The sequence below is a fragment of the Desmodus rotundus genome, chromosome 4, assembly GCF_022682495.2.
Source record: "Desmodus rotundus isolate HL8 chromosome 4, HLdesRot8A.1, whole genome shotgun sequence".
NCBI lineage: Eukaryota > Metazoa > Chordata > Mammalia > Chiroptera > Phyllostomidae > Desmodus > Desmodus rotundus.
In genome coordinates, this window is record NC_071390.1 from 93,432,010 (window position 1) to 93,576,188 (window position 144,179).

Below are 144,179 nucleotides of genomic sequence, written 5' to 3' on the forward strand. Positions count from 1 at the left end.
CCCACACCATCCCAACTCCCAGACTTTTGTCTTAACCTGTTTTGTATTGGCAAGCCTTTGGCAAGAAGAGTGTTCTCTAGGTCTGGAGTATGCAGGAGGGAGAAAGAACTGATTTGCATTTCTGGAGCACAAAAGTAGAAACATAAGTGAAAATCTTAAGAGTCTTTGGTCTCAGTAGAAGGAAGAATTTTCCAGTTTTAAATGGGTTAAGGTACACAGTTTTTGAGCTGTTTATCATTAAAAGGGCACAACCACCTGCTAGTAACAGTAGAATGCAAACTCCTGCATTGTTGAGAGGTTAGACTAGCCTTAGTATCATCTAAGGCAGGAACATAAGAACTGATCATGGGAAATGCAAGGACCTGCAAAGACAGCACATACCAGGGCTCGAGCCTGTGGAGGTCACTGTGAATTCCATCCTTCCTTCGCTCCAAAGTGCTGCTGTTTCTGCTGCTAGGAACGGGAAGCCACACCTAGATCAACATATCTCTCAGGTAAACTGCAGGGTCCTTGGGGTCTAAGTCCTCTGAAACAGTCATATGACATCAACCTTGAAATGTATGCTTGTTTGCAAGGATGGGTGAGCAAAGTGAAAGAGACAAAGATGAGGTACAAACAACCTGAAACTGTGTAAAAACCACAACACTCTTTAACTTCTCCACTGTTTTCTTCAATCTCACGGAGCCAGTGAGAGCTTCCCTGCTGTCCTGGCCTTCCAGGCACAGTGTGAGTGCTGCTCTCATAGTGAGTCAGCTGTTTCTGTGTTTGTGCCTCCATCCCACTGCTCCTTGTGTTTCCTATTATCTTGAGAAAGTTAGAGAGCAGATCCAGGATAATGTTGAATCCCATCTACATGGGAGTCTGTAATACGATGAAGTCATCTTGGGTCTATGTATGTCTCCACTTTGCAAGTTCAAGAACTTAATTGGTATGCCTAAGTTCGATTAGGTTCTGAAGGTAGATTCACATGAATCACACTCATGAAAAATTGATAAAGTAGATACCAATTTATTAATGTATAATGCTAGGCATTATAACTTTAATGGATTCTGCTCAAGAAACATAATGGACAGATGCAATATTCAAAATATTTCTCAGCCTGAAAGGCATGGGTATCAATTAATCAGCATGGTTCCACAATCCATTATAGTAGATGCCAGTTGATTTGCTATTTCAGGTCATATTAGCGAGATGTCAGCCCTAAACTGGGGGCAAGAGTCAATATTAAGTAACTCTTCTACCTTCCAGACACAACTATATAATCAACTTACAATTTTTTCATTGAAAGCTTACAATGACCCTTTGAGGAAGACATTTAAGAAACTAGGGTTCAGAGACTTTAGAGAACTTGTCCTTGGTCCCGTAGGTAGTAAACATTGAGTCTGCTTTTAAACACAGGTCCATATTGTGCACCATATTGCAAAGGGAAGTCCCCCCTCCCCAACCTCTCTGGTATATACACATAGGAAACAAATTTAGATCAGGTACTCAGCTAGTGCTGATATGATTAAAGCAAAAGATACCAGGATTTCTTAAGGAATTCTTTAAATTCTTAAATAATTTTCCTTATGAATGTGAAGACTATTAGTAAAAAGAAGAGTTAGACATTTATTTTATTTTGGCAAAACTGGGCTCAAATGTCTAAGCTCTCTGGACTTTCAGGGTTATTTCACGTGTGGTAGAGTTGGCTGTTTGTCAGTGCTTGGCAGGAACGAAGCTGAAATAAAAGTGAGGTATTTTATTAATGTTTCTCAACTTTGGGTGCACATCAGGAAGACCTGGAAAGCTTTTGAAAACTCCATAGCAGACCAACTGCAACACTTCCACCCCCTTCAATTAAAAACAAATTTGGGACATCTTCCAGGTGATTCTAGTGTGAAGTCTGTATTGGACTACTTACTATTTTACCAGTCTAGTGGTGCCACTCAAAGTGTGGTCCATGTCCCCATGCCAATCCTCTGTCAGTTACTGGTCCATGGTGAGAACAGTACCAAAACTGAGAGTGTTTAGAAACTTCTATAGCAATTTCACAAATTAAGAATATGTCTGTTGAATCTGGGCTAGTATTTTGTATGTTTTTGATCTTCATCTTATTTTTTTTTTAGTAATTTATTTGTATTTTACAAAAGGATCAGTCCATGATGGAGTAGTGGAGGGGAGGAAGATGGACTGAGAAGCACAGCTCAGCACCAGGTATTAGGATCACCTTGCTTCATCCCAAAGATCACACTTTGTGGGAAATGCCACCAGCACCTGCTGCCTTCTAAGACTGCTACTGGATCCTTTATCATTTTTTTGGTTTTATTATAAGCGTCAAATATAGCATCTTTAAGGGTTGGCTTATCTTTTCCGATTTTTCTTAAAGGACATGTTGCAGCACTTTCTCACTTCTACAAGGTACCTAAGAAAAATGGAAATGTGTGAGTGTAAAACACAGAGTGCCTCTAAATGATAACAGTGAAACGAGTCAATTGCACTCTGAGATGAAGAAGTGGGAGCCTGTCTTATAGTAAATATGGGACTCCTCAGCCAAACTCACTGGGGGAAAAGCCCTGGGTGGTGTTGAAGACCTGCGGTCCCGCTGAACTGTGGCCTTGCTTTTCTTTCCTGGTCTTAGGAATGAAGTTATGTGACAGGATTGAGCTGTATGGCAGTGCTCACAGAGGACAGGACCTGGGACTGCATAATGTGGGAAAGCTAGTGGCTAAATTGAGGTCTGAGTTATAATCCTGTAGGAAATGCCTACACTGAGAACAAGTTTGTGACGTGTACTTGATTACTTCAACAAACAACTTCTAATTTTTAAAAAAGGCTTAATTATGCTTAAAATATAGTGAATTTATCTTCCTACTTAAAAATCAACTGATAGTCTAATAAAGGGTTTGGTTTTGATGTTGTTGATGTCACTTCCTTTCATATTTGAGACCTTATTTTGTATATGTAATGTGGACACTCAAATGTTTGTGAAACATTTCAATGCTTTATGGAAAAAGTGGAACAGAATATTTTATACCAAAACATATTTGAAAATCAGAGATATGGCCAAGTTTATGCCAATGTTAAAGAAGGAGAGTAGAAAATACCTTGGTCAAATCATGCTCTGATACTTCCTCTTCATAACTTTATTAATAGTACCTAATATTTATTGGCTCATTAAATTATTATCTCATGTGATATTCATATAACACCTGCAAAGCAGTTGGTATTATTAAGCCCATTTTAGAGATCAAGAGCGAAGACACAATTTAAATAAACCTCAAAGGTAATCTCTAAGGGGAAATGATATTCTACTGAGGGACATGAGAACTATGGGTCAGTTGTGGAAGTGTTTATAAAACGGCTGGACAAGGGGGAGGGGGGAGAAGAGGAAAAGAGCGGGGGGAATGAGCTAGAAGCAAAGCAAGTGGTCTGAGTTCTGACACCATCTTGTGTGTGCAGCCATCATTCACAGCATGAAGCACCCTATATGATCGTCCCCATAGCCCTAAATCCAAGGAGCAGAGAGTAGTATGAACCCCATTGTCTTCCCCACCCCAACACCCACACACACAGAATCAGCCTCAACAAGGAAGAAAGGGCTTGTGAACACAAAACACCAGGCACAGCAAGGCTAGCTTGGATGAACAATCTCTTGGGTAAACACACCTGCTTACTATCCACATTTCTATCTCCTCATTTTTTTACCAACTGAATCCTCAAAGAGCCAACTACCTGTTGGGAACCGCCCTGCCTGGTTTCAGAAGCTGTAACCCCCATGGCTAAGGCGGAGTCAGAGACCTTGGGACCGTAAGCCACTAAGGAGACAAAGCTTATCTCCTTGTCAGGGCCCTGCCTCTGCCCACTTTACTTTACCCTGCTTGATCCTGAGTCTAACCAGTTAGCCAATGATGGGTAAGATTCCTCAAGGGAGGGACGACCTAAGACAGGCATGGTCATGAAGAGGCCCACAGGGAAGGACTTGGGGGGCTATAGAAAAAAGGAGTGATGGACCCTCACTCCTCGGCTTTGACATGGCCTGAGTCCTCATTATGTCTGCAAGAAGTCTCCTAATGTTTTGGCTGCCTTATTCCCCTGCTCTACTTAAACTTGAAACAATGCTAGAGGTGGGTGTGGCCCTGTGCTGGAAATGGAAGGTTCCCTGGGGAGATCAGGCATAAGAAAGAATGCCTACAATCCTGTGAAACCTGCTTTGCTAATACCCTTAATTTAAATGATAAGGGTCTAAGCCTGAAACGAGTTTGTTTTCCAAAGTCTTATAGCCCTTTAGCTAACTGACCCTGACTCAGAATAAGCCCTCATAGTTCTTTCTATGTTATCTATAGTTTGATCCTTACTGCCTGACAATGATTGATGAGCTTTACCAGTCTTCCTGTGCAAACTGAATGCAATAAAAGCCCATTGAGGAAAAGACTCTTGGCCCTTCTCCTTTGAGAGATCAGCCACTTTTCCTCCCCAAGCAGATCATGTCTTGGTAGACTTATTCTCCTCCATGGCAGCTGGTGGGGTGGGGGTGGGTCCCTGCGGGTAGACCCCCCCCCCCCAACTACCCTCTTTCTTCCCATTTTCATCATTAACTGGGCCTCTGTAGAGCACAAACTGCCAAATTTAGATTGAGGCAAAACAGACTAAGATTTGTACTTCAAATTTATTGGGTAGGAGGTTTGGGGCAGATGACTTAATTTCTTTTTTTTAAAGGTTTTATTTATTTATTTTTAGAGAGAGGTGAAGGGAGGAAGAAAGAGAGGAAGAGAAACATCAGTGTGTGGTTACCTCTCACATGGTCCCCACTGGGGACCTGGCCTGCAACCCAGGCATGTGCCCTGACTGGGAATTGAACCATGGACCCTTTGGTTCGCAGCCCGCACTCAATCCATTGAGCTACACCAGCCAGGGCAGATGACTTAATTTTTTATACCCACATGTTTCTCATCTACCAAATGGTAAAGATAAGGTCTTTTTTCTAGGGAGACTACATTGAACAGAGTGGAAGAGTTCAATCTCTGGACTTCGGCATCCATTTGAGAATGTGTTTACCATTGAAAAACAACTAATTTTTGCAATCCTTAATTTATTCATTTGTTTCACAGAATCGCTATGGGGATGGACTGAGATACCGTATATTAAATGAGTGACATATTCCCTGATAAATATTAACAATCAACAACTGTTAGCTTTTATTACAATGATGGAAGATCAGTGATAAACCCCACACAGTGTAGCTGCCCAATGAATGGTAACTACCCTTATTAAGGTACACATGACAAGCATTGAATCATTTATATGTACACTATATTCTCTGAGCTGCCACTCAAATGTATACTTAATGATGAAATGCTAGTTTTCCCGGTCTTTTCTCTTTAGATAAATAAGCCTGCATGCAGAGATATAGGTTCAAAGAGTGGGTAAAATCTCAACCAAGCTCGAATGCTGTCTCAAGCTCTTGTAAGATCCTAGCTGGGAAGAAAGGAGTGGGTTGACTGTTGCCCCTCAAAAGCCATATCCAACAGAGCCTCAGAATATGACCTTATATGAAAATAGGGTCTTTTCAGATGTGATATAAGTAGTTAATATAAGGTCATACTGGATTAGGGTCAGCCTTAAACCTGAAGGGTACTCTCTTTATAGGAAGGCTATGTGAAGTCACAGACACACCGAAGAGAGTGTCATGTGATCACAGAGACAGAGATTGGAGCGATGCAACCACAAGCCAAGGAAATCCAGAGATTGCTGGCCACCGCCAGGAGCCAGGAGAGAGGCATGGGAAAGATTTAGCCTCTGGGACTCTAGAAAGACTCAACCCTGCCAATACTCTCTTTAATTTTTAACTTCTGGCATCCAGAAACTATGAGAGAATAAATCTGTTATTTTAAGCCACCACATTTGTGTAATTTTTTAGGGTAGCTCTAGGAAACTAATACATGAGGGATCTCTAGCCAAAAGCAGGAACAACTGTTACAACATCTCTCCTTTTCAGGTAGGGTCAAGCAGGAGGGGTAAAGAAGGTGTATGTATGGGGTCCTGGATATACCCAGAAACACAGAGGACCTCAGTGGGTCTCAGCAGGGGTTCAGGCACACGTTCGGTCATGGTCCACCTGATGGCAGTCCTATGCCATCAAGAGCGCGTGCAGGGCATGAAGGGGCAAGAAAGCATAATCGTATTAAAAGGGGCCAGATGTGCAGAAATTGGACTGATCAAGCATTTTAAGCATGACCCACCAGGCAGATTCAGGGTCTGGGGCACCCCAGGCAACACTGTCACAAATTATTTTAAGTACATAGCCAAAAGCTGATTTCCTTCTTATGAGGCGAAAACAACACTGCTACTATCTTGTATTAAAGCACAATTATGTAAGCCAGTTTTAAATCTAACGCTTACAAATTTTAACCCAAGGATAGCCTGTAAACCAAAAACTTTAAAACATTTTTTAATGGAATATTGTGTTACTTTAGAAGTCCTCAGCCTCAGGATGGGGATTGTCCAGAGACACCTTACCAAGACCTCATTTTAACACCTCCTGGGAAAACTTTCTTGTCAAACTCAAACAGGAAATCTGTTCACCAAGTAGCTCATCAAACAAGCATTGGAAAAGAGCTAACACAGGGTGAGAGTGGAACATCCCTCTGACATCTGGAAGAAGCCAAAGGGTGTGAACAACTACTTCACTAGTTCTCCAGAATCAAAGGTCACAAGGTGATCAAGAAAGCCTGACTGGTTACATGTAAAAGGAAAGAACTGAATCAAATCAGAATACGAGAAACTGAGTTCAACTGTATTTCCTAAAAGTCACAGATGTTACCAGTGTAAGTGCTCATTCATTTAGTCAATCACTCAGTGAATCTTGCATGGATTCAACAAGATTGTATCAGTTTCTACTGTGGATATAGGTGCTAGGATATTGCTAGTTGGATCAAGTACTAAAATGATTATGAGGTAGCATCTATTACAAGAAACTTAGAATATAACAGATTCTCAATAAACTTTTGTCTCAGCTAAATAACATTAAAAGTTTTTTTTAAAGAAAGGTAAAGATAAAATATGAGCAACACTTCATGGCCACTCTGTAATCATGTTGGAGCATGCATGCACACACTCGCACACACGCACACAACACACTCCAAGAATATTGTCCAAATAACAAAAAGACAAAACATACTACTTTTCCATGTGGTGATTTAAAAAATATGTCCATAATTTCTGCATATTATTCCCTTGAAGAAGTGGAGCTTTCCTTCTCCTCGAGAGGGCTGGACTTGATTCTAATGACGAAAATAAGGTGGAGCGATGATGTGTAGTGCTGAGACTGGCTCATAAAAGTCATTGGAACTTATTCCTTCCATGTTCTCTATCTCTTGGATCACTCACACTGAGGTAAGTTAAGTCCTAAACATCCCTGTGCAGAGAAACAGAAGCCTCCTACCAACAGCCATGTGAGTGAGATTGGAAGTTATACTTTGGCTCCAATCAAGTCTTGGGGAACTGCAGCCCTAGCTGACAGCTTGAATGAGACCTCAGGAGACATGCTTGGACCGGCAACCTCAGCCTTATTTGATTCCTGACACTCAGAAACTGTGCAAACTTCCAGTCAAAATGGTGGCATAAGTAAACATGGTCTTCACCTCACACAACCACATCAAAATTACAACTAAACTATAGAAAAATCATCATTTAGAACAATCAGAAATTGAGTTGAATAGAAGTCAGACAACTATAGAAATAAGAAACCACATTCATCCAGACTGGTAGGAGGGGCGGAGATGCAGAACAGGCTGGTCTCACATCCATGTGTGGTGGATAAAAATTCGAGGGGGATATCTTGGGAGCAAAGAGTTCCAGCCCCACATCAGGACCCCCAGCCCAGGGTTCCAGTGCCAGAAAGATAAATCCCCATAACTTCTGGCTGCAAAAACTGGTGGGGATTGAGTCAGTGGGAGAAACTTCCAGAGTCTCAAGTTGTTCCTCTCAAAGAACCTACACACAGACTTACTTAGAGCTCCCTCTGAGCTCCAGCCTGGGGTTGCTGTTTGAAAGGCACCAATGGCATACGGGGAGGAACTGAAGTGTCTGGCATTAAGGCAAGAGCTAGGGGACAACTTTCTCTCAGACAGAAAAGTAGGCTGAGGCCATTGTCCCTTTATTGAACCCTCCTCCCACAAAGCCACAGAGCCAGCAGGCTGGTGCCATATCTGAGACTCCATCAACCTGCCTAATACTTTTTGCCCTTCCCAGGAGATCCCCTGAGACTCTGTCTCACCCCACTTATGGGCCCACTCAACCTGTTGACAGTGGCTTTTCCATATGAAAGGCTGATCTTGGCTCATGCTTCACAACTTCCTAAATCCTCTCAAACAAGCAAGAAGTGGCCTCAGTGAGCCTCCAGCCCCCATACCTCTTGCTTAGTGGCCCCAGGCCTGGCACTAGCAGTAGTCAGCTAGATTCACACCCTGGCTTCACCTGAGAATCTCCAAGTTCAGCACAATCTCCACACTCAGTTTGCTTTATAGCTCAGGCAGGCTGACCCTTGGTAGAATGAAGGTGGGGGCTGACCTTGGCTTGCACTACCCAGGAAACCACAGAGCTTGTGCACCCAGTGGACAACTACAGACTACATCGGAGCACCACTACCCTGCCCCTGCACAGCTGATCCTCCACAGAGAGTGGTGGTTGGTGGTCAGTGGTCACAGACAGTTCTTGCAGCTGACTGGCCTGGGTAAACACCTCCCATTGATCTGCCAACAGTAATCAAGGCTCAACTACAAGAAGAGAGTGTACTTAGCCCACACAAAGGATGTACCTCAAGTACCCAACTTGGGTGATAGGGGAGGCTGTGCCACTGTACCCTACAGGACACCTACTACATTAGGCCATGCTATCATGACAGGGAATCATAGCTTCTCTACCTAACATGTAGAAACAAACACCGGGAGACTGCCAAAATGAGGAGACAAAGAAACATGGTCCAAATGAAAGAACAGATCAAATCTCCAGAAAAAGAACTAAACAAAATAGAGATAAGCAATTGTGATACAGAGCTCAAAACACTTGTTGTAAGGATGCTCAAGGAACTTAGTGAGGACTTCAATGGCATAAAAAAGATCCAGTCAGAATCAAAGTCTTAGACTAAAGGTGTCAACAATAGTTTGAAGTTGTATTGGGCAGTAGACTTCCTGTACTGTGCATGGATGGAAATTAATTTGAGTTGTTAATAGATATAATTATAAAAATATTATCTAATATTTATTGAATGTTCATCACAGAGCAGATACAGTATTTAGTGCTTATATCATTTGCACCACAGTGTTTATATCATTTTATTCTAGTAAATTAACTTTGTGAAGTGATTAATATTATCTCTATATTAAAGATAATAAACTGAGGTATTGACAGGTTAAGCAACTCAATGTCACACGGGTAGGAAGCAGTGGAATTTGAGTGCAAACTTCACCCAGACTGACACTCCCATCATTCACAGGTTACCCCAATCAATGTGAACCATAACATCTATTTAATTCAAAAAGCCAGTGATTATAAATATCTCCTTCAGCCCAATTGCCAGCTACTCCACTAGCTGGCACTGTGACTGGAATCTTACCTTTCCCAATTATCTAGAAACAGGTTTCCAATATTCTTTACTAAGTCCTCTTAGGGACAGCCAAAGGGAAGTTTGGTGGAGTGTTCCATGGTTTGAAGACAATTTGGAAAGTACAAATCTAACCTTCTTTTCTTTTCTTTTTTTTAAAAATATATTTATTGATTATGCTATTACAGTTGTCCCATTTTCCCCCCCACTCCACTCCATCCTGCCCACCCCCTCCCTCCCACATTCCCTCCTATAGTTCATGTCCATGGGTCATACTTATAAGTTCTTTGGCTTCTACATTTCCTACACTATTCTTACCCTCCCCCTGTCTATTTTCCACCTATCATCTATGCTACTTATTCTCTGTACCTTTCTCCCCCTCTCCCCCTCCCACTCCCCTATTGACACCCTTCCATGTGATCTCCATCTCTATGGTTCTGTTCCTGTTCTAGTTGTTTGCCTAGTTTGCTCTTGGTTTTGTTTTAGGTGTGGTCGTTAATAACTGTGAGTTTACTGTCATTTTTACTGTTCCTATTTTTTATCTTCTTTTTCTTAGGTAACTCCCTTTAACATTTCATATAATAAGGGCTTGGTGATGATGAACTTCTTTAACTTGACCTTATCTGAGAAGCACTTTATCTCCCCTTCCATTCTAAATGATAGCTTTGCTGGATACAGTAATCTTGGATGTAGGTCCTTGCGTTTAATCTTGGGTAATATAATTATTGTGATGTGCCTAGGCGTGTTCCTCCTTGGGTCCAGCTTCTTTGGGACTCTCTGAGCTTCCTGGACTTCCCAGAAGTTTATTTCCTTTGCCAGATTAGGGAAGTTCTCCTTCATTATTTGTTCAAATAAGTTTTCAATTTTTTGTTCTTCCTCTTCTCCTTCTGGCACCCCTATAATTCGGATGTTGGAACGTTTCGAGATGTCCTGGAGGTTCCTAAGCCTCTCCTCATTTTTCCAAGTTCTTGTTTCTTCATTCTTTTCTGGTTGGATGTTTCTTTCTTCCTTCTGGTCCACACCGTTGATTTGAGTCCCAGTTTCCTTCGCATCACTATTGGTTCCCTGTACGTTTTCCTTTGTTTCTCTTAGCATAGGCTTCATTTTTTCATCTGGTTTTCGAACAGATTCAACCAAGTCTGTGAGCATATTGATAACCAGTGTTTTGACCTGTGCATCCGATAGGTTGGCTATCTCTTCCTTGCTTAGTTGTATTTTTTCTGGAGCTTTGAAGTGTTCTGTCATTTGGGCCATATATTTTTTTTTTTTTTTTGTCTTGGCGCATCTGTTATTTTAATGGGCAGAGCCTTAGGTGTTCACCAGGGCGGGGTAATGCTGGTCGCTGTGCTGTGACGCTGTATGTGGGGGAGGGGCCGAGAGGGAGCAATGGCGCTCGCTTCACTCTCCTCCAGATTTCAGTCTTTCACTCCAATACCCACAATCAAACTGGGCCTCTCTGGTGCTGGTTCCCAAGTGGGTGGGCTTGTGCGAACTCTAGGCCCCTGTGGGTCTCTCCAACGACCTCTCCTGTGAGGCTGGGAGTCTCTCCTGCTCCCACCCCAACCCCCAGGGGCGTTTTCAATCAGAGGTTTGAGGCTTTATTTCCCCACGCTGGAGCCCTGGGTTGCACAGTCTGTTTCGCTCCCCGCCGTTCGCATGGTTTATCTGTGTACGAATGTGGGGCCACTGGGTGCTACCCACTGCTCTGCCTGCCCCGCTCTCCGCCACTCTGAGTCCGACTCTCTCGGTTTATCTGCACAAATGTGGGGCCACAGAGTCTGCTAGTGTTAAGACTGCCTGCCCCGTTGGTCCCACACTCCACCAGTCTCGGTCCCGCCATGGCAACGTGAGTCCTCTCCACCCCGGTGCCCGTCTCCACCCCTCCTACCAGTCTGGATGAATGTTTATTTTGTATTTCCTTGGTGTCAGACTCCCTTGCCGTTCGATTTTCTGTCAGTTCTGGTTGTGCGAGGAGGCACAGTCTGTCTACCTACGCCGCTATCTTGGTTCTCCCAAATCTAACCTTCTTTTCAACGATAGTCACGAATCTGGATAGCAGTTCCCCACAGACTCTTATTCTTAGAAGATTTAGTGCAAAAATCTTTGTTTGGAAATAAAGTGGATGTTCTACTTTTTTCCAAACCAGTAAATCATTGGAAGAAGGAGTAATAAACACACTGAGAAATTTCCTAAGCAGTTATTCCTTGTTTCCCGTATGTTCCTATATATTCCTCCTCATAAAGAATAATTTCTTTTAGAGCTAGAAAAATGAAGTGTCTGAGACCTGGGAACATTGGCATGGCAGAGAAATGAGGAAAGAGGAGAGCCTTGGAGTCAAGGACAGTGGCTGAGGAAGATGAGGTGCTTCCAGTGAGTAGGCTCTGAGAATTACATGCATTTTAATCAATAGAAAAAAAAAAACAACCCAGTAATCGGCACTGCCTGACTCAGCAATCATTCCCAAAAAAGCTGGAAGTGAAATGTGATCACTGTCTCAGCCTCCCCTCACACCTCTGCTTTTGTCTGGAAAGACTCTTCACCAGCATCTCTTTATGTCACTCATGTATTTGAGTGTTCATACTTTTAGAACTAGCTCATCATCAGACTATGTGCAAAATAAGACACATTTACAGTACGGTAAAAAACATAAGGCATAGTCACACAAAAGGTTTGGTCAGCATATAAGCAATTGATGTTAAATTAAACAAAGAGTGTTGCATTAATCTAGAGGGCAAGGGCACTGGAGTTCAGCTTGGGTTGGGAGACAACAAATCCCACAGAATGGCTCTTGCCTGTGCCTAGTTCCAGGTAGAATGACACATATTTAGTCATGAATCTCCTCTGTTTCATCATTCTCTTTCTTTGTCTCCCTACTAGATTGCCACATACAGCTCATGGTTTCCAAAGCAGAGCTCCCTTCTTGAAATGTTTTGAAGTCCGGGCCTTCCCTGCATCCATATCTCCAGGTTTGTCCCCTTCTTTCCAGTCTGGCTTTGCTCTACAGGAGGAGAGAGCTCACCAACTTGTCTAACAAACTAATTTGGGCTCATGGATTAAAATGGTAATGTACCTAGGAAATGTTCTGGCTCCAGACTGATTCTACTGCTGGGACTTTCAGAAGGGTATCATGTCATTTTGGGGCAGCCTGAGATTCCGTGATCACACTACAGTCTGCCTATTCTGTTCCTTTTGGGATCTCAGCTTCAATAACCCAAGCTGAGTCCGCGCTAAAATACAGCCACTGTGTAGATGCAGATTCTGGTCCTTTCCTCTATCCACCCACCCTGGTGCAGATGTGAATGTCAACAAAACAAATTAGGAGAACCTAAAATTATTCATCAAGATAAACAAATTATTAACTTTGTGAAGTGCACTATTAGTTTGAAGTACTGCCTTTTGAAGAGAAAAATGAGAGAAGACAGCAACAGAAATGTTTTGTATATTTGAATGTTTATGCTATTAAAATTTAAATGTTAATGATTCACCTAAAAGTTATTAACCGTATTTTTTCTTTCCACCCTTCTAGGTCTTTCTAGATAAAATGATTTGCTTAGTCATTTTCAGTTTGGTACATTTTCAGTGTTTTATAGTAAAAAAATTTTTTTACAGTTAAAGAGTCTGAACTTGGCCAGGTACTTGCCATATCTTGAAAAAGTTCCTACATTTTTCAGAACCTCAGTAAATGAGACATGTTTTGAAGGGGTGTTTTAAAGATTGAATAAGATGATAAAATTAATGCACACATTGTAATAATACTTACTATGTTATACTTAGTTTTGTTTATCTGTGATTGCTAATCATTATTTTGGAGTATAATACTTCAACCCAAATACCTACAGACATATTTTAAATTCTAACTAGGTGGATTTTTTTTTAAACCTGTTACTCTCCAAGTTTCTCTTTTCACCTTGACTGTCTCCAGGAGAGGCTAACTAGCTGGATTAGTCAACAGTGCTCTCTCATGCTCTGGCTGGGTTTTGGCAGAGGTGGGGAGGGATTACACATAGGAGATCACGGGGCAGAAGAAGGAGGTGAAGGGTCAGGCTGAGTATTTGTTTGCCGGGTTCCTCTCTATGGGTCCCTCCACCAAAGGCCATAAGAAGTCACCATGAGGCCTCTCCATGTAGCTCTCTTTTGGTTCCAGTAAATGTCCCCATTTCCCACCACTTACTAGCTCCGGGGTACTATACTACTTTTTGTTGCTTTTTAAAAATCTCATCTGCAACTTTATAAATTATATATTAACCTCTTCTCAGTAACTCAGCTCTGAGATTCCATCTGTTTCCTACCACAACTGGAAATGTCACAATAATAATTACACATTCCAATATTATTGCTCTAAACTTAGATCTAGATTGTGTTGCAATGTCAGAGTATATTTTTATTTAATTTAATTAGGTTCTTCCATGAGGCCTTCTATCATCGCTAACAGCAGTATGTGCTTTCGAGGAGGTTGGCTGGAAAGAAGCTTTGGTTTCAAACAGCTGGGTGCTGGTCATGACTGCCAAACTCCTAAGCTGTGTGGTCTATCCCAAACTCCTAAGCCTCCATTTCTCATTTTTAAAGAAGGATAACAATAGTTTCTATCTCACAGGGTGGTTGGAATACATGCATACACACTGCTTAGCACATTTAGAACATGGTCATAGTTCAATTAATGTTAGCTACTAGTATTATTATGCCAAGGATGAGGAAAGGATGTGTAGCTGACCATAAATGGGCAGTTGAACTGTGAAGTCTTCCTTCAGTACTATAGCACGTCAGACCAGGGTGGAGATACTGGACAAGCAGGCACTGATTGTGTGAATACAGTGTGAAAGCGGGCAGGGCAGCCAGGTGCTTGAGTAGCGGTCAGCACCCTCTGGCTGTGGAGCAGGTCTTTGCTGGAGGCCCGGCTCCACAGCTGTTTTTCTCAACCCTGGCTTTGCATCAACCTCCCAGGGCAGGCTCCTTAAAACACAAATTTCAGGTCCTGTTTCAGAGATCCAGAATTTTTGCAAAGCTTCTCAGGTGCTTCTGATGTTCAGCCTGGGCCATGAGGCTTTAATCTTTTAGCCCAAGGGGCACTAGTATCCTGGAAGAGGTTGTCCTGGGCTTACACCCTGTGGCTCTCCTCTGGTTCATGGCCACACAGGGACCAATCACATCAGCTTTCAAAGAAAGTAAATACTTAGAAAAGCCTGGGAGTAGGATGCTAACATTGACCCTATAGTTACTAGCCATAGATTAGAGGTGAGAGCTGCCTCTCCGACTTGGGGATAGAGTCCTGGAACCACATATTATTTAAAATATGTTTATTTATTTTTAGAGGGAGAGAAACATTGATGTTAGAGAGAAATGTTGATCTACATGCCCCCAAACAGGGACCAGACCCACAACCAGGCATGTGCCCTAACTGGGAATAGAACCAGTGACTCTTCAGTTTGCAGGATGATGCCCAACACACTGAACCACAATGGCCAGGCTGGGAACCAAATGTTAATTAACTCAGTATTCTCTGAGGGAAGTCCTCAATCTACTGACTTCTGCACATCGTCTATCAGAGTCCAGGTCCTTCAGGGTTACTGCAACTGCCCAACCTGCAACTTATCTGGAAGCACAGTGGCTGTTACTTCTGGGAGCATCCATCTACTTTCTCCCCACTGGTGCATGGGCCAGCAGAGAGAATCTGTCTCTGGGCAGTGCCCTTCACTCTTGCTAACTCCATACCTGGTCTGTGTATTCATTTATTCAGTAAATATTTATTGAGCTACCACAGAGGGTGAATTCTACCTATATATGTGAGTGCCTACCAAAAAAGAATCTCCAAGTAATTCTTTGGCACACCCAGGATTGAGGATCATCCTTCTAAATATTGTCATCCTGGGACTATAATTTAAGAGTCACTGGAGAATTCTGGTTGAGATGGTGGAGTAGATAAACTGTGCTCACCTACTCCCACAACCACACCAAGATTACAGCTAAATTATAGAATCACCATCAATGAGAACCAGCCAAAATCTAGCTGAACAGCATGCCTAGAACTAAGGATATAAAGGAGAAGCCTGGCAGGAAGGGTGAAGACACTGATAGGACAAGTCTTATACCCATGGTGTGGCAATTAAGAACTGGGAGGAGTAACTTGGTTTCACAGTTTCGCCATAAGGAGTGAGGGGTCCCAGCCCCACAATGGGATCCCAGACCTGGGGCATTATTGCCAAGAAAAGGAGTCCCCAAAACATCTGAGAAAGATAAGGGCTGCTGTGGGGACAGCAGCTTGAAAAGAGTCATGGACTAAATTGACTAACTTGATGGTGAAGACTGGAAGCGCAAGGGTCAGGCAACTCTCTCCAGGGACCAAAGCCCTGGCAGACACCATTATTCCTTTGTGGAGCTCTCTCTCCATCCAGCTAACTGGTGCAGGCAGGCACCAATCTGTGCTCTCCATTAACCTGGCCAACAGCATTTGCCCTGCCCCACTCACCTCACCAGCCAATCCAAGCCTCTTTGCAGCTCCCCCATTCAAGCAACGTGCCTCAGGTCACACAGAGGACTTTTGCAAAATTTCTCAAAGGTCCGCAAACCCCAGGTAAGCAGCAGGTTACATTGGCATTCCTTCTAGCTCTTGCTAAGCAGCCCCAAGTCCAGCCCAAGTGGCAACTGGTCTCAACTTGCATTGTAAGTCACATAAGGTGGCCCCAAACATGGCATCAATGGCAATCAGTCTTGGCCTGAAACATAGCTTCAGCTAAGGACCACAAGCCTGCCATAAGTGGCAGCCAGCCTCAATTTGAAGCACAGCCTCTCCCAAAGGCTTTCAAGCCCAGCATAAGCAGCAATCCACTTCATACTGTAGCTACTACAAAGAGGCTCCGGACCAGGCACAAGTAGCAGCTGATCCCCCTCCCAAGAGTGTCCAGAACTAACACACCTGGTGGCTGGCTTCAGACCACACCCGAGCACAACCTAAGCAGCTCCACAAGTGACACATCCAAAGAGCAAGCTTGGCTGGCACCAGAGCCCCACAAAAGTGAACCCCATCCTGTGGGGTCAGCCCCTACACAATAGTTCATCCACTATTGGCACAGCCAGCCACACAGCTGGTCAGCCTGAGGGTCAACACCACTCCACTGCTGCGTCTCAATGCACAGGAGGGCACACACACAACCCACAAAGGGGACACCCTTGGAGCACGTGGCTCAGGTAATGAGGGAGAGGCTCCACTGGGTCCCACCCACATACACCTTCTACATGAGGCCACTCTGCCCAGACTGGAAGACCTGTCTCCTACATAGAAACACACACAGTGAAGCAGCCAAAATGAGGAGACGAAAAATAAGTCCCAAATGAAAGAACAAAACAAAGTTGGAGGTATCTCGCTACTTGACATAAAACTACTACAGGCCTGAACCTGCAGCCCAACAGCTGTCCATCCTGCCCCAGCGGTGGAGGCTGAGCCCTCACTCCTGCAGCCCCAGGGACGGCACATGCCTGACCCCGCCACTCAGAGGCACCTGGCATCCCACCCTACCACCCTGGCGCAACAGCAGAGGAGGCAGGAGCCCGGGTCTGCCCCTGAAGCCACGGTGAGCCCCTGCCATGCAGGGCATGCTGACTCACTAAGAGGAAGGCAGAGATGCCTTTGCAGAGGAGAGTGACAGGGCTCACAGAGTCAGCAATCCCCAGAAAGACTTGACTCAATGGGGGGTCCGAACTACCCTGAAGAGACTTTGAGAGTCCCTAGCATCTAGGACAGCAAAGAGTGAGAAGGTGGTACGTGAGTTGCCCCTAATTGGTGCACCTCAAGGACAGCACAACTGGTGGACTGAAGGCTTAGGCCAGGTACAGAAGGACCCTGGGGGCTTGGCAGTGAACTGAGGAACTGAGCTGGAGGCTGGGCAACTGGGAAGAGTGCAGCTGAGACCTGGCCCACATCCCTGCAAAACCACAGGAAGGTAGAACAGCAAAACCAATCCCCCTCAGCCTGCTGCAGCCAGGAAAACCAGCAAAACTGGCTTGGCTGGTTTAAAGCCAGCAGGAGGCTTTTCTTTTTCTTTCTTTCTTGCTTCTTCCTTCCTTCTTTCCTTCCTTCCTCTCTTTCTCTCTTTCTTTCTCTCTACCTCTCTCTCTCTTTCTTTTTTATTCCCACAAGTGAGACAATAAAACCTGCAGCTGTGAAAGGACTAGAGTTAGACCCCAAGAGGGGTCATCCCAACAACTGAGATGGTGAGACAAATTTCACTTTGCTACTCCAGAGAACTTGCAAGTTATTGTATATTTGTATTATTATTATTTTTCATTATTTTTACATCTTTCATTTTATTAGTATTTTTGTATTTCTCTTCCTTCTGTTTAGTCTTCGCTTGGTTTGTTAAATTGCATTGTTTGACTGGTTTTCCTTGTTCTCTCTTTCATAGTGTATTTTTAATTTTCCATCTTTCACTTCAGTTGTGTTCCAATAGCACACTACTCAAGGTTGTGTACTTTTTATTATTATTCAGATCACTGATTCTGATCATATGATTGTTGCTCCATCACTATTGTAAATAACTGCCGTCCCATACAATTGTAAATACTACACAGCACCCCTCCCAGATGTTAGCTCACTTCACTGTTTTTGGAACTTTATTACTGTTGTAGCCAACTCTATTCTCCTTCATACTACACCTATTTTCTATCCTTCACTCTCACTATATCTCAATATCTGACCTCCCACAAGCTCACTGCTTTCTAGATCCAACTCACAATCCTTCCCACCTACCTAAAAAGAGTCTTATCTTTTTTCCACCCTTTCTAAAAACTGGCTAGTTGGGTGAAATATCACAGTTAACACTATACATATCCAAAGGATCTCCTATCTCTTCTCTATGGGTTGGTACTTTAAAAACTATAGACTACCCTCTGGCTGTCTTACCATTTTGTCTTCCCCCTCCAACTGATTACATAAAACAGTGAACATCAGTATACCTGCTAGAAAAGGAAAACCAACAACAAAGAACCACCAAGAGATAATAACAGAAGAAGGTGAAGGAGAGAGGAAGCCACACTAACCTCCACCCAGGACCAATCTGGAAATACAACTAAACAGTGGAGAAATTACCCAGAACAAACAACTGAACAATAGCAAGAGAAGCCTCAAAACCTTGTACAGACAGAAGAACCATCTTCGACACAATCTATCCACACCCGCACAACAGAATACAAGATGTGGTGAACAGAGTGACCCTCAGTAAAGCAGCTGGAAGGAAGGACCCACCAAAGAAAAACCCCACAACAATCAAAACCCAAAGATATACACAGATCCAACATAAATGACAGCCCAAGACCAAGAAGTTCAGGAGATCAAGGAGACTGCACTACTGAATCTCACACATCTCCTACCATAGAAGTTCATGCCATAAACCCAGGGAGTCAGAACAGATCAATTTAAGAAACAGAGGCTAACAAGAAGAGTCTCACAAATCACGGGAAGACAAAGAAACAATCCCCAAATGAAAGAAAAGGAGGAAGCCCCAGAAATAATGCTAAATGAAATAGTAGAGGCAAGTCAATTATCAGATATTGAGTTCAAAGCATTGGTTATAAGGAAGCTCAATGAGCTCACAGAGAATTACCAAAAACTACAGAAAACTACAATGAACTCACTGAAAACTATATCAACAAGAAAAAGGAAATAGAAACTATCAAGAAGGGCCAAAAGGAAATGAAGAATACAATTTCTGAAATGAAGAAAACAGTAGAAGGAATCAAAAGCAGGCTAGATGAAGCAAAGGACTGAATCAGCAAGCTGGAGCACAAGGTAGAAATAAACACCCACAACGAGCAAGAAAAGGAAAAGAGACTAAGAAAGAATGAAGAGGGGTTAAGGGAAATTCAGGACAACATGAAACCTGATAATATCTGTATAATAGGGATACCAGAAGGACAAGAAGAAGAGCAAGGGATAGAAAACCTGTTTGAAAGAGTAATGGTGGAAAACTTCCCTAACTTGATGAGAAAAAAGGTCACACAAATCCAGGAAACACAAAGAGTCCCAATCAAGAGGAACCTAAAGAGGACCACTTCAAGACACATCATAATTAAAATGGCAAAATTCCAAGACAAAGAGAGAATCTTGAAGGCAGCAAGGGAGAAACAGGAAGTAACATACATGGGAGCCCCGATAAGACTAGCAGCTGACTTCTCAATGGAAATGCTCCAAGCCAGAGGATATTGGCAAGGAATATTCCAAGTAATGAAAACAAAAGGCTTGCAACTGAGATGACTCTGTCCAGCAAGGCTCTCAATTAAAATAGAAAGCCAAATAGGAGCTTCCAGGACAAAAGAAGCCTCAGAGAATATACCTCCTCCAAACTAGCTCTGCAAGATATGCTAAAGGATCTGCTTTAAGAAAAGGAGAAAAAAAAAAAAAAAGACTCAGAGAGAGAGGAACACAGCCATGAAAAAATGGCAATGAATAAGTAACTATCAATAAAAACCTTAAATTTAAATGGATTAAATGCCCCATCAAAAGACACAGAATAGCAGAATGCATAAGAAAGCATGACCCACACATATGCTGCCTACAAGAGACCCACCTCAGAACAAAAGACCTGTACAGACTGAAAGTGAAGGTCTGGAAACAAATTTTCCAAGCAAATGGACAGGAAAAAAAATAGCCAGGTTAGCAATACTCATATCAGAAAAAATAGACTTCAAAAAAAGGGCCATAAAAAGAGACCTGGAAGGTTACTTCATAATACTCAAAGGAAGAATCCATCAAGAAGATATAAACATTGTGAATATATGTGCATCCAACATGGAAGCACCCAAATACATAAAGAAAATCTTGGAAGACTTCAGGAAAGATATTGACAGCAACACAATTATAGTAGGAGATTTCAACACCCCACTGTCAAAAATGGATATATCTTCCAAACAAAATATCAATAAAGATATTGTGGCAATGAACAATGCCCTACATGAAAGGGACTTAACTGATATATATAGAGCCTTTCATCCCAAAGAAGTAAAATACACATTCTGTTCCAATGCACATGGAACATTTTCAAAGATAGACCACATGATAGGACACAAAACAAGCCTCAACAAATTCAAGAAAATTGAAATCATATCAAGCATTTTCTTGGACACAAGGGACTGAAACTAGAAACAAACCTCAAGGAAAAAACTCAAAAACACTCAAAATCTTCGAGGTTGAATAGCATGCTATTAAACAATGAATGGGTCAAGAATGAGATTAAAGAAGAAATAAAAAATTTTCTGAAGTCAAATGAAAATGAACTCACAACAATCCAAAACCTATGGGACACAGTGAAGAAAGTCCTGATAGGGATATTCATATCAACACAGGCCTACCTAAAAAGAATAGAAACATTTCAAATAAACAACCTAACCCTATGCCTAAAAGAACTCGAGGAACAACAAAGACAGCCCAGAGCAAGTAGAAGGAAGGAAATAACCAAGATCAGAGCAGAATTAAATGGCATAGAGACTAAAAGCACAATTCTAAGGATCAATGAATCCAGGAGCTGGTTCTTAGAAAAGACAAACAAAACCAACAAGCCTTTAAGCAGGCTCATCAAGAAAAAAAGAGAGAGGACCCAAATAAACACAATCAGAAATGAAAGAGGAGAGATTACAACTGATACCACAGAAATACAAAGGATTGTAAGAAGTTACTATGAAGAACTACATGCCAAGAAATTTGAAAACCTAGATGAAATGGACAAATTTCTAGAAAAATATAATCTTCCAAAACTCAATGCGGAAGAAGCAGAAAGTCTAAACATACCAGTAACGCCTGATGAAATTGAAACAGTAATCAAAAAGCTTCCGACACACAAAAGCCCTGGACCAGACAGTTTTACAAGAGAATTTTAAAAAGCATTTAAGGATGAGCTAACCCCTATCCTTCACAGATTATTAAAAAAAATCCGAGAAGATGGAAGACTCCCAAACTCTTTTTATGAAGCCAACATCATCCTAATCCCAAAACTAGATAAAGACATAACAAAGAAAGAAAACTTCAGGCCAATAACGCTGATGAACATAGACACTAAAATCCTCAACAAAATATTGGCAAACCGCATCCAGCAATATATCACAAAGATCATACGCCATGACCAAGTGGGATTCATCCCAGGGATGCAAGGATGAATCAATATTTGTACAATATTTGCAAATCAATAAATGTAATACATCACATAAATAAAAGGAAAGACAAAAATCACATGATCATATCAATAGATGCAGAAAAAGCATTTGATTAGGTACAGAACACATTTATAATAAAAACACTTAGCAAAGTAGGAATAGAGAGAGCATTCCTCAACATAATAAAGGACATATATGAGACACCTATAGTCAACATCGTACTCAATGGGCAAAAACTAAAAGCTTTCCCACTAAGATCAGGAACAAGACAAAGATGCCCACTTTCACCACACCTATTCAACATAGTATTGGAAGTCCTAGCCACAGCAATCAGACAAGAAAAAGAAATAAAAGGCATCCAAATTGGAAAGGGAGAAGCAAAACTGTCATTATTTGCAGATGACATGATAGTGTACATAGAAAATCCTATAAACTACACGAAAAAACTACTTGACCTAATACGTGAATTTGGCAAAGTAACAAGTCAATATTCAGAAATCAAAATCAATAAAATTCAATATTCTGAAATCAAAGGCATTTTTATATACCAGCAATGAAATATCAGAAACAGAAACCAGGAAAAAAAATCCCATTTGTTATAGCAACGAGAAAAATAAAATACCTAGGAATAAACCTTACCAAGGAGGTAAAAGACCTGTACTCAGAAAACTACACAACGCTGAAGAAAGAAATTAAGGAAGACACAAACAAATGGAAGCATGCATCATGCTCATGGATTGGAAGAATTAACATCATCAAAATGGCCATACTATCCAAAGCAATTTATAGATTCAACCCAATCCCTATCAAAGTACCAATGACATATTTGAACCATAAATGACCCTGAATAGCTGCAGCAATTTTGAGAAAGAACAAAGCAGGAGGAATCACAATACATGATATCAAACTGTATTACAAGGCCACTGTAATCAAAACAGCCTGGTACTGGCATAAGAACAGACACATAGACCAGTGGATCAGAACAGAGAACCTAGAAATTAACCCACATCTCTCTATGGTCAATTAATATTTGACAAAGGGGGAGGAAGCATAAAATGGAGCAAAAATAGCCTCTTCAACAAATGGTGTTGAGAGATGTGGACAGCTTCATGCAAAAAAATTAAACTCAAGCACCAACTTACAACATACACAAAAATAAATTCAAGGTGGATAAAGGACTTAAATATAAGCCATGACACCATAAAAGTCCTAGAGGAAAACATCGACAGGAAAATCTCAGATATTCCACACAGCAATATTTTCACTGATATGTCCCTTGGAGTAAGGGACATAAAGGAAAGAATAAACAAATGGGACCCCATCAAATTAAAAAGCTTTGCATGGCTAAAGAAAACAGCATTAAAATAAAAAGAGAACCAACTGTATGGGAAAACATACTTGCCAATGATAACTCAGACAAGGGCCTGATCTCCAAAATATATAAAGAACTCACATAACTCCACTCCAGGAAGACAAACAACCCAATTAAAAAATGGGCAAAGGACTTGAACAGACACTTCTCCAAGGAGGACATACAGAGGGCCCAGAGACATATGAAAAGATGCTCAGCAACACTAGCCTTCAGAGAGATGCAAATTAAAACCACGATGAGATACCACTTCACACTGGTCAGAATGGCCATCATAAACAAATCAACAAAGAAATGTTGGAGAGGATGTGGAGAAAAGGGAACCCTAGTGAACTGTTGGTGGGAATGCAGACTGGTGCGGCCACTGTGGAAAACAGTATGGAATTTCCTCAGAAAACTAAAAATGGAACTGCCTTTTGACCCAGCAATTCTGCTGCTGAGATTATATCCCAAGAGCCCAGAAACACCAATCCAAAAGAACCTATGCACCCCAATGTTCATAGCAGCACAATTTATAATAGCCAAGTGTTGGAAGTAACCTAAGTGCCCATCAATAAATGAATGGATCCAAAAACTATGGTACATTTACACAATGGAATTCTATGCAGCAGAGAGAAAGAAGGAGCTCCTACCCTTTGCAACATCATGGATGGAACTGGAGAGCATTATGCTAAATGAAATAAGCCAGGTGGTGAGGGACAAATACCATATAACCTCACCTTTAACGGGAACCTAATCAACAAAAGAAAAAAAAACCCAAAATATAACCAGAGACATTGAAATTAAGAACAATCTGACAGTAACCAGACAGGAGGTGGGAGGGGATAATGGGAGGAGGGTTTTTAGGAACAACTATAAAGGACACATGGACAAAACCAAGGAGAGGTGATGGAAGCAAGGGAGGGAGGTGGGTTTGGCTGGGGTAGGGGGAGTGATGGAGGGGAAAATGCAGACAACTTTAATTGAACAATAATAAAAGAATTTTAAAAAATAGGACCTAATTTTTATGGGTTTAAATGCTTTGTTTTGTATATTAAAGTAAAATTTAATCACTGGGACTCAAAACATTTGGTTTGATTGTTAACACAATCAAATAAAAAATCCAATTTTGACTATGAAAAAAAACTATACTATAATGCTATAGTAATCCAAACAGCATAGTTCTGGGATAAAAACAGATACATAGATCAATGGAACAGAATAGAGAGGTCAGAATTAAAACCATGCCTATGTGGTCAGTTAATCTATGACAAAGGAGGCAAGAACGTATAATGGGGTAAAGACAGTCTCTTCAATAAATGATGTTGAGAAAACAGGACAGATGCAAAAAAAAGAAATTGAAACTAGACCACCAACTTACACCATACACAAAAATAAACTCAAAATGGATTAAATGCTTAAATCCAACACTCCAAGTCATAAAACTCTTAAAAGAAATTGTAGGCAGTAAACTCTTTGACATTGCTCTTAGCAATATATATTTTTTTCATATGCCTCCCAGGTGAGAGAAACAAAAGGAAAAAAAATAAACAAATGGGATTACACCAAACTTAAAAATTTGTGCCCAACAAAGGGTACCATTAAAAAAAACAAAAAGACAACCTACTTAATGGCAGAAAGTATTCGCCAATGATACATCAGTTAAGGGATTCATATCCAAAATATACAAGGAACTTGTATAACTTAACACGAAAAAAACATTCCCCACATACAAACAACAGGGAGTACCAGTGAGGGTGTAGAGAGAAAGGAGAACCTTCATGCACTTTTGGTGGGAATACAGACTATGGAAAATAAAGGAACTAGCACATGACTCAGCAATTCCACTTCTGAGCATTTATCCAAAGAAATCCAAAACACTAATTTAAAAGGATACATGCACCCCTATGTTTACTGTGGCATTATTTACAATAGCCAAGATAGGAGAAGCAACCTAAGTGTCCATATAGACGAATGGACGAAGAAGATGTGGTACATATATACAATGGAATATTGCTTGGCTATAAAAAATGAAATCCTGCCATTTGCAACAATATGTATGGAGCTAGAGGGTATTATGCTAAGTGATATAAATCAGACAGAGAAAGAGAAATATCATATGATTTTACTTGTATTTGGAATCTGAAAAACAAAATAAATGAACGACCAAAACAGAAACAAACTCATGGACACAGAGAGCAAACTGATGGTTGCCAAATGGGAGGGGGTGAGGGACATGGGTTAAAAAGGTGAAAGGGGTTAAGAAGTACAAATTGTCGGTTATAAGAACAGTCAGGGGATGTAAAGTCCAACACAGGGGGTACAGTCAATGATATTGTAATACCTGTGCATGGTGTCAAGTGGGTACAAGACTTACTGGGTGATCACTTCATAAGGCTTGTAAATGGTTAACCACTGTTACAACTGAAACTAAAATAATATTGTACGTTAACTGTAATTGAAAAATAAATTTAATAATGGTACCCATATTTGTCTAGCACTTTTCAATTTGTAAGGTATATTTGTAGGAATTATTTTACTTGCTCACTCTGCTTATCCTGGGGTGTAATATTACAAGTATTTATAGCCTTACTTTAGTTAAGAGAAAACTGAAGATCATTGCTAGTAAATGGCCATATCAAGTTGTAGAATGCCAGTTCCACTAGTGGAAGCAACCTATTACAGGTGTTCACATTTATCAAGAGTATCTTACTGAAAGGACTGTACATAGTTTTTATTGATTTTTAACTTTTAAGTGGTTTATTCATTTAGGAAACTGAAAGGCCGCAGCAATTGCTTTCTCCAAGGGCTCCTCCTTGCCTTGGCTGAGCTGGGTACAGCAAGCCTATGCATAGCATGTTGCTGCCACCTAGTGGTAAGTATGACACAAACCTTGTTACCGGAATAAAAATCTCTCAGGGGAGAAGGGGAGGAGGTGCATTAGCAACATCAATTTGAAAACAGTCTTGAATCCTCATTCACCCTCCACACATTCACACACAAAACAACCTGATATATCCTTTTGACAAGATTAGATATTATATAATCAGCTATTTTTAACATGGGTACACCAATGCTCCTTTCCCTACTTTTCTCTGTTCACATCCTGTTGTAGTTTTAAATTAACAAAAGAAAAGAGCAGAAACAAACTATCATCCTAACCTCTCAATACCTGAAATATCTAACATGGGTTTGCAAATTCAGAAATACTCTTTCAAACGTTTTTATGAATATTTAAACATCAAACATATAGCTCTTCTCGCAGTGGGCAAAATGCCTCTTCTCAGAGCCAGAACAATTCAGAAGCACTCCACTTTGAGTTCCAGCAGAGACGAATCTCCCAGTTGGAGAGGTCACATAATAGGAATGGATAGTAATAACATCCACAAGCAGGAAAGAGTAAATGTGTCATTTCCCCCTTTCTGCTTGTTGATTGGTGATCTTGCACATCAAATCAGCTACGGAAATTTTCAAAAGAGGTATCTTCAAGTTTGAATGCAGTTTAAAAATCTGTGTCTTTAAGTGAAATAAGCTAGGCAGAGAGACAAATACCATATGATTTCACATATAGATGGAATCTAATGAACAAAATAAACAAATAAGATAGAAACAGACTCATGGATACAGGGAACAGACTGACAGCTGTCAGAGCTGAGAGGGCTTGGGGGACTGGGTGAAAAGGTGAAGGGATTAGTCAAAGGAAAAAAACCCTCATAGGTAGACAACATATGTTGATTACCGGAGGGAAAATGGGGTAGGGGGGAGGTAGAAGAAGGGAAAGCGGGGAGAAATGGTGTTGGGAAAAGACTTGACTTAGGGTGGTGAACAAAATACAATATACAGATGATGTATTATAGAACTGTACACCTAAAACTTATATAATTTTATTAACTGATGTCACCCCAGTAAATTCATTAACATTTTTTAAAATTCAAAACAAATCATTAGAGCCATGCTTCAAGAAGATTTCCCTGGAAATGAAGACTCTTCTGCATTCTAGACTTAATAACCCCTTTGGTTTCCTAGATGACAGGACAAAGGGAGCACCTCAAGGTGCTACAGAAGTAAGTGACTGGAAGGGCAGCTAAGCACTGTTTACATAATTTGATGGTGCATGTGGAGAATACAAATATATTCACCAGAATATAGGCTTGGACCCCTTAATTTGAATGTTCTGTATTGGAAGTAGTTAAATCTAGAGGAAATAGAAAAAGACTTTATTCAGGTAAAAAGCTGGAAGAAAACAACAAAACACTACAATCCAGTCAACTCACAGAGTAATAGGAACAACAAAAACAAACCTGTTCTTGTTTTAAACCACTAAGTTTTAGGATGGTTTATTAAATAGGAGTAAATAACCAAAACATTCTATCACACCTGATATTAAGTATAGAAAGCACATCGTACCACAATATTGATGATATAATTCCCATTTATGAGAAAAAGGTATATTTTTATATGTTTCAAGGAGCGAAATACATGGAAAAAATAGAATACAACTATACCCCTAACAGTCATGACATCTGGGGAGGAGAATGTGATGGTAGCCAGAAGAATACTGTCTATAATGCGAGTCACGAATGCAACCCTTGGTTCCAGCCAAGATGGAGGCATAGGTAGGAATGCTTTGCCTCCTCGCACAACCAAAAGAAGGATAACAACCAATTTAAAAACAATAAACAACCAGAAGTGCAAGAAAGTGAGACTGCATGGAACTCCAACAACCAAGGAATTAAAGAAACATTCACCCAGACTGGTAGGAGGGTTGGAGACGGGCAGCAGACAAGAGAGGATGCACAGCAAAGCAGAGGATCACGCGGGCGAGGTGGGGCTGCCTGAACAGGAAACTAAAGACTCAAAGTTAGCTGTAAAATATTGCGGGGGTTGCCACAGAGGGAGAAACTCCCAGTCTCACAGGAGAGTTCATTGGAAAGTGGGGTTAGAGCGGAGCAAGCGAGTGGCATTGTACCCTCTCTGACCTCTCCCCAACAAACAATGCAGCAAAGAGGGTTGCTCTACCCTGGCAAATACCTAAGCTTCTGCCCCTTTACAACATAAGAGGTGCAAGACAAAGAAATGTGACCCAAATGAAAGAACAGAGCAAAACTCCAGAAAAAGAGCTAAGCAATGAGGAGATAGACAACCTATCAGTGCAGAGTTCAAAACACTGGTAATCAGGATGCTCACAGAACTGATTGAGCTCAGTTGCAAAATGAAGGAAGAAATGAAGGCTACCCAAAGTGAAATAAAGCAAAATATACACGTAACCAACCGTGAAGGGAAGGAAACCAGGACTCAAATCAACAATTTGGAACAAAAGAAAGAAATAAGCATCCAACTGGAACAGAAGAAGAAACAAGAATTCAAAAAATTGAGGAGAGGCTTAGGAACCTCCAGGACAACTTTAAGTGCTATAACATCTGAATCATAGAGGTGCCAGACGGAGAAGAACAAGGGCAAGAAATTGAAAACTTATTTGAACAAATAATGAAGGAACACTTCCTCAATCTGGCAAAGGAAATAGACTTCCAGGAAGTCCAGGAAGTTTAGCAAGTCCCAAAGAAATCAGACCCAGGGAGGAACATACCAAGGCACATCATCATTAAGTTACCCAAGATTAAAGATAGAGAAAGAATCTTAAAAGTAACAAGAGGAAAGGAGAGAGTTACCTCCAAAAGAGTTCCCTCCCATAAGACTATCAGCTGATTTCTCAAAAGAAACCTTGCAGGCAAGAAGGGGCTGGAAAGAAGTATTTGAAGTCATGAAAGGCAAGGACCTACATCCAAGATTGCTCTATCCAGCAAAGCTATCATTTAGAATGGAAGGGCACATAAAGTGCTTCCCAGATAAAGTCAAGTTAAAGGAGTTCATCATTATCAAGTCCTTATATGAAATGTTAAAGGGACTTATCTAAGATATAGAAGAAGATTAAAAACTATGAACAGTAAAATGACAACAAAGTCATAACTATCAATAACTGAACCTAAAAAACAAAAGCTAAGCAAACAACTAGAACAGGAACAGAACCAGAGAAATGCAGATTACATGGACTGTTTTCCATGGAAAGGGGGAGGGGAAGAATAGGAGGAAAGGTACATTGAATAAGAAGCATAATTGGTAGGCATTAAATAAATGGGGAAAGGTAAAGAATGGCATAGGAAACAAAGAAGTCAAAGAACTTATATGTACAACCCATGGACATGAACTAAGGGGGGAGAGATTGCTGGAGGGCAGGGGGTACAGGGCAGAGGTGTATGAAGGGGAGAAAAAAATTAGGACAACTGTAATAGCATAATCAGTAAAATATACTTTAAAAAAAACAAATGGAACCCTTATACAACATGTAATCTTTAATTTTCTAGTGCCTGTATGAAGAAAAGGAAAAAGGAACTACTGAAATTACTTTTAATAGCATGTTTGATCAAACCAGATACATAAACAATATCATTTCAACATATAATTGAGACTAAAAACAATATTAGTCAGCTATTTCACATTATACTTCCAGCACATCTTATTATGGACTGTTTCAAGTATTCAGTAGCCATGTGGCTAGTGGCTACCACGCTGGACAGCACGCCTCTGTAGTTCCTATATTCTTAATAGCCATTTTTGGAATGATTTACAACTAAAATGCATTCTTATATTACCATTATAAAGAAAAATGAATAAAAACAGTATAAATTGAGAAAGAAAAAGTAGTTTGTTACTAAATATGAAAAATGAAATTATTAAAAACTAATATACTTACTGAGGAAAGTTTAAAAAATAAATACTAGAAGAAAAAAAGATCAAGATTACTTGTCCTTCTTATATGCAGAAAAAACGCTTAACATTTTGGGGACTTTTCTTACAGACCTTTTTCCATGTTATAGATCATATATAACATGGCTGTTATTTTGGGGGGAAGTTATTGCTTCCATTGGTAAGAAAGTGCTATGTCTGTCTGTGTTATGTGTCCTTTGGGGCACTGCCTACAGAAAATTGGTTACAAAACTTTGAAGGCTAGAAGAAAATGATGAACTCTAGTCCCTCTGACTAGAAGAGATTTAGAAAGTATGTGGGAAAATTTACCTTTTTTTTTGCTTTACTCTTTGATGTTTAAGACATGCAAAAATGACTTTATGTTCCTCCTTGGACTGCTCATCAGTCATTTCTCTTCACTTAATTTTTAGGGGGGGTTCTGTCTAATTAATTTTTTAGGAGGTTTGTTGAATCCACTGTACTGACATGTCATGGAGAAGAGAGTTGATTGGGATTTCTCCAAACTCCGAGTTCAGCCTGGGGTGAAGCTGTGGGAACTCAGCCACTAAAACCTCTCCTGCACTTTTCACCGTGTTCTGTTTTTGTTTGGTTTTTACTTTTTGCGAGGTAGAACTAACATCTGCTTTTTGTAGAGACATTAATTATGTAGGGATAGATTCATGTTTGCACCAAACATTATTGTCTCCTTATTTCCTTACCTCCAAACAAAAAGCCTTCCCATTTTTGTTCTTTAAAGAGCAACATTGGATGAAATGAAACACATTCCAAAGGGAGCTGTTCTCAGCATCACACATTTGCCATAATTCTTTTTTCAGGATTCCAGGGCAGAGACGTTAAAGACAGAGGAAGGAGAGATGCTTTCCCATAAAAACAGATTTAGATAGGGGTCAGATTTGCTCTTTCTTAGCCAGCTCTGGCAATCACCACCCCCAATTAAAATGATCTCTTGTCATTAGAATTCCTCCATTAAAATGATCCCTTTTCATTAGAAAATTACTTACAAATAGAATAAATGTTCTACACCTCTAAAAACTTCAGTGATTGGGTTCAAGTGCAGAGAAGAGCACTTGGACAAAGAATCAAGGAGCAAAAGAAACCGTAGAGATAAGGTTCACATTATGAAGGGCAGGGCTGAAAACTAAGTGCCCTGAATATAGACTGAAAGGTCACTTTTTGCTTTTACTTTGCTAACAGTTGCATTTTCCAACCATTTCAGAGAGCAATGAAGAGCATTATTTCTTTTTCCTTAACTCTAGCTAAAGAGGACAAGTTACTATATTTTGCCGTGTATAATGCAAACCCACGTTTTTGGCCCAAACTTTCAGGAAAAAATTCTTTCGTTTTAATTTTTTAATTGAATTTTTATTTATATATATTTAGACACTTAGTTTTGTATTATAAAGGAATTTAAGCATTTATCTTTTAACATATTATGGTCCAAGAAATTTTATGCAACAAATAATCAGAAAACACAAGAACAGATACAAGATACAAGAAATTTTATGTACCAGTAAGAAATTAGTACTACCTACATATAACGCACATCCTTATTTTTCCCTCAAAAATTTGGACAAAGAACATGCACGTTATACATGGCAAAGTACAGTATTTGGTGACACAGTGATAGGAGAGAGTGATGGATCAAGAGTGACCATAGTACAATCAGACTTACATTCAAGCTTTAGAAGGGCCAACTTTATTTTAGATGAAAATAATAGGATAGAGTCTACAGCTATACATCCTAAAAAAGAAGTTTAAGATGGGAGGAATGTTATAAATATAGAACTCTGACAGTGAAGTTCACGATGAGCTCTGTGAGGAAGAATAAGATGCAAGGTGGGTGTACTGGACTCTTTTATTTAATTATATTTTTTCCATTACCATTTATCCCCCTTATACCCTCTTCTACCTCCATTCACTGCCCTTCCCACTGCAATCACCACATTGTTGTCTGTGTCCATGAGTCCTTTTATTTTTCTGCTCAATCCCTCTACCTGCCACATCCTCCCAGAGCTGTCAGCCTGCTCTGTCTATGAGTCTGTCTCTATTTTGCTTGTTAGTTGTTTGTTCATTAGATTCCACATATGAGTGAAATCACATGGTATTTGTCTTTCTCTGACTGGCTTATTTCAGTTAGCATAATGTTCTCCAGATCCACCCATGCTGTCACAAAGGGTAAAATTTTCTTCTTTTTTTTGCAGCCAAGTAGTATTCCATTGTGTAAATATACCATAGCTGTTTTATCCACTCATCTACTGATGGACACTTGGGCTGCCTATTGTAGATACCATTGCAATGAAGACAGAGTTGCTTATATTCTTTCAAATTAGTGTTTCAGGTTTCTTTGGATAAATTCCCAGAAGTGGAATTGCTGGGTCATAAGGCAGATCCATTTTTAATTTTTTTTGAGGTATCCCCATACTGCTTTCCACAGTGACTGCACCAGTCTGCATTCCCACCAACACTTGTCATAAAACAGCCTTATTAGAGCATAGAACAACAAATGAGGTGAACCCTATAGTGAGTCTGGGGACCTTTAAGAAGAGTGTCTCAGAGCTGAAGGAGAGAATAATAACTCAAGGCTTATTTGAAAATAAAATGAAATAGCTAAGGGCAAATAAGCAGATGTTTAATATATAGATGCTATGTCTCAAACAAAATAAAGGAAAAGAGCAGATACAGAAAGATATTCCTAGACAGAAAGTGTCTAATAGACACTTAAGTTGCTTCAGTTTCTCAGCTACTTTAAATAATATTGCAGTAAAAATGGTGGTGCATATATTTTTTCAAGTTAGTGTTTTTTTCCCTTCAGAAAAATACCCAGAAGTAGAATTGTTGTATCATATGATAGAAGTATTTTTAATTTTTTGAAGAGCCTCCATTATTATTTTCCATAGTGATTGAACTGATTTACTTTCCCACCAACAGCATCCAAGGGTTCCCTTTTCTCTACCTTTCTTGTCTTCTGATAGCCATTCTAGCAAGTGTAGAATGATATCTCATTGTGGTTTTGAGTAACTTTTCCCTAATGATTGGTGTTGAGCATCTTTTCAACATCACTAATTCATCATTATTGGCCATCTGGATGTCTTCTTTGGAAACATGTCTATTCAGTTTCTCTGTTCATTTTTAATTGACCTTTTTTTGTTATTGAGTTGTGTAAGTTCTTTATATGTTTTGGGTATTAACCCCTTTACCTGATGTATATTTCCCTCAAGTTTTATCTCATTCTATAGGTTGCCTCATCATTTTGCTCATTGTTTCTCTTTTGTGCAGAAGCTTTTACATTTGATGTAGAACTATTTGTTGATTTTTGCTTTTGGTTTTTATGCTTCTGGTGTCATATCTGGAAAAATTATTGCCAAGACCTGCACTAAGGAGTTTCTTTCCTACATTTTCATCTATGAGTTTTATGGTATTGGGTCTTATATTTAAGGCTTGTATATATTTCAAGTTAATTCTTGTGGGTGGTGTAACATGGGGGTTCATATTCATAGTTCTGCATGTGTTTATCCAGTTTCTACAACATTATTGGTTGGAGACAGCTTTTTCCCCTTGGGTATCCTTGACTTCCTTGTCAAATATTAGTTGACTGTATATGTGGAGTTTTATTTCTGGGCTATCTGTTCTGTTCTATTGGTCCAGGTGTGTATTTTTATGCCAGTGCCATGCTGTTTTATTACTATAACTTTCTAGTTGTTTGAAATCAGGAAGTATGATGCCTCTGGCTTTGTTCCATTTCTTCGGGATTGCTTTGGCTATTCAGGGTCATTTGTGGTTCCATACAAATTTTAGAATTTTTTCCTTGAACATGATTTCATTCAGACCTCATAAAAATCTTATCCAGTAGGTTTTATTTGTCTTCTTTATCCAATGCAGATCTAACCCAAAGAGAGATTATATAATTTTGTAAGACCAAACCTCTGGTTACAAGTTAGATCTAGGATTCAAATTCAAGTTTGACTACAAAATCCATGCTCTTAACCACTATATGTGCTTCTAAAGCAGCTCAATTCCAGGCTGTAGCCAAGTGTGTTGAACTGTAACATCTGCAGCCTTTAATCAATTTCAGCACATCATCTTAACACCTAACTTTACGTATTGCCTTACCATTTGCACAGCACTTTCACATCCATCGTTGATTTTGGTTGAGGCTCTGAACTGATCTTGAGGAATCTGAGCAACATTGACTGTCTACATAGATGAGAGTCTGTGAATATGAGTTAGTTCAATAAGACTGCGATAGGATGCCAACCCTGACACAGTCTGTGTGAGCTCATATATAGCCCCCTAGATCTTCCTGGGTCACAGAGGTCTTGTATATTGCTAATATATTAAACAATGTATGCATGGGAGGTACTTAGGTCAGTCACTGGCAATAGTAAGTACTCAGGAAATAGTTAAGTGCCCAGATACACTTCGTTTGTCTTTTATATTCCAGAAGGCAGATAAGATGTAAGCTGATTATGGCAATTTTACTACCCAGAAATATGAAAACATCCTTCCACACAAAGACCAGTACACAAATGTTCATAGCAGTTTTATTCATAATAATAAACATTGGAAGCAGTCATCAGCTGGTAAATGGATAAACAAATGATGGTACATCCCAACAATAAAATACTACTCATCCATAAAAGAGAGAGAACTACAATACAAATAGCAACAAGATGAATCTCCAAAATATTGTGCTAAGTAAAAGAAGCCAGATCCAAAAGCTACATGCCATTTATATAACATTCTCAAAAATGTAAAATTATAGGAACAGAAAACAGATTAGTGTTTGCAAGGCTACTAGAATGGGGGGAGGAGACTTAAAGCGAAGAGCCATGAGAAAACTTCTAGTGTTGGACATATTCTATATCTTGATTTTGGTGTTGGTTATGTGACTGTCAAAACTCAATGAACTGTATTCCTTTAAAAAGATTAATTTTATTGTATACAAATTCTACCTCAGATAAATAAATAAAAATTTAACTTTGCAGTTCGATATCACTAATCACTAACCAAACTCTCTAAAATTTATTTATTTATTTTTAAAGATTTTGTTTATTTATTTTTAGAGAGAGGGGAAGGGAGGGAGAAAGAGAGGGAGAGAAACATCAACGCGTGGTTGCCTCTTGTGCATGTGAGGGAGAAATAAGTCTTACTACATTATTTGCTTTGCCTTATTATATGTTAATTAGACACCAGTGGCATTTTTACAGTAAATACAAAGGGATGATAATGAGTAGACATAATAAGTTCGCTGCTCCAAGATCTGGCCACACTACTTAATACATGGTGAAAATGGACCTAATTAATGTCCTGAATATTTACACTTGTATTAATCTGCTCAGGCTGCTATAACTGAATACTACAGACTGGCTGGGTAGCTTAAAAAACAGAATTTTTTCCCCACAATTTTGAAGGCTGGAAGTACAAGATCAGGCTGCTGGTAGGGGTGGTTCTTGGCTAGTACTGGATGCCTTCTTGCTACATCCTCATGGGGCTTTTCTTCTTCTTTTTACTTTTTAATTAAAAGAATTTTTTAAATTACAGTTTACATTCAATATTATTTTGTATTAATTTCAGACGTATAGCATATCAGTTATCCAATCCTATACTTTACACAGTGTTCTCCCAGATATGTCCAGTACCCGATGGGCTTCATCCATAGTTATTACAATATTATTGACTATATTTCCTATGCTGTGCTTTACAGTCCCGTGACTACTTTGTAACTTCCAATTTGTACTTCTCAATCCCTTCACTTTTCTCATTCAGTCCCCCAATACCCTCCCTTCTGGCAACTGTAAGTCTGTTCTCGGTGTCTATGAGTCTGTTTCTGTTTTGTTTGTTCATTTGTATTGTTCTTTCGATTCCACATATAAGTGAAATCATGTGGTATTTTTGTATTTCTCTGACTGACATTTCACTCAGCATAATAACCTCTAGGTTCACAGGGCCTTCCTTCTGTTTGTGCATGGAGGGGAGGGAAGGAGGTGGGGGGAGAGAGAGAGAGAGAGAGAGAGAAAGGGAAGGAAAGAGAAAATGCATCTGGTGTCTCTTCCTCTTTTTATGAGGACACCAGTTCTATCAGATTAGGACCCATCTTTATGACCTCTTGTAACCTGAATTACCTCCTTAGAGCTCCTATCTCCAAATACAGTCACATTGGGGGTTTGTGCACACTTCAGTCCATACTCAAAATGTCTGTGGATGATGAACAACCTACAGAGTGTCCGGCTTAAAATTGCCACAATGTTTTAAAAGTCACTAATCACCCTAAGTCACTCATAAACATATGCACATATTCTAAGAAATCTCTCAATCTATATTCTATCTTTGCTGAAAACAACAGTCTTGGGCTGGTAGTCTGTTACCAAGGCAACAAGGATATGCATGCTGCCGTAAGCACGCAACAGAGCAACCTCTGCAAACTCGCCCCAAACAAAGTACTTTTACCTTTTTTTTCTAGCAATGAGATGAGAAAGGTCCCCACAGGTCTTCATACAGTAAATATAATAAAGCCATAGTTCCATAGCCAGGGGTGCCCCCCTCTAGTGGCTTCAGCCCTCTCTAAGGAAAGTTACAACCACATAGAGTGTAGATACAGGGGTTAGGTACAAACATTGGGATCTGTGGTAGAGATTCTGTTTATAACCCAGTATACATTTTCTCCCTCTTCGGTTAGTAACAATGCCACACCCTCACTGTCCACCACGACAAGCTACATATTCTATCCTCCCTTCTACTAGAAGTGGTCAAGGCATCTAGATTATTGTCTGGGACTCATGGAAATGGTTTTACGGAGGAAACACACAGCTAGCATATGCCCTTGTCTGCCTTACCTCCGTTTCCTCTTGTTTTCTGCCTGGACTATGGATTTGATGTCTGGAAATACAGCATCCACTAGGATGACTAGAACTTCGAGAACCATCTCGGGCAAGAGGTAACTTCAAGAAGGGAAACCACATATTAAGGAGGATGGAACTAAAAAGTGGAACAAGCATAGGTCCATAAAGATACCATAGAGCTTCCATACCATCCCTGGATTGTTGAACTCTTTCATGTGAGAGAGAAATAAGTCTCTTACTAAATTGCTTTCAGAGTCTGTAACTCAGACAATAAAAACCACGTGTGGCCTAAAAAGAAAACTATATAATCCTGACAACTGACAGCAACATATGTGTGTGTGCTGTCTGTGTGTGCATGTGCATATATGAAATTACTGGGTGTGATTCCATCTTCTCCTTTCACAAAAGTATGACTTTAACTGTATTGCTTAATGTTTATGACTTTTAATTAACATTTCAATTTTTTTCAAGCCTGTTAAACAAGTCATTAGCATGGACATCCTGACTACTAGAGCAGGATGAGTGGGATATCTTTAAAATCATTCACACTTTCTTGCCATAGGTTCGGATGAGCTAAGTTTGATTACATCTGCATGGTATGTGATCTTTCAGCAGAATTGTGGGGACAATTATCAATATGATTAAAATTGCTTTTTTTCTTCTTTCTCTGCCTCTTGCATTTGATTCAACTCTGTTACACACCTAAAACTAAAGTCACTGCTGCCTCATGGCTTTGTCAAGCTGTGGGTAAATGGGGCTCTGAGAAGAATGGCAAATGCAGAAATTCTGGAACTCAGATTTCTCGAAGGAATGTTACCACGTTGCTAAGCTATGCAGAGTGTAGCTTAACAACCAGGGAGCCAAGTAGGCTCCTTGGAGCAAGAGTAGGAGAAACTAGAGGGAGATAACTACATTCTTTTGGAAGCATTAGAGATTAGGCTGTCTCTGTCAATTAAAAGTCCCAGCTCAAGTGCAAACAGTTAAGAAAATTAAGGGCAACTCAGTGTAGATCCATTATGGGGCTCGGAGGGTATCAACAGCCTTGAGTTCCAGTTGACAAGACCACCTTCTTCAAAACTGTCCTCAGGTACAATTTTAAATTCATCATTTAAAAATAATCCTCAAAAAATTTTAGGTATGATTTAGTTAATGGACCTCAAGTTCCTCTTCTTTTCAAGACTATGTAAAAGCCAAATAAGTCTGCTTTGAGGGAATTTTACTGTATGTAGCCTTTTCAAATTGGCTTCTTTCACTTAGCAATATGCATTTAAGTTTTCTCCATGTCTTTTCATGGCTTGATAACTGAGTTCTTTCTAGCACTTAACAGTATTCCGTTGTATGGATGTACCACAGTTTATCCACTCGCTATTGAAGGGTACCTTTGTTGCTTTCAGTTTTAGCAATTATGAATAAATTCATGTGTTGGATTTTGTGTGGACATAAGTTTTCAACAACTTTGAGTAGGCATTGAGGAGCATAACTGCTGGATCATATGGCAAAACCATGTTCAGCTACTTGGTAAAAACACTGCCAATGTCTCCCAAAGTGGCTGTATCATTTTGCATTCCCACTAACAATGAATGAGTGTTCCTGATGCTCCACGTTCTTATCAGCATTCGGTGTTGTCAGCGATTTGGATTTTAACTATTCTGATAGGTGTATAATGGTAACTCATTGTTGTTTTAATTTTTTATTCCCTAATGACAAATGATGGTGAATATCTTTTCATATGCATGTTTTCCATCCGATGATCTTCTTTGATGAGGTGTTTATTCAGATTTTTTGCCCAGTTTTTAATTGGGCTTTTTGTTTTCTTACTGTTGAGCTTTAAGTGTTCTTTGTATATTTTGGATACAATTCCTTTATCATGTATGTCCTTTGCAAATGTTTTCTCCCAGTCTGTGGCTTAATTTTCATTCTTTTAACAGTATCTTTCATGGAGAAAAACATAGTTTTGCTTTTCCTCCGTTTGAGGTAGTTTTATTTTATTATCATTAGGTCACTTGCTAGAACAAATCAAAATACAACTTTGTCCTGAGTTATTCACTTACTTCAATAGTGAAAATTTAAGTTTAAATAAGACTTTCAATAGTACATAACATATATTTTGGCTTTTGTAGAATTTTAAATAATATATGAGGATAAAATATTTATATAATGCCTTTATTCCTTTAACATTTTGAGTTTTAATAGAAACAATAAAACCATAACATCAGATTATTAAATTTTCTAAAATCCAAGAGTAAGCACTATATACCTTTAGAATATAAGAGCAAGATGAATTTCAGACTACACATTTTTCATAAAAAAAGGAAAAATAATTCTCTGCATTGTTTGTTTGTCGACCTTTTATACCAGAATTTAAAGTACATCACTATCTCTAGGATTAACCTAAGAGAATTGATATGGGAAAGACAACACATGGTAGAATAGCTAAATAGTCTAGCAGACATCTAATGACATAATGGGTTTCATGTGAGCAAGTCAAAATCTAGGAAAGAAAGCAGTTCATCCATGGTCACTGCTCATTAATAACAAAGCTGGGACCATAAATCCCACTTTTCAATCCCAGTTCAGCATCCTTTCCACTGTCCAAGCTGCCTACTGTACCATTTTCTCACAATATAGATAAAATACGAATTTACTGATATGATTGTACAAAAGATCTCAGAAAGAAGAATAAGTAAGTCTAAGGTCTGATTTTCAAAACAATGTTAGAACTACCTTTTTATTACTCATAAGTAACAATAAGAAAACATTTTTATTATTAGATAATAATATTTTATGAGTTTAAAATATTGAAATGTATTTTATTCAGCCTAGAAAATTTTGGAATTTATGAAAATCAAATGTTTCAAGGCAACAGAGCTGGTAATTACTATACCATACATTCTGAATATATACAATGAAAAACTTGAATATATAGATTTCTCTAGTCTAAAAAAATAATGAACTAAAAATATCTGCCCCAACAAATTCTTGAAATCAATTTCTAGAATATGGAAATATTTTGACACTGCAAATTATTCTGACCAGAAAAACTCCCTGCCATGGTTAGAAATAAAATGTATATTTCCTAATACTGCTGTGATCAATAAAATTTCTATGTAAGACAGGAAATATACAATAAACACTAGAAAAATATCCTTCTTAAATTTCAAGGCCAGTATACCATCTTCAAGAAGGGTTAAATAACTCCTATATTCCTAATGCAGAAATTTTCTTTCCCAAATGATCGTGAATTCCCCAAGAACCATACCTTCATCTTTTACCCTTAGGACTATGCCTCTGTAAGTGTCTAATAAATGATTGCCGACTGATTGAGGGAATATCATTAAATATTACTGAATACTGCAAATAACAACATGCCGCAGGTTCTCCAGTTTATCATTTGTACTATCACTTTTTGCTATTGGATTTTTTTTCTTCTTCAGATTTTACCATCTCAGAAGAAGACACAAATTTAACATGCTGATTTTATTAAAGTACAAAAGGAAAGGCACTTATTTAAAGTTAATTTAATGTAAAGCACATTCATGGGTATTGTATTTTAAAGCTATCATTTTAATTTACTATATCAAAATTGATAATAACCATGTTATATATTTTTGTGTTGGAAAGCCAACAAAGTGACCTTAAGTGCAATTAAATATAGAATATACTGTAAGTTTCTCACAAATGTTTGATTTTTCTAAGGGAAAAATTTTCTGTTCCTCCCATGCGTAGATTAACTTCAATGTTTACAAAAATTTGGTCTGAAAGAAAATTAGCCTTACATTGCCTTGACACCAGGAATAATTCAGCACCAACAAAGAAGATGGGGAAATGTTTGCCATGTAAGAAAATGTCGGGAACCCCTTGTCAGAATGACTGTCTTTCTGTGATTTCAGGGTATGAGCACCTCTGGAAGTGGATGCAAGGTTAAGAAGGTAGACCCCAGCGCGTTCTGTGGCAACAACAGCGGAGAGGGGGAAACCAACACTCCATGAACATGAGCCTCAAGTCCCCAATGTCTGCTTCTCAGTTTGAGAGCAAAAGCGGCCACAGCATGGCTAGAATGGGAAGTTGTTTTCTAGTCAGGCACACCCCTCATCCCAGAAGGGTCTGCCACATCAAAGGTAAGGTGACTCAAGGTCCTAGGATCTGTGCCTCTTCTCTACACCTGAACTATGTGACGTGGGTAAACACGGGGAGCTATTCAGTGTTTAACCACTGCTGAGGCACAGGCATTGACTATTGGGGCCAGATGCCAGCACTGGGCCGAAGCAGAGGCAAGCAGGCACCGTCTGTGCCAGCATTCATGCTTGGAATACTCGCTTGTTAGGAAAGGGGCCTGGAGTGGTGCCAAAGGGGCCACTCAGGGGGGTCAGGGCAGAAATGGCTGAATGGCATGAAAGTATTTCAATTTTTTTAACAAGCTGCATGGCCACGCTAGCATCCACATGCTAAATACCAGCCCTGGAGAAGCATGTATTTTACTCTCTCTCTCTCTCCTTCCTTCCCCCTCTCCTTTCCTAACTTCCTTCATCTTCCATCTTTCCCTCTACCCTTCCCTCTTTCCCTCTCTTCCTTTTGCATTTTAAAACTTAGTTTCTGTAACACCATTTACTCCTAATTTTTTCTCCTCCTAGCTTTGTGGTTTCTCCTTCCCAGCTTTTCTTTTTGCTAACTCTGCCGTAAATGTTAGAGGCGCTTGTCACAGAGCAGGCCTCAGCCATTTTCTCTCTTTAGTCTACTGCCACCCTAGTCAAATTCACCCATCACAAGTTTCAGACACCCTCCATAGGGCAAGTAGTTTCAAATGTGTATTCTAGACTCAGACTCCTTTTCCCAGCTTTAGACCTCTACATGCAACTGTCTATTTGACCTGTGTGCGAAGCTTAGAGGCTTCATGGGCATTTTGAATTTTGCTTTTTGAAACTGAACTGGCTGCTCTTCTCTTTTTCATTTCAATTCCAGTTATTATGATTTATAGAATTAGCAGGCATATCCTCAAAAGATTTCCAAAGAAAATTTTCTATTAGTTGAACATATATTTCTGTGACGTATATTACTATAAGCAAGGCCTTGTGGTAGGCATGGTAGGGGATTTGAAGACATAAATGTCAGTCCCTTGCCGGCAGTTTTATATTGCATCATAGATATAAGATAATTCAAGGAAGAATGTGAAATAAAATATAGGAGAGGGATATATCAAGTACTTTCAAGCATTTGAAATCAGAAAAAACTTATACTCAGTTGAATACTTAGTAGTATTTGCCTTCATAGAAAAAAAAAGTTGCAATTAAAATGCAATGTTTCCAGCACTTGGCTATTGTAAATAGCTAGGTGAGGAGGACAAAGTGGGAAAAATTGAGACAACTGTAATGCAATAACAATAAGAAGTCTAAAAAATAAAATAAAATAAAATAAAATAAAATGTTTTTCTCATGTGGGTTTCGAGAAACCCTGCCCTCAGATTTTGCCAAGACAACAGATAGCTGGGGCATTTATGACCTCTTTATTTTAGCACCTGCTTGCTTCCCCTTGGCCTTCATTTTCCTGATCTCCTCTAGGAATTTGTCTCTGCTGGTCCCTCAGCTGCCATTCTCCTTGAATCCTGTTTATCATCTCACAACCCTGTAACTGTTCTCATCTGCTCTTTCCTCTTGCTGTGCCCCAGTGTTCAGTCTTCATTTTTTCTGCTCTTCTCTCTGCCCTGCCCATCCCCCTCGTACCTTCTTCCTTGGAGATTGAGCCCATCTTTTAACTGATCTCCCAACCTCAGGTGAGGCCTATTCCACTTCCACTTTGTGCAATTCAGCTGGAAATAATTTTTTAATAAAATCGCTTGCTCAAGGGCACACAACTACTGGATGGCTGAGGTAGCTATAAATTCTGTTTGAAATCTGTGAATGGCTCTACAATTTTATCTGGGTGTTATTTCAACTGTCTCCTTTCCTTCCACAAGAATTTAACACCTCCACGTGGTAGCCATTCCTTGGGAAATGGAAATAGTGGTGAGCAAAACAAACACAATTCCTACTTGCAAGGAGCTCACAGTTTAGTGAAAGATATTTTATACTAATCAAATAAAAATAAATATTTAATCATAAGCTGCAATAATTATTGGTGCAATAATGCTGTGGTACACCTACCACCTACCAAGATCATGCCTTCAGAACCAAGGCATTTTATCTTCCCACCTGCCAGATGTGCCAGCCACTGATGGCTTACACTGAGTCCCTCTCTGGGAGTTGCTCTCATGCACAATGAGAGTTTGACCAGTGAATGCTTGATGGCCTGACCCACTTGCCTTGAGTTAAGACCTCTCCAGAGCCATCCACTGCTCCTTGCAGAACTGATTGAGGCTTCTACTGTATCTGCATCGTGCAGTTCAACTTTTGCCCAATCCTGCTTCCCTGGCCTCCTTATAAATACATGCTATTCCCAGGAACACTCCCCATCAAATTTCCTCCACACGAATCTCCATCCCAGCTTCGATTTCCCGATAATGTGACCTAAGACAATTGCTCTGAAAGAAAATATAGGATATATGAGAATATACCATAAGGAAATCTAATTTAGATTGAGGATATGGAGCCTGAAATATATCTTTTAAGTGACATTTACACCAATATCTAAAAAATGAGAAACAGCAAATATGGGGGAGTTTCCTAGAGGGAACAGTTTGAGTGAAAATTCAGAGGTAGGAAAGGTCTTGTAACGTGTTCCAGGAACTTAGAGAAATCCAGTGTGACATACGCATAAGGAAGGGTGGGAGGGTACTGATGAGTCCTAAGAGGCAGAGGTCACATCACTGGGAACATTTTAGCCTGTGTTAACATGCACGATGTGATCCTAAGTGCATAGGAAGCCTCTGAAGGGTTTTAAGAAAAACCCTTTTAAAAAAAACCCTTCAGAGGATATTTTAAAAGTTAAGTTTATATTTTAATATATTTCTGGCTGTCTATGGAGAATAGATTGGATGAGAGCAAGGAAGTAAAGCAGTCAGGAGGCTATAAATTGTAAAAGGAGTAGTTAGAGCAGGGGATAATAGTGGCCTAGAAAGGAGCTGTGACAGTGGCCATGAAGAGAAGTGGCTTAATTAACGAAATAGGAAAAAGTGACAAGATCAAATGCAGTACTGAAAGGGAAGTAAAGGAGAGGGAGGAGTTAGACAAGGGCCCTAAATCTATAGTACCATGTACTAGTTAGGGTAGACTAGTTGGAGGACCACACTTTTCCAGAAAGATCAAGTTTAATTTCAAAGAGCAAAATTCTGGGTGGCTGTAAGCATCTAATACTTTTATAGCACTAACAATGCTAATATTAAATATTTGACATTCTTGATGGAGAGTTTTGTGCACAAAGATTATTTGCAGTTATTTATTATTTTTAAATTAAATTTTAAATTAACAATTCTAAACCTCTTTATTTTAACTTTTAAAATTTAACTTATAACTTATTGTTTTACTTATAAATCTAGTAAATTTTAACAATTACTAAAAGGAAGTCTTTGATTAATATTTAGTCCCAATTAAAAACTTAGTTAATAAATACCTTTAAAAACTTTAAATGTCAATTACTCATCAAATATATTTGATTTATTTTTAAGTCTTTTATATCTTTAAAAAGCAAATTCTAACCAAGCTATAAATAATGCCTGTTAGTTAAATAAATCAAACTTATAAATATAGACAAATATATTATTTAAAGCATTTCTTTACTATTTATCAACTTAATATTTTCATACATTTCTACTTACAATGTAAAGTCATTTTCTGATGTAGATTTTAATATGTAATTCTAAAGCTAATTTTTTGGTCTAATATGCCAAATTAGCTCAATATTATACATATTTTAAATACACATATGCAATGGTTTTACTAAACTTAACCCATGAATATGAATAGTATGTATTTTTCTTACTTTATCATTTGTATCTTTAACACCTTCCCAATGCTAAAGGACACTCATCAAGAACTAAACCAATTACCTTAGATGAAAAAATTAAGTTACTTTCTCAACAACTTGAGGTTGCAATCAGAGAATTATGCAGGAATGTGAGATTTGAATCCTCACTTGGCACTCTCCCACAAAGTGAGCCCTTTTTAATGACCACTATGGTACAGAAACTTGACTTCCTATAGGAGGAACTGGTCTTTCTTGGGCCAAACACTCCACTTCCTAATGATCTGTATACTCAAGGAAGTTAGTGACACTCCCACCAAGATTGGTGCTAACTTCCTTCACTGCTGGATGAAATTTCGCATTTCCGTGACTAGTTTTAAATCATTTAATATTGTTCTGTTTGACTCTGAAGATACTTTAATGACATTCCATTCAACCCTTCAAACATTTTTATAGTTTTTTTCTAACTTTTGGATAGGTGGAATTGGAATAGTGTATTACATATAATTTATGTGTGTGTGTGTATCTTTTATAATTAAAGGAGGCAGCAAGAAATTTTTTTCCATTGTCTCTGTGTTGATGTGTTATATATTTCATTTGATAATCAATTTTTCACTATGTATTTGGGCCAATCTCTAATCCAGATGTTTAAGAGAAATTGATGAGGTGATATTATGTTCAAAAATGTTATTCTCATTTCTATTTGGAAGCAGTTACTATCAGTAAAGTTCAAAGTATTAGATTAAATAAAAGCTTTGTGTTTGGTAAAATTAACAAATGATCATAGAGCACCTACTTTGTGGTAGGCACTATTCTAGATGCTTGGAATGGAGTAGAAAATGAAGCAGACAAAATCCATGCCTCATGAAGTTTTATATTCCGGGGCAGCTCAGGTTAGCAATGTGCAAACGGATATGACAGGCAACAAATGGTACGGGAAAAAGAAAAGAGCATAAGGAGATACAGCGTGATTGAGGTGTATTTCAGACAGGGTTGTCAGCAAAGACCTTTGGGACGTCATCTGAGCAGATAGATAAGAAGGGCGTAGATTGATTGTACCAGAGGGAGGTTCAGAAGAATGGCAAATATGAGACACTGTCAGGATGCTTCCTGTGAAACAAAGCAGCCATCTATTACTACCTTTCATGATTCACGGATTAACATACAGCAATGGCCTGCACGTCCCCATTTCCTCAGCCATCCAATTCCACATGACATAGCATTGTACTGAAAACACAGTCTGTCTATAAATCAATATTTGAACCAAAAGCAAAGAGCTGTTATAGGAAAGGGAATGAACCCAGAACTGTGACATGAGGAAAGGGGTTCTTTTGTAGAAAATTTTCCTTCCTTCCCTCCTGCATAACCTATGTTACCCTGCCTCCCAGTCCTAGCTCCAACAGATTTTCACCTCCTGCCAGCACAAAAGAAGAGCCAGTATATGTCTGTTAAGATGCCTTTCTACATTAAGACATTCTTGATGCTTTCAAAAAACATCTCAATCTGGTATTCATGAAGAGGACTAATATAATTCCTCTGTAGTCATTATCAAAACTTGGGAAATAAGCGGTCTGTCTAGGATAGAGGCAGATCTGCCCCATTTAACCCTCAAACCAAGATCAAAGATGTGGGCCTGGTCTTAAGCTAATAAGATGGCAGAATATTGTAAGGAAGTATGCATTGCAAATATAATTTGCTACACTGACTTTCAAAGACTACTGCTGGTCCATGCAATTTGAAGTCTGATACCTTATGTACATGTAACATCTGGTTGGGTGGGACATTGCTGATTGCTCAAAGAAAACCACCTAATCTGGCAGTCAGGTCTACTTTATCCTTACTACCTAGGTTTGAATAACGTTCCTATCTGTACTGTGAATGATGATGAGAACTCATTGGGAACATTGTCGGGTGTTGGCCAGTTCAACTACTTAGAGAAGGATGAAATGCCATCTGCCAAATGCAGTAACCCACCCAGTACTGCACCCCTGGAAGGCCCAGTCAGAAGAGTCTCGCCAGCCCCAAACGCTGTCAAAGTGCATCCTCCACGGCCTCATTCTGGTGAGTCCCTCTCAACTATGAGGTATTTCCTGAGGCCTCCTGCAAACTACTGGGGGGTGGAGGAGGTGGAATCTACATGATTGACAAAATAGCTGCAGTGATTTTTAAATGGTCATGAAATTTCAGTTTGAAATAGGTATTCATTATAAAAAATTTTCACCCATGGGATCTCAATTTAGTAGTTCAAAAATGTTAATAAATATTATAATTAATTATGTCCAACACACATTTGGTGTTGCTCTAATTTATAATTCCTACAAAAGTAGTTAAGAGATGCCAAAAATGAATCTTTAACCAACATTGATAGGAAAAATACTTCAGCCAAAAAGTGAGTTGGGAAAATGCAATAGTCATGGAATTTCACGACTATTGAAGCGTACATGTTCCCCACGGGATGGCAAAGTCCTTAAGGTCAAGGCTCTGCATTTTTGCTGTTCTCAATACCTCCCCAGCTTCCAGCACAGTGCCTGGTCTTTCATAAACAGTTCAATAAATTAATTAATGTTTACTGAATTGAAATGAAGCAAAATAAATCAAAAGTACAGCATAACGGTTATAATTAACAGTACTGTGCTGTATATTTGCAAGTTAAGAGTTTAGATCCTAAAATTTATCATAAGAAAAAATTTGTAACTATGTAAGGTAATGGATGTTAACTAAATTTATTGTGATAATCATTTTGCAATATATTACATACATCAGACAATTATGTTGTACACCTTAAATTAATACAAAAAAGCACAGGAAGGCCAAATCTTAAAGATCAAGGCAAAATATAAGGAATTCTCAATGGTAAAAATTATATCCTGTTCTCTTTCTCCTGCCCTATACAATAGCATGCTACTACTAAAAGTTTCAAGACACATGAAAATTATTTGGTATAATGTGGTAAAATATGTATTAAGAGATGATAAGAGCGATCAGTAATAGGGTACTTACCACGTGATTCCATTCTAAGGTCTTCATGCTTGTTGACTCATTTCATCTTTTATTCAAGAGTTCCTATTCCTGCTTTTCCACTAGCAATGAAGAATCAAAGCCCACTTATTCCGCCTTCCTCCCAGTGTTCCTTCTCATAATGTGAAACATAGGAACTTAAACATTACATTTGCAGGGGTCCCTTAATGGAAATCAGGTGTGACCATCCGGTACAATTTATATTGCAGACGTGGGGCTAAGGTGATCTTTTTGGTTGATGTCTACTGTCAAGCATGACTGGAGACATGGTCTTTTTGTTTGTTTTTTGCTACAGTATCAGTGTTCAGATTCTGGGTTTATAGGTGTCAAAAAGGCAAAGTCAGCAGATATGATGGCTTTCTGATTGCAACAGAGATCCAGTCCCTAAGCTTTAGCCTCTTGGATGTTGTGGCAGCAATTGAAGGAGCCATGACTTCCTGACTCCCCTTCTTGTTGATTGTGATAAAGGCTGTGCCTGCCTCGGTGGGCCAGCTGCAAAGTGTTCTCGAAATGATTTGTGAAGGATCAAAACCAGACTTCACTGTTCCGCCCCTTATGGTGACATTAGAAACAAGCAGTTCTCTGTATTACTTTTGTTTAGAATAGCTAGAGTGGTTTCTGTTTCCCACAAGAGTTCTCTTTTTTTTTTTTTTTTTTTTTTTTTTTTTTTTATTGTTATGCAATTACAGTTGTATGCCTTTTCTCCCCATCCCTCTACCCCACCCCAGGTGAACCCACCTCCCTCCCCCCTCTCCACCCTCCCCCTTGGTTTTGTCCATGTGTCCTTTATAGTAGTTCCTGTAATACCCTCTTCCCACTATCCCCGCCCCCACCCCCCACCCCCGCCCTGAAACACCAATCCAAAAGAATCTGTGCACCCCAATGTTCATAGCAGCACAATTTACAATAGCCAAGTACTGGAAGAGTTCTCTTAATAGACTCACATGCCTAACTTTGTTCCCCCTACTCTAAGTAGTGAATTCAGTTACTATTGGGTATATACACAAAATTTTTTCATCTTCAAAAGAATTGCTGTAGTAACTATGCCTTCAGTATAAAAGATAGCATCACTTAGAATATATCTTTAACTTAATGCAAAGAAAAATTAAGCAAACATTTAAGTGGTTTTAGGGGGATAAGGGGAATTTAGATAGACGAAGTGGGTGGGGTTGAGAGACTGATGAGACAAGAAATAAAATGAGTGTAATTACAACTCAGCATACGGCTTCGCTGTCTACGGAGCAAACAGCGCACATGTGGTCACTGTAGCTAGAGAAAGTGATAGTTATACGGACAAGAACCAGAGGAAAATGTGTCTTACACTGAAATGTATCCTTTTAAAAAGTTTATCTGGATCAAGAAAGCTTTTGCAGTGTTTCTTTATATCATCTTCTGGCCATAGAACTAGTTTTACAAGATAAATACACTTTTATTATGTTATTGTAGTACAATTCTAGCTGCAAGTTTTCTAATATTTCTAAACAGATCCCTGGATTGATCTTAATTAAAGTTCAGATGTATGCCCATCTCTTTCAGAAACTGATATATATGGCATGTGACAGAAAAAAATGTTCAGTTTGATCTAAGTATATTTTTCCTCAATATTTCAGAGCCATGTAGGAAACTCCAGGAGTGCTTCAAAACTTCCAGTGAGAATCCCTTAGTAATTAAAAAGGTAAAGAAACAACTATTTACAGCTACATATTTAGTTTGACTTTTATCATTCTCTCTCCGCTTTCCTCTTCACATACTTTTCTGAAAAGATACCATGTTTCACAATATTTTTACAGCCTTATTTAATTAACATGATATAAAATGCACATACAAGGTGGGGCAAAGTAGGTTAACAGTTGTTTGTGTGGAAAATAATATCATAAATAATAATACAACAATAAAGTCTGTTTCGTGTACTCACAACTGTGAGCCTACTTTTGCCTCACTCTGTATTTAAAGTGCATAATTTGATGAGTTTTGACAAATATATACTCACACCATGGCAGCCTCCACCCACGTCAAGAAAATAAACATATCCATTACTTCCTAAGGTTTTCTCATGACCTTGGTGCCCCCTATGGGCAAACATTTATCTGTTGTCACTAAAGATTTAGCATGCAATTTTTAGGATTTTATATACATGAAATCATATAGTGAGTTCTCTTTTTTAATCTCATTTTTTTAACTTAGCATAATTATTTTGATTCATCCATGTTGTTATGTGCCAATAAAAAGGATAATTCATTTCTTTTTATTGCTGAGGAATATTCCCACAATTTGTTCATCTGTTCACCTGTTGATAGACATTTAGCTTGTTTCCAATATTTGACAAAGTTGACATGAACATTTGTGTACAAGTCTTTGTATAGAGATACATTTTCTTTTCCTTCGGGTAAATACCTAGGAATGAAATGACTCAGTCTTATAGTAGGTATATGTTGAATTTTTAAGAAACTGCTGAACTTGTTTTTCAAAGTTTTTGTACCATTTTATATTCCTGCCAGCAGTATGTAAGATTTTCCTTTCCTCCACATCCTTAATACAGTCGATATTTTTATTTTATCCAAGCTAGTGGGTGTGTAGTGGTATCGCTGTGGCTTTAATGTGCATTTCTAATGACTAATGAGGCTGACATCTTTTCATGTTCTTATTTGCCATCCATATGTCTTTTTATGAAAAGTGTGTATTCAAATCTCTTGCCCACATTTTAAATTGGGTTGTTTGTCTTTTTATTATGAAGTTGTAAAAGTTCTTTATAAACTCCAGTTATAAATCTTTTGTCACATATATATCTTGAAAATATTTTTGTACAGTCTGAGGCTTCCTTTTTTGTAACAATATCTTTGAAGAAGCAGAATTTATAATTTTGATAAGCCCAGACTTTAAATTCTTCTGTTATAGTTTCAAATGCACGTGCTATTTCTCCCTCTATCGTGCCTTATTGCAATGGCTAGAAACTCTAGTGCCATGTTGAATGGAACTGATGAGAGCAGACATCCTTAACCTACCTAAACCGCTGGGGGAAAGCTTTCAGACTTTCACCATTAAGTATAATGTTAATTGACTTCATTCATAAATGTCCTTTGTATGGTTGAGGAGATTCCTTTCCATTCCTAGAGCATTCCATGTTCTAAGAGTTTCTTTTTTCTTTTAAATCAGAAATGGGAGATGAATTTTGCCACGTGCTTTTTCTGCATCTATTTCAGATGACCCTGTGATCTTCCTTTTTTAGTCTGTTAATAGACTGAATTACATTGGCCGGCTTTCAAATGTTAAACTACATAATATCCAAAGTTAAACTACCCTTGCATTCCTGGGAAACACCCAACTTGGTCATGATATGTTATCCTTTTTATATAATTTCCTATGATATTGTTTAGCATTCTTATGTTCAGTAGGAATATTTGTTTGCAGTTTACCTGTAATGTCTTTTCTGGCTTTGGTATCAGCATAATACTGGCTTGCATAGAATAAGTGGGCAACTCCTCTTTCATATTCTGGGAGCTTTTATGTAGAATTAGTATTATTTTTTCCTTAAAAGTTTAGTAGAATTTGTCAGTGAAGCCATCAGGGCTGGAGTTTTCTTTAAGCAAAGATTTTTAACTACGAATTCAATTTCTTATTTTCATAGATATAGGCTATTCAGGTTACCTAGTTCTTCTTTAGTGAGCTTTGGTAGATTATGTTTTTAAAGAAATTTGTCCATTTCATCTAAGTTATTGTATAAAGTCATTCATAAAATATCCTTTTAATGATTATATGATCTTTTCTTCCTGATTTATGTTGATAGAGGTTTATGAGTTTTTATTGTTCTTAAAGAATCAGTTTTTCATGTCGTCGATGATCTCCACTGCTTTGTTTTTCTGTTTCTATTTTATTGATTTTGGCTTGTATCTATATTAGATGAAAGCTTAAATCATTGATTTGAGGTTTTTTCTTTACTGCCTTCGCTGTATCCCCAAATTTTATGATGTGAAATTTTCATTATCATTCTGTTCAAGACACTTCCTAATTTCCTTTTTAATTTCTTCTTTTACCCATGACTTACTCAAAATTGTTATTTAATTTCCAAATACTTGAGTATTTTTAAGATATCTCTATGTGCTTGATTTCCAATTTAATTTCACTGTGGCCAGAGAATATACTTTTCTTGAAACCTTAAATCCCACAGTCATTGTTTATTATAAAGGTGAAGCCTGATCCTCATGAAATTCTATCAGTAGGATTTCTGGTAGTGAGCACCAGAGCCTCTGAGCTTTTTAAATTCACAGTTATGGGGATCAGCTAACAGGAGGATTTATCCGTACTGTGTGCGAATGTCCTTGATCTCCTTGTAAACCCCATTCATGTATTTCTGGTAATAGGCCAACAGGACTTCAGAGAAGAACTGGCATAAATATGGGCCATGTGAACACCACCTTCACAGGGACATAGATATCTACACCAGCTAACTGCTCCTTGCCCAGAACACTTTTAAACTTTATAAAATTATTGAGATTTGTTACCAGGCCCAGAACATGGTTGGCCTCGATAAATTTTCCATGAGCCCATGAAAAAGAATGTTCACTCTACTGTTGTTGGGTAGAATGTAACTTAACAGTGTGGCGATTGTGGGGGGCAGTGGGGTGAGTGGAGGTGGGGGTGGGTAGAGGTAGAAGAGGGTATGGGGAATGAACGTTGATGGAAAAAAAATAAAACAAAAAATAAATATAAATGTTTTAAACTTTAAAAAGAAAGTCATCTTAATGGAAGCAAAAAACAATTAGGTCAAATTGGTTGATACTCTCATTCAAGTTTTCTGTGGCATTACTGACTTGCTGTCTACTTTTTCTATGAATTATTGAGAGAGGTCTTGAAATCTCTGACTATAATTGTGGATTTCTATATGTTTTCATTTCTATCAGTTTTTAGTCATGTCACTTAAAACTATTTTATTAGGACTATAACTTTAAGATTTGTTATTTCCTCTTGATTAAATGAAACTTTAATCAAATTATCATCTTCAATTCTGATAACATTCCTTGGTTTGAAATTTATTTTGTTATAGCATTGTTCAGGTTTCTATTGCTTCTTGAATTGATTTTGGCAACATATTCTTTTTCTAAAAAATTATTAATTTCATATAAACATTCAAATCTATCAACAATATTATATAATGCCCTCATATTTTAAAAAATATCTGCCAGATCTGTTAGACATATACTTTTTACATGTATTTTGTTAAGGTGTATCTTTTTCTTGATCAGTTTCAATAGTTTATCAATTTTATTAGCATATCAAAGAAATAATTTTTGAATTGTTTATCTTCTATGTTGAATATTTTCTTTTTTAAAATATATTTTATTGATTATGCTATTACAGTTGTCCCATTTTCCCCCTTTTATTCCCCTCTGCCCTGCACACCCCCTTCCACCTGCATTCCCCCCCTTTAATTCATGACCATAGGTCATATATATCTGTTCTTTGGCTTCTACATTTCCTACACTATCCTTAACCTCCCCCTGTCTATCTTCTACCTACCATTTATGCTACTTATTCTTTGTACCTTTTCCCCCTCTCTCCCCCTCCCACTCCCCCACTGATAACCCTCCATGTGATCTCCATTTCTGTGATTCTGTTCCTGTTCTAGTTGTTTGCTTAGTTTGTTTTTGTTTTTGTTTTAGGTGTGGTTGTTAATAACTGTGAGTTTGCTGTCATTTTACTGTTCATATTTCTTATCTTCTTTTTCTTAGATAAGTCCCTTTAACATTTCATATAATAAGGGCTTGGTGATGATGAACTCCTTTAACTTGACCTTATATGGGAAGCACTTTATCTTCCCTTCCATTCTAAATGATAGCTTTGCTGGATAGAGTAATCTTGGATGTAGGTCCTTGGCTTTTATGATTGAATACTTCTTTCCAGCCCCTTCTTGCCTGCAAGGTTTCTTTTGAGAAATCAGCTGACAGTCTTATGGGCACTCCTTTGTAGGTAACTGTCTCGTTTTTTCTTGCTGCTTTTAAGATTCTCTCCTTCTCTTTAATCTTGGCTAATGTAATTATGATGTTCCTTGTTATGTTCCTCCTTGGGTCCAACTTCTTTGGGACTCTCTGAGCTTCCTGGACTTCCTGGAAGTCTATTTCTTTTGCCAGATTGGGGAAGTTCTCCATTATTTGTTCAAATAAGTTTTCAACTTCTTGCTCTTCCTCTTCTCCTTCTGGTACCCCTATGATTCAGATGTTAGAACGTTTAAAGATGTCCTGGAGGTTCCTAAGCCTCTCCTCATTTTTTTGAGTTCTTGTTTCTTCATTCTGTTCTGGGTGAATGTTTATTTCTTCCTTCTGGTTCACAGCATTAATTTGAGCCTCAGTTTCCTTCCCATCACTGTTGGTTCCCTATACATTTTCCTTTATTTCACTTTTCATAGCCTTCATTTTTTCATTTAATTTGTGACTATATTCAACCAATTCTGTGAGCATCTTGATTACTAGAGTTTTGAACTGTGCATCTGGTAGGTTGGCTATCTCTTTGTTGCTTAGTTGTATTTCTTCTGGAGCTTTGATCTGTTCTTTCATTTGGCCCATTTTTTTTTTTTTTTGTCTCGGTACACCTGTTATGTACCTGTACCTATACTGGAGCCTGAGGTGTTCACCAGGGTGGGGCAACCCATGGCGCTGCGTTGTGATGCTATATGTGGGGGAGGGGTCCCAGAGGGACCAGTGTTGCTTGCTGCGTTCTCTGCCTGTTTTCAGTCACTTCCCCTGCTACCCACAATCAAATTGGGCCCTTCTGGTGCTGATTCCTGGGTGTGTGGGTTTGTGTATATTGTAGGACCCTGTGGGTCTCTCCAATGAACTCTCCTGTGAGGCTGGAAGTTTCTCCTGCTGCCGCCTCAACCCCCACAGGTGTTTTCAGTCAGAGGTATGAGGCTTTATTTCCCCCACACTGGGACCCTGGGTTGCGTGGTCTGTCTTGCTCCCCAATTGTTCCTCCCGGTTTATCTGCACTCGAATGTGGGACCACGGAGTCTGCAATTCATCACCTTGCTGGTCCACCAGCTACTGCCTTGCCCATCCCAGTCCTCCAGCCGCTGCCTTGCTGCGAGTCATCTCCACCCAGCTGCCCATCTCTGTCCCTCCTACTGGTCTGGATGAATGTTTCTTCTTTATCTCCTTGGTTGTCAGACTTCCATACACTTTGATTTTCTGGCAGTTCTGGTTGTTTTTTGTTTTTAAATTTGTTGTTGTCCTTCTTTTGGTTGTGTGAGGAGGTACGGTGTGTCTACCTATGCCTCCATCTTGGCTAGAAGTCTTTTGAATATTTTTTCTCTTTTGTTGATTTCTATTTTTTTCTCTTTCCATTCACATATATATCTTATTGTTCTTTGCTTAACTTCTTTTATCTTTCCAGTATATATATTTTAAAGCTATAAATTCCCCTCTGAGAATTGCTTTAGCTGCTTTCATAATTATTGCCATGTAACATTTTCAGTAGTATTAATTTTTTTTCTAATAGCATTATAATTTCTTGTTGAGTCACAGCTCAGTTGCTGGATATTATTTATGAAAAATTATTTGTGGGAATCTGAAGCCAATGTAAATGCATTTTCTTCCAGAGAGAATTTGTGTTTGCTTTGATAGGAACTCAGAGGCTGTAAGCCTAGATCAATTTTAAACAAGTTCAAACCTTGATCTCAGGCTTTATTTCTTCAGGGACTATTACATTTCTAGGTCACCTTCACCTTAAGAGCAGAGCCCTTGGGTGGCTCTTATTCAGGTCCTGAAATTTGGGTCCCCTTTTTTCAGGACCTTTAAGTCAAAAGGAAAGTTCTCATTCTCCAGGATCAATGGCCTAAAAAAATGGCTATTGCACCAGTTATACTTCAAACTTCTTACTTTCCTTTCACTTGTAACCTATTAATCCTAGTTTATTCATTCACTGATATTATTATTACTTTTTAATTTTAATGTATCTCTTTAGGTGTGTTCAGTGGGAGGGTTAAACCAAATATGTATATTGCTATTCCCCCAAACTAGAATTCTACATGATAAACTTTAAGAAACAAATGCATCTAACTACATTGCAGCTTTATTTTCAGTAAATGCTAACAGTTAAACATAGTTCACTCAAGCCCAGTCATCACAGGCCCCAGCTGCTGACATATTCAGCCACCAGTTCATGTGTGTTTTTATATATCACTCGCTTCTGAAGGTTAAACCTTTCTTGGAATAGGCACAAAGATCTATAAGTTTTCTTGGACTTAAAGTTCTTACACACTTATTTAAAAATTTCTAACAGAATATTTCATCTCCCAAAACAAGAAAATACGCTTTCTATTTTCTTTTCCAACTAATCAAGGGAAGTAATTGTTTACCTTTCTGATTCTGCAGCTTTCAGCTGACATTTAGCAGAGCAAAGGGACAGCAGTTCACTCTTTACAGAAACACCATAAAACCTCTCAACTGTCTTTTCCAATCATAAAAGAGAATATGCCCAACTCAACAGAAAATCTTATTATGTATCATGAGTTGGTTGTTATATGAAGCAGCAATGTAAGTAAAAGTTATACATTAAACATTTAAAAATTACTATGTTGATGTTCAGCGAAGGGTTTAAAGTGGTTTCACAAAAGTAAATAATGTATTACTATTTGTTCTGTCTCTAAATGCAAACATTTGAAAATTAGATATTAGGGAGAATTAAAACTAACCTCTTCTTGCTTTTATGTATATGTCTCATTTAGCTACAATATTTCTCATTCATTTTACATTTCATTTTTATACAAAATATAAGTGGGTGCAAATGCATATTGATTACATTGTATCTTTGATTTAGGAAGAAATTAAAGTAAATAATCCACCCTCACCTCCAAAAACATGCTCTACTGCTGGATCTTGTTCTTCAGAAGTGATGAGTACCAAGCCTAATGTCAAAGGGAACACCGTATGCATACCAAACTACCTGGATCAGGAAATCAAAGTAAGGGGCGGATTTAGTTAATCCATAACTTGGGTACAGAATGAACAAACAAACACAATCACATCACTTAGCATCCTTAAAACTCTTCGGTTCCCCTTTGACAACTGAATTACTTTAAAACCACTTAGCCTGAAATCTGGGGCCTGATCCTATTTTTATTTGCAGTCTTACTTCTCCCTGGAATCCTGTCACTGTTTAAAAACAAAAACAAAAACAGAAACAAAAGCAAAAAACCCCAAACCAGAACGTTTGATTTAGACATAATGAAAAGCTTGGCATTTGCCAAACCTTGGCCCTATTTTTCCCATGTCTGTCTTTGTCATCTTTCTAATGCTTGAGAAACACTATATCTGCCTGAGGTTATAAACTTAGTTATAGTAATAGTAATATGTCATATCAGACTACTGGATGTTTCTCTCCATCTTAAGTTATTTCTGAGAATGACATATTATGAGTAAACCAATCAGCTAATAGTTGTCTCTGCCATTCTTTGTTTACTTTCCTTAGATGCTTTCAGTAACCTCCACCTTTCCTCACTTTAAGACCCACTACAATGAATTAAGGGTCAAAATACTGTAATGCTGACTCTGATAGAATTTTTAAATAAGTATTAGTAGTAGAAATTGTAGATAACAGAGCATATTGTAAGGGCTGTTATTGAATAATCCTGATAAGGAACTATGTTAAAGGTAAAGGATAACTGTGTCAGTGGGTATAATACTTAATGTTGAAAACAAAATTGTGAAAGAGAATAAAAAGAAAGGAGGACAAGAAGGGAGAATATCTACAGATATGTCTTGTGTTTATACATGATTTCCTGATGATTCTGGCTAAAGACTTTACAGTACAGAGACTCCAGAATCACTTTCCACCTCATTCCCTCCCTGAGGGGTTGTCCCCTGCCAGGAATTCTCTTCTCTTTAATCCGTTCAGTGGTCACCTTCCAGTCATTAAAGTTTCAGGTTAAATACCACTTACTCAGAAGTGCTTTCCCCGACCACTCAATCTAAGGTAGCTTACCCAGTCACTCCCCATCCTATTACCCTTTGATATTTTTTTCATAAATCATGTCATATCTGATATGTTCATATGGTTTTTTTCAATATTGTCTCTGCCTCCCCACCTCACATACTCTAAAATTTAAGTCATGAGATCGTATACTTGTCTATCTTGGTTATTGCTTTATCTTCAGTGCCTGGATAAGTGCTAGGTACCTAGTAATTATTAAATAATTATTTATTGAGTGTTGAATGCATAAATTAAAAAGCTCTATCAAGATCAAAGTGGAATTGTAGAAAATCAGCTAACCACATAGTCCCTTGACTCAACTAAACCATAAGCTGAGTGCAGTCTTAATAAGGCTGTCTTGCTTCCTAGGGCACATCTATTAAAGATGGCCTTGGGGATATCTATTAAAGAGTCTTTGTCTCAAAAGCATCTTACACCTTACAGGTATTGATTGAACTGGACATCAGTTGCTACAAAATCCACTAAGATGTGAACTCTTTGAAGGAGGGGAACTTGTCTACTTGTTCAAACTGATTCCTCAGCACTCACCACTTTGCTAACAAATATTAGCTGACATACATAACATGGCATTTCAGCAAGTAATTGTTGACTATTTGTTAATAAATTAAAGGAGAAGAAGTTAAGTGTGAAAACAGGTCATTAATTTTTTTTGTGGCTTGCATAAAAGAGTTCTAAAAATAGGGCTCATCTTGGTGGTATCCCATCCTTCCATGCATTCTACCAAATATCTGAATTATATTCCAGTTTCCTCCTCTTCAGTCTGGTAACCCTGAATGGGTTGTGAAATCAAGCTATGTTTGTGCTAGGGTGAGCATGGAAAAGTATACAGTTTCACAATTATTACTTTAATGAAAACAGACTTCTATATCTAGTAGGATGTCATTTTTAGCATTCCTCCTAAAGATCTTTAATTTATAGAAATATTGGCTGGCCAAAAAGTTCATTTGGTTTTCCGTTTTCACCAATAACTTTATTGAACCACATATTCACCATTTGTTCCACTACCTTCTGCCATCTTTCAGACAATTTCATAATTCTATCTTCCCAAAACTGTTTATCTTTTTGAGCAAAGAACTGTTCCATGCCTTTTGCAGTCTTCCAGGGAATTGAAATTTTTTCCGTTAAGAGAATTTTGGTAAAGACTGAAATAAATGGATATCCGAAGGTGCAATGGCTGGTGACTAGGGTGGATGAATCAGAACTTCCCAGCCAAGCTGTAACAGTTTTCTCCTGGTCATCAAAGAAACATGTGATCTTGCTTTGATGGAAGATTATGCATTTTCTGTTGACTAATTCCGGACAATTTTCATTGAGTGTTGCTCTCAGTTGGTCTAAACGGGAGAAGTACTTCTTGGAATTAATCATTTGGTTTTCCAGAAAAAGCTCATAATAGAAGACTCCCTTCCAATCCCACCATACACACATCACTTTCTTTGAATGAAGACCGGCCTTTGGTGTGGTTGGTGGTGGTTCATTTTGCTTGCCTCACGATCTCTTCCATTCCACATTATTGTAAAGTATCTACTTTTCATTGTCTCTCACAATTTGTTTTAAAACCAGAATGTTTCCATTACATTTAAGTAGAGAATCATATGCAGAAATATGGTCAAGGAGTTTTTGTTCGCTTAACTTATGTAGAACCCAAACATCAAACAAATTAACATAACCAAGCTGGTGCAAATGATTTTTCAGTGCTTGATTTGGATATTTGGAATGTCAGTTATCTCTTGCATGGTATAACATTGATTGTTCTCAATTAATGTCTCAGTTTGATCCCTATCAACTTCAACTGGTCTACCCAACTCTGGAGCATCGTCCAGTGAGAAATCTCCAGCACAAAACTTTGCAGACCACTTCTGACACATTTAATCAGTCACAGCACCTTCTCTATACAATGCATAATTTTTTTGCATTTCAGCTGCATTTTTATCTTTCTTCAAATTATAAAGCATATAATGTCCTGAAAATGTTGCTTATTTTCTTCCATCTTCAATATTAAAATAGCTACATAAAAAGTCACCAATTTTGACATTTTTTAAATGCATGCTGATATGACAGCTGTCACAGTACAATCTAATGAAATTGTTTTGAATGAAGTTAAAGACAACTAAGCACTACTAGAGCCAGCTAATGGAAAAAAGCAAGTGAACTTGGTTCCTTCATTCACAGAGCTCATGAGAAGGACTGTACAGGTGTTGTAAGATCAGATAGGGGGAGAGTTTAGAACTAAGAGAGGCTTCAGAAGAAAGAAACCTAAAGAATGTTTACGATGCAATTAGGAGAAAAAGAGAAATATGGAACAGGTCATTCCCAGCTAAGAGAACCTCTTCCTAAAGGTTAAGAAGTGAGAACACTGTTTATTCAATGAACTAAGATCAATTAATAAGGCTGTTGCAGAGAATGCAGGGAGAACATTGCCAGAGATGGGATTGGCGACTAAGCATAGAGGCTAAATAATAAAGTACTTTATAAGTCATATTGAAGTGTTCAGATTTCATCACAAAGGCTGTGGAAAGTCAGTGAAGAATTTTCAGCAGTAAGTGATACTGAATTACTTTGTAAGTACAAGAATTACATGATCAGAGTTGCACTTTAGAAAAATTACAGTAGATAAAATGTGCAGAATTAATTTGGGGGGAGGAAGCAAAATTACTGGCAAGGTACTCTGCTTCCAAAATGATAGATGAGGTTCAAGATTTAGCCTCCTACTGTAAACAACCATATAACTGGGAAAATTATATAAAGAGACTGTTTTTAGGCATTGGGTAACAGGCAGTGACCACTGAGGAAAAGAAAACAAATGGGATGATTTCTGCATTTCTGTTGGGGGCACATTCCTAATCATGGCACAGAAAAGTAGAGCCCAAACAGAGTAACAGCTTCATCAGGTAGAGAAAACAGAGTCTAGGTTTGGGGGATGCTGACGTGGCTGGAATTTGCAAATTAAGATTCTGAAGAAGAGGAATCTGTGTAGAGAATGACCTCCAAATATCTGTATTGGGTTTCTTGAGTCTTTGGTCTGATATAAGCTGTACAGGCAGAGGATGAGGTTCTGAGACCTGGCAGAAGGAAGCTAATGGGAAGTAGCACATTGCTTATTGATGCTGGACTTCTGATGTGCCAGACTGAAGAGACCTTGCTGAATATACCAGGAATTTAGTTGAGACCAACGGAAAGGTCAAACCTTAAAAGAGTGGGGTACTCTAGCCCCATGGTAGGGGCTACTCTAGACCTTCACTCTCAAATTCCCAAATTAAGTTTCAACAGATCAGCCTCACCTGCCAATATATTTACTACCTTCCAAAACAAAACTCAATGAAAAGAAAGCAGGAGGCTTCCTAGCAGGGCATATTCTCCTTCCTCTCACTAGAAGGATAATTATATTCTAAGTTGATCGATGAGTGATCTATGAGTTAAAGCAGCTGGGAGTAATATACAATCAACATATGGATGAAAATACAATTTGAGCAGAGTGGCCTAGAGAATACCAAGGGGTTCTTTTTTCTATTTTTGCCATGGCCATTGATTTATTGTGAAATTAGGAACAAATTTAATTTGCTGTGTTCAGGATAGGGCATTATTGAGGACAAGAATCTTAATAATATAACAAAGCTCAATAAAGGGCAGCGGATTTTTCTGCCCTTTAATTTCAATTCTATATCTTCAGCATCTGGACCAATGACACAAATATTTGTTGAATTAAAAGTATTTTTAAAAAAGATTTTAGGCAGAGAAACTAGGAAAAAAAGATGCTGCAGTAGCTCAAGGAAGAATTGATGGTTTAGACTGGGTCAAGCCTGTGCCAATGGAGATGGAGAAATTGAGACATATTTAGAAGGATTTACTGAACTCGTTGTTTGGCAGTATATTATAGAAAAAGGCAAGGGAGTTGCTCAGGATGAATCCCAGGTTCTGGCGTGAACATACATTCAATATATGCTGGTGCTATCTGCTGAGACAGGGGAACCTGGTACAAGTTTTAGGAAGAGAAAGATGGAGGTTTAGTTTTAGGTATTTTATGTCAAAGTAACTGTAGAATATCTAAGAAGATACACCTAGTAGGCTGATGGTTGTATAGGACTGAAGTTCAGGAGACAGGTAAGAATTTCAGATATATCTATATTCCAGCAGATGGAGTTTAGGGTCAAAATGGAAACATCATTACATGTGTTTACTACTTTGCACTTTAAAGCTTATTATAGTCCATTTTTTATTAGAATTAGTTATTCATAGATTTATCTCATCATCAACATTTTAGCCCTTAGCACCACTTAAAAATTGTCAAAGAAGGGTTCTGACTGACAAAGGGCATTAGATTCCTGTCCCACTGGGCCAATCACTGTGTTCAGGGAACTGAGGAACAATGATGAATTCAGCTAGATTCTCCCACTATAGAGAGGAGCAGTACCAATGCGGGGGGACAGTTCTATGACTGGAAGATCCCCATTAAAACCCCATGGTACAGAGGGAAAGGATCAATTTCCCATGAGAAGAAAAGAATGAATGGTTCCTCCGGATAATTTTGGTATTGAACAGACAAAACAAGGAAAACCACGTCACCTAACCTAAACTATTACTACTTGTTCTGGAGATGTTTTCCAAAGATTCCACTGGCTCCCAAACTGAAATCCAAATTGATATAATTGAGCACTGTATACAGAGTGACATTTGGGAAGATAAGACTGTGGAGAAAGTAAAGGGAATTTAATAAGCCTGCACCATTTTTTTGCTCACTATGTGACTCTAATATTCCCTGTCAGATTCTGGCAAAGCTCTGTAACATTTTACGTACTGATTCTCTGGCAGAAGTTCTGCAGTGGCTGCTTCATGCAAGTTCAAAAGGTGAGACTACTGCAAAGCCTGTTTCTACCTGTGGTGTGGATGGCAGTAGCATGGCCTTCCAAGTTCCAATTCCCCACCAAAATCATCACTAGCTTCCTTTAGGCCCTTCTTGACCTGTTCCACGAAAACAGGTGCCAGTCTTAATGGGATAACCATAAATAGCATGGCACAGCTATCCTCTCCTTAAACCTAGCTGGTCATCAGATTGACTGAGGCCAAACTTCTGAGATGGGTGGAACCTGAGAATTTGCATTTCTACCAAGTTCCCAGTTAAGGTGATGATGCTGGTAATCATGCTGGTTTGGGGACAACTCTTTGAGAACCAGTGCACTAGTGAAAGTTAGGGAATACCAATGTGCCAAGAACAGAATAATGCTTTAAGTGGGAGCATTCTGTAAACAGTTCCTTATCCCAGGAATTCAAGACTACTTGGCAGGCAATTGAGAACTATTTTGGTTCAAGAAGTCTTTAGTTATTCTTTATATTTCTTCCTTTTTAAGAATATAACAAAAAATTACACAAGAAATAAGTGCTTACTGTGGTGGTGGGGAGGGGGTAAAGAATCAGAAAAAATAAAACAATAATAATAAATAAAATCATCACAGACATCATTTCAGTGAATAGTGTATATCTTTCTAGGTAAGCTTGTAACTATTATTTAACTGTATTTATATTATTTAACTGTATCAGTCTGTATTTAATGAGATTATATTGTACTTATTTTTTTTTTTACTGATTTTTGAGAGAGAGGAAGAGAGAAAGAGAGACAAAGAGAGACAGAGAGAGAGAAACATCAATTTGCTGTTCTACTTTTTCATGCACTCATTGGTTGATTCTTGCATGTTCCTTGACCAAAGATCAAAACTGCAACCCTGGCATACGAAGACAATGCTTAACCAACTGAGCTACCTGGCCAGGGCTGTACTTACTATTTTTTATAGGTAGAATTTGTTTTTCGTTTCTTTGTTCATTTGGCAGTGGCCTGTAAGGCTGAGTTTTGTACTCAGTATTTGAAAACTATTCCACTGCCACTGATGGACAAGTACCTCAGTGAGGTAACTACTCTGAGTACTCCACAATATCACAGGTCAACGGAAGCTAGGATGCTGTGAAGCAACTTTTTTGCAGAAACCTTGACTCACACATAGGTGCCTCCTCAGAAAACAGATCACCAGGCTTTTACACTGGAGTGCTGGATGTAAAAAACTAATTCAGTATTTCTAGACAATGATAATTACAACCTTCGTACCCCTCCCACCCTTTTTGTTAAATCAGAAAAAGAGTGGGTCTCAGCCTTGATTCATGCTGAGCTGGCGGAGATAAACTTGCTGGCTGGTCCTCGTCCTCATCCGCAAAGAAGAAACATCTCGGCAGAACCAGCAGCAGTGACTGGGAAGCCAACCAAAGTTAAACCGCCCTCAGACTCAGCCATGAACTCGAAAGTGCTGGCCAGTTGTAACGAAGGACATCAGCTGACCAGGTAATTAGACAGAAAGGCCACCCAGAGGGCATATGGTACTTAAAGACTTGGATTCTCTTTTCATTGCCTTTCAAAACATGCTGAGGTCTTAATTCCTCTTTATTCAGTAATGACAGCAATGTGCATTTGGTTTTTATCTTTTCGTGTTTATGATGAGAACCATTCTAAATTCTATTTTTTCAGAGCATTTTTGCAGGGGCTGTGTCTTCCTTACCCAATAACTTTTCTTTTTGAGGAAACTCCCCTTTCCAGTAAGGGCAAAGCAAGAGTAGATACTCAGAAATCTAAGAAAATATGGTGCTGTTGGTTTTAGTTTACCTAAATAGCTATAAAGGAAATTGAAATTGTATTGTTGTTATATGTTTTGTTAAATTTCTACCATAGACGTACCACTTTTTTATATAGAACAATGCAAAATTAAATTGCTTCACTTAATTATCTTTGACATACTCCTGGGAGTTGTCAGAGGGAACTAAAATAACTATTAAGAAAATTGGAAATACTGCAGGGAAAATTCTTCCTATGACAGAACAAAATGAATATTTATGCATAACATCATGGTGAAAGAATGTGGTAAGATATTATTTAAGCTAGGAGAGAAAATCTTGTTGCTTTAAAATTAAAAGTTGAGGAATGCTTAAATTCAGAAAAAAATAGTATTCAAAACACATAATAGCTCACTTTAAAAAGTATTAATATAGAGGAGAATTTTGTAGCATTGCAATTTGTCTCCACCTTAAAGCTTCCATAAAATTAGAAACTGGGAGATAGGGTCTCTACCTTAGTGAGTATGATGTACTGTTTAGATATTTACTCAAAGTCAGAAGAATTTTCCATTGGAAAAAACATTTAATACTGTCTACTCTGAAAAACAAAGAATTGGAATAGCATATTGAAGATATACATACTTAGCTTACACGATAATATGCAGTCTATAGAAAATGCTTGTTTCTATCTGTGAATTTCATTTTCTCTTTCTCCAATTGATTTAGAGTGTCAAGTCAAGGATCTGAAGAAAATAAGGCGGTGCCAAAAGGTTAAGTACAGTTTGTGATAATTACTGAGTTGTTATAAGGAACCCAGTGAGTATCTAACTAGTCAAGGACACAGATATTAAGGGGCCATTGTTTTAAGTGCAGCAAAATACAATAGAGATTTCCAGCTACTCTGAAGGGCAGCTTCTGCTGAATCTCTCACAGAGATAAATTTGATATAAATTTAGCTTTGCATTGGAAGGTAAAGTGGCTCATCAGGGACAGGCACTCTTTGAGAAGCAAGACAGGACACAGGGAAGTACAGGTTCCGTCATGACAGTCCAGCGACAGAAGCCTTGCATTGACTTAACAGACAGACAATGATCTCAGAGTTTTGCTTCTTCACAGCTTAACTGCCATTGAGCCAAATGATTTTCCCTAGAAACAAAGTCAACCAAAGGAAACAGTAAAAAACAGCAAGCAGCCAGCAATGCCCCATGAGTCAATTGAAATTCAAGAGAGGATCAGTTTTGTGTCCCTACCAGAAACCAAGCCCCAACCCCAGCCCACAATTTGGGCCAAAAAGAATCAAGAATTTTAGAAAGTCTTATGTTGGTCCAGAATAGCCCAACTGAAAAATAGCCTGTGAGATTGGTAGGTCCTAACCTTAAAACAAGCACAGCAACCATGACTATAGAGCAGAGATGGCAAACACAAGGCCCGCGGGCCGAATCCGCCCTCCACCTTGTTTCATCTGGCCCAGCACCTTGTTGCTACCCTGCGGCAGCGCTGAGCTCTCACTTAACTGTTGAGTGGTTACATTTATACAGTCCTAAAATTACATTTGGCCCTTTGAGGGCAACCACAAGGCTGATGTGGCCCCCCCGTGAAAATGAGTTTGATGCCCCTGCTACAGAGCAAAGACTATGAAGTATGTCTACTAACCACAAACAAACTCCCCTTATGCTAGCAATGATGCAGTAATCAATTAAGAGTTTCTGGAGTTCACTCTAGACCCAAGCAGTTTCTGCTGGAGTTAACCAACCCAGGGGCTGGTTATGCTGTATATTGTGTATATATACACAATAGTAAGTATAATTTAGAAATTAGAAAATACCCGTTATTCTGACACTCCAAGGACTGTATATTGTATCTGTCTTCTCTTACCAAACTCTTCACCCTAGGAATGCAAAATCCTGACAGTGATGTTTCTATTACTCAATTTTATCTCTTACCTGTTGGCCCCAAATATATTTTACCCTGTCTAGATATTTGAAAAATTTTCATATAAGAATCCCTAAATCATGTCCCTTTGTCTCCAGTGTTGATATTTAGCATCTCCCCAAATCCTTATTCCTCCTTGGGTGTGTGACCATGTAGGCCTTGGAAGGTCTCATTAAGTACAAATAACTCATTTTAACCTGCTTGTTTACTTTTTTTTTTGTCTATCAGGACCATAGATCCTTCTCGTTTCTCCCACTGGTCCCATTGTGCCCATCAATAACCCTAATTCATGTCTACAAAAATAATGTTTGATTTTAAGAGTAAAGAACATGTGTACATGTTATAGAACAAATAACTCCTTAAAGATGAGCAGACCCTAATTCATTCCTGCCATAATAATGTTTGATTCTAAGAGTGAAGAACATATCTGCATCTTATAAACAAATAACTCATTAAAGATGAATAGATAATATGAAAGGTTAGAATAGATTATTTGAGGAATTTTGGGTGTATTTGGCTCACCCAAACTTCGTATCATTTTTTGTCATTTGCTACTTAAAACAGCAGAAGTTACATTTAATTTATCAATTATGGTCTTACTTAGACTTTTTTTTTTATTTCAGAGGTTGAGCACAAGCCTCCAATAGTTATAAGAAGAAATAAGATGACAATACCTGTTGCAGAATATTTCGGCAAACCAAAGTCGCCTCTCAGGCCTAAAACTCAGGACAGTGTATCAACAAAACCAATGTCAGCAAGGTGTCTACAAGGGTACAATCTCTCTCCCCAAAGAACATTTTCTTCTTTAACATACCAAAGATAGAAATTCTAGGCTGGGCTAATTCTTTCACAAACATGAGCTTCACTTTGTTACAACATCAAATTATTATTTTTTAAATATTTTGGTAACAAGGAATCAATAGCTCATCTACCTGGTGGCACATATAATTCTCAAAGCACTTGCATATAATGCTACTAACAAATATTATTGGAGAGAGTATTTCTATTTGTTGTTAATTTTAACATCATATGCAACAAAATAATGTTTATTTATATACTTCACTTCTAATCTTGCATTATTAGTATTATATTACATAAGTATAGGGCCCTGATGCTGGGAAAAATCATCCATATCAGAATTCATCAGGTTGTAATTTGACACCTGCTCAAAACTCTGACAGAGAATGCTAATATCTGAGCTATTTTTCACAATCTACAGCATCACAATGTTGTTGGAAAATTATGAAAAAGGGCTCACTTTCCTCTGAAAAAGAAAAGCTATTTAAATTATCCCTAACTTATGAGCCAGGAAGGAACTAGTTTCCACTCACTATTAATTGTGAATGATATTAACAAATTTCCTAAAATTGAACATTTTGTGTTTTTAAAATAAACCACTCTTGGAACATGGCTATTATCCTTTCAGTGTACTTCTGTATTCTATCCACCAATTATCCAATCTTTCATTCATAATGTGCCCTTGATACCCAAAAGAGCTACTACAAGTCATGTTTGTGTACGCGTGCGTGCAAGCACGTGTGCAATCTTAATAACTCGCATCGCACTTACTGTGTGTTAGGAATCACTAAACACTTTAGATATAGTAACATTTAATTTTAAAAATAACTATTTGAAGTAGCTACTATTGTTCTCATTTTTTTTTAAATAAGAAAACTGAGAAGCAGAGAGTTCTGCTTATTGGGATGGGATATACAGTTGAAACAAATGTCATCTTTCAAATACCATAGTTTATCTCTCAACTAAGAGTCCAAAGTGTGTGTTTCCAGTCAGCAGATAACTTTGCTTTATTGCTGATTCAGAGGCCTGAGATCCTTCCATGTTCTGGCTCAACCATCACCTAGGGATTCACTGTCAACTGCATGCTGCTGGCGAAAAAGGAAAAGGAGATTGGAGGAAAGTATTCATTTCCTAGGGCTGCTGTAGTAAATTACCAGAAACTCAGTGGCTTAAACAAACACAAATTTTATGTCTTACAATTCTGGAGGCAGAGGTCCAACATCGGTATCAATGGGCTAAAATCAAAGGGTTGGCAGGGCTGCATTCTTTCTGTAATCTTTAAGGGAGAATACATTTTCTTTTATTTTTCCAACTTCTACAGGTCACCCACACTCCTTGACTGACGGCCGCTGTCTATGTGTAATGCCAACAACGGCTGGTTATGTCTTTCTCACAACACATTGCTCTGAGACTGACTCTTCTGCCACCCTCTTCCTATAATTACATTGGGCCTAGATGTCATCTAGGTTACCCAAGATAATCCTATCTTAAAGTCAAATGAATAACAATTTAATCCCCCCTTGCTATTTAATGTCCCAGCCTTCAAGGAATAGAATCTTGGTGGTGGTGGCATTACTCAGCCTCCTACAAGAGTGCGTCTGCTTAAAACCTTGGCTTTGAAGTGGTCAACGTCTACTTCTACGTATTCTACTTCTATGTAATACACTTCTAATCATATTCCATGATGAGGCAATAGTCTAGCTGAAAGAGGGCTGATAAAAAGATAGGAATCATATTCCAGAACTACACTGTATTCTATGAAAAGGAAAATTGGATTTTGGTGGACAGTTAACTCTCTCGCACACAAAGGTTTAGTGAGTGGTTCAGAATGTGGCTGGAATATATGTGCTTAACCACTAGGCACTACTAAAGCATATCAAGACCATACTCCATAAAATTAGTATCAAAGCTCTCTCTCTCTCCCTCTCCCTATATTTTTCCTGTTATGGAGAGGTTACAATAGCATTGCAGATTCCTTTTCCTTGAAAGCTTGGTAAAATTTACCTGTCAGACCATGTAATTTGGTGTTTTGGGGAGTGGAAGACCTTGGACATTTTTTTTAGGACAACTGGCCTGTTCAAAATTTTATGTATTTTGAAGGATGAATTTTGGAGATATTTATTTTCTTAGAAAATTAATTATTTCATCCAGGTTTCCAAATTTATTTTCATGGAGTTGAGACAATCTGTCCCATAATTCTTCTATTACTTGCTATGTTTATACTGTAATCTCATTTTTATGTATTTGTAGCTTTTTCATTTGTTTGGTTTGGTTTGGTAATGGTTTTTTACATTTCTATCATTTTGAAAAACAGATCTTGGATTTAGTGCTGTGTTCTATATTCTTCTTTTTTATCTCATTAATATTTCCTTTATTTCTTTTCATTTCTTTATATTCACTATTGTGCTAATATCTTCAGTTGAATATTATTAATATAGTTACATTCAGTCATTCTCTAAATTATGCTAAAATTTATTAGCATAAGGTTTTTTAATCCTCACCCAAGGATATGTTTATTGATTTTAGAGAGGTGGCAGGGGGTGGGGAGAGAGAGAGAGAAGAGAGAAACTTCAATCTGTTGCCTCCTGTATATGCCGTAACTGGGGATTGAGCCTGCAGCCTAGGTATGTGCCCTGATTGGGAATCAAACCCACAACCTTTTGGTGTACTGGATGATTCTCCAATCAACTGAGCCGCCTGGCCAGAGCATAGCTTAAGTTTTCAAGGTGGGATTTATACCTGGATGTAAAGATGGGTCAATAAAAATCATCCAGTGTAATACACCACATTAACGAATCACACCATCATCTCAATCAGTGCAGAAAAAGCATTTGACAAAATTCAACACTCTTTCATGATAAAAATATTCAATAAACAGGGAATAGAAGAAAAGGACCCTGACATAATAAAAGCCACATATGAAAAACCCACAGGTAATATTGTATTCAATAAGGGAGAGACTGAAAGCTTGTCCTCTAAGATCTGGAAGAAGGCAAAGACACTCTCACCACTTCTATTCAACATAGTACTGGAAGTTCTTGTCAGAGCAATCAGGCAAAAAAAAAAACCCCAAAAAATTGGAGAAGAAGGGGAAGAAAATAATTAAAGTGTCCATACTACCCAAAGAGATCTACAGATTCAGCGCAATCCCTATCAAAATCCCAATAACATTTCTTACAGAAACAGAAAAGCCATCCTAAAATTTGTATGGAATCTCTAGTGATGACGAAGGAGAAAGAAGAAGGAAGAAGATGAAGACAAAGAAGGAGGAGGAGGAGGGGGAGGAGGAGGAGGTAAAGGGGGGATAAATGGTGCTGGAAGAAGACTTATAGTGGTAAACACACAATGCAATATATAGTATTGTACAATTGTACCCCTGAAACCTATGTAATTTTATTAACCAGTCACCCCAATAAATTCAATTTAAAAAAAAGCCTTGAGATAAAAAAAGTTGGACAATTCACGTTCTCTGATTTCAAAACATATACTACAAAGCAACAGCAAGAACATAGTGTGTCACTGGCATACAGACCTATAAATCAATGGAACAGAATAGAGATCCCAGAAATAAACCATTGCAAAAATGGGCAAGTGATTTTCAACATGGGTGCCAGGACCACACAACGGGGAAAGAACACCCTTCTTGAACAAATGGTGTTGGGAAAACTGGATTCCATTTGCAAAAGAATAGTTATCTTACATTATACACAAAAGTAACTCAAATTTGATTAGAGACCTAAATGTAGTGTAAGACCTAAAACTATTAAATTCCTAGAAGAAAATATAAGGGGAAAACTTTAGGATATTGGATTGGGCAGAGATTCGCTTTGACACCAAAATACAGGCAACAAAATAAAACATGGTATGAAACTTTAAAACTTCCTGTCACACACATACACAATCATCCTAGTGATAGGGCAGCCTATGCTTTCTAGAATATATGAGGAACTTCCACAACTCAATGACAGAAAACCAATTTTAAAAATGGGCACACAACTTGAATACACATTTCTCCACAGGAGATATACAAATAGCCAACAAGCACATGAAAAGAAGCTCGACATCACTAGTCACTAGGGAAATGCAATTAAAACCACAATGATATATCACTTCACACCCACTATCAAAAGAACAGAAAGTAATTGTTGGCAAGGATGTGAAGTGGGAACTCCATGCATTGTTGTAAAATGGTACAACCATTAAGAAAAACAGCATTGGGATTATACCCTAAGAATCCTGAAACACCAGTTCAAAAGAACCTATGCACCCCAATGTTCATAGCAGCACAATTTATAATAGCCAAGTGCTGGAAGCAACCTAAGTGTCCATCAGTAAGAGAGTGGATCAAAAAACTATGGTACATTTACACAATGGAATTCTACACAGGACAGCGTGGATGGAACTGGACAGCACTATGCTAAGTGAAATAAGCCAGGCGGTGAAAGACAAATACCATATGATCTCACCTAAAAGTGGAAGCTAATCAACCAAACAAATAAGCAAGCAAAATATAACCAGAGATATTGAAATAAGGAACAAACTGACAGTAACTAGAGGGGAGAGGGGAGGGGATAACGGGGAGGAAAAGGGGAAGGGTCACCAGGGAATATGTATAAAGGACACATGGACAAAGCCAAAGGGGGGTAGGATTGAGGGTGGAAGGTAGGGATGGGTGGGACAGGAGGGAGAGATGGGGGGGAATATGGAGACAACTGTACTTGAACAACAATTTTAAAAAAGAGAAAAAGTATAGAGGTCCCTCAAAAAATTAAAAATAGAATTACTGTATGACCCAGCAGTCCCACTTCTAGGTATCTATCTATCTAAAGGAATTGAAAGCAGGATCTCAGAGAGTTGCACAGCTGTGTCCACTGCAGCACTGCGGAAAATAGCCAAGATGTGGAAGCATTCCAAATGCCCAGGGACAGATGAGTGAATAAAGAAAATGTGGTATACATACAATGGAATTATCATGCAGCCTTAAAATTGAAGGAAATCTCATCACATGCTACAACATGGATGAAACTTGAGGACAATATGCTAAAAAGTAAGCTAGTCAGAAAAGGACAATAAGATTCCACCATATGAAGTATCTGAAGTAGTCAAAATCATAGAAACAGAAAGTAGAAAGGTAGTTACCCAGGGCTGGTGGAGAGGGAGGGGGAAGGGGGAATTAGTGTTCAATGGGTATTGAGTTTCGGTGCTGCATGATGATAAGTTCCACAGATCTGTTGTACAACAATGCGAATGTGCTTAATACTACTGCCCTGTACGCTTAATATGATTAAGATGATAAATTAGTTATGTGTTTTTACCATAACTTTAAAAAACAGAGATGGAAAAATACAGAACACTTAAACAGCACAGCTGACAAACTTCATATAATAATTGTTCCCTCATTTTTAATTTTCTAGAGTCTCTGTTAAATGACTTGTTTTTTGCTTTTGGTATGTCTCACAGATATGCCCATAAAACATTTGGTCCTAGACTTTAAAATACTAAATCAATTTATTTAGTTATAAAACTCTGTAGTTGTAAAATTTTGGAGTTATTTTTGGTAATTTTTATTTTAGTAACTTCAAATGTATTGACATACTGTTTCATAATATCCATGTTTCCAATTTAATATTCACTATTCACTTTTATATTACATGCCCCCCTCTCCTTTTTTGTTTGATTTTGCTGGAGATTAATCTATTTTAATTAGTCTTTTCAAAGAGTCCATTTTTGACTTGATCCTCTTACTGCATGTTTGTCTTACTTTTAATTATTGCTGCTGTTATTATTTCCCTCCTTCAACTTTGACTATGTTCTTTTCTTGTTAAATTAAATGCACAGCTCAATAATGCTAGTCTTTTTCTTCTAACTTAAGCAATACAGGCTATGAAATTTCCTCTAAATGTTGTTTTAGCTACCCACCATTAAGTTTTAATATATAGTTCCATTAAATTTTCTTCTAAATATTTTCTCATTTTCATTTTTTTCAACCCATAAATTGATTAGATGTTTTTTTAATTTCCAAGTGTATGTTTTTCAAACAAATTTTAAATGACTTAGACTTCCGTATTATAAATGTGATCTGTAAAAATGACCAATCCTTTGATTTTCTTGAGGGTAGCTTTGAGGCTTAGCATATGCTCAAGTTCATAATGTTCCATATAACTTGAAAGTAAATTTTAAAACTGTTGAACGCAAAGTTGTAGATATATTAATTAGAACACTCATTGTGTTGTTCAAATCTTATCTAATGTTTGCCTTTGTGATTAATAAATTATAAATTGTAAATTAATAAATTGTACTAAACTTTTCCAACTATTATGGTAGATGTTGTAGCTCTGTGGTCTGTAATTTTGCCCATATCTATTCATATATTTTGAAGTAATAGAGGAACATAGTTTAGCAATTTATAATTGTCATGACCAACTTTATCTCAACACTGCTTTTTACAATAGACCATCTGACATTAAATAAAAAGTTCTAGGTGGTAAGGCTTTCTCCTGTTCCACACATTTATTTTCTACTTTATTATCAGAGAAGTTGCTTATATTATTTCTACTTTTGGAACTTATTTTCATTTATGAACATTCCTTGAGCACTGGAAAACTGCTTTTATATATATCAATTATGCCTTATTAATCACAGCATTTGTATCTCCCATATATTTATCTTTTGTGCACTTGAGCTGCCATGGGTTAGAAAGCACAAATCAGTCTCTTTATATTAATGCATTCCTTATTCCATGTAATTCCTGAAGATTTTTCCTAATGAATTTGAATACTATGCTACTTGATGTATAGATATTCAAAACTGTCAAATCTTCCCTAAGGACTGCTTTCTTGAACACTACAACATGCCCTTTTCTGTCTGTAATGTGTTGAATCTTATCCAACATGAAAATTGTGACCTATTTTTTTAATCCCAGTATGCCTTTCTGTATTCTTTTATTTCAACATTGCTGAGTAACCTTATTGTGTTTTATGTTAGCATTGTTTTTATTGCTTTTTAAAATATTTTGTTAAATGATCTGTGATTTCTGTATTTTATTTAATGAGTATTCATTCTGATAATTAAGAAAGTTTGCATTTTTAAAAAGGATTTTATTTATTTATTTTTTAGAGAGCGCAGAAGGGTGGGAGGAAAAAAGGGAGAGAAACATCAATATGTGGTTGCCTCTCGCACGCCCCCTACTGGGGTCCTGGCCTGCAACCCAGGCATGTGCCCTCAACTGGGAATTGAATCGGCAACCCTTTGGCTCTCAGGCTGGCACTCAATCCACTGAGCCACACCGGCCAGGGCATATATTTTTAAAAATCTTATCTAAGCCTGGGTTCCTCAAAAAGTAGAGCCTGAAACAAAGCATATTACTACTTTTCAGTTAGGCAATGTCAAAAAGGAAGAGAAGCAAGGGAAATCAGGCAAGGACTGAAGGAATGTCAACATAAGACAGTATTATCAAGTTAGCTGCTAGATTTCAAACCTATTGATTGCTCAACCCTAAAGGTGGACGAATGGGATAACATTCCCATTTTACAAATGAGGACACTGAGACACACAAAGGTGGAATAAAGTCACAAAGTCACATGACTAACAAGTGGCAGTGCTGAGATTTAGGACTACTCTTTCCACTAACAGCATTATTTTTTGATTCTGCCATTGGTTCCTTTCTTTACCTTTCCTAAGTGCTACTCTGTGTGTCTTGCAAGGTAGAAGCAAAACAGATAAACATCTCCATGCTAACCGAGATCATTTTAATAAGCATTAACTATAGGCCACTGCCGTCATTAATTCTAATCCCTGCCATTCTTTTTTTTCTACGATTGCTATTTGTACATGTTCTTGCTCTGTGGACAACTCTTGCTTTTACATGTATCATCTCAGTGACCCTTACAGCTTGATTTTAGACTTTTAACCTCCAAACCTGTAAGAGGATAAATTTCTGTTGCTTTTAAGCCACCTAATTTGTGGTTATTTGTTATGGTAGTCCTAGGAAACTAATATAGGGCTTTTATAATTAGTGAAAATTAAACTCATAGTACCTGTAATTATTTCCCCCACCTTCCAAAACTACACTGTGCCTATACCCTATGGAATAATTTAAGTAAAATGTATAATTAAACCCTATTTACTTTGAAAACTCTGAACCTTTGAAAAATACAACTTAAGACATAAGCTTTGTTCTTCTAGAATTGTAGGGGTTTTTTATTTACATAGTTTGCTCCCAGACCTTACTTTAAATAGATAACTATAATAGATTACCAAAAATAAAGCAACAAAAAACCAAAGAATGTCAATACTAAATCCAATAAACTTTCTACTAAATGTGTATATAATTTAAGATGCCAGTGAGTAAAAAGAACAGAAACTTCATTTTATCCACTCAGTGAAGGTTTCTAAAATCTTACTATCATTGTGACAAAGGACAATGGCTTACTTTAAGCAGAACTGCTCTACAGTTACTGGTAGGAAACTAAAACATCTCATTTAGCCCCATGTTACCTTAACCAATGTCCTTATACAAATATTTTTAGATTTTGTACTTTATGAAATTCAGATTCCTTAGTGTTGTTGAACACAACCATTCACACAAATGATACACATATGAGACAACTCAATCCTGTGTATCATTGGGAATTGTACATGATATGGACAGATATATATAGTATATGCATATTTTCATACACTTATGTTATTTACAGAAATAAACATTTACATTAACTTGCTCATGTGATAGTAGGCAGATGCACATATGAAGTTAACTTTAAGAATGAACAGATTTTTTAAAAAATAAAAGTACATATGGAACGAAAAGATAGCTGCTGAGAGCTATTTCTTTTTAGATAAAGACAAAATTATGTTGATCCTTCAATAGCCTTTTAAAATAATCTAGCCTGAAAAATTAAATTTTGTAATTGAAATAATTTACCACCATGATTTGAATTTAAAAATATATATTTTAAAAAAGAAAATATTTATTTAGAGTATAACTCGTCAGTGATTGCTTTAAAACCACAAAAAAGCATCGAAAAGAGGAACAGAGACAGGTCAATAGTCCAAAACAAATAAACTGTTGAGTTTATCAATCTGGTACTTCTTCCTAAAATCATTATATTCCTTTGAAGTTATTGAATATGAAAGCTGAAAATAGAAAGAGATCTCACATACTGAACATTTTGGTATACTTACAGATTTATGAATATCTGCCTCTATGAATAAGTGGGATATAAACCAGTAAGACATTGATATAAACATTAAATAATAAAACTAAAGGGTGAGAAGGCACATTCTGAAGAATACAACCTAGTAAATGAGAGAATGAAGGTTTACTATTACAGTAAAATTATCAAAAACTCTCATTAGGCTTAGAAAACTAGTATTTCAAATTACACATGCAAATCTTATGCAAAAACAAGAAGTGCTTTTTTACAAGAACTTTTTATCAGCTCCGAAAGTTTTAAAAATTCAACAAAAATAAGAGAAAATGAAATTTTTTTTCCAATTTGAGTATTCCATGAAGCATCTCATTTTCTCCTAATTTTCCCTTAAAAAAAGAAGAAAACAAACAAAAACTCAGCTGACATTACTTTGGTATAGAGTTCACTATAGATTCACTGCTATTTTCTTTATCCTGCTTTTCTTCTTCATGTGGTGAATCTAGTTCATTTCTGCTCGTTTCTTCCTCACTGGAATCACTGTCCAATCCACCTTCAACTCTGGCAGACTTATTGTCATGCGAAGAATTTCCACACACTTTGTCTGTGGGAACAGCTCCTTTCCTTTGGGGTAAGATAGTGAAAAATGCTTCTTGCCAGTCTCTTGTTTCCAGATATTCCAGAATAATCTCAAACACTGAAACAAAGACAAACTGTATACATTTCTTAGCCAAATTGACAAACTCTATACATTTCTTAGCCAAATTCATCACAATGTTGCACACTACATTTTAAAATGCATTGCTTTTATGTTAAGAGTGCTAGTATATCCTAATAATTACTTTGTTCTTATCACTTTCTTCTATTGGTTGTCAGAGCCAATTTGCCCCAAAGCTCTCAAGCCTGTTACCTCCTCAATTCAGTTCTTAAATATTCAGGAGTTTACCATTATCCCTTGTCAATACTAATCAATAGACACAGAATCTTTCTGCTTCATTTCTATTCTTTATCCCCTTCACTTCTTTATCCTTTATGTGATAAAACATAAAACTAGAAAAAAAAAGCCTAGGATTAATCTAAATTTTTTCTATCTTTCCTATAAAGAGCCACTCACTCTGGGGAGCATCTTGGCTGCTTTTCTTTTTCACATTAGAGGTAAAAATTTAATACTGTCTCCAAAGTGCTCGCACATTAACACACTGCTGAAGGGTTAATTTGGATTACTTTATGGACAAGTAATTTCCACAATCTATCAAAGGTCTTAGAAGAAGTTCAGTCCTTGAATCACTAAATTCATTTCTATAACTTCCTAGAGCCTACTATGGAGAAAATTCTTAGCACATAAAAAGAGCCCAAAAAACAGTTGTATACCAATAAAAATCTCTACTACATTTTTTTTTTTTTTTGAGAGGAGAAGGGGGGATGAAGAAAGGAAGTAAAACATCGATGTGAGAAGAGAAACATCGACTGGTTGCCTCTCATACGCATCCTGACAGGGACCAAACCTGCAACCCAGGCATGTGCCCTGACTGGGAATCAAACTGATGACCTTTTTGCTTTGTGGTACGCTGCCCAACCAACTGAGCTACACTGGTCAGGGCTCTACTAAAAAAACTGTTTAAAGCAAAGCTCCAGGCAAATACTTAGGGTTCAAGAATATATATTACAATGTAACTTACAATAATAAAAAAAAAATCAACAGGAGAATGATTACATTATTGTATATTCAGACAATAAAATATTAGTCATTAGCAATAATTCAATGACATGAAAATATATCATTATAAATGGGGGGAAAACACCCAGATTTATAACAGTTTGTGTAATAGAATCCAATTATGTAATAATAATACATATGCATAGGAAAATAACGGGAAAGAACTAAAGAAGTTAAGACCAAGTATCTCTGGGTAGTAAAATTATATGTTATTTATTTTTCTTTACAGTTTTCTGCATTTTCAAGATCTGCATGTATTATTTCTATATGCATGTGAAATATGCAGTATTATTTCTACATTCAAATTAAATATCATTACATTTTATACTTTTGTCTCCAGCAAGGTGTATTATTTTGTTATTATTTTGTACATGTCCAAAACATAATCATGTTATTTTTCACAATGTTCACTCAGGGATATTTTCAGTTTATACCCTTATAGCTTACCATGATTAACTGCCAAAACTTTTCTACTATTCATCTTCACAAAATTTCCAAGGGGGAGCTGTGCATGGTCAATTCCATGATCTGATGCTTGTTTATATGTGAGTCCCTAAAACAAAGACACTATAACTTGGACTAGAACATTAAATTATTTTAACTTAAAGTCTACAACAGAATAAATGATTTTTAGGAAAGACTTTAATTCAGAGAATTTATCTGAAGCATGTGTGTGTTTGTGTATATTTAACTGCTAATTTGGAAATATTCTCTTGACAATAAGGTAGTTGGGATATTTAGGGCACTTGTTTTAACCAATTTACCAGTGAGGAAACCAGAGACATGTTCCCTCCGCTCTGTCACAAAGCTCCTCAGTGGCAGAACCATAGGAAAAACTTGGCCCATGCCTCCTGACTCAAATTCCTGTTCACCGTTCCACACTGCCTTTCTCTTAGTTTAAAATACTCAAACTGAATTCCTGGAGAAGCGTCATCACTCTTCCCATGAATGCAAAAGATGTACAGATTAAAGTATGTTTCAATTATATAACACTAAGAGGCAGAAATGACAAAAACATTCTATGAAAAGCTGAACTGAAAAAAATTTTAAATTGCCTATAAATTAAATTGTTCCCTTTTTATCAATTAAAAGATTATTGAATATAAAGAATTTTCTCTCTTCTCAAAATTAAAACTGGTAAAGTCTGGGTCTAATCAGAATTGAAATAGCCAAAAGAGAATACAGGAGAAAGAAGAACTAAGTTTCTCAATCAGTACTTTGTATATTTTAAGGACAAATAATTAATAATGATTGATGTGGGTGCTTTTGAAAACAAAATTGTTCAAAGTAGTTCAAAGACAAAGACAACATGAAAGATAAAATTTGGTTCTACATAAATAACAAAATAGAATTTTTCCACTAAGAAAATAATAAAAAAAGCTAAAGATCATTCTGATAAAATTCCCTCTGATGCTATAGAGATTCACTGTCCAATTATAGCCACATGTGACTACTTAAATTTAAATTGATTACAATTTTTAAAAATTCTGTTTCTCAATTATATTGTATACATTTCATGTGCTCAATAGCCACAGGGCTACCTGCCACACTGGACAGAATGATATAAACATTTCTAACATTGGAGAGAGTTCTACTGCACAGTGGTTCTATACAAGAATAATGAATTTATATTATTCTGCTGAGAATATTTCCTCAGACACTTAGTAAACATGTTTTTTCTTTAGTTGGGTAGAATTCAGCATATTGCAAAGTAGCTGACAAAGTACAAAATGATGTTTTCTGTTAGAAAGACCATTTCTGTAATTTTTCATTCGAGTGAGGATAAGGAGGTAGAAAGAGACAAAAAGTAAAAATATAAGAGAACAGAAATATATCACACGAATACCACATATTTAAAATATAAATTTATCAGTTTTGTTATAAATTTTACCAGTGGCATAGGAATTGATTAGCAGCAGCATCTTCTATCCATACAGCAAATCGTTTAAGCATCTGGGCTCCAGAATGATCTGCCTGGTTTTAAATATCTGCTTTCCCACCTACTACAATTGATTTTAGATTTAATTTCTCTCGGCCTCCAGTTCCTCAGCTATAAAATGGAGATAATAATAGCACTGATCTCATCGGTTTATAGTGAGGATTAAGCATACTGATTTACAGGTGAGGCAAAAGCAGATTTCTAGTTGTGATTACATGAAACACAGAGTGTATTCTCATATTATTTATTAATTATTGTATTATTTTCCATACGAACAACTGAACATCTAATTTTGCCCCACCTTATGTGAAGTGCTTTGCTTAGCCAGAAAGGTGACTGCGTTATAGCAGGCACTCGATAGAGATCAGCTATCATCAGTATTATTGCTACTATCAAACAGTATCATTGTTATTACTGGGAAAATTGATATATCAATTTTAAGTACAAGCAAAAGCAAAATTAAAAACTTAGTACCTTGTGATGGTTGTGATCTACTAATCCTCCAATCACATAAGCCTTTGATTCATCTAATTCCCTCAGTACATTAGGGGAATCTGATGTAAGATATATCAGGTCTTCTTTCTTTATAAATTCACTATAGTGCTCTGCTTTAATGTGGATATCCTTTAAGACACAAGGGGAAAGAAGTTATTAATAGAATTTTGTGAAAATTGGCTAATAATCATTTTGAGAGGAAGTGAATAGTATTAAAGGAAGTATGAGAGAATGTTGTTACAATGCATTATTTATAACCTTCTACTTTAACTCCTTATCACCTCACATCTTAATTAAGTGGGCTTCAAATGCTATTTCCCTGTCTCTCACCTCAGAGCCCTCCAATTTACTTCCATATGCTAATGACAGACTCATTTTCTAAAAACACTAATTTCAATGTTTTATCTTTACCTGTAGGATAAAATTAAAACTCCTTAACTTAGTAACTCTTTCCTGAATATGGCACTTAACCTACCCTTTCTAACTTTGTTCCAACAAAACAAACACATTTTGTCACATATTTGCTCACATTGTTTTCTAGCCAAACAATGCCTTCTCCAATGACTTCTGCTCCATCTACATGAATCATCAAAAGGAAATGGCTTATAGATTTAATAAATTCCAAGCATCTATTTCTATAAAGATACATATTTGAAATCATCAACAAAATTTTTAGGTCGCAGGTAAAAAACTTAACAGTGGGCAGTCAAGACTTTTGCAAACTATACTGATAGAATAAAAGAAAATACAGTATGAGGCTCCGATGACTTTTAACCAGTAATTTTTAACAAGATTTTATTTAATTTAAGAGCGTGGAGAACGGTGGGAAAAAGAGAGAGAGAAACATCGATTGGTTGCCCCTGGTACACACTCTGACCAGGAACTGAACCCACTACCTAGGCACGTGCCCTGACCAGAAATCATATGGGCAACCTTTTGCTTTGCAGGAAGTCATCTAACCAACTGAGCCACATTGGTCAGGACTTAACCAGTAATTGTTAAGGAAGTCAAAAATGAAGCAGGACTTGTCTCACCTAAAATGTATAACCTATTGATAAATAAACAGCCAGTTTTCTGAAAAATGTTGTATTATAATTTGGCCCCTATGTTTAATAAAGGCCCTAAGAGGGAACTGAAATTAGAGACCAGTGAATTTATGTCTCTCTGGAAAGCTGGTGGTATAAATAATAAATGTAACAAGCCACAAAGTAACTGAAAGTATGCCCACTCAAACTTGTTACATTATTTCTTAGGAAATTAGGAACGATCATAGAACTTGGTAAATGTTGTACTTTGAAACTTAAAAAAGCCTTCAAAAATGTTCCACATTCTAGGCTATTAATAAAAATAACTGCAGGCATTATGAGAGTGTGTGGGAGGGAAAGTTCGTCAGGGTCAGAATTGGCTTTGAGAAAGAGTTCAATACCTGCATGTGGACATGAGGACACAAATTTAGAAGAATCAATGCAAGTACCTTTTCAAATTTTAGAGGAACTTCATTCATAAATAATGCATAGTCAGTTTACTGGGTAGAGATTGAATAAAGACCTTTAAATTTGTTCCTTTTAAAAAATTATGTTTTAAAGTTGGAGGCAATATAGAGATGGAGGCAAGTGAGATTTAATAAGAGCAAGGAGGGACAGACATTTCAGTCTCTTTATCTTCTCCCATTAGTGCAGTGGAGTACTTCTCCCTTCAACTTAGGTATAGCGATACACAGGGTTTGGAGATTGCTGACTCTTCTATTTACTGACACTGTAGAACTTTGGTAAAAAAACATAGACCTTTAAGCTTAAAAGTACTTGGAATTTTATGAGAGTTAACCAACTTTAATTACCTTCCAGTTGACCCATCCTTTGTCATTTTCATCCATGTTCTTTTTCAACTGGCCACCATGGCTCGTCAAGTAAAACTGATAGATTTGTAAGCATAGGATGAAAGAGCAAATGACTATTGAAGTACAATATTTTATTCCCTCATATACTAATCTGATCATCAACAGAACAAAAAATTTTCATTCTAGAAAAAAATAAATTTGTAGCATGCTTTAACACACAAGAATACATTTTTGCTAAAAAGGACACGTTTTATGCATTTCATAACCCGCTAACTTCCTTATTCCATCTACATTTTCATCCCATTTTTCAAGCATAATGTGCCTTTCCCTTAATGATCACTTTTCTATAAACTCCCTGCTTCCATGTCAAGTTTCCATTCTCTTTCTTTCGCCACCACTGGTATTTTTTAACAGTCCAAAATCTTCAGAATTCTCTGATTCTGAAACCTGACATCTATTTAAAGTCTAAACAAGAGTAAGAAGAATATAAATGCAAAAATATAAAATTATTATCACTTGATAAAAACAAAGTATCAAACCAAAAAAGAATTTCCAGGTCTCAATGTCAGTGAGCCAGTGTTAATTATTACACCACCTAGAATTCAGACAGCAGGCAACTCTTAATAGCAGGCAACTAGTCCCAAAGCGCTCCCCTTACTCTAGCTAAGGAAGTACTTTTCAAAATTATCAGTGACTCGAAATCTTTTAAGTAGAATAAACCTAGAACAGCACAGCACACATCAGTTCCTCCTGTTCTCCAGAAGGGAAAGAATGAGAGCTAAGAAACTGGTATGAAAATATGTGTGCACTCTTTAACGAAGGTGTTCAACTACACAGAAAGGAGCAGGTCAATGTGTACAAGATTGATGACGACTGGGCAGTGTGGCAGAGAATGACATGTGAAAAAAATATTTAAAATATTTTACTTTATTTTTGTAGAAAAATAAAACATGGTTCAAACAGGCATTTTGTGCTCTAAGGGATTATCTGTAAAACACTTGTAAAGCAGTGGGGATTATCTAGGCCTCTTCCCAAGGAAAACATAAGAAAGGAAACTGGAGTTTGTTTAAAATCTTTCACATATACCTGCACAGGATGCAGTGCTCGTCGATTTTCTGCGTAACATCGTTGAATCTGCTTATGAAGTTTCTTAATGTCCTATAAAAGAGTATAAATTTTAAAGCAGCATTTTCAAAATCATCTATGGCCACCCCACAATCTTAGTGAAATAGAATAAGCACAAGGGATGACTAAACAGGTATTTCCTGTTGAAATACAAGTCCTTTCTGATAAATTTCCATTCCTTTATATAACTAACAAAAAATCACTATAAATCGATACTCTGAAAGTAACCCATTTCATATTTTGTATCCACTTAAAATGCTAGTTCATGAAAACATTTACTCTTCTTAAGAGTCAGCCAAAGGAAAAAAACTCTCTTAGAGCCATACTATTACTATTTTCATAACTTACCAATGGCTTGGAAAGTAATTAAAGCATGTTCTCTTCACTAGCATTATTTAAACAGCCAGGTTTCTCAGACTATTAAATAAGAAATAATTCTATTAAGACCATCATATTTCTTATTTTCTTAATTTTGATTAGGGCAAATAAACACTCACAGATCTTTATGATTAATATGCAGTTATTGAGTTTTATAATCTCTCCATGGTATTTGTCTCTCCCTCTATCAACACATACAAATATACACATACATAAAAGGAATTTATTAGCTAGTTTAACTTAGGAGGCAGAGCATGAAAAACATGATTTCATTTCAGCACCCAAATTTATATCAAAGTGATATTATATATTAAAGCAAGAATTATTTAGCACAGTTTACCTACACGATTTTTCTGACAATGGTTCATGATACCTTTAACACCATCAAGCTGTCAAAACTGCAGTCAATGATAAGACGAAGTGTGCTGTGAACCACATCTCTTCGAACACGTTTTCTATCATTCCCATCTGAGTTTGGTTCCAGTTGACACTGTCGCTCTAACTGCTTTCTCTTGCGTTTTTCCTTCCGCTTTTGTCTAAAGTTAGTAATTGAAGTAATTTTTTGTTATTTATATATTCGGATATTTACAAGACTATTCTATATAGACAAAGAAACAATTACTTTTTTAAATCAGCAGGCTGAACCATATGAAATTGTCACTTCTGTGGATCAAAATTGGTCAAGTATCAGCAATTTTACACATGCATCTAAATTTTAGAAAGGAAGAAAATGAGTTTTCAAAAACAATGTAATGCTTTTTGCACAAATTCTAACTGTATTACTAATAAATTCATTTATTATTGGTATCATACTCTACTAAGAAAACTTTATAAATATTAATACTTAATTTGAGAGTTTTGGTAAATTTTACTGTTATAATTCTTCCCCTATATGATTTTCAAGCAACATTTATATATGATGTAGGGAAAAAGCAAAGTAAAACTATGGGTAGAAAAAAAAATCTCACATACTTTTTCTCTAATCTGCATCAACTATAGTTTATTTTCTCCCAGTAAATTTTAGCATTCTAGGTACAATGACAGTTTCAGCCTCTGTTCTCAACAAAACTTGCAATAGTTCTTCTAGCAAAATCAATGTTAGGCCCAAATTTGATCTTTCTAAGGTGGTTATTTTTGTTCCGTATCTAGGACGTGGATGCTAATTATATCCCTTTCCTAAGTCAGTCATCTCAGAAACCGTGCTGCTACACAATAGGTTTTAGGTGAGAAAAAGTGTGCAGTGTAAATTCATAAGCACTGCTAAAAACACAATTCAAAATGTACAGCTTTAACAGCCAACTGACAGTGTTAGCTAATATGCATAGCCCCAATTGTAATAACACAATTACTTTTAATGTGTTAAAGGACTGTGAAAGGTCCAACATTCCATATTTCTGAATAGGGGTAGAATATATGCATTTTGAAACATGCATACTTGCGGAGTTCTCGTTGTTCTTCCCATTGTTTCTGCTTCATTAGCTTCTTCATTTGTCGTTTAGATACTGGTTCAAACTCTTCACCTAATCTTGGCTTCTGGCTCTCCTCTTGATCTTCACTTAAGTCTTGCTTTCTTTCAACATTAGAGGTCTCAATAAATGCTGGCATCATTTCATATGACATTATTTGATGCCTCTGAAGAATTGAAAAGCAACTTTTGACATAAAGAGATGATTCACACTCATAAAAGTAAAAGTCAAATGGCTAATAGATGTGATTAAAACTAAACCATATCAGAAATGAACAGAAATTGAGACAATATATGTCATTTGCTGGCAAATACCTTGTGATAAAAATGGGGTGCTTTCATATGCTATTGGTGGTCATGGCACAATTTTTCCACCAGGCTATACATATGTATGTTTCAAGAGCTTTAAAATGTTGATATCTTCAACTCAGTAATTTATTTCCTTAGAATAAATTCTTGTTAATGAATCAGAAATATACACAAAATTAATGCAAAAGGGTATGTAGTAATCCCCCCCCTTATCTGCAGTGAATACATTTTAAGATTCCCCAGTGGATGTCCAGAAAGGTGGATAGTACTAAACCCTACATATACTATGTTTTTTCCCATACATGCATACATAATAAAGTTAAACTTATAAATTAGGCACAGTAAGAGATGAAAAATGACTAATAAAAAATAGAACAATTATCACTATACACTTTAATAAAAGTTATGTGAATGTGGTCTCTCTCATAACTGAGATGGCTAAGTGACTAGCGTCGGGTAGCATATACAGCTTGGATATATTGGACAAAGGGATGACTCACATCCTGGGTGAGATGAAGCAGGATGGCCTTAGATTTCATCATGCTACTCAGACAGTGTGCAATTTAAAACTTATGAATTGTTTAATTCTGGAATTGTCCATTTAACATTTTTAGACTGCGGTGGACAGCAGATAACTGAAACCATGGAAATCAAAACAGTGGATTGGGTGGAGGAAGAACCATTTTATGTACTGCGGTATTATTTTTAACAATGAAAAATTGGAAACTACTTGAAATTACCTCTAATATTGAAAGCAAAAGGGATTAAATAAATTACAGATTATCGATGATAGCAGCTGGGAATACTAAGCAGCCAGTATTTCATGTTTCCCAAAATTATTTAGTGATAAAGAAAAATGATGATGCTAAATAAGAAAATCAAATCAAAAAAAATGCATTATATCCAATTTTGTTTTAAAAAGCACAAACATTTAATTCATACCCATGGTATTCTGCATTTTCTAAATTTTATAGAATAAAAACATGTTGTTTTATAATATAAAAATATTATTTTTTAAAAGAAGAAAAGCACTTTTTAATGTAACCTCTAATGTTATGAGAGAAATGTTACTTTCATTATCTGGGAATACACTCATAATTGGTTTTTGACAAAAGGTATGCTATAGATCTGCATACTTGGGATAGAGAAAAAACAAATCTGGTTTTGCCGTTGCCCCCTTCCATATATTTCACCGTAAATACTAAATTGTAAATTTTCCATTTTAGTCATGGTAAAACAAAATACTTAAGTTGAATCCGTAATCAGTCGTGGAATGCTTAGAGCCATTACAAACATCTTTATTTGCATTTAACCACAAACACCTTTATATCTGTTGCCTAGAACTGAATTTCCCTTCAGATTAGGAAAAAGAACTAGAGATACTGAGATTTCTCTTTAATAAATTATTAACACCAAAGCTCAGAAATGTTATTATTTATCCATACCAAAGACTAAGTACGCAGATATTCAACTGATTTTAAAAAAATTGTATGATTCCTCCTTTTCACAGAAATAGCTAAGATGTATAGAGAAGCTAACATCTAAAAGAAGAAAGAAAAATCACCACAATTCAGAAATGGAAAGACAAAATCTTTGCAGAACATCATTTAAGCAGTAGTTTTATTATATGGTTCTTGCTTTCTTTAAAAGTACAATGTGGTAACAGGACATATAGGGATAACTAAGCAAACTTGGAAAGTTTACCAAATTTTGACTGAGAGACCAGAAATTTTAAGATGTGTTTTGGGAGCTACAGCAAAAACCCTGGCATGAACTAGGTAACAAAATTGCTAAGGAGGAGAAAGAATCATCTAGTAATACAAATAAGAGTTCACAAGTTTTCCTTAAACCACTAATCAGAGTATCCTTAGTTTAAAGGAACACCTACTAGACATGACAACTCAAATTCAACTCTACACTGAAAACTCTATATGGGCAGGGATGACATCTGCTTTTGCCCAACCTTATGTTGCCAGTACTAACAGGGGGCCTGGCACTTTCTTGCGTATTATATATTGGTGAAATAAATAAATGAGTGAACATGATATTACAAAGGATTTTTAAAATAAAATAGTGATAGCAGACATTAATTCTTACCATGCTTAACAAAAAAAAATTATCTAATTTAATCCTTAAAACCAACCCTATGAAGTAGTCAATATCATGCCTACTTTACAAAGGAAAAAGGCACAGTGACGGTAATTACAAATTACAAAGTTACTAAATAATTGCTAGGAAACAAGACACCTAGAACAAATTCAGCACAAAGTGGGTCCTCAAAATATTGTACTTGCTGGATGAATAGATGAGTAAAGTAATGGAGTTGTGATTCAAACCCAGATCTAACTCTCCCTCCCAGAAATCCAAGATCTTATTTAGAAAATAAACGTTTCCAAAGAATGTAAAGGCACTATGATGCTTTAGTCCTGCTGTTGGAAGGCTCTCAGATTGGTGTCAGTGAAAGATGACAAAAAAAAAACCCCAAAACAAACAAATAGCTCCAGCTCCAGTTTTATTCATATGCCACTAAATAAAAAAAAATTGGGAGACTTCCTGAGAAGTTTTGAGGCACCCTGCCTCCCAATCTTGAAAGACATGACAATAGTAGATACAAGATAAAAAGGAAAAAACAAAAAAGGTACAGCCTGTCTCAAAAACAAAAGCAAGAACTAGAATAGACACTGCTGCTGCTGGGTATGTTATGCAAAGGCAACTGGGAGTTTCCCTGGCTTTAAAGTAGGAAGAATAGTAGTAACACAAGACAGAAGTGGGAGACGGTAGACAGTTTCAGATGAACTCTTAATCCAGTATTGGGGGTGGGGCTCCTTTATGAAAAAAGCCTGAAAAGAGGTAAAATTAGACTGGCTTATACTAAGCTGAGTACTTGGGGGAAACCTGAGGGTATCAAACACAGCCTCTCAGGTACAACCTGGGCCAAGCCGCTGAGGTGACATATGAACATGTACCAAACACTACATGATTAGAATTCTGAGTCACCTATATAAACTCTACCGTGGACTGAAGTACAGAACAGGGCCATGAGCCACAACCACAAAATCAGTATGAGACAGAGGATGTGCAGGGCAGAAATGATAATTCCATTCAAGATGAGTCTACAAAGCAAAATTACTAAACGGAAAGGTTAAAAAAAACAACAAAATCAACAATCAGGACATAAATTCACTCTACATAAATTAGAAATAACAGGGTGATATGAAAAATGACTTTAAAATTGGCTGCAATCTTTCAGAGACCACTAGAAGAAAGAATCATTAGGAAAAAGAAAAAAAAAAGGCAGGAAATTGGGACACAAAACCAGGCATAACAAAACCAAAACAAGCATGAATCCAATAAAAACCCATTTGGAAACGAGGAAATGAAGACAAAAAATTTCAACAAATGAGACTAACTCCAGATTACCTGGAGTCCAAGAGGTAATTGATGGATTAGAAAATATGCTGGCAATCTGACTCAGAATTCAGACAGAGAAACAGAATGAAAAATCTGTCAGAGCAGTGAAAAGATCTGAATTACAGAATGAAATAAAGACAAAATGGTAGAGATAAAAGTATAACCTTGAATGTATTCATTAGTAATTTTTTTAAGGCTGGAAGATAAACATTCAACTTAAGAACTGAAAAACAGGAAACTCAGCATGCCTGAGAAGATTAAAAGAAAATTTTAAAGTAAATATTGTGATCCCCAGGATCCCTTTTATTTTACATCCTTTCCAGAGATAGTACATTAAATAAAAGTTAGCAATACCTGTATCCAAAACAATGTGGAGAAAACATAAGCTAGGCCTGCCCATTAAACTAAACATGCAAACTTAAAAGCACAATTAAAATTTACAAGAAACAATATTTCAAGAGAGACTATTTCCATTATCACTGGCATTTTTTTTGCTAGTTCTCTATTAATAATGTTCAAAAATTGGAAGTGTTAATTGGCTCTATGATATGAAAGTTTCAAAAATCAACATTTTACAGCTCAAGTACACCAGGGGGAGCTTTTGCCTTTCCTACCTGAGAAGTCTTAAAAACTAGATCATAAGCTAGTCAACATTGTTACCATTATTACTTTTAAAGCTCTCCCCAATTAAGAAAATGCACTATAGTAAGTGATTTTTTAAAAGCTTTGAATAACCTAGATACCTTGAGGCATGGAATACAATACAAGTGATGTTGGCTTGAGACAGCTTACAGCACTCTTCACATCCAAGGATATGTACCAACTCCCACTGCATATGCCATGCAATAAGCAGTTCACTATGCACTAGCTCGTTCCGATTACAAGTTAAGCAAAATATGTATGATGTTTACTTGGTATATTTGCGTTCTTATTTTAGTTTTGGCCACAGTTTATAAGCTCTATGGCACAGAGTTCTGTGTTCTTCCACACATGCAGTGACGTTCTCACAGTACATTTTCGGCCATTTAACCACGTCCCACAAATATTTAAGAACCGTATTTTGTAGCAACTATAGAAATACTTATGGGAAATTTTGTTCAGCGCAGAATTTTTTAAATGGTTCATTTAGTCACAGAAATAGGTTGTCAGGTGGGTGGTCTTATAAAACTAAAAACTGGATAAATATGACTAAGGCCATTTGGTGTGGGATGAACACACACAAAAAGGGTTTCTATTTCTTGTATTTCCACTTCTTAGCAGATTTAAGCAGGAAAAACACATATCAAAAATCAGCGAATGGCCAAAGTTAAACAAAAAAACTTTCATAGATTTTATTGATTGGGCTAAAATATTCTTCATAAATTATGACACAAACTCCCAGAAAAATCCACACGAATTTTGATATACCTGCAGAATGGAATTAAATGATATGACAGTGACAAGGAAAGAACACAGTTTTTAAAACGCGCCCGCTAAATCTACAGTAGTAGCAACTGCGCTGTTTCTTCAGCTGTCAGGCCTCTTAGGCAGACGGTTGGGCTGGGATAAGGAGAGGGGGAGGATTTAAAAAGTGAGAGTCATCTGTTGCTATCCTCTTTATATCTCTACAAAAATGGCCCAGTTTAAACACTTAATATTTATTTCCGTAGAATCAGGTAACAATTCGGTCTTCATAAAATCGTCCTGCGCTCACCACGATAGGGTTAAAAGCACCAGCAGCACCTTTCCCCTTTGTTCGCTACATTTCGCAGCGTCAGCTACATCAGCCCCTCACACGAGAAATGAGATAAGGAGATTTAAAGAGGTAAAGTGACTTGCCCACGGTCTCTAGCCCGGAAGTGGCAAAACCGTAACTCGTTTCCCGGCCCTTCAGACTCCACATTTCCCTCTCCCTCCGTTCTCTGGAAACTCACTCTTCACAAACTAGGGACCGGATCTCGACCCCGAAAGAGATATCGACAGCTGGCCCCCCGCATGGGTGGGCAGAGCCTCGACCCACTCTCCCCTCTAGGCCACAAGCTGGAGGACACTCTCCAGAGGCGGGATTAAGCTGAAACTAGCCAATCAGGAGCTCCTGGCGGGCCAAGAGGGCGCTCTCCATCTGACGCCACTTCCTTCAGCAACTGGGTTGCGGCTGCCTCTTCCACAGCCTCACTCTCCTCTTCCCCGGAAGCCGTTATGGCTAATTGAAGGTGGCGCAGCCTGAGCGTCTCTTTTGTGGTCAGAGGGTATCGAAGGGTAGGCGAGAGCCAGCCTCATTCCAGGAGACTCACCAAGCCGAAGAGTTGTCGGGGAGCCTGAGAGCACGCGCAGATAGCCTTTCTGGAACGGTCTTGATACCGTTCACGAGTCCTCCCTCGGAAACTTCAACTCCCAGAGGCAGGAATGTAGGCCTCGGCGGCTACGTTACGTCACGTAACTGCGCCAACTCCAGTCCCGCAACGAGAAAAGGGAGGGAGTTCAGGTTGGGCGGAGTCAGTAGTCCTTAGGGTTTTTGCAGTGGGAGGTGGTTACAGTGACGTCTGTTTGTCCTGTTGGAAGCGCCAGTGTACCTGTGGACATGTAGTCGCTCAGGTGTACCTGGGAGGATATTGGGTTGAAAGGAGGCTTAAGACATTCCTATTCTTAAAAATTAAAAATACGAAACAGTGACGAAAGACCCTTTGTTGGAGAAGAGGGCAAAGCATCTCTTGCCTAAAGTATAATATATACGGAAGGGCGTTGCCAGTGTAATATGATTTTACACAATTAAAATGAAATATCCAATTTTAAAAGTGAGTCAAATTTTCAATAAGATGCAGTTAAGTTGGAATGTTCAAGCTTGCAGTTGGAAATCTTACTCTCCCTTGAGTTATTTTTCCTATTCTGTTTTGCAAAACATCAGGTGACATTTCATTGTTTATAATATTTGATTTTATGTAATCTTGCTATATATAGACCAAGTCAACAGAAAGAACTGAAACATAATCCCGTAGATTGTCGTTTTGTGTTTAGTTTTTTTTTTAACTTGGTCCTACTTTTAACAAGTGATTATTGTAAAATTTAAAGATAATAAAGTTTGAATCAATGAAGAAGATTGCTATCAGTAGGAAACAATTTTGAAGTAAATTATTCTTGATATTTCAAAATATTTGAACATGTTTAAAGGTTTCAGTGAATAAAAATAATTCAGAATTTGAGTTTTCTAAAAGAATTGAAATGTATCTATTGAATAAATTGAATCACAAAAATGAAGTCACTCTTGCTTCAAACCACAAATATTTCTTGAAAAACTGTCAGCTGAACAGTGTTGTGAGTCACTCTCTGTCTCTTCCTCATCTCAAATCTGAAAGATCTCTTTAATTGGCTCCATTTCTGATTTGTTAGTAGGACATCTTTTTTCAGCGGCCTCCGTGTCCAAGCAAAGAGTAGCCGAGGGAGGATTAGTAACTGGATATGTAGCCTTCACATGGAGGTCATTACACTCAGGCTGACACAGTGATGTGCCAGATCTTTTAGCAGCTGTTCAGTTTTTCTTCAGGGATCTGTTTTATGGGTAATTATGTATTTTTTCAGAATTAATACCTGGGATCCTTAGATATTTTTAAAAATTTAAGTTACTTTCAAAACTCTCGTATTTAGTAGTGGAGTCAATGATTTTTCTTTTGACAAAGCCACTTAACTTTATAGTCATGGTGCAAAATTTGAAACTGTTCTAGTATCATTCCAAAGCAAGCACTAAAAAGTGCCAGCAAAAAAGAAAAACAAGAATTTAACCAAAGATTGAAGCATATAAAAGGTGTAGGGAGGAAAAAATCATGATATGAAATAATCTTATTTTCATTGATTGGTAAATTCATCTTTTTGACACATTTATTGAGTTCCATATATTTTTGGACTTGGTACTCTTGATATAAAGATAATCATGATTAGTATCCCTCATGAATCCCTAGTCTAGTGGTAGAACCAGCAACACAAAAATACCATATAACATAATATACTTGAGATGCTTGTACATGGAAAGGAGCAACTAACTGCTCTTGGATGCAGGAGACAGTTTCAGAAGTTTAATAAGTTTGCTCCATCTTGGGAAGTAAGTAGGGGTCTTCCAGATACAAAGAAGAGAAAGGTACCATATTTTTCGGACTATAAGACACACTTCCCCACCCCACAAATTTGGGAGGAAAATGGGGGTGCATCTTATATTCCGAATATAGCTTACCTGGCTCCTACAGGATTTCTGCTTTAAAGGATGTTATTTAAAGGATGGTATATTTTACCACATTTTTTTGCTTCAAAACTTTTTTTCCTATTTTCCTCCTCTAAAACCTAGGTGCATCTTATGGTCTGAAAAATATGGTATTTAAAATATTGGGAAGAGTGAAAGTAAAGACATCACAGTTTGGCACATGACTGAAGAGTCTTGGGTATGATGAGGAAGAAGAAAGAAAAGCTCTTAAGTGTTTTTACAATTTAGACAACTATAGGAATGTGATTGTGTTACCTGGGTCATTTATAGAAGAGTGGAAGAAAAATAGGTTTAAAAAAAATGGTTTTGAATATGTGGGTTCTGAGGAGCCTGCAGAACATCTTAAGTAGAGATAATTTAGAAAGGATCACATATTTGTTAATTTAAGTGACATACGAGATTGAAATCAAAGAGATATTAGTACATGGTTGCAAACTTACAATGTTTACAAGGACTAGAAGTTAACAAAAGAGAAAAGCTATCTGGGAGAACGGTGTCACAAACATGAGAACACATTCTCTATTTAATCAGGTTCCAAGTTCCAAGTTCCAAGTTCCAAGTAGGAATGTGGGCCTACTGACATCAGATCTCAATTTTTAAATAGCAGCCAGAAATCAATTTTTATGTGAAACCTGATTTTTAAGTGTTGTCAACAATTAAAAAAAAGTGAATAGGCTAAATAAAACATGTCTGCAAATCACATTCAGACACTTGGCAGCCAGTATTTTAAACTGGACTAGGTTGTAGTGTAAGAAGGGGACTACGGATAGAACCAGAATTTTGGATCACAAAAATATTAATAAATACTGGTTTTTGGAGGAGTTATGAGCTCCTCCAAATGTTTGGCCTGAGCATATTGGGCAATCACCACAAATTTCATTATTTTAAGCCTAATTCTAATATTTTATTAAGTGTGAGAATACTGCAGCAAGTTGGGATGGGGAGTTGTGGGAATAGAACAACACTTGTGAATACAGTCAGTCCAGAGGACTCTACAGGGACTGTACAGTCAGTCCCTGAAGGTTCTGCAGTCTCAGATTCAAACAACTGAGGGTCGTTGCTGATGTGTACTATGGGGTAGGGCAAAAGTAGGTAAACCTACAGTAGTGAGAAACAATTTATTCTTGTATTGTTATTTATTAATTGTATTATTTTCCATACAAGCAACTGTAAACCTACTTTTGTTTTACCCTGTATGTAGTTAGACCTACAATGGTTGTGCTGTGCTGAACATGTACAGACCTTTTTCTTGTAATTATTCCCTAGCAATACAGTATAACAACTATTTGCATAGTGTTTGCATTGTATTAGGTATTATAAAGGAATCTAGAGATGATTCAAAGTATATGGGAGGATGTGCATAGGTTATATGCAAATACTACCTCATTTTGTGTAAAGGACTTGAGTACTCTTCAATTTTGGTATCCTTGGGGCATCCTGGAACTAATTTCATGTGTATACCAAGGGACAATTGTACATTAATTTCCAGCTAGGTAAACCAAATATAAACTAATTTTCAAAGATGACTTGAAAGGTATCTAAAAGCAGAATCAACCTATCATTTATAATCATTTCAACTTGCATTTTTATTGACTTCAAAAATAAAAGTTTAAAGTGTTTTTTTAAATTCCTTATTTATCCCTCTCCCAAGTAATATGAATGTTGAAGACTCTAGGAAGATGACTATGGAGGCAATATAGTCTGAATCTTCTCATAAAAATAGGTACAGCATGTAGGATAGAGAAACACTAATGACAACATGTTCATATAATAGCTACAACATAACAATGTGAAAAAGAATTCTTCTAAAGTTCAAAATATGAGTGGGTGGGGACAAACCACCAACTAAGTATCAACAGCTGTGTAGGAGGAAATAGTGGGAGGACAACATAGCATCTGAAGGCTATGAGAACACCTGCCAACAGGTATTCATTGAAAAGCAAGGGGGACCAATGTGAAATCAGCAAAACTGGCAGACTAATTTCAGAGTGAGTACAAAGGAATGAGCAGGAAGATCTGAATGTTCTATAAGGGTGTGTGTATGTGGGGGGATGAGACTATGAACTCTCAAAACTTAACCCTGAGCTCTCTCCTTGGACAAAGCCCAACATTAAGGAGAAACTTCTGGGAGGAGAACTCAATTTGATCTGGACAGGGACAATAGAGGCAAAGGAAAAAAGTAAAACAGGTACAGATAAATGTCGGAGAGAAGAAGGGGAGATGAAGCTAAGAAATAAAAAGAAAGCACCAGAAGAGGAAGTTCTAGAACCATAAGATTAGAAGAGCTATTTTACTCACCCCTCCCTCTTCAAAGTACAGAATATCTTATGTAGCCTAAAAATAACCACATAGAAGATCATAGTTGAATTCTATTAAAGGTTGTAATAAAAATGAATATGTAGCATGAAAAACGTTGAGAAATATAATCCAATATTTCAAAATGAGAAAATTCTAACATGGTAGAAAATAGAACAACAAAAAACCAAAAGTAATTGGAGAAAACTCAGAACTCAAAAAAAGAATGTATAATATAAAAAGTACACAAATGTATTCAATATTATGGTGGAAGTCCTAGATAGTGCAATAAGACAAGAAAATGAAATAAAAAGAAGTAAAACTGTTCTCAAGTGACATGATTGTCTGTAAAAAATTCCCCAAAATCCGCAACAAAAATTCCTTATGGAACTAGTAAGTGATTACATCAAGGTCACAAGATACAAGGTTAACATACAAAAGTCAATTGAACAATTGAAACTTGAAATACAAAAATACATTAGAATCCAAAATAGAAATACTTAGGTATAAATCTAGCAAAACATATACAGGATCTATACAAGGGAAACTACAAAACTCTGAAATAAGAAATAAAGATCTAAATAAATGTAGAGATATTCTGTGTTCGTGGGTTGGAAGACTCAATGTAGAAATAGCACACTTTGTGTCCATATTTTGGTTTCTAATACCATCCTTCAATAGAAGGAACCAGAGCTCCTTGGAGAAATAACAAGATGAAGATGTACAAGATGAAACTGGAGCATCTTGCAGTGCCAAAAATTACGGAAATGCTTTAACTAACACCCACACACACACACACAAACAAGGATAGGATATTTCAAACGAGCACAGGAGACAACTGAAAGAGCTCCCAATGGCCAACACTTAACAGTTGTATTATAACCCAAAATATAAAATAAATACACTCATAAATCCATACTGATATAAAGGATAAGTAAATGGGAGAGAGGAGACAAATCTCTCATGCAGAGAAATTCCAAATAATTTATTTATATAAATACTCCACCCTCAAGGAGGAGGAATATAAATCCCTAATCCTTAATATTGGCTGCACATAGTACTTCCTTCCAAAGAGTGTAGTATAAAGAGAAAGTGGAAAAAAGAGTAACTTTACGGTGGAGAAACTGACAACACTGCTCAGCCAGGTGATCTAGGTCAACATCAACAGTAATAAATCATGTTGATAGTATGTACCTTTGACAGGATGTGATGAAAATGGTACCTCTGTGGTCTTTCTTCCCCAAACCTATAAGCCTAGTCAAATCATAAGAAAAACATCCCAGAAATTGCAATAGAGGAGCCTCCTACAAATAACTGTCACAAACGAGAGGTACTTAAAGATGCACTAGAACTAAATATAGTATTATATTCTGGATGGGATCTTGGAACAGAAAAAAAAAACATTAGATAAGAAAATCCAAGTAACATGTGGATTTTAGTTAATAACAATATACCAATATTTTTTTAATATTAATGAATTTACCACAAAATTGTAAGATACTAATGATAGAGGAAACTGGGTGCAGGCTATAAGGGAAATCTCTGGTCTGTCTTTATAAATAAAATTATTCTGATCAAAATTTAATTTTGTTTTCTTTGCAACAGAGAGCCATCTCTTTCATCTACTGAAAGAAAGCCATCAACTCTCTCCTTTAAATGCTAGAAATTCAGTTTTGTGTGGCTAAAGATAACATGACGTTAGATTCCTTTTAGGGTGACTATTATTAACCGATAAGGTATTTTTGGTTGTTAAAAAAAAATCAGTATCTTTTTTGGAGAGTTTTAGATTCCAAGTATTTCAAACCTAAGTCTCAAGTTTACTTGTTAAGGAAAGGCATTTATTCTTTTCTCAGACAGAAATCTTAAACAATACCTTTGAAATAGTATATGTATTCTATAACTTTGCCATGGTATAGAAGATTTCATCACGTCATAAGAATATTCTTTTTTTTAAGATTTATTTATTTATTTTTACAGAAGGGGAAGGGAGGGAGAAAGAGAGGGAGAGAAATATCAATGCGTGGTTGCCTCTCAGGTGCCCTGTTCTGGAGACCTGGCCCGTAACCCAGGCATGTGCCCTGATAGGGAATCAAACTGGAGACCCTTTGGTTAGAAGGCTAGAACTCAATCCACTGAGCCATACCAGCCACGGCACACATCATAAGAATATTCTTAACCTGAAAATATTTTTTGCAGGATTCCTTAAAAATGCTAATTCCCCCTCACTGAATTTAAACTAATACAAGGTTTTATTATGACCACTTAAGGATAACTTGAAGTGCCCCTCTAAAAGTTTTTTTCACTGATTTTTTTTTAAGAACAGAGTACAGTATTCTGATGCTATAAAGACTTTTTATTCTTGCATTGGTACCTGACCTACTTATATCTATATCTAGTTGGGTAATATGTTCTCTTCCACCTGTAGCGGGGTGAAATTCATCTATCTTCTAATCAAGGGAAATGAGTTAACTCCTAACAACCTCTGATACTTAACAGAAACACAACTGTACTTTGGAATTAGTCATTCATCTTTATTTCAATGTCTCTTATTTATTACTGCAAAATAGTAGTACAGCAGTGTTACTCGGTGTCATGTACTACCAGTGAAATTTCATTGTAATAGCATTGTTTTAAAATCTGTTACTTGGCTTTGATCTGGAAAGCACAGATCAATATTTTCCTCTGTAATTTCAACCAGGCACTTCTCACTACAGCAGTCAAGTGCTCTGCTAGCCTCCATACAAAGTTGTGATGGACTTAATGAAAGGAGAGTCCCAATTAATAATTCTATGTCACCCATAGGAAATCAAATTTTCCATTTTCTGTTTCTAATATTTTTTAAGTAAAGAAGAATATTGGGCCTACATTTCAAGTTTGTTTTGCTATATTCTTTAAATCATTTTCCTAAATTAATCTGAGCCTCATTTTTCTAATATGAGAAATGATTGTTGTTAGGATATACTATAAAAAATGTAAAGTGCTTAGCATAGTGTATTCTACTTAGTAATCAGTGCATAGATGGCAGATCCTGTTATTTGTATTCTGTGCTGTGTTTCGGTATTGCTTCACCTGCCATGTGAAATAGCTGATGTGTTTTAGGAGGTATCTCCCACATATAGTGTACAATGTTTGCTCAGCTTGATCAAAAAGGCAGCAGAGGAGAATGCCTCTTCTTTGGTACACAAAATTCACTGAATATGGAAAGTGTTTGGCATTCTCATTTCATCTCGGATGAAACAATCCTAAGTCTTTCAAATATCTTTGTAAATAGAAAAAGTTATATGAAAATGATGTTATTTGTCACCAACAGAAGCAGACTTATTTGTACAATGTATATTGAAATGACTAATACAGAGACTTACAGGAGTTCTCCAGTGGAGAGCAAATGCTAAAGCGAAACAGGATTTATTAGGCAATAGTGATATACCTTTTATTAGTTGGACTCTGATACCTGACAACAAATGATACTTTACCCGAAGAGACACGTATCATGCCTCACTTAGTCTAACCACAAAAATTAAAGGTCTATGTAACCGTGAGCCTCAAGTGGAAACGCCAAAAACAGTTCTCACAGAATCACATAAGATTCAACCCAATCTTTAATTTAAATAAATATGTAAAGTTTAAGTGACTATAATGGCTTCATATCCCTCTGTAATGCAGAAATTGTGGAAACACATAGAAATACAGTAACGTGTAAAGCAATAAAAGACATTCACTTTACCTTGTATTTATTTATTCATAAAAATGAAAGTATTTTTCTAAGAATGGCCTTGTCTGTTTACCCCAGGAAAATTTATTACTTATAACTTTAATGTGAAAGTCACAAGCAAACATTTTATTTTTGTATAGGTTCTTTAGCCATAATTTATATACAAAATTTATGACAGCAAATGAAGTTCTAACCTCAATAGATAATAAAGATGAACAATTTTCAACTTTTAGTTTTCTATATAAGCTATGTAGATTTTAAATTTTACATTTTATTTTGTGACCCTATCAAGTTGGCTTTTACATGGGTTGTCTAAATTAAATTTAAGATTAGGACTCTAGAGAATGTTTTGAGAAAGATGAGGGTAGATTTAAGAACTCATTTTATAATTAAACATGGTCTTAAGTATTTTCAAGTTCATTCAAATGGCCTTTCATGAGTATTTTACTCCCCCTTTGCCAAAACCACCACACATGCCACACAAACCACCTCATTGTCCATATTAGGTCTCTCTTGTAGGAGTTTTCAAGGATAAAAGTTGGTTCAGTTAGCGTGGTCTTAGCCGTACTAGGGTATTTGCTCTGATTCTAGAGATGTTTTCTAATTAATTTTTTTGTGGCAAAAGTGCTAAGGACTAGAATTCCCCATCTGAATCTCTTCCTAGGAATGGGATTCAGAAAGCATGGATCCCAGCTAGTTTGGGGACTTAGACAACTGGCTGGTTTTTGTCATTATGTATAGCTAGAAGTCTACTATGATATGCTCACATATACTCCATTGGCCTGAGAATGTGTTAATAATAAACAATGTTGATCATCTAGGTTTCAGAAATAAAAGTTCCACCTACTCTAACATTATTTTGAAGTGACTGGTGGTGGCACAACTTAAAAAATTTTAATTTAAGCCCTAAAATTCAGAGTGATTTCTTCTAATAGAATGCATTCAAAGATGAGCATACAAGACATAATACAATTCAATTAAGTTAAGCTGCGTTTGAAAATCCTCACTACCCTTCCACATAAAGTAGTAAAATATGAAGACAGGCATTTAATATCATAGGCATGATGATTACTGTTGAGCAGAGAAGTATCACCATCAGTTTTCCTCAAATGTCCCTAAATACTTCTGAATTTATAAGAAGGTAGACTGGTTTAGTTTAGCTCTCCAAAGTGAAAACTTTCTTGATTTTTCCTTATTGAGTAAAAAAATTTTAAAGAGTGAAAGACTGAACACTACAGCTCACCTGTGTTTAATCATTAATAGTGAGCCCTTTGGTGAACTTAGGTTCTGATTTTGGAGTTTGGAATCTGACCTTCCCCCAAAGATAAACATTGTCATTGCAGGTTCTAAGGAGGGACGTTCCCTCACTGCCATCAGAAGGGCCCACTTCTTCGTGGCTCCTTGCTGGATACTGGATGCGTTAGAGGGCGGCTAGTCAATATGATTCTTCTTGCTGTGCTTTTTCTCTGCTTCATTTCCTCATATTCAGCTTCTGTTAAAGGTAAGTTTGCGTTGCCTTTTGCTAAACTTTAATTTTAATCTTGGAGGGGAAAGTGTGTGTGTGTGTGTGTGTGTGTGTGTGTGTGAATAGTGAAAGAGTTTCTAAGTAAACCATCTTAAAACCATGTAAGTATGGAATGTTTGTGAAGGCACAACTAGGTTAGAATAAAAACCAAATGCAAATTCCTCCCTACATTAAGAAAACAGAGGTTCCTTTTTGTTTCATTTCCTCAGTTTAGTGTGCTTCTTGCTTCAATTTCTCATTCATGGTCGATTTTTAAAAGAGAGAAAAAAAGATGCCAGCTATTGTTACCTGCTGCTGTTGGTCACCCACTGAATGCAGCTCCTTCATTTAAATTGTAAAAGGGGATTTTAAAAAAATTTCTTAAATTTCCTTCTAGTTGCTTAGCAATGTGACATTAAGAAGAATTAGACCCAATGAAAAAGCATTTGATTTGCCAAGGAATTATGAATGAAATGGTAAAACACTTGTTTAATTTCATTATTCTTTAGAAATGATAGAATTATCACAGTTGGTGAGTGACAGAAAATAAAACTACATAGGTTTAAGAATGAAGATTTATTATCTTTAGAAACATATTGTTGCTAGTTATTGTTTCTTCTTTAGGATAAAATTGATTTTTAAAAACACCTATGAATTGAGGCCTTTGAGAGAAAAACATTTTATGAGTAGTGGTTTCAAAAAGATGTGTGAAATGTATTGATGTGGAATCTTGTTTTAAATCAGGTAGTTTGTATGCTCTGTGGGTTTCTAAATGTTGCACCTGTAAAATGATCACTTTTTTAGAGTCCCTTAAGAGGGAGCACTATCAAAGCTAAATGATCTAACATATAACTTAGAATGATGAAGTTCTGTTTATTAACTGTGTATTCTAAGTACTTGATAAAACAGTGTATTTGTAAACTTTTAAAACCCTTTTGGGATAATTGTGGCTTTTGATGATAAAATGAGGGTTTTCTCAAGATTTTTTGCATGGAAAATTTCCACATGAGAAAACAATCTTTCTTATTGGAACAATAAATGGAGGATTACATTTAAATTATTTTACATAGGCAAATGGCACTTTATGTTCTTGAACTAAATATAATATTTTTCACTGGTTTTTAAAATGTTTGGTATTTAAAGATACAGTCCCTACTTGGATGAAAAAAAATTCTGAGAAAAAAGTAAAGGTTTGTAAATTATATCTGACTGAGAATTATTAGATAGAGATCTTACTATTTTATTAATCTGTCAAATAAACTTGTGTTTTTGAAATATTAGTGATTTTTACAACATGATATCGAACCTAATACCATGATTATTCTGAGGAAAATAATTGAGATATAGTAGTTGTGGGTTTTCCCCACCCTATAAATAATAAAATTGCATAATTTTATATTTTCAAATACATACACTTATAAAGATTTAAAATACACACAGGCAACAATAACACACAGGTTTAGAAGGTGACAGACAGCTACAGTTTGCTGTGTTCAATTTCAGTGGTAAATCCAGATTTTTAGAACCCGAAGACTATGCAAGGGCCATTAAGGGCCATCTTTGAGGAAAAATTACAAAAACATCTTACTTTTCAGTAACAAATGTTACTGAAAAAAGATACTAGGGTCCCCTTCGAAGATCTTGAAATGAACTTAGGCAAGTGAGGGCCCCAAAGCTTAATGTTATTAGATTTATGCTATCAGCTGCTTATGCCAAATATCATAAATAAAAAATTCAGGACTTTCTCTCTCTACATAGATGGATAAACTTTTGTATGATAGTACCATGATTTAATAATAAGTGTCTTGCTATCCATAATGATTGACATTTAACAAGCAAACTACTTGTGAAGAATTTACTTTGAAATCAGGACATTATAAATTTTGGGGATTCCATGCATCACCTCAAAACTCATCTCAAATTTAAGTGTCTATGCAACTGTATAGCAAATTGCCAGATTTGGGTGGGTTTTGATTGGACTGGGAAGAGAATGGAGGAAGGGATTCAGATTAATATGAAAGAGAGTCTATTTAGAAGAGATATGCTAAGTGTGAACATTCTGAAAACTCAAGTTTTTCTGAATCATACTTTGTAATGGTGGATCTATTCTCAGCATTGTCTTTACTGTCTATTGGTTTTCTTTATAGTGCTTTTACTTCTGATAACCCGCACATAAACTTTCTATTTAATTTCATCACCTCTGAACCTGAGCTGTTTCTTCACTTCCAGTCTTCTTCTCTTTCCCCAGTCATACTTATACTTTTTAATTCATTCATATTAACCATCTTTCATTTTTCTCACCTTATCCTTCATCCTACTCTTTACTTCCAGCTTTATTGGTAGTTTTCGGATGGAATCCTAAATCCCATACCCTGTCATCCTTATCACTATTGCATGTCTCTTCAAACCCCACCTTTGATTTAGCTTTACTTTGCCTTCTTGCTTAAGACAATTAACTGTGCTATTGTATTCATCTAAGTTTGATAAATGAGTATTTTAAGATCTTTCCTAAAAGGTTTGAAACTAAAGTTTGTTGCCTTTAAGTCAATGAAAAAATCTAGATATGCTTGGGGCACATTGAAGAAGTACTGACTCTTTCTCTTGTGGTTTTATTTAACATCAGCTTCAGAATATGCTATTCTGCATACACTAGAGAAATTATGAATTTACTTCCTTAAAGCAAATTATGTTAACAATATAAAAAGAACATGCTCCATTGCTCAGTGTTGCCAGATCTCTGAAAACTAAAGAGAGAAATATTTATCAAAGCGTTAAGGATAACACAGACGACACGACAACACAATCCACTTATGTGAATCATTTTAGGCTTTATCTTCTCTTGAAAGAGGTAGGAAAAAGTTCTAGGAGAACAAGGCTTATTGTGTTCTGTGCTTTACCACTTCTAAGTCATAGTGAAAAACGGATCTATCATGTGTTTCCCCTTTCACATTATATTGGCCAATAAAGTAAAAGCAAGAAAAAATGGTCAACATGATAATTTGGAAAGATTCAGAATTTAAGGGAGGCTACCTTTCTACAAACTCTTCAATAGTTACTTTAATCAGAAAACACCTTCATGTAGTCTACGAAACTTGGAACTCAGTAAATTTGAATGTCAAATTTGGCATTATACTTGTTGAGTTGAGTGCAGAGTCAGCTTTTCTCATGTCATATAATGCTTATCTTTTAGAATTACTGTGAGGATTAGATAGGAAAACATGTACTTCCTTTATACTTTATGCAGAATTTGATAGATGTCATTAAAACAAGGCCTTTCTGGCCAAAATATCTTTCCCGGCCTGAAAGCCAATGTTTGAACTTGCAGCACTGTCCCCACTTAAAATGTAGAAGAGTGGCAGTAAGGGAGGCTAGAGGGCCTTGCAGACTTCATATACTTCAAGGTCTTTCCTGACCTTTTCCGTTATCTGTATGTTTTACCTGAGGTTTTACCTGACTTGTTGCTTGGACACAGTCTATGTCAACGAGTATAAACTTGGATACCCACTTCTACACTTCCTTCTCCTGGCTTTTCCAGATTCCTAGTTCTTGCTTCCTTATCTTCTTTCTGTGAAGGTTTGTCAGATCATAGAACTTTTCCACACATCTACTCAGAGTCTAATTCTAAGTCTATGCAAAGGCCCCCCAGAACTCATTGCAGCCCATCAGCACCTATTTGACCTCACCTCCTTCTGCTGTCTTTCCTTTACTCAATTCCAGCCTCACTGATCTCTCTGCTGTTCTTCCATCACACCTGCATGAACTCTCCTTAGGGCTTTTGAACTTGCTATTCTCTCTGTGGGGAGGATGGAGTGATAGGGGTGTGGGGATGCCCGTATCACAGGTATCCATGTGGTTAGTCTAAAGCCTTTGCCTGGAATATTATTACCTTCTCACAAAAGTCTTTTTCTCACTCTCTCCATTCCCTTTTCTGTTTCATTTTTCTTCATATACTTTTGAGTATATAAGCTCATTGTCCATCTCCTCCCCATAAACTCCACAAAGGTTGACATTGTGTCTGCTTGTTAACTGGTATAGAACCAGAGCCTGGAAAGGTGCCCACCACCCAGCAGGTGCTCAGTATATCCTTGTTGAATGAATGAATGAACGAACTAGTTCACTCCCCAGGAATAGAAAAGTGTTCTACCTAAAGGTTTAGTGTGCAGAGTGTAGGTAAGAGCATGACCTCTAAAGCCAGCCAGCCTGGGCTCACGTCCTGACTTTACCACTAACTATCTGGATGATCTTGGATAAAGTGTATAATCTCTGTGCCCCTTGGTTTCCTTATCTATGAAATGAGATTAATAATGGTACCTACCCCATTAGGCTTTTGTGAGGATTAAATGTTAATGCATATAAAGCACTTAGTTTATTAGAGACTGTATTTTGACCATTTTTTCCTCTGGGTAGTAGGTGCTGTAGTAGGCGATAGAGACAGTAGATGGTATAGACTCTTCAGAGGTTTTTTAAATTTTGTTTTCACTCTGCAAAGTAATTTTACTTTTTCCTCAGCTGCCTCACTTCTGGCCTACTCATCTCACCCTCCTATCCTGTTGCTTTCCTCATATGCATATTTCCCGAGGGGGAACGGAGTTGTGGTTGCCTATTGTAGTTAACTAAGGAATGCAACCTCGTTAGCACTAAGAAAAAATGTACACTGACATTTTTTTTGACTACCTCCTGAGACCTGTAGATAGAAATATGCAAAAAATGTTTGTAGAACTATAAACTTCAAATCGTCTCTAAGAAAGACTGGATCCTACTCCTATACATTTCTTTGGGTAAATTAAACTGAACTGAAAAGTATGGGATGTCTTCCAGCTATTATATCAATAATTTTTGGCTCATAATACTGACTTGTGTACTATTTGATATTAAATTGCCTCTGTCAAATTAAAACCTGTGCTAGGATTTTATGTAGTAAAATATCATTTTATTCAGAAACACCTAATTTAAACTTATATATGTGTAACCTTGAAATGTACCTTTGTACTAAAGGTTTACTAATGAAATTAACAGAGTGAATTGCATTGGAGCGATCGTCTTTAAATATTCAAACTATCCAATTTAAGAAACTGCCTTCTGACCCCTAAAATCACTTTGGCAATGATTCATTGCATTTAATTATAAATGGTTTTCATTCATTTTATTAAAAAATCCCAGGGCTGAGCCTCTACTTGAAATCATATTTATTCTGCCTTAATAAAGCTGGGGCAGTGGGAGAAGAAATCATATTCATATAACTTAAAGCAATACAATGACATTTCTTCAACAACATTCTGTAGTTCAACTAGGGCAATATTTAGATTATTGACTAGGAATACAAACTAATGTTTATAAAACAGAAGCTTATTTGTTTAATATTTTCGTTGGTGTTCAAGCCAATGATTTTAGCACATGGAGAAGTAGAACCATCTTTCATTTAGCAAATATTCATTAAGGTCCCACTGGGCACCACTTTGCGAGATGCTAGCCCAGTCCCTGGCCTGGTGGGTAACTTATAACTAACATTTGACTTGTGTCACTCTCTTTATGCAGGTCATACAACTGGTCTCTCTTTAAATAATGACCGACTGTACAAACTCACATACTCCACTGAAGTTTTTATTAATCAGGGCAAAGGAAAAGTCCAAGACAGTGTGGGTTACCGAATTTCATCCAATGTGGATGTCATCTTACTGTGGAGGAATCCTCATGGTGATGATGACCAGCTGATCCAAATCACGGTGGGCATTTTCTGCGCGAGAGGTGCAGACATCAGATGTCAGCAGAGTCTTTGAGAAGTGTACAATTTGATCGCACTTGTTTTGTGTTCTTGGTGGTATAACCATTTAGTTTGTTTTCTATCACTAAAACACATACATGTACAGGGTTGAAGTTTTAGCTAATCAAAAGTGATTTGAATCTTTCCAAATTGTTGAAGTAGGCAAAAGAAGGCATATGCTGGTGAGTAATTGGAGTATGGTGTCCAGTTTGGTGTGTCATAAAAATAGACACATTAAACTAGAATCCATTTGAAATGTTCTGGGAGTCAGGGATCTAGAATCCATGTCATTTGAAAAACAATTAAGACTACTATAACTGAAGAGATAAATTGGGCCTCCCAATTTTCCCGAGTTCCTTGATATAACAGGTGGATTTAGCAGTGAAGGAGTAAACCTATTCTGTATTCTAAGGAACAAAACAAGTGCTCCTTTGCCTGGCAGTGTTGGTCAGTTATAATGCTGTAGATTTGTGGGTTGAGAAAGGAGTGCAAGTTAGATAGTCTCTGGGATTTGTCCCAGTTTTAATATACGGTGATTCTGTATTTACCTTTCAAGGACCTGAAGGCAATAGATTTCTTTAGTAAAGTCAGTTAATCTTTCACATATTAATGTGAAACGGGTACAGAAAACCAAAATTTGCTTCATCGTAACTGATAAGTAGTTGCTGTTATACTTTATAATGAGCTGTCATTGCAATATGTTTGTGAAGTGATCTTTGCTTTTTTGGATATCTCTAAGCTGTTGTGTCTTCCAAGTTGAATCAAAACTTCATCATTCAGCTGTTTGAGTCATTTCTCAATACAACAGTATTCTGCTGAAAATATGTGCCTCTTGTTCAGTAATTATACTTTTCATCTTTAATTTTGTGTATACAAGGGGGGGGGCGGTGAGGCTCCTTCTAAACAAATGGTACAGAAAGTGAAGAGTTTGGTCAGAGAGCACAAGTTCAAAATGAATGAGTGACATAAAAGAGCCATTTTCTAGTCATAATTATTATAACCTTGAAGTCACAAATTCCTTTAAGTATCGATATTTTTACCTAATTCAAAACCTAATTGTTGACATTAATGGCTAGGGCCTCTGAACCATGAATTCAAAAAACAGCAGAAGAAATTATGGCCAACTCTGTTTATTACCATTTTATTGTCTAAGAGATCTGATGAAAACAGATATAGAAATTTTTCTAATAGGTCTCTTTCCATGATATCAGATAAAAGATGTAAATGTTGAAAACGTCAATCAGAAGAGGAGAGAGAAGAGCATTTTTAAAGGAAAAAATCCATCCAAAATCATAAGAAAAGAAAACTTGGAAGCTTTGCAAAGACCTGTGCTCCTTCATCTAATCCACGGAAAGGTAAAAGTGATTTGGGGTTGAGGGGTCTCACATCTTTTTCTCCAACTTCATGTTTTTCTTCCCTTTACTAGACATTATTCTGAGGTGATCGTGGTGTCACTACATTTATGGTAAATGAAATTTTTCAAAAACTGATAAATAGGTTGCAAAGTAAATGTTTCAGGAGTAGATCAAAGCACTTAATTCATTTATATTTTCTAGCCATTTGTGTTCCCTATTTTATAGCAATCATTACAGCAAAGTCAAGTACTTGTTTACTGATGAGATTATTAAAAGGTACATTCTTTATTAAATTAAGAAAGATTGGAAGGGTGTTATAACACAAAAGTTCATCACAGATGACTGAATAAATTCAGGAAAATAGACAAATTATGAGAATGAAATGATCTAACTGAAATAAGTGATATTAACTTGTTATAAAAGTATGAATATCTAACAAAAGTACAAAATTGAAGTTTTTGAAAGGATATGGAACTTCTAAATGCTTCTTTTCAAAAAAGGCATTTAGAGATTACTTTAAAACTGTGACTTTGAAAAGCATTTTACACATAAAGTAATGAAGGGACATTCTACTATCTATTTGAAAATTTGCTCAGAAAATTCTGTTACTGTGCATTATTTATGGGTTGGTTCTACTGTATTCAAATGGTCTTAATATGTTTGCGATTGAGAAGCAATTTTGGTCAGTGAACTATTAGGCATTATATATGTGGATTTACGAAAAGTATAGATATTACAATGATATACATAAAAATACATTAATAAAGGTGAAAGCTCATTTTTAGGAACTTAAGTAGAAAATATAAAAAGATCCTTATAGTTAAAACTCTACACATTTCTAAAGTTTCTTTTTAGATTCAAAAGTTTTAGATTCAAAATAAATATCAAAATAAATATTTAAAAATATAAATTTTAGACATGTAATATATTTCTTATCATGGTGTATTTTTTTACATAAAGTACTAAAAAGGAACTCACAAGGATTATTCTGTGGGAACTTCTCCTACAACCAAATATGAATCACCATTTCAAAAATGCTTCTCTTCCTTCTCTACTTGTTAAAATATCGAAAATGCTTCAGGTTTTGCTCAGGGGCCTATCATTTATAAAGCTTACATGCTTCTAGCCAGTTGGGGATAACCGGTCTTCTTTAGAACTCCCCTGGCACTTTGTGACTCACTCAGGGCCCTTATCAGTTTCTTTTGTCATTGGTGTTCATTACTAGGTTATGGGTTTGGGGAGAGAAAATTTCTGCTCTCTGCATGTCAGCCCTCCTTTCACTTCCATGCCCTTCCACTCCACCTTCCCCCAAGTACCCGGCACCACGCCTTACACTGCCTGACTTGCTATTCCAGGAAGACTTACCCAATATTCTCTCAAACTCCTTCCTCTCGAGGACTCATTTCTATGAAAGCACTTATCACAGTGTATTGTAATCCTCTCTTTATTTGCCTGCCATCCACATTCAGAGTAGGCTTCTTGTGGGCAGCAATTATGTTTTTATATATTCAGTGCTTTGCTCATAGTGGGGATGCAATAAATGCTTGTCAGCTAAAGGAATGAACAAGTAAGGTTATAGGAGGCTAAAGTGAGTCTGACTTTAAGAAGGACTTTGCTTATTCTTTGCTCAATAATAGCTGAAAGTCCTGAGCACTCAAAGCTCTGCTGACTGAAGGCGTGCGTGACTATCTGCTTTAGCCTCAGGACAGCCCTGGGAAGCAGGTGCTGCTCTGTCGTTCTCTTGTACTAGGTGAGGAAACCAAAATGAGGACAAGGAAAGAAAGTTGCCCAGGGTCACATAACTAGCAAATGGTGGAACTGAAATTTAAAACGGAGGGTATCATTTTAGTGTTTTCAAGATTTTATTTATTTATATTTTGAGAGAGGCTAAAAGAGATAGAAAGAAACATCAATGTGAGAGAGAAACATGGATCAGTTGCCTCTCCCACACCCCCAACCACGTACCTGGCCTGTGATGGAGGGTCTAATTTTAGAATCTATGCTGGAAACCACTGTGTAATACTCTCTTGCAGATGGAAAGCGTTTGGAAAAATATCACCTCTTTTGTTGACTTGTAGCATCCCTATTTCATTCTTCATCATATCTATTAACTCACTTGATTCTAACATACCACAACTTTGTTAACAACATGAAATACTGTTATGTTCTTATCTGACCTTCCAATGTGGCAGAACACTTGAGGCCATAAAATATTAATTGTGTTTATAGTCTTAATGGCAGCCCATCATTTTATAGCCCCTTGGATAACAGTTGAGTACAAAGTCTTTTGTTACACGCACAAATAGACTCAGTTTCCTCACTGTTCAAAGGCTAAGGTGGTTCTGCCACATCGTTATTTCAGTAACTCCACTGTGCCAGTTCTATAGGAGCTATGACCCGTGATGATTTTCTGTAGCCACAGGTTAAAGTACATTGTGCTATCTTTCAATTATATGATAAAGTACTTACTGGAAAAAAAACCCCTATGACCCAAGAGACTAAGACGCTATGTGTAATTTTCAGCCACATTACTGTCAGAAAGATCATTATCTAAACTCTCCCGTCAGCCTTACTGTGAGAGAATTTGTGAGAGGAAAGATTGAATTGTTGATAGTTTTCTTAAAGAGTCTCAAATTAAATTTTACTCCCTGAAAGTTTGGTGATTTCAAGGATGCTCATTAGTGTGTATTTTTTTGTCTTCCCTGAGCCCCCTGTTTTAAGCTCCTATATTTACATTAGAAAAGAGAGCCGATTAAAATACTTAGATACATATTTATTGCACATCTGTTTTTCATGCACAATCATCTCTCCTATATAAGTATTTGAGACTGACTTTAGTTTTGTCTACAAATCATAAGTGATGTTGAAAACATGATTATTTTCCAGTTAAGTGGATTAACACAGACAAGCAAAAGATGCCTCAAGTTACAGTATGGATTCTTTCTGGTCCTGAAATGCTAATCCAGTGAACTAGATAATCACAGAATTTCCATTTTTAGGTTTTTGCTGTCAGTATTGATTAAATTAACCACATAGCTGCTGAGTCGGCCCTTTATTTTGTGTTGTTCCTAGGCATTGATTTGCTCTCTGAACCTGGCAGTGTGGCTTCTTATACACACCGAGTTTCCAAAATATGTGACATCTTGAAAATCTAATTATTCTTATATTTCTTCACTTGTCTGTCTCCTACTTAGGCTCCATCTTAGATACATACCAAAGAGTTATTAGAAACAATGCCAGCTAAACAGAAAAAATAAAATGACTACTCTCTGTTTTCTAGGATCCTTTAAAAAAAGGTTTGCTGTTTAGCTAGTTAATGGAATTTTACTTTCTCTTATTTTTAAAGAATGTACATAAGAGAATGTATAGAAGCATTTTTTTACCCTAAGAAAAAATATGAATAATCCTTACTGGTTTAAAAGGGAAACTGACCCTCCAAATGTGCCAGGAAGAGGAACCTCATCTGCTTCCCGACAACCCACTCTCTCTATTTTTGGTTTCCTCGGGTTAAAGGATTAGTTTGTCACTAGGTTCTGCCATGGCTGGTCTCCGGAAGTCTGGGGACTGTGAATTTAGATAAGAATCCTGTGCTCTCAGACATTCACAGCTCATTTCAGAACTGAATGAAGAAATCAGTTTTATGGCCAGAATATAATAAAACACTCAGTTCCTGTTGTAAAAGAATAAATTTAAGATTACGGCTGTGATAGCCACTTGGATTGAACTGCAAAGTTCTGACTTAAGTACTATTTTTTTAAATTATCAAAATCCTGCTTAATTCTAACAGTTTCGGCATTTAGCTAATATGGATTACCAGTGCTGACTGTTTGGACCTCGGTGTTCTGCACTAAAAGAACAGAATTTGGGCTTCCAAAGTAGCATTCAGACAAGGAAAAAGAGACTTGACCACTTTTCTAGTTCTAGGAAAATAATAAAAGCTAATAGAAAGAATGAAAAAAATGTTCTTTATGTCTCACTGTTTATATCATTTAGCCTTGTAGGAAAATAAAAGTCTCCACCACTGTTTCATTAGGCACCTGGCAGTCAAGGTCAAATCTTGATACATAGAAGTGGGCTACTAACAAAAGAGTACTTAACCTTGTGCATAGTCCAGAGATTAAGTCTGAGAACTGGGTTTCCTGAAATTTTAGGTCAAACTTTATAAATCATTCAGGCACATTTTGTAACCTGGAAGGAAAATGAGGTTACTGATGATAAGTAAAAGTAGTTTTCACACCTAATGACTGCTTTTGCTTTCTAAAGTACTTAAGATTCAGGCCTAAAAAGTCACGGGCCATACGCATGTGAGCATTGTCAACCAGTGAGCCCTACTTACTATATCTGGGCTCAAGCGATTCAGGTATGAACCTACAACAGTCATGCTACCTGGAGATATGCTCTGAAATATTTGAAAAGGAAGCTACACTGTAATTTTGAAGAAGAAAAAAGACCTGGTTTATAGGTTGAGAAAAAAGACCCAGGTTGAGAATATCAGAAACTCAATCTTGGATCCAAGAAATTGTTAGTGATTTGTTTGAGAATATGCTTCCATAGATTTTCAGATGCTGAAATCACTTATGCCAGCTCCTTTTTAACCCAAACAAACACAATTCCTACATTTACAGGTGTGTCCAGTGTAATGACTAGAGTCGATTATGAGTTGGATAAAGTACCTAGTAAATCTGTCCTTGGGCAGTGTATCTGTAGAAAATAAAAATGGAGGTTTGAGGCACTTGTTTGGATAATTCAGGCAAAATATTCTCTTCTTCTAAGTTATGAGGGAGTTTTCATGTGGCTGAATTGTTCAGATTGATATTAATTGAATTCATTGCATAATTAATGAGCTTTCTGTTTTACTTGAGAAGTCATAGTTGGCTTTCTAGAAAAATAGGAAGGCATTCAGGATATTTCTGGTGGAAGTTCTCAGCTATAATCACCATAGACCTTGGGAATTTTTACAGGGAAGCTTTATCCATCCTCTAGTTCTAAAACCCTGTGAAGTATTTGTAGTTAATACAGGGTGAAAAATGACAGACTGGCTTCCAGAAAATTTTCTTTGTATTTTTAGCTTTGTTTCTTAAACATGAGTTAAACTATCAAAATGGCATGAGACACTGTTATCATTCCTGTGCCTGTAATATCAAGGATGAGACAAGCTAAGATAAGCCATTTACTACTACAGCCAAGTCAGTTGCTCTCCTCATTCCAACCTCTTTTTCCTGTCTTCTAAAAGGAAATTCAGAGAAGTGCCTGGAGCGGGTCCTACAGTGATAGCAATCTCAGCCTAAACTCTTCCAGCCTTCTTATCTGCTTCTACTAAGGGCCACCATAAGTGCTGCCAGAGGGCCAGACAAAGAAAGTCAGCCCTGTGGAATTTTGTCCACTTGCATCATGGCCACGTCTGGGCCCTTATCATAGCCTTTGGTGGCTGTGCTCTCTCAGGAGTCTCAAGAGTGGTGATTGCCATTCTCTTCTAAAAACCTGCTTCTGTGCTGTTATTTTAAACCTTGGTTGGTTTTGTTTCAAACAGAGTTATAGGGAGAAATCATGTTGACATGTTCAAAGAGAATGTTCTTGATTTGCCTTCTTTGGGCAATCCTTGTTTTCACAGAAACACCAGCCTCGATCAGCCCTCCCTTTCCTTCCCTTGTGCTATGCCCATTGTGTCCAGAACCCTCATTATCAGTCTCCTGCAATTTCATATTCTGATGGTCTTGCTTCTGAGAAATTTAAATAGCTCTTTTCACAACAAAAGAAATCCCAGTAACAGATCTCTTTCTCCCGGAATTGAGAGGGTTAAGAATGTGAACTTTTCCTGCCACTTATTTAACCAAATATGATAAATGATACATTTTTGCTTCGTTTACATTTATCCTTTTTTTCTCCTTAGGTCAAAGACTTCTATTCATATGAAAATGAACCAGTGGCCATAGAAAATCTCAAGAGAGGCCTGGCTAGCCTGTTTCAGATGCAGTTAAGCTCTGGAACCACCAATGAGGTACTTACTAATACTATTAAAAATCCAAACCCTTATTTTTCAATAGAGTTACCTAAATTGTTTGTATGGATTTCTATTTGTAGGAACTCAGTAGAGAAGTTATTTCTTCAGTAGAGAAGTTAAAACTCAGAAAAGGTGAGCTGAGTGGTCAAGTCTCACACATGGAACAAATGACATTTTACACCAATGTGTACTCAAATACAGAGTGAAGGGAATCGGACTCAGTTACGCTGCGGTGACTTCTAGAATGACTGAAAGATAGAGATGAGGAAATCTTGGGGAGCATTCCAGTGGCATCACTTTGTATCACTATCCATTACAAATACAGATTCCAAGGATTCACTACAGAGATTCTGATTTACTGGATTAGGAAGGACCTGAGCACCTATATTTTAACAGTTTCCTCAGATACTTTGAATGCATTATCAGTTTGGTCTATATGCATTGGTCTATACCAACCCCCTTCATTTTACAAAGGAACTGTGATTAAACTAGAGAAATGAAGTGGCTCCTCCAGTACCACACCGAGTCAAAGGTAGAGCTGAGTCCAAGTTTCCTAGTCTGAATTCAGAGAGCCCAAGAGTAAGGGAGAAAATCTATTGGCAGGGCTAAGCTAAAGGAGTGTTAGTTTGCTGGAATGCAGGCTGAGTGTGGTGCTAACACATGCTGGCTGAAAAGGCAAAGGAAAGCTAAACAGAGTCTGTATTGGGATATATTTGCCTACATTCAGTTTGTTGATGTGACTTATAAAGAGTTGAATTAATCCAACAGGTTTTTAAAGATTTCTAAATCATACTCATGTGGTCAAAGGGCACACACGCACACTCACAAACACACAGCCCAGATATAGCATTAAGAGTCAACTCCTCTTGCCACATAATTACTCATTTACCAGAGGTGTTGATTTTGACCAGGCCGTTCGTCCAATTCTTATTAGACATTAGAGAGAAGTAGGGCATCCTTTATTATTCCTTGGGCACTAAGAAAGCCCTAGTAGGACTCAACCAAAGAGGATAAAGAAGGATCCACTTGCTGCAAGAAACATTGAGTTCTTCCTGTTTTCCTACTTGTCAGCCTGGACAAAAGGCCACCCGCCATGACATATTAGGGACACCACTTTTCAAGCCAAAGACAACTGGAATTCAAGTGGCCCATGTGAAAACCCTGAACACTATATTTTTGCTCTTATTTTTAGGTAGATATTTCTGGGGATTGTAAAGTGACCTACCAGGCTCAACAAGACAAAGTGACCAAAATTAAGGCCTTGGATTCATGCAAAATAGAAAGGTCTGGGTTTACTACGGCAAATCAGGTATGATTAAAACCACTTTCTCTGTAGGGTCATGTTTAAAATAATAAAAGAATACGGTATTATACTTCAGGAACATTTACAATTTTTAGTTTAGGGTATAATTTCACATATTACAAAATGAATAGGTTTTTTCTTATATGTTTGAATGATGGGGGAAGTGTGAAGGGGAAGCTCTTTTGAAGATTAAAATATAGTTTGGGATTTGACTTAATTTAAAGATAAAAAGCTGATTAAATGTTACAACTATAAATATTTACTTATTTAGGTCTTGGGTGTCACTTCGAAAGCCACATCTGTCACTACTTATAAGATAGAAGACAGCTTTGTTATAGCTGTTCTTGCAGAAGAGATACATGCTTTTGGGCTGAATTTTCTACGCACCATTGCAGGCAAGATAGTATCAAAGTAAGACAATGCTAAAATTTTAAATTTTCTTTATTTTTCTTTTGTGTATTATTATACTTGGTTTTAAAATATATATAGTGCTTCCTCATTTTGACTGTGAACTCCTTGAACACAGTAATTATATCTTGCACATCTTTATTTTTTTACATTATCTACAATAATTATCACATGTATTAAATACTATTTTAAAATAGAATTTCATTTAAAAATTAATTGCTTATTGAGTATAATTTAAATTTTAAAAAGGCAATCTGCTTGATTTATTTCAGTTTATTTTCTCATTTCTCATCAAATGTTTTCAATGTTACTATTAAAAACATGGTGGCACTTGCATGTTCTCTCCTTGAGATTTTTTTTATTACTGTTGTTAAGAAACACATAAGAAGTTTCATAGTAAAGTACATGTACCGAATTTTTAATGTGATTTATAGTACTTATGTATTCAAGCCTGTTATTTCAATTTGAGAAAAGTTCTTTGGTCAGAATAGTTCTCACAGGCTTAAGAATTAGAATTTCAAATCTAAGAGTATGTGGTATTCCAGGTGTGAATTTAGAAGAACACAATTTTAGCATTAAATGCATTATATTTTGTGCCATTGCTATGCAAATGTTTTCTCTAAAGTAGCCATCATGTCAGAGTTGAATGGATGCAAATTCTGTGAGAAGTGCTTCAAATTCTTGAAATTTTATTGAAGTCTCTTCTGGAGTAGAATTTTGTATTCTACTATTGTTTTCATATATTTTCATATAAATTAATGTTTAATTACTTATCAGGTCTATCAGGTAACAACATTCATGTTATAATTCTCTCTTGTAAGTCTGGGGCTTGCCCTGGCCCACCGGCCACGTCTTGCTTGGTGTCTGTAGTGCAGTTGTAGGTAGTCACTGAGCAGAGCTGGTTCAAACGTTGCTCCCTTACCTCTCTGGTATCTGGGCTGAAAAGACAAACTAATGAGGCTCCTCATACATCTCTCTTTGTCTCCACGTGGCTTCTCAACATGGCAGTTTCAGGTAGCCGGGCTTCTCACATGGCGATGAACTCTACCAAGGTGCATGTGCCACTAGCATGCCAGAGGAAAGCTGGACTCCCTTCTATGACTCAGCCTTAATAGTCACGGAGTGTCACTTCTGCTATCATCTGCTAGTTGAGACAGTTATAGACCTGGCCCAGGCCCAAGGCGGGGGATGTAGACTCTACTTCTTGATGGGAGAGAGACAAGTTTCTAAAAGAACATATTAGACAAAAATACTACTGAGGCAATTTTTGGAAAATAAAGATTTCCTAATTGTCTTAGTTAATAAGTGACATGTGGTTGTATTGAAGATACCATTTTTAGAAAGTTGGCCTAAATTCAAAAGAGGTGACATTATACATCTTGTTTAGTAGTCATGCAAATTTTCTTCTCTGTATTCTCTTGTCATTATATTTTGAAAACCCAGCCTTAAATTTTCACTCTGTTACTACTGGAGACATCACAACTTGAAAGACAAGGCCTTATACAACTTGAATAAACTAGTATTTTGCTGGCAAAAAAAAAAAAAAGGCAGATAGTAGCTTGTACACTCAAAAGAATGCTGCTAGGGTGATATTTATCTATCTTTGTTTATATAGGCAGAAGTTAGAGTTGAAGACAACTGAAGCGGGCCCAAGGCTGATGTCTGGAAAGCAAGTCGCAACCATAATTAAAGCGATTGATTCCAAGTACAAGGCCCTTCCCATCGTGGGGCAGGTCTTCCAGAGCGAGTGTAAAGGATGCCCTTCTGTAAGTGAACAGTTGCCATGTGCAGCCAAATATGGGAATAGTTGTGGCTTAAAACTCTATTTTGCTTTTGCCTTTAGTGGATGCTTCAACTAATTTTGTGAAGAAAGTTTGTAAAGAACTACCAGCCACCAATGAGTGATGACAGTAGCTTAATAATATGCACCCAAGGTGATGCATAACACATAAATAATTAACAAATAATTACCATCCACTCATCTCAAATCAAAAATGTTGTGACTTCAGGACAGCTTCTTAAAAGTAACACCTAGAACTCAAGGGTGATAAGGGCCTAATGAAGTTAGGGGGATGCATATAGTACCAAGAGCACAGACAAAGGTCTGCATCCCAAAAGCCTTCCACTCAGTAGCAATATGTCCACAGTGAAATGGATCACTGAGCCAGCTCAGTGTTCCAAGTGTTGCTGTGAGGACAAAAAAGGATACCCAGCCTTCTGCCTAAATTAAGGAATACTACTTTATCACACTCCAACCTCCCCTACAATTATAGTCAGGAATGAGATAGCACATCCCCAAGGCAAAGGGTAGACCATCTTGTAACATTTTTAATCCAACAAAGAGAAATTTCATTTATTGCATGAATTACTTGTGAGGTAGTGCCACAGAAATGACTTTAGGGTCCAGCATTTCCTGATACTTAATCTGTTGTCAAGAGAACAAACCCTTGGCTTCATACTCTGTTTGTAGGTACCAGAAAATGCTCTTCCCTCGGATATTATTAGTGTTCAGTAATGTAGAACCACCAAAAACTAATACAATAATTTGCTTAAAGTACAAGGCTCTAATCCCTTACTAGTTTCTCAAATACACCAAAGTTCAATCAAGGGAAAACAAAATGAAGCAGAAAATCATCAATCACTCTCAAACTTTGTTTTTTTTATTTGTTTTTCTTTCATATATCATTTAATGTTCCAGCGTAATTTTCTAATGTCATCTGAAATAAAAATTATTTAGAAAAATGACTATGAAACCAATCAGCTTTACTTATATTGTGAACTATCAGTTTCTCACCCATAGATATTAAATGTTATGAACCATCTAAGATTTTTGATAACTGTTTCTTCACTATTGAAGGAAGGATTTGTATCTTTGAGGAATTTTCTTTTCAGAATAATGTTACCATTGCAAGCCTTTAAAGAAAAAAAAAAATCTGACTTCACATTGATATGCTCTCTCCTCAGAAATGACCCAGTAAATCTTTAGCTAAGTACAGCTGATATTTTTTCTTTGCAATATCCTCTTAAGATTAGATAACCAAAAGGGATTTGAAAAAGCAAATTATATCTTTTGCTTATTAGAAGGAGTGAATAATTTAGAAACTGGCAGCACACTGATTCTCCCAGAGTTAGAGTTGGAAGTCACTAATTGGATTTAACACCTTCTTGACAACTAGGGGGAAAGTGGTAAACTATGAAAAATAAGTTCTTTAGCTTATTCCAAAGTCAAATATTGTCATTAATTAGAACTATTTACTATTTTTAAAACCACAGTAGCATAATAATAGTGTATGTGAGGATTACCTTTACCTAAATACTATTCTACTTACCTAGATATAAGTAATAACTGTTCAGACCTTAGCAATAGTAACACATGGCATTTCATACAAACAATAAAATAAAGAGATAGCAGGAAGCTCAAATTATTACAAAAATGGATTCTCTGTGAAATCCTTGTATAAGAAACCTGACACAATTCTTCAACAGTTCTAATATTTTTGCCCTCCAAAATATTCTATTATTGAAAATTCTGCACAATTTCATTATGGTGGTCAAAGCCTGGCCTCAGATGTAACTCCCTTGTTGTGGCAATGGAATGACCAATATGCCTGGATGCCCAAGGTCCTTTGAGCTAAATAGTAATAGACAAAAACAGTCCCCTACAGAAGAATCACGTACAAGGTCAGCAGGCCTCTATATTTGCCTCTGTGAGTCACAGCAGTGAGACATGGGCAGGGGGCAGTGAGGTATATTGAGGTAAGATATCAAATGCTTCTTTTGCTTGTCAGGTACAAGGGAAAATTTATTTCTGGGGAGAGCATGTCTTGTAAATGTGGATGTTCAAAATTACGAAGGGGGTGTGAGCCTGCGGCCATGTTTTGCAGCTCCAGGAGCACTGGCAGTCCATCAGAAAACACCTGCAGCCTGAACACCTCTCCAAGGCCGAGGCTATCAGAAACTTCCTGGTCTTTACTCAGCACCTCAGGACTGCGAAGAAGGAAGAGATCCTCCAAATCCTAAAGGCTGAAAGCAAGGAAGTTCTGTGAGTTCCCTGAACCCTGTGTGAGGCGGTCTGTAGGAAATCATTTCCAGGTTATTGTTTTTTTATTAGGCAAGAAAGACCCCTTTCTAACCAACTGCCCACCTCCAAATGAATTATTTGTTGTTTTGCATTTTCTTTGAACAATTATGCCACAATACAGTAATTTAATAGCGACTTAACCAGAAATGCAATAACAAGTTTTCAGCAGTGACTCAGAATAAACTTTCTTTTGAGTGTTTACGAGTTTAAATCAGGTCCCAACTAGTACATAGACAGGGGAGGGCAGGGCTTCATCACGGCACCATGGCAGCCACGCTGCCTCACTGTCTTTTTATGATTTTGTGCTGGGAGCTATTAATTTACACTTGAAAAGATTTCAGAGTTGATTATAAAAACAAAAAAAAAACATGAATTTTTCAACTGAAAAACTGTGCTTTATTAAAGACTGGGATGTCTTTAGGAAAGAAGGAAATATGTACTAAATGTACTTTATGTACTAAAGGAAATAAGTACATAATTTGGATATTTGATTAAGAGTGATTCATTTTACATGCACAATTAAGACAGTTAACTTAATTCTCAAATTTACTTGGTCTGTAAATACAAGTGTTTTTGGTAGGTAAGATAGAATTTTCCTGTAAACATAAACTCAGCTGAATGATACTAATTATCCTAATTGATGATACAGAACATGGCTCAATTAATTTGACAAACACTGAAAACAAGCCATCAACATAATCAAAAGTGGAAAGTGCCATGACGCCCACACACGTACGGAGCAACAGTAGCCATGATTTCAAAGGGCTCAACTACCCAAGAAAAGAATTTAACTTTGTTTCTGAGTAGTCTATTTATTCTTGATTGTATGTCATTTGCTTACCTTGAAGACATTAAAAAAAATGGATAGGCACTCTATATAATTAACCACTTTGAAATAAATAGCTCTCTTCAAAAATAAATATTTAAATCAAAAGTTAAAAGATACGCAAAATCATAAATTTTCAGACTCTGTTTTAATTATAAAACTTTAAAATGTACTGGCAGGGTGATTCGTCTTTACATCAAAGACAAAAATACTAATAAGAAAAGTGCAAAAATTAGCTATAATTTAGAATAGCAATTACACTAAACCTTAACCTTATTTGTATCCTAAAAATCTTAAGGCAGCGATAATTTGCATGACTTCATAGTGTATTCTGTAAGTCAGATTATTTACACAGTATTGTACCGTATCCTGTGTAACACACATGTAGCGCAGGGCTGTAGAAAGGCAGGAGGATGGACTGAAATCAGAAGACCTGGTTTCAAATTCTGACTTCCAACAGGGTATAACCTTTAAGCAGGCCATTTACATTTTGCCCCTCTGAGCCTCACTTTCAACATCTTTAAATTACAAAGAATAATTCCTTTTACATTTATTGTAAGGTAGTGAAAGGCAAGGTGGCAGAATGTAACATTTCCCAAAGTGTCTATTGTGTGTGCCTTGTAATTTGCAGAATATTAATAAGTTTGCCCAGAGGAAAGGATTCTGTGAGCAACTGAGTTTGAAAAATACTGGGTGAAACCAAGTCAAATAGTTCTGTTTGCTGCAGACATTTATAACATCTTTAACCTGATAATTTTATGTATAAGTTTCCTTAAACATTTCCTAAACTTAAATGACCTTGAAAATACCTTTCTTAAAGCATCTTATAGGACTAGTGTGCAGGGAAATAACTTTGGGAAACATCAATGTAATAATTAAAAGACTGTGAATTCCAGACTCATAAAAACCTGAGTTCCAATCCTAGCTATACTCTTACCAGCTATGGGACCTTGAACAAATGGCTTGATATCTCTGAGTCTGTTTCCTGGTGTATGAGGGTAGTATTAAGCTGACAGAGAGTTCAGTGAGGTGATTGTATTAGTAAGAGTATATAGCATTTAAAATGTGCTAAGCACTATTCTGTTTCACATAGATTATATCATTTAATCCTCCCAACAATCCCAAGGTATCTACCATGTTTAGCCCTATGTTACAGAGGAAGAAATTAAAGCAAAGATCTGTTGCATACCTAAAATCTCTAGCGCAGTGCTTGTGTAGTAGACACTTAATACGTACTCTCTCTCAGACTCTGCTTCATTCACTGGGTTTCTGGTAGGTTCAAAATTATATAGTCCAACTATATCTTTTTTAAAAGTATAAAGCAGTAAACACATGTTATATGGATGTGGAGTAAAATATTTACATATATACTCCATTTAGTAGTATGACGACAAGTTTCTGAAATTTTATTAACCCAGACTCAACCAACCAAAGATTCTTGAAGGCTAGAACATGTAATTGGAAGTTTCCTGGAGGACTTCCACTCTGCTCTCACATGGCTGACCACTGAACTGTGCCATGGTGCATTTTAGTTTTTTTAAAAAGAGGAAAACTTTCTCCTTTTGGTATAAATTAAAGTTAAAAGAATTAGCTAATACTGTGCTAGTTAAGTAGGCATTTGAGAAATGAGTATGTTTACAAAGCTAATTAGAGAAAGAGAATCAGTTTTGGGGGACCATAGATTTTTATATATTACTCATACAGAAAAGAATTTGAACCTAATTAATAATTTTATTTACATAATTTTTATTTATAAATCTCCAAATTATATTTGACTTGGGTTAATTTAATAAAATTGGTTTGTATTTTCTGAGTATATATTCAATGAAACAAAGGGGAGTTAAAAGAGAGGTTTAAAATAAAATGGGGGTGGTCTTTTTGAGACAGTTATTTTTTTGTTCAAATTTTTGTTTAAAATTCACTTCTTTAGGACCTCCAAACCAATGGAGAGTCTGTAAATAGTAAGATTTTAAATAGTTCCTTAAGCACCCTAAACACTGATAATCCATAACTATGCCGTTTTTTATAGACCTCAGCTGGTGGATGCTGTCACCTCTGCTCAGACCCCAGACTCATTAGATGCTATTTTGGACTTTTTGGATTTCAAAAGTGACAGTAGCATTATCCTCCAGGAGAGGTTTCTCTATGCCTGCGGATTTGCCTCCCATCCCGATGAAGAACTCCTGAGAGCCCTCATTGTAAGTCAGATGGACGCTGGGAAAATAAAAGCTCTCACCAGTAAATAGCTCTCAAGAATCCAGGCAGTAGCTCACCTTTAAGTGGAACCTAATCAACAAAACAAACGAGCAAGCAAAATACAACCAAAGATATTGAAATTAAGAACAAACTGTCAGTAACTAGAGGGGAGGTGAGAGGGGATAGTTGGGGGAAAAGGGGGAAGGGTTTTCAGGAACAACTATAAAGGACACATGGACAAAACCAAGGTGGGGGTGGGATCAGGGGAGGGAGGTGGTGACGGCTGGGGTGGGGGGGAGGGAATTGCAGACAACTGTATTTGAACAACAATAAAATTTTTAAAAAAAGTTGTTAGCTTCAGAATGAAGGCTGACTGAGAACCTTCTGATTATTCATATTCAAATTCTATTGAACTATTTTCTATCCATTAATTATTAACTCTACAGTAAATTATTTCACACAGTGTCTTCTTAGCTATTCCTCTAAATAACAAACTATATACTTTATGGAAATTTAAATATTGTGTTTACCTATCATATAATATAAAATGAGACAAAATTTCAGAGAGGAAAAGTCTTGGTTATGCTTCAAAAATTGATTTAAAAATATTTGTTTTGACTTCAAAAGTCTTCATGGTATTTAATGCACAGTATTTGAAGAGATACAGTTCTTCCAATATTAAAAAATTTATTTTGAAAACAAAAGCTAGACTTCTTTCGTGCCCAAGTTTTTTTTAATGTGCATTTATTCACTTACGATCTAATTGAACCGTTCATAATCTTTTGGAAAATGGGCTCATTCAAGAATCTGATGAAAGCAATGAAACCCTTTTTCTACATATGTAAAATTTTACAGACCTTGTTCTTTTCTTTTTGGTTCACTAATCCAGTGATCCCAATCCATGAACCTCTAGGGAATTCATGGACCAATGTTAAGAATATCTGGAGAGGGCAGAGTCTATTAACTCTTCATTTCAGAGTTAGATAGTGAATTAGTAAGTGTCTGCAAAGCAAAATTCCGAGTTTGCAATCTAGGAACATGACAATTTCCTCAGTCCCTGGTTACTTTGTTTCTTAACTAAAAATATTCTTTGGAAATGTTTAAAAAGTTTGGTAACTTATTTTATCCCTTTTTGGCTCATAGAGTAAGTTCAAGGGTTCCTTTGCAAGCAATGACATCAGAGAAACCGTTATGATCATCATTGGGGCCCTGGTCAGGAAGCTGTGTCAGAGCGAAGGCTGCAAACTCAAAGTAAGTGTGAATCTACTCATGTGTTATACATGTGGTTCCAGACCGTCCTATTTAACGCTCACCGTGTGCCCACTGCTGGTACTCCTAACCCCCCTTACCCCACTCTACTTTCTCTCTTTGCCTTGCAATTATTGCCATCTAACATACTTTATAATTCAGTTATTTATTATGTATATTGTTTACTTCTGTTTCCGCTGAAATGGAAGCTCCATGCAGAATTGGATCTTCCTTTTTTCAACACCAATTGCTTAAAATGGTGCCTGGTACATAGACAATGCTCAATAAATACTTGATAAAAAGTGAATAATTCATTAATCCGCCATCAATATGTGTTTATTGAGTGACCACTATGTACTCAGTTTTGAATGGTGTGTATGGTTTAATTCTCATTGTTAGGAAACTATTAGACTCTAGGGCTATCTCCTAGAGCAGGACTTCAACTACAGTAATTGTGGTGTGCAGTTTTGAGTTTTGATGGTGGGAATTATTTACTTCTATTTGCTTAGGACTTTACATTTTATTTTTAATATCATTTTCTTGAGGCTTTTCCACTTGCCTGAGTGGACTATCAATTTTAACATCTTTCTTGTTAAAACAAAACACTCACTTCGTAAGCATAACTAAACATGGAAAATCCAGATGGATTTATATCCAACATAGCTCATCTTCCTATAATGAAAATAGATTAAAGGTACTGAATACATAAAAACATAGTCTTTTTTCTGTCCACATTTATTAGATAGTCAGCTTCCAGTCAGCATTTTTTTCTACTTTCAGAAGACATCACTATATTATTTTGCTTACTGAGTACTTGCTATTAAAAACAATATAGATAGAATGTTCTTGAAACCACGTAGTTCCAACAGAGGTAACTCATAACTAGAATGTAAACTAAGCATTAAAAAAATCACTAAAAAATGGCATTGAAAATGTATGAGTATCAACTTATTAAGATTATCAGAAATCAAACTTGTATAATTTTTATGATATCAAAGAACTATGACTTCTTATTATATTTCCAAAATTATTTGAGTGGCTGGTGTACTTCAGCAATAGTATATCAAATAATTTGTATAAAGATAAAACTCACATATAAAAACATTCATTCAGCAGTATTTGATGAGTGTTTGCTCTGTGATAGATATGATGCTAGTCCTTTAAAGAAAGATACATAAAATATTCTATCATCCTCCAAGAACTAGTTTGTTTATCAAACACAAAGAGATAAATATGATAATATTGAATTATAAAGAGTGCTCTGGCAAAACAAAAGATGTAACAAACTATTCTGTTTGGGGTGCTGGGGAAAGTTTCACCAAAGAAGTTAAATATTTGAGCTTAGTCTGGAAGAGCTGTGTAGGTGAAGAGATGGTAGCATAGAATGAAGGACATCCTAGGAGAAATACAGCACTGTGTGAAAAGGCCCAGAGTCAAAATGTGTCTGGTACGCTTGGGCACAGTGAGAAACTCTGTGGAGCTGGAGCACAAAATATGCGTATGTTTGTGGGCAGATAGGTGGGAGTAGAGATTCAGAAAAGAGGGAGAGAGAGAAGAGAGGTAGGCTCGATCTTTACTGATGACAAGCTAAGGGGTCTAGTCTCTATGCTATACAGAGAAGGAAGAACAGTGTGGCTTTTAGCCAGGTGAATGACAGGTTCAGATATTTTATTTATAAAGAAGCAAAATGGTATATTGCCTGGGTGTTAGCTAGATTAGAGCCAGTGAGATCTGATTAGAGATCTGATTAGAAACATTTGCAACAACCTGGGCAAGAACTAGTAAAAGTCTAATTAATGTGGGAGCATTAGGGTGAGAGGAGACTTTCAAGCACCATTTAGGAAGTAGAGTCAATAGTATTACTCCCTGATGGGTTATAGTAATGAGTAAGGTAAGGATCTAGATGACTGTTAAGTTTCCAGGTTAGGATATTAGATGTACGGTGATGTCAACCACTTAGTGTTTAGAGAAACAGGTTTGGAGGTGAGAAGAGGGTAGAGCTATTAATTTGTTTTGGGCATGTTAAGATTGGAATCCTTTGGGCAACTAGGTTGAGCTGTCCAACAGGCAGATTCATACCTGCAGCCCAGAGCGGAGTTAGTTCGCACAAGGAAAAGACAGTGGCTGAAACTTTGGGGGAGAATAAGAATACCTATCAGAGGCAAATAGCACAACGAAGAAACTGAACAAAGGGTTAAGTTTAAAGTTTTTCTGATAATGAGACACCTGGTTCTCATCACATCTTTAAAGCTACCTTGTTGGTAGCTGCAAACTATCCACTCTCACTATCATTCAATTTTGTTAGTGTTTTTGAACAACTTATTTTTAATGCATCTTTGAAGATAATGAGATTTGGCCACCAGATGTACTGTAGTAAATACTTCCTTCCATCCTCACCTGCCTCTCTACTCAGGTAATTCTGTTAGTTTTTGGTCTCCCCTTCCTGTATTTCTTTGTGTAAGCAGATGTACACACACATTCTTATATCATTTTCCTTGCACAAAATATATCACTCTGTATACACTTTCTTGTATCTTATTTTTTTCACTTAACAATATGCCCTGAAAATCACCCCATGCTGGTTTACAGAGATCTTCCTCATTCTTTTTGTAACTGTCTAGCACTCATTGCATCAATGGAGCACAGTCTACACAGCGCCTCCTATGTGTTGTCATTAGATGGTTTCCATTCTTTTGTTATTACAAATAATGTTATAATGAATACTCTTAGGTACATTTTTTTATTGTTGGAATTGTAGCTTCAGGGTTAGAGTTGCTGGATCAAAATGTATATTTGTTAGCTTTTTCCCAATTGTCTCCCATAAGAATCATACCATTTTATGCTTCCACCACCAACGTAAGAGAATACCTATTGCCCCATAACCTCAATAACGAAGTCTGTTATCACATTTTTAATGTCTTTTAATCAGTTTGATAGTTGGCATAGACAGTTGCCATGGTTAGAGAAAATGAAGTGCAGCATCTTGCCTTCTGTTCACAGACCTTTTATTCTCTCCTCCAGCCCCTCACCTCCTGCTACCATCCTGGTTTGTGTGTGTGTGTGTGGTTTTCTGTGTGCCTGCAGCCTAATTTCCGAACTCACAAATCCTAGAGATGAATTAGGTCTTTAGAATCTTTATGTCAATGATAAAACTGAAGCCCCTAAAGCATACCTAGTGGCAAAGATAAAACCAGAATCCAGGTGTCCCTATTTCTAACTTGCTTTTCTATTGAACTATTAACTTGTACTCAATTCCTATTTTTCTAGGCCAGGAAAAACAGACTTTTCTGATTAAAGAACATATTTGAAAAGTGCCAAGCCAAGTACATGCTATAGAAGGCGTTCAGGAAATGTATTTTTAATTGTATGGTAGTGTTAATAAAATTTGAAATCAAGTGGAAACAAGCACTTCTAAACATTTAGTAAAAGACATTACTTTCACCAAAGTTGTTACTTAAGAAAACTGTTACCACTTAGGCACCATCTAATTGTTGCTTTAGAAATTCAATGAATTGGCAGTTTTATGAATAATCAGTCACAAAGGAATTTTTAAAATGACTTTATACATTCCGAATGTGTTCAAAAGTAAGTGTGTTCATAACTATACTCATTGCTTCCTAAGAATATGTTAAGGTATGTGTATTTAAAAAAAACACCTTTATCAAGTTTTACTTGTTCATCTTCATTGTGTACGTCAGTCAGGCAGCCAATGCAAAACTTTCTAAAATTTAAGTTGTTTTCTTGGGCCCAAGAGTGGTATGTCTGAGGCGGTATGTGATTTTTTCAGGGAGTGGTAGAAGCCAAGAAGTTAATGCTGGGAGGGCTTGAAAAAGCAGAGAAAAAAGAGGACATCATGATGTACCTGCTGGCCCTGAAGAATGCCCTGCTTCCCGAAGCCATCCCACTCCTCCTAAAATATGCAGAGTCGGGAGAAGGGCCCATCAGCCACCTTGCTACCACCAGTCTCCAGAGATATGATGTCTCTTTCATCACGGATGAGGTAAAGTTCCCCAAGAATATTTGCAAAATTCACAAAAGGATAAAAGCATGCCCAAACATAAGCCAAATGCAAACACCTTTGAAGTCATCCTATTTTTTCCAAACTACCAAACTATAGTTTTTAATAGTTTTTACCAAACTATTTCTCTTTCCTGTTTAGAAATACCTCTTAAATTGGACTTAAGGCTATTCTGAAACAGCTTCGCCTTTTGAATAGAAAATGTCCTATATTCCGAAGCATAAATATTAAAGCATATTCTTTTACTTTAAGAAACAAAGTATTTTCAGAAGTATCTTTATTTCCATAAATTTTAAGATGCTATTAAATTTTTTGACACTAAAATATCTTGGCTTGATTATTACTGTATTGGTTCCTTTCGCTACATTTTCAGGAAGCTATCTAAATTTAACTTTTATTTAGGCAGAGAATGTTTGTAAACCTTAAGCTAAACTGCCTGCTGAGAATGATGTTTCCAGTTTGCAGATAAAGACCCTCTCCATGGGTTTTGTGTGGCAGGCTGCAAAAACATGACGGTTAGGGCCAGGGGCTTTTGGGACATACAGACCTACACACAAAGTCTGGCTTTGTGCATTCCTGGTTGTTTGCACTTGAGTGAGCCGCTTAGCTCCTCTTTACCCGAGAACAAGGCCAACATTTGGGAGAAATAGAACAAGGCAGAAGAAAGTAGAATTGAAAGAAATATTTATAAGTGCCTTGCACAGAACACCACAGACTGTGTATTATTACACAGACTATGTATTATCTGCTTGCAAACAACAGAATTATTTGTTGCTACAGAATGTAATTAAGGCAAATTTTCCTCAGTGTTAATGCATTATTTTTTGTAAAAAGTCCTCTAATGACACCTATGGACTTTCAGTGATACTGATGTGTCAAGATGGGTTCATCAAATGTAGTAAATGACCGCTGTAGTATTGAGTAGAGGGCGAGGTTGTGTGAGGAGTGGCAGGGGGGCAAGGAGCAAGGGTACACAGGAACTTTCTGTACTTTCAGCTCAAATTTCAAATTGCTCTAAAAATAAAGGCTATTAATTTAAAAGGGAGATTCTGAGTTACATCATTATAAAGAAATACCAGTCATTACAGCCATCTCTCCCCAGAGCCCTATTGCCACATGGCAGTAGTATCTTTAAAAAAATCTATATTAAGTAATATCATGATCTGCTACAATAACAAATGAGCCTCAGAATCTCAGCTTATCAAAAATGTACTTCTCATTCATGTTATGCCTACTATAGGTAATGGAAAATGTGGCTTTAATTTCACTGCAATAGTTAAAGAAAGAGATGGAGAAGGCATATCAGCTCCTAACTGCCTCAGCCCAGAAGCTACCCAAAGCAATTCTGTTTATGATCCAGTAGCCAGAACTATGGCCCCAACCTAACTGCAAAGGAACCTGGGAAATGTAGGAATGTGTATTAAGAGCACTAACCGTGCCTGCCACAATCTCAGTGTTAAAAATCTAGATGTGCACTAACAAGTTTGAACATCTTATGAACAGGTGAAGAAGACTTTGAACAGGATATACCATCAGAATCGCAAAGTTCATGAAAAGACTGTGCGTACTACCGCAGCTGCTATCATTTTAAACAACAAGCCATCCTACATGGACGTAAAAAACATCCTGCTCTCTATTGGGGAGCTTCCCAAAGAAATGAATAAGTACATGCTTTCCATCGTTCAAGACATCCTACGTTTTGAAATGCCTGCAAGGTAGGAAACAGCGCACCTATCTCTCTGCCTGCTCAGGCTTATCGGTGTACTTGTGGAGTACACCTGTGGATAATAATAGTGTTGTGGTTGTTACGCTGGGTTGTGTTACATCATCAAAGAGTTTGCCAAATTTTCCATAAGAGGACTATTTAGTGTGCCAGATGAAACAACTTCACTTTGGCACTATGACTGGAATTCCAGGTATGATTTTTACTCTAGGTCTTCTGCTCATTCTGGTAGCTAAATATTGCCAAACATTAGTCATGTTTTAAAATCCAACTATATTTTTAGTAGAACTGTATTTATAAATGGTACCACGAAACGATATTAAGTTCTCACAAAATGGTCTCTCATCTTAACTTTCGAAATGTTAGAAATCTTTGAAGCTTCATATCACAGATCAAAAGAATTTACCAATTTAAATTTAAAACCTTAGGCGTGGCCCACGTTTCAGGACTACTCCGGTCATGAAGAATGGGATCGCAGACTTCACTGCGTTCAGTTACTCTTACTGGGTTTTCTTCCCGCTGGTTCCCAAGTCTCTTCTGAATTTGCTGATGTCCCTCTTCAAAGTGGCTCCCCAAACTCTCTGTGTTTCCTCCTCCCTGAAACAGAGGGCCAGAAAACGAATTTCCATTTCCCCTGAGTTACATGAAGAACACGCAAAAGATCAGATTTGAGCATTAGCAGTTGGAAAGGAAAACAGACATGGGGAGGGAAGAAAATGACGAGAAATGGAAAAAATAAAAAGGCAGAAAAGATTAAAGGAAAGAAAAACAAGGAATGAGAAGGACAAAGGGAAAAGAAACAGGGGGAGTGAAGAGAAGAGAGAAAAGAGCAGGACAGATAAGGAAGAAGGAGCATGAATGAGAGAGAAAAGAAGCCCATTTGCAGCCACACATTACAAATCGAGGCTCTGACATCTTTTATTTCTGGGTTTCCTCTGTGTGACTGGTGGAAGAGATCCGGGTGGGTTTGCTGTCCTTGTCTTGTGAATCTAGTGATTTGGGGACAATAAAGAGGAAGCAGTGTGCTAGAGAGCAGCCTAGGAAAGGCAAAGAGGCCATTGCAAACACTGCAGGTCAGATCCAAAAACATTAAAGGTATCTCGCTTAGTATCTCTGTCCGGTGTGGGGGGTCTAGCCTCCTGGCAGGTGGCAGGAGGGTCACCCCCTCTGAGGGAACTTGTTCAGAGACTCACTATCACTTTTTTGTATGACTGAAATCTGCCTAGTGGCCCTGGTTTTATCCCAGGCCTAATAGTTTGTCCGCATACAGGCAGGCCCTTTGACTGTTTGAGGAAAGCTGTCATGACCCTCCACATCTCTTCTTCTCCAGGCTAAAATCTTGTAATTCAGTGATATTGGGGGTAAAAGACTATGAGGTAATCATTCTCTCCTCTCAATAATTTTCTACCTCAGATCTAAGTCCATATCCTTTAGTGAATTTTTCTGCTGTATTGTTATAATTTTATAATTACTGATATGATTAGAATTAAGTCAGGAATGGAAAGATCCCAATACTAATATGATAAGTAGACAATTTAGAGGCATGGCTTAAGGTTCAAGACGTACTATACAGGAGACAATGGTTTACATATGGATATAACAGAGTTTTTTAAATTGAAAACTGTATAAACATAGGAGAAATTTCTGGAAATTTACTATTATATATAATTAGCCAGTGATAACATTAACGGGGATAGGAAAATGTTTGAGGAAATGTTGGCAACCTCTTCAGTTTGGTACAGCTTTCTTTAAAAGTATACGCTGTTTAATGATGGAACCAAGACGATTCAAAGAACATGTGCTTTCCTCTCCTGAGGAGTGCGCACGGCCTTCTCGCGGCTGGGCGTCCTTGCCCTGCTGAGGACTGAAGGGGAAGCCCACACCTGGTGCTGGCACTCCAGCCGGCACCTCCCTGGACTGGGAACAGCAGGGGGAACGTTTGGCCCCCTATTTTTTCCACTGAGGATATGGGTTTTTTTTTTTTTTTTTCCCAAATCCAACTTGGAAACGGCCACTACAATGAATGTGCAGCTTTTTCCTTTTGTGTGTTGCAGCAAAATGGTCCGTCGCGTTCTGAAGGAGATGGTTGCTCACAATTATGACCGTTTCTCCAAGAGTGGATCCTCTTCTGCCTACACTGGCTATGTAGACCGTACGTAACCCCGAAAGGGGTTCTCCCTCCACACCCCTCCCCAGCTTGGTATTACTGGAGCTGTTATTAAATTACAGGGCATTTTTTTCTATCCTTTCTTTTGCCATTAGGTAGCCCCCATTCAGCATCTACTTACAGTCTCGACATTCTTTACTCTGGTTCTGGCATTCTGAGGAGAAGTAACCTGAACATCGTTCAGTACATTGGGAAGGCTCAGCTTCATGGTAGCCAGGTAACTCATTTTCCATCAATTTTGCTGAATAAAGTATATAAAAATTAGTCAGAGGTAAAATAAGGTTATACACTGTTGGTAACACTATAGAATGCATAAGTTAACAGTGGTTTCTGCCACATATCACCCATGATTCCATCATCTGCAAGAGGCTATATGGTTTATAGTCCCAGAGAGAGTTTCAGACCTGAACTTGAAATCTAAGTGATATGATTCACTAGGTTGCCAAAAACCCATTTTTGTTTTTAAAGGTACACGTAGTCACAGAATTGAAATTGTGCCAGTATTTCTCACGTACGTTTTTTAAAATATTTTATTTTTACTCACAGATATATTTCTTGGACCCCCAGATATATAATCCTAGAATATAATTTCTTTCTCTGGGTGTTTCTATGAAGAGATTCATTCCCCATAATAAAAACTTTCATAACAGAATGTGCCTCTCTAAAGGGCCAATCTATGTTTTTCAAATTCTGCTGGGAGAGAAAAGAATAAAGTGTAGGCATTTGACAGTGGCATTCTTCCATCCCTGTCATTTTACCTAAAATTTGGTGACACTCTGTAAAAGGATGTTTAATTTTGAAATGTGTTTCCTTTTTAGTTTTCACATATATCAAGTCATAACCTTCTAAGTAAGCTCATTTAGGCTTTAAAATGATCCAGTGCTATAGAAACTTGAGTTCCTATCAATACGATATTACTACGTCCTCTGATAGGACTCTAGTCAGAATACTATGCCCTTCTGTCCTGAGCAATGACCTTCTGTTTCCTGACATGCACTCTAAAGTGCCAAACAGCCAGTGGTCAAGGGGCTCGGTGCGGAGGACAGGGCATATGTAGGACTCCTGTGCCTGACAGAGATCAGGGTATGAGCCAACTCATGGCGAGAGAGAAGGGTTAAAGCTGAAAGGTGTGAGTCATGGCTGAGAGAGTTCCACATCCTCTCACAGAAGCAGCCTTAGGATGACTGTCCCAACACCTGTCCACCTCCTTTTGGGGCTCTACACAGTAGCTGATTCATTATGTATGACGGTTCTGGAGAGACCAAGAGACTCTGGGACGACATCATAAAATGGAAAGCTCATGGCCTTTGTAGTTAGGCAGGGGGGTTTGAATCCTGCCATGGTCATTTGAGCTTTGATCTATTTATTTTGTCTCATCAACAAAATGGCTAAAATCATATGTACCTCAAAGGGTGGTTGTGTGGATTAAATGAAGAAAACTAATTCACCTTATATTCAGTCATAAAGTTTTGGGGTTGTTTTTGTTTTGTTTTGTTTTCTTGCCAAGCTGCTGCAGATTTTTTGAATTATTTACCCCTGGGAAAGTTTATCTGTAGCTCACTGTCCCTTACAGAACAGGCAGGGAGCTGATGTCACAAATGCTATATCCATCTTTCCCTAGGTGGTCATTGAAGCCCAAGGACTAGAAGGCTTAATTGCTGCCACACCCGATGAGGGGGAGGAGAACCTTGACTCCTACGCTGGCCTGTCAGCCATTCTCTTTGATGTTCAGCTCAGACCTGTCACTTTTTTCAACGGATACAGTGATTTGATGTCCAAGATGCTGTCAGCATCTAGTGACCCTGTCAGTGTGGTGAAAGGACTTGTTCTGCTAATAGATCATTCCCAGGTAATTCATTCATTCTGCAAATATGTATGGAATTCCCAAAATGTGCCAGGCACATTTTAAGTGTGCTCTATGCTTAGATGATACAAGACAAAGTTCCACACATGTTGGAGCTCACATTTTAAGCATTCAGCCTCTTGGTATTGTTGCCCTTACGCCTTTTCTTCTTTGCTATAGGTAAGCTGAGTTCTCTTTTGCCTCTATCAACCAATTACCACATCTCCTCACTGTTGAGGCAAAAGAGAAAGTGCTCCATATAGTGAGTATAGTACAATATCAATTATATCTCAACACTGATGCTAACATAAACAGGAGATTATGGAGGAAATAGCCTAAGATAAACAGAGCAGAGATGGCACTATCTGTTCACTTGGCTTTCCTGGAGGGTATATATACTTACCTGCAGGCAGGAGCCAAACCACACGGCTTCATAAGTTTCTGTTGACACTTCTCATGACAAGGATGAGGAAGATCCATATAGTGCATCATTTTGACCTTCTACGTCAGTAGAGACACAACTAACCATTGCCACCAGCCACATTTCATGGAGACTTTTTGCCCTAAACTCTCATGGTCACAGAATCTTACAAAGATCACCATTTATTAGGAGAGAATAGAAGAACTTTCATTCATTTGAACTGCGTTCTTCAGAATGGCTTTTGATTTTCCTCACTCCCAATCTTGCATTACTGCGGTAAGGTATGACGATACTATCTTCGGCACAGTAAGGTTTAGGTGACCAAGATACTATGGATGGCAGTGGTCTGCCTCAACGGATTTCCTGAGAAACAGATGAGGGTTAGTCTGAATAACCTTTGAGTTCAAATGTTTGATGCTTAAACATTTTTTAATGGCTTGATGTATTTCCTGCCTTACTAAGCATAGCAATATGTTTAAGCATAGCATAAAAAATGGAATATTTGTTAAATAAGGATCCTAAAGGAAATCTTTAAAGTGATCACTTTGTACTCTAATTCATACTTACAATTTTAGAGATAAATGAGGAGATTGGATTAAAATTTACAGACTATAGAACTTGCAAGGGAAATTTGCTTTTGTGGTTTAGTAAATTCATGAGTAATATCCTAGGTTTGAATTTTGCCCCCACTAGTTACTTTCTATGTGCTCTTGGGCAATTACTTCACAGCTTTAAACCAAGATTTCCTACTAACGAAGTAAGGCATTTGGAACAGATGATCCAAAGTTTTTACCAGCTTTATTCTTTGGCAGATAATTTGATGGCTTTGATTTGTTGAGTTCTGGTTAGGAAACCATAGATTTTAAGACCTGGGGGAGACCTTAAATATCAGATTTTACTCAAACTCCTCCAAAACATCATAGGTTAAAACTAAATGTTAACTTCCTTTCTTTATTATTCCTCATAACAGTTCAGCATAGCTGTATATAACAAAAAAACAATTTAGGGTAGCTTAACCAAATAGTTTGATTTTTATCATGTAACAAATATTTGGAAGTAGTAATCCAGTAGGTAATGTGTTGATATAGAAATCCTAAGATCTTATCAGGATCCAGACTCTTTTCCCCTCAGCTCAGCCATCTTTACATGTGGCTGTCACTCATGCTTGTCACCTCATGGTTATCATATGACTGCTGCACTTCCAGCACTATCACCTTGATCCAAGAAGGAGAAAGGGAAGGGTGACAGGCAGTAGAGTCTGACTCTTTTCAGGAACTTTCCTGGAAGCCCTATCTATTCCTGCAAAAGCTGAGCATATACAAAATGAAGCCCTTTTGTTATTGACGAAAAGTTTGTTATGTGGATATCTCTAGCTGCAAGAGAAGCTGGTAAATATAATTTTTCAGTGGTTGAATAGGCACTCCGAATAAAACTGTGTTTTTGTTAATATGAATGAAAAGAAAAACAACAAGCAGTGCCTCTTATATCCCTTAATCCTCAAGTTCACTCATAAAAAAACAATTCTCATGTTATATCAAAATTACACACTGTACATTTCTTTTGCCATATTACCTCTGGGGAGATTCATTCTTAATGAAAGAATCTCTGAAAAAGGAATAAGAGTGCTGAGGATTTAATTTATATTTTAAGATACAGGAGTAATAATAGCTTGATACCATCTGTGTGTGCTCACCTACCAATCAACAATGCCTAATGGTCTAAATCCAGGTATAAAACTTGATGCAAACATAAGTAATAATCTGGATCAAGGTTGACAAACTTTTTTGTAAGGGGCAGAAAGTAAATATTTTAGATTTTGTGGACACACAGTTTCTGATGCAACTACTCAGCTCCACCATTATAGCGTGAAAATAGCCATCAGTGATATATTAACAAATGAGTGTGGCAGCCCTCCCAAAATTTTTTATTTTAAAAAAAACAACCAGTAGGCCAGACTTGCCTGCAGGCCATAGCTTGCAACTTCTGATCGAGATTATTTTATAAGGTTTTTCTATTCACTAAGCTAGGGCACCTAAGGCATATTCTAAAAGAAAGGACATCCCCATGCTATTACTATAAGCCAATATCTACATATTTAAGATTGGAGTATTTGGCAGATTTGGGGTAATTATACAAATAAGCTGTTTGCAGCTCCCTGCTCTTCAGGGCACCCAGTAATGTCATCCCAGCTCCAGAGACACATACCACTCTAGGTCAAGTGCTGACATTGAAGGAAATTTTGGCAGTGGGTGGCCTGTCACAGCCACCAGGGCAGATGGAATTACTCTGTGCACACTCTCTCTGTTTTCAGCTCATTGGATTACTCTTCAGAGAAGGATGTCTGATAAAGTCAGCTTAAAAGGGGGATCCTCTTTAGTCAGGAAAGAACATGTTTTCCTGAATGAGAGCAAGTGGAATGAGTTGTAAAAATATCACTGTTTGAGCTGTAAGAAACACCTTTAAGACCAAAATTAAAAGATCAAAGAGGTCACATTGTCTACACACACAAAGCTGCAGTATCTTGTTCATCTAGGTCATGGGCAAAAATTTAAATAAATATGCACTTTGAGCCAAACAAGGACATAAGATTATGCTCCAACTTTTCTCAGCATTCCCTGAAACAGGCTTCCTTGCACACCAGGAGACAAAAGACAGTTATGATTTTGTGATAGTCATGGGTGGAAGTGGAATAGCCTCCCCAGCTAGAATCAGTCTGGGTGCTCATTCTGGCTCCACATGTAATCTCCAAACCTGATTTTTCTTTTCGGTTTTCAGATATAATGCCTACCATGGAAGAATAGTATGGGAATTACATGAGTTGTTAACTGTAGAGCTTTTAGGATGGACACAGTTGGTGCTTAAAAACTGTGAATTCCACTTATTTTATACCTCTCAAAAATTTGAACTGCATTATGTGGTTTAATCCCTTTCATGAAGTAAAGTGCTTCTACTGGGGTCAGTGGTCTATCCTTCTATGGGGGTCCAAGAAAATTCCTCTGTCATTACACATGATCTCTTTACATGAGGGAAATGGAATCTCCAAAAGCCAAGGCACTCCTCAAAGCCAACATTGCAAGGAAATGCTCCCTCCCCACGAAGGGCACATGGTCTAATCGCTGTGAAATGCTCTTCTCCATGGCACTTGGTGTGTTTTGACATCCACTAATGTATGGTCAGTAGGAAAGCCAAAGCCCACATCGCAGACCTCTGCTGGGTGGAGTAGACTAACACAATCATGATTTTTCAAATTGGGAGCAAAGAAGAAAACACAAAGAATGAAATATTTCTGAGTCAGGGCACATAGTAGGGCTCATTTAGGAACAATCATAGTAACAGTGCAAATGCAGAACTCTGATATTTTGGTTCTGCTATTTATAAAATAGGTTCAACTTTGAGCATGATTATTGTGGTTTTATCAGGGTAATTTGTGTTCCTTTAGATTAGTGTCTTTAGCTCCATGTTGAGAGTTTCATTTTTCCATCCAAGTGTCTATCTGACTGAAAGTAGCTTCATGTCATAAACAGACATTTTTGGTATACCTGGTTGTAAACCAAGTCCATTCACTGAAATTTCCTGCCACAGTTTTTGGAAAGTCAAGATAATTCAAGAAGAACAACAGAATCTTTTTTAGAAAGCAAAACTGTGTCATTTGTAGTTGGTGAAAACACAGCTTGTTTGGTCTGAGTAGGGCAGTTACATAAAGTTGGTCATGCCGTCAGTTATCACGAACCTAAGATCTTTGAACCAATATCAAAACTAAGGATATTGAGCCTTTTCCCCTAAACCATTATTGTTACCAATGCTGTCCCCAGGCAATCTGACTCTAACCCAGCTGAAGAAGTTTCAGCCAATATTGCCAGAGATATATAGAACCTGCAAGACTAAGGGCAAAATGTTGGTAAACTGAAACAAAAAAATGAATTTCAGACAATTATAACACTGCTTGGGAGGAACTATGTTTGCAAATGAGTGCTGTCCCTCTGGAATATGTTGTTGAGTTCATGTCGGACTCCACAGGTTAGTTTGATGTCATTCCAAGTGTCAAATAACAGGGTTTAGTTTAATTGGCTTGCCTTCCTTTCCTAGCTTGATCTAGGCAGTTCCTGTAACTTTCATATTGCACTGGCAGTTTTTATCATGCTTTTCATTTGCTGGCAGGATGCCGTTGTCCATATCTGACACAGCATATAACTAATTCGAAAAGTGCTAAAGGACTTTAAGAGGTCATCTCGCCCAACCCCTCACCCGCAACTCAAAGCCACAGCAGGATTCCTGATGGAGATGCCTTCATTTTCCTTAGAATGGTGGTCCCCAAATTTGGGTGCATCAGAATCACATGAGGACTTATTACAACACAAACTGCTGGGTCCCACCCTCAGAGTTTCTAGTTTAGTAGGTGTGGGACTTGCATTTGTCATACATTTCCTGGATGCTGATCTTATTTGTCAGGGATCACCCTCTGAAAACCATTTCCCCTCCCAAAGAGAGGCAGTGATTGAAAGAAAACACCCGTCTTAATTGTCACTTTACTTTTCTAGTACCAGTATTTAATTGACTACACAATTTAGCAAAGTAACAATCTACTTCTGGTGATTAGAATTAGGATGTGTTTCCAAACCTAGAGAAAGTCCCCAAGACTAACACAGCTTAAGTGGTATTATCTACAGCAGGAGGTTGAATGTGTCTTTGGAAAGGGGTTGGCTGAATTGTGATTTTGTTATCATTATATATTTTTGTTGTAGGAGCTTCAATTGCAATCTGGACTGAAGGCCAATATAGAAGTCCAAGGTGCTCTAGCCATTGATATTTCAGGTGCAATGGAGTTTAGTCTGTGGTATCGTGAGTCAAAAACACGAGTGAATAATCGGTAAGCATATGTATAATGCTTTATACAAAGAACTGCAGAAATTAGTTTTTGTGGAATTGTTTAACATTCTGGCTTTTCAAAATCTACACTTTGCACTTTCTTATTTTTATTTATTATTTTTATTGAATATATTGGGGTGACATTGGTTAATAAAATTACATAGGTTTCAGGTGTACGATTCTATAACACATCATCTGTATATTGTATTGTGTGTTCGTCACCCCAAGTCAAGTCTCCATCCATCACCATTTATCCTCCCTTTACCCTCTTTTATGTCTCCAGACCCTTTTTCCCTCTGGTAATCACCACACTATTGTCTGTGTCTATGAGTGGTTTTTTTTCATTGCTTAATCCCTTCATCTTTTTCACCCAGTTCCCAACCTTCCCTCCCTTCTGAAAGCTGTCAGTCTGTTCTCTGTATCTATGAGTCTTTTTCTATTTTGTTTGTAAGCTCACTTTGTTCATCAGATTCTGCATATGACTGAAATGAAATGGCATTTGTCTTTCTCTGACTGGCTTATTTCACTTAGCATAATGTTCTCCAGGTCCATCCATCCTGTCACAAAGGGTGAGATTTCCTTCTAGTTTATGGGCAAGTAGTATCCCATTGTGTAAATGTACCACAGCTTTTAAATCCACTCATCTACTGGTGGACACTTGGGCTGCTTCCACATGTTGGGTATGGTAAATAACACTGCACTGAACACAGGGGTGCATATATTCTTTTGAATTAGTGTTTTGGGTTTCTTCAGATAAAATCCAAGAAGTGGAATCACTGAGTCATAAGGCAGTTCCATTTTTAATTTTTTGAGGTAACTCCATACTGCTTTCCACAGCGGCTGCACCAATCTGCATTCTCATCAACAGTGTACTAGGGTTCCCTTTTCTCCACATCCTCACCAGCACTTATTGTTTGTTAATTTATTGATGACAACCATTCTTACAGGTGTGAGGTGATATCTCATTGTGGTTTTAATTTGTATTTCTTTGGTGATTAGTGACATTGAGCATCTTTTCATATGTCTATTGGCCATCTGTATGTCCTCTTTGAAAATTGTCTATTCAGGTCCTTTGCCCATTTTTAAATTTGATTGATTTTTTTTTTGGTATTGAGTTGTATAGGTCTTTATAAATTTTGAGTTGTATAAGTTCTTTTAAAATTTATCAGATATATCATTGGTGAATATGTTTTCTTATTCAGTGGGTTGTTTTTTCATTTTGTTGATGTTTTTATTTTCTGTGCAAAAACTTTTTAGTTTGGTGTAGTCCCATTCATCTATCAAAATCTACACTTTCTAATTGTAACCATTAAATCATAGAGTAAATATAAATAATCATTAAATCATTAAATATGATCATTAAATTATAGAGTAAGAAATAACCATGGGAAATCATTTTTTCCATAGCTTCTTATGAACAGATCAGTACCTAGTACAACTCAGCTGAGAACCTTCTTGCTTTTAAAGACCTCTGTGGACAGTGTACCCAGTAGATGACAAGTTCATTTTCTCTTGGTATTCCACTTTAATAATTGACAATGTTCTTAACAAATTTTACTCTGAAGCAAACTTTTAGCTTATCCCTCTATTTGCTATTTGAAATCTTTCCTCTTTTGCTGTCTTCAGTGAATAAAAATTTTAAAATGGTCACTTCTATGCAGAATCAAACTATTAAACATTCGGTCCTTAAGTTTTTTGTTAGCACTCATTTTTTTCTAAACAAAATGTTCTCAGCTCCTTTAGTTTTCTAATCTACCTGTCAGAAAAAGTTTAAATGTTTTATTTTGAACATAACATAATGTTTCTGCACCAGTGTAATAACCAAAAGAATTATTCCTTTGTTTGTTATAACATTGAAGAAAAGGAAATTAAATGCAATTGAGTTTTCCATTTTTGGATATTTGAAATATGATGAGGCATAAGTGAAATGGTGATAAAATTAATTTTTTTAGTTTATTTTCTACTATGGGTGAAGGAATTGAGGACAATGAAAAGGGGCACATGTGTGGCCCATGGTGTTACTAAAAGGAACCAAAAAATGAGAAATGGAGTAGACTATCAGAGGGATCCACAATATAATTTAGCACTTCCCATTGAATCAGTCATCTGTTTCATCTTTCTGAAGTATCTTCTAGATAGAGGATTCCCCAAATTATACCAATCTGAATTTTTTGCAGAAAGAAATCAATGATTGCAACAACAAAATATCTGGAGTTTTAGAAAGGATAGCATATCTATCCCTAAGAATCTTTCAGTATCCACATTTTAGACAATCTATCTTCAATTTTTCATTTGCTCATTAAAAAAAATACCCCTTAAGCCTTTGTAGAGTGTAAGATATAAGAGGTACAGTGAGGTATTCGGGGATTTAAACGATGCACCTCTGCCCTGCTTTTCCACTGACAACAGTGGCAGCCATTGTGCTTTAAGGTGCACAGCAAAAATGGGTTCCTCTGTCACAAAAGCATGGACATACAACTCTGATCTAATTGTGGGAGTAACTTCCCACAATATCGTTGAAAGTCTATGATTAAATTAGAGTGTTCCTAGAGGTAAGCATTGTACTGAGATGGTTTATCCTCTTCACTTTCACCCAAGCCCCCTCCCTAGACATCCAATCTGTCTACCTAGTCCTCCAGGCGATTGTTGCAGAGCCCCCCACCTCTGGCATTCCTGGGGCACCCATTGTGCATGCCCCACTATAGGAATGGTTCTTGTGACACAATACTTTTTCAAATAGACATATAGCTCTAGAAACCCTTTGAAGAAAGTAATAAAATGGAATTGATATAGCCACATAGAAGCCAACAGAGAAACCAAGAAGGCAAGAAAATTGTTATAAACATCAGCTGCCTTACTGCTGAGTTTAGGCTTCCTTTCAAGGTAACTCAGGTACTTCTGACTTTCTGAGAAGACCAGGTTCCAGGCACATTTCCATTTTGGTCCTTGGTATGCCCATAGCAAACGGTGGAGCCTCATAGACGTTTCATTCCCACATCTAGAATTGAAAGCTGGGGGAGGGTTCCGGGGAAGGGCAACCTTCACCACTCAATCTCTGGGATTAACCAGGCCCTGGTTACCAACTGAATTCTAAGCACATTTTGGTCACATATTAGTCCTTTAAATGGTTCTTCACAGTCATCAGCATCATGAGTTCAGATCTTGTGAAATACAGCTGATTAGTCCAGCTCAGTTAAATGTGTTATTAACAGGATTTCTTCCCCCCCCCCCCGTGCCCCCTCACCACCAAATCTTTAGGTTGACTGTGGTGATATCCGGTGACATCACTGTGGATTCCTCTTTTGTGAAAGCCGGCGTGGAAATCAGTGCAGAAACGGAAGCCGGCATGGAGTTCATCTCCACAGTGCAGTTTTCTCAGTACCCGTTCTTAGTTTGCCTGCAGATGGACAAGGCTGCAGCTCCATTCCGGTAAGAAGCAGTGCTTGTGCCGTGTGCCAGGGCCATCCCCCAGCCACCAGGAGCTTGCACCCAGTTTTGAGCATTCAGTTTCAGAAATTAAAAGAAAATGGTAAAAATTCAGTGAAACAAATTACCTTTAAATTAATAACAGAATTATTGATAAGGCTGAAGATTAACTCACTTCCTAGAGTATCAAGAAACTGTAATAACTAGTTCATTTGATTCAGGAGATATCATATTCTATCCAGAAATAATTTATCAAGGAAACAAAGGGATCTGATTTACCACAAGTGTTGCCATGTAGTTTCACCAAGAATATTGGACGCATATTTAGTACCAGCTACCTTCACAGCTGTCTCCTGGACAGAAGGTCCAAAACAAAACCTGTAGTCACCTACCATGGCTCACGGTATTTAGGTAATCCGTACAACAGTTGCTTGACTTTAAGTTTTGCCAAAAATTGAGAGTTCGGGATTTTGAATTTTAAAATGTTTTCAGTAGAATACTTAGTGTCTCAAAAACCACACATATAATTGTCTGTTAACTTTGCAACACCTCTTCCTCTCTAGAGCTTCTCATTTACACTGTGTCTTTTGACTCTTGTAACCATATTTATAGCAATACTCTCCTATGGAATTAGAATGCTTTTGGTCAAGGTAACACTGTGAGTTTCAGAGGTTTCCTTGACACACACTATTAACCATAAAAGCAATTTATATGCTTAAAACAGCAAGTCATATTTTACATCATCTCCTTTGATAAGTAGGCTAGAGTTGAGCACCTTCTTTATAATATTGACATTTCAGGATCCATATAAAATGCATTAATAATATAAGTATAAATATGAATTGGTTATATTTTTACAGAATAAAATATAGTAGATTATAATCAGAATATTAAACTGTTGCTAATTTATGCTAATTTATGTGTAGAATAAATCTGCATTAATGTGTTAAAAAAATCAATCTTCCAGTGGTCAAAATGCAACAACCACCAATCCAGGCACATTTCACTTGGCCACAGCTTTGGGAATGTTTCCCTGTCAGCATGCTCATCTTACAACCAGTTAAACTTGCTACCTACTCAAACAGGGAGTGAGCACAAGGTGGGGCTCCTGGAATTAGGGATGGGAGACATAGCAAGGCTTGCAAAGCTTAACAGCATCTCCAACAAGCTGGCAGGGATTTAGTCCTTCACTCCAGAAAAATGTGTGGCAGACCCCTATATTGCAAGCATTGGAAGTGTATCTGTTTGTATAAAAAGAACGGGGAAGGAAAAAATCACTCCATTCACGGGAATGGAAGCTGGTAGGTAGCCTTTGGCACTCAGATCCTTTCTCAAATTGCTTTGAAACAGAAGCTGCAAGTGTACACTAATAGCTTGGCTCTGACAGGCGTGAAGTGACTGTAACATGTGTGTAATGTTGTTGTTGTTGTTGTTACGCAGGCAATTTGAGACAAAGTATGAAAGGCTGTCCACAGGCAGAGGATACGTCTTGCGGAAAAGGAAAGAAAGGCTCATAGCAGGATCCGAATTCCCTCTCCACCAAGAGAACTCTGAGATGTGCAAGGTGGTGTTTCCCCCTCAACCCGAGAGTACTTCCAGCGGTTGGTTTTAAAACTGTTTGGTGGTGACGTTTCACGTGAATTCACCTCCCCAGGAGGGATCCGATGTGACATGCCTAAGTACTTGCTCTCTGAGAGCACAGTGTTTACATATTTACCTGTATTTAAGATTTTGTAAAGAGCTATAAAAATCTTCAAATGATCGAATTTGGGCCTATTCAGTATACTAACCACAGTGTCAATTTTGAGCCAAAATATGTGACACTTTTAGCAAATCCTAGTTGACATCGTGAGAATAGTTCTTCCCTAAGAAGAAACTATTGCTTATTTAAAAAAACACACACACTTAGAAGAACCCAATTTTGTTTCAATAAATTTCAGTGTGTATGTAGCACTTGTGAGAACCTTAAACATGGATTGTTTCTACCAACCATGTTCCCACTCAGGAAAAAACAGACCTTTCTGTGGGGGGCTGGGGGGAAGGGGATGTGGGACAGACTTTTTAAATACTCTTTCAGCCAGCTTCATGAATTAAT

At 37.1% G+C, this 144,179-nt stretch overlaps 3 protein-coding genes across 7 annotated transcripts in view; 2 read left to right on the forward strand and 1 right to left on the reverse strand.

Annotated features, from left to right (window-relative positions):
* The first annotated feature begins 40,658 nt into the window (after positions 1 to 40,658).
* Positions 40,659 to 66,902, forward strand: C4H4orf17 (chromosome 4 C4orf17 homolog). The gene is made up of 8 exons (XM_024574773.1): positions 40,659 to 40,785; positions 46,409 to 46,621; positions 49,189 to 49,253; positions 56,387 to 56,530; positions 62,320 to 62,401; positions 63,677 to 63,881; positions 64,874 to 64,917; positions 66,703 to 66,902. The coding sequence occupies exons 1-8, from the start codon at positions 40,659 to 40,661 to the stop codon at positions 66,900 to 66,902; spliced, it is 1,080 nt and encodes a 359-aa protein (XP_024430541.1).
* An 8,906-nt stretch (positions 66,903 to 75,808) lies between these two features.
* Positions 75,809 to 91,133, reverse strand: TRMT10A (tRNA methyltransferase 10A). Of its 5 annotated transcripts, none has more exons than XM_024574939.3 (8): positions 90,976 to 91,133; positions 84,953 to 85,149; positions 83,891 to 84,053; positions 83,101 to 83,172; positions 82,015 to 82,089; positions 80,157 to 80,306; positions 78,191 to 78,296; positions 75,809 to 76,723 (listed from the first exon to the last, which is right to left on the reverse strand). In XM_024574939.3, the coding sequence occupies exons 2-8, from the start codon at positions 85,135 to 85,137 to the stop codon at positions 76,455 to 76,457; spliced, it is 1,020 nt and encodes a 339-aa protein (XP_024430707.1). In that variant the 5' UTR covers positions 85,138 to 85,149; positions 90,976 to 91,133; the 3' UTR covers positions 75,809 to 76,454. The 5 variants fall into 5 exon arrangements, with proteins under 5 accessions (XP_024430707.1, XP_024430708.1, XP_024430706.1 ...); XM_024574940.3 differs by lacking the exon at positions 90,976 to 91,133 and adding an exon at positions 90,616 to 90,758; XM_024574938.3 differs by lacking the exon at positions 90,976 to 91,133 and adding an exon at positions 90,521 to 90,751.
* A 9,143-nt stretch (positions 91,134 to 100,276) lies between these two features.
* Positions 100,277 to 144,179, forward strand: part of MTTP (microsomal triglyceride transfer protein) — a 44,517-nt gene continuing 614 nt past the window's right edge. Inside the window, exons 1-18 of the mRNA XM_024574898.3 lie at positions 100,277 to 100,438; positions 105,977 to 106,164; positions 107,414 to 107,557; positions 113,448 to 113,555; positions 114,751 to 114,867; positions 115,133 to 115,272; positions 116,885 to 117,035; positions 119,154 to 119,311; positions 122,206 to 122,374; positions 123,516 to 123,623; positions 127,408 to 127,620; positions 129,142 to 129,353; positions 131,416 to 131,513; positions 131,624 to 131,745; positions 133,150 to 133,377; positions 138,535 to 138,659; positions 141,917 to 142,087; positions 143,525 to 144,179. The exon at positions 143,525 to 144,179 is cut by the window's right edge and continues 614 nt beyond it. Of these exons, the coding sequence (XP_024430666.1) occupies positions 100,378 to 100,438; positions 105,977 to 106,164; positions 107,414 to 107,557; positions 113,448 to 113,555; positions 114,751 to 114,867; positions 115,133 to 115,272; positions 116,885 to 117,035; positions 119,154 to 119,311; positions 122,206 to 122,374; positions 123,516 to 123,623; positions 127,408 to 127,620; positions 129,142 to 129,353; positions 131,416 to 131,513; positions 131,624 to 131,745; positions 133,150 to 133,377; positions 138,535 to 138,659; positions 141,917 to 142,087; positions 143,525 to 143,696 (2,685 nt within the window). The 5' untranslated portion in view covers positions 100,277 to 100,377 and the 3' untranslated portion in view covers positions 143,697 to 144,179. The remainder of the gene's footprint in view (positions 100,439 to 105,976; positions 106,165 to 107,413; positions 107,558 to 113,447; positions 113,556 to 114,750; positions 114,868 to 115,132; positions 115,273 to 116,884; positions 117,036 to 119,153; positions 119,312 to 122,205; positions 122,375 to 123,515; positions 123,624 to 127,407; positions 127,621 to 129,141; positions 129,354 to 131,415; positions 131,514 to 131,623; positions 131,746 to 133,149; positions 133,378 to 138,534; positions 138,660 to 141,916; positions 142,088 to 143,524) is intronic.

What these genes read in the sequence shown, in the direction of transcription:
- C4H4orf17 (XM_024574773.1), top strand. Translation starts at nt 40,659, where the DNA reads ATGAGCCTCAAGTCCCCAATGTCTGCTTCTCAGTTTGAGAGCAAAAGC. An exon ending in ACCTGGATCAGGAAATCAAA is followed by an intron (nt 56,531 to 62,319) that starts GTAAGGGGCGGA and finishes ATTCCCTGTCAG; the next exon opens with ATTCTGGCAAAGCTCTGTAA. An exon ending in GAAGGACATCAGCTGACCAG is followed by an intron (nt 63,882 to 64,873) that starts GTAATTAGACAG and finishes CAATTGATTTAG; the next exon opens with AGTGTCAAGTCAAGGATCTG.
- TRMT10A (XM_024574939.3), bottom strand. Translation starts at nt 85,137, where the DNA reads ATGTCATATGAAATGATGCCAGCATTTATTGAGACCTCTAATGTTGAA. An exon ending in GAACAACGAGAACTCCGCAA is followed by an intron (nt 84,054 to 84,952) that starts GTATGCATGTTT and finishes TACTAACTTTAG; the next exon opens with ACAAAAGCGGAAGGAAAAAC. An exon ending in AGTTTTGGCAGTTAATCATG is followed by an intron (nt 76,724 to 78,190) that starts GTAAGCTATAAG and finishes TCTTTGTTTCAG; the next exon opens with TGTTTGAGATTATTCTGGAA.